We start from the raw sequence: 122,147 nt of genomic DNA on the forward strand, positions 1-122,147 counted from the left end.
CCATTGTACCTAGCTCTACTAAGACCGATCTATCATCACAGACTGAACTATTGTTGACAATAAGATTGATATTAAACTGGGCGACCGGCTGGAGCGACGCGCATTGCGAGAGAAAACCGAGAAAGGTAAATTGTTAAAGTAATTAGACTTAACTCACGAGGATACTGACATGTGGGTTATAGACGCAACAATAACTGTTTTCATAAATTGTCTTATTGCCAAAGGTCTCGACCAACATCTGAAGTGGCTTTCATTTAAAAGCTGCTATTTATTTTTATTAGACCCTTAGGTCTAATTTAAAGGCAGATATTTTTGGAATGGCACGATTTGTGGGAAGTTCCTCAGCCTGTCGCCCTAACCACCCGCGGAATTGTTTTGGACCTACGCTGACAGATGTCTCTTATATTACAAAAATATAAAAATAATTATATTTTAAATATTTTTATAACAATTCCGTTAGTAAAAAGTGTCATCAATTATGTATTTACAAGGATACAAGTTCATCTTGTATTATGCCATGTGGGATGTTATAATTCTAGGATCCTCGAACATTAAACGGAAAAGGAATTCTCTTAACAAAGAGATACAGATTTTACAGTGAGGGCGTTAATACGCATTATTTAGATTTCAATAGAAATCTTCTAATAAAAAATGGAATCGCCTCACTTTGTTGTGTTTTATGTTTTTTTTAATCAACAAAAAAGCCAGTTAATTGAGGATATGATAAGGTATCTTTTAATGAATATTAATGTTTTAAATTAAATTTAATTTCTTTAGCAATCGTGTTTTGTTCAAATGCTTTTAAAAAACGATTAAAAAAGTTTATTGAGTACAGGTACCTATAGTTTTTCTTCCTCGGGCTCTTATGATTGCTTCCATGCGATTTCTCGTGGAACAGACGATATGTTTTCCCATTCTTCTTATAGTTTTATGAAGCTTACTTGGCATTTTTATGACAGTAAGGGACGTTCCGCTGATGGTAATTAATACGTCCTGCCCAAAACAATGATATGCCGCTCAGGATTCTTGAAAAACCCAATATTTCTGAGCGGCTCTACAATTGCGCTCGTCACCTTGAGACATAAGATGTTAAGTCTAATTTGCCCAATAATTGCATTAACTACGGCGCCCTTTAGACCGAAACACAGTAATGCTTAAACATTACTGCTTCACGGCATAAATACGCGCCGTTGTGGTAATATGATGTAACAATGAAATATTTATGTGCTGTAATGTTAGAATTTTATTATTACATGACGTGGAGCTAATGTAATTTGCATACCCTTTTTGGCTAATGTGTTGATTCGTATTGTATTTTTTGTTATCTTTTCTGCACACTTTATGTAAATAAAGAATTATTATTATTATCACCCATAATCTAGCCGGCATCCAGTGCAAAGGAGCCTTCCACTGGCACCGCTCCACTCATCCCACATGTTCAATGAGATTGTCCTGCATAAAACTGAACTCTTCGCCCGTAAATGAAAGCACGCACCACAGAGAGACTTGCGCAGTTGTAGTGCCACTCAGTTAGCGTAGTTTCCAAAGTTAAGGAATACCTTTATTTGGTCGGATGTCACATAGCTTTGTTAACAATCATACTCAGCTCAGTTAAAAAATGATATTATATTGAACAAAAAAATAGGTGCAGTAAGTATAAATATAATATTAAAATAGCTATATTATATTATTATAAAAAGAATATGCAATATCTATTAGATAAGACCTTGATCTCTGCTTAGCTCTGTATGGCAAATATATCTATACAACTTGAAACGATAATAGCAACGACAGGCAAGAAGGTTTCGTTGAGATTATCGTAAAAGTGTAGTTTGATTGTTTGTCGAATTGCAATATTCGTCTCTGACATTTTCAACTAAGAGTAGGGTTAGGACCGATAATATCGAAAAATTTTTCAATATTATCGGTATTAATGTTCAATCATCGCTTCGACATTGAATACGATGTAACTAAGAGTAGGATTCGACACGACTAATGCCACGATATATCGAATATCGATTTTAGTAGGCCCTCTGTTTCGATTATTTGATAAGAATTTTATTATATGTTACCTACTTACTTGCCCTGTTTACCCTGACATTATGTGACAATATTACACCCAACTACTTAAACCTATAATTATAAACCTTTTTAATCAATAATTCGGCGTACATAATGCAAAATTCCTGGTATGACCTACGACAAAAGTATGTGTTTTGTAAATCATGTAATAAATGTACAGAGGTAACGATTTAACTTATCTACAGACTCGAAATGGCCTTGGTTCCGTTGCTGACCCCGCCTGACCTCAGCGCCAACTGCTGCACGTATACATGTTATTTGAATAACATTTAAGATTCATATTGTATATAGTTTCTAACGTTATGTCTTTAACTTTGTCTGGCTTCACAAGAATCGTCACTTTTTTGCTGTGTGATTTTGATTATTATAACAATAGAAATAAGGGATTGCTTGTAACTAATTCTAGTAGGCTTAATAAGATACATAATAGCTTTATGGGTAAATGTATACACTTTTATAATAAAGTCCCAGCAGGCATGTTCAGGCATTAACTATAAATAAATTTAAATGTTTTATAAAAAAATGGCTCTGTTGTAAATCCTGCAACTCCACAGCTGAATATCTAAGTGATCCGACAGCCTGGGACTAGAATATGATTATTTTATAGCAATAGCAATGACAATACAATATTGTATATTTAATAAAAAAAAATTCTGGGAGAGTTTCTTGCGGCGCTTTCATCTCTCTCAGAGCGCCATTTGTTTCCGAAGCGTGTAGTAGTGTGTAGTATATTTATTTATTTATATAATTTATTTATTAATTTAATCCAGAGATATCTCCATATATATTAGTAAATGTATTAGCAACAATATTACTTATGAACTACGTTAGTTTTATTAGTGAAATATATTTATAAACGTAGAGCTAACTGCATCCAGTGTTTCTGGAAGGAACAGTCAGCTCTGGCAGCAATCAACTTTAGGATGCTGCAACATGTAAAACCGCCTTTTTTGCGCATGGAAACCATCCACAGATGCATCAGCAAACATTCCAGAAGCGCTACAACACCATGGTAGCCCCAACAGCCTCCTAAACGCATTATTATATGTGACACTTAGAACGCTGTAAGCCCCGCGCGAATATGACACCCAGAAGCCGCTCGAAGTCGCCGTCTTTTAGAAATGCTTTTACACATACGCATATTAAAGACACTTCTTTGAAATGTGTAGTCAATTAGTGACATAATATTCTTATAATGTTTTTCATATAACAAGTGACTTTAACGAAACACATACTCAGTGGTCTAGCACGGATAATCATAAAATCATCATCATCACTAGCCACAAGACGTCCATTACTGGATAAAGGCTTCCCGCAAAGATCTCCAGGACGATCGGTCCTCGCTGCCCTCATCCAACTTATTCGGGTGACCTTGACCAGATCGTCGGTCCATCTTGTGGGTGGCCTACCAACACTCACTCACTCAATCACGTACCGGAAGACGAAGTGTCTTCCGGTACGTGATTGAGTGAGTTTCCATTCGCCCCACCGGCCATCTGTTCGTCGAACTACGTGCCCTGTTTTCAGTTTCGCAATAATTTGGGCTATGTCGGTTACTTTTGTTCTCATAATATGCGTCTTGGTAATGGTACCGACTCGACGGTGGTGCCACAAATAGAGTTTCTATATTTTACTTGCATAGAACAATTTAATACTACACAAATAAAATTTGAAAAACAAAATTTTATTAACGATAGGGGATTCGAACCCACGACCTCCGGCGTTCCGTGCCGGTGCTCTAACCAACTGAGCTAACCGTTCGAGTACCGCTTCGTCTACAGGATCTACTTTACAGTTGATAACCTGCTCAACCCAAATATTTGCATATTAGGAAATTGACTTGAGATGTCGCTCTTGTAAATCTAAACAATATGTTAAATTTGAAAAACAAAATTTTATTTGTGTATTAATCCTAGAAGTGAGGGTTATCACTTTAAAAAAATATAACAAATAATTTAATACTAGTTTTAATATATATCAGAAGCTGCCAGACCTTATTTTATGCAAAATAAATTGCACTGCTCTCACAAGCGACTGTCCTATTGTAAAGGAAGACGTACATCACTAAGCCTTACAAATTAAGTTGAAATTAATTCGCTCAATTCCCTTATTATTATTTATTTATTTATACTATTAATCATTTACCCGCGCCTATTCTTAAACATCGTTTATTTTAACTCGAATTTTGGTGAAATTAATCACGAATTCGGTAAAATTGGTTGGTTTTTGCTATTTTCAAGGCAATCATTGAAGGAGTACATTTTAATTCTTTATGAAATTCTAAATCGTTAGACACGCATGTTCCAAAGCGTCTCCTCTACGCACGTCTTCCTATAAGCCTCCCTGGTATACAAAACCCATGACGGGTTTTTACTAAGTGTTAATATTAAATAATTTAATAGTGTCTTGGTTCTAATTTATTAATTCTTTTTCTTATGCATCTAAGACACTATGAAAATAACTTAGTTTCCACAAAAAATATAATTACGTTAATCCAAAGTTCTTCTGGTCTTATATTAAGTCAATCTTCGCAAAGGTCTACCACAAATTATGTAATCAAAAGGTATTCAGTTTCAACTGGCACCCAGTTATGTGACATGTTTAACCAGCACATCCACTCTGTATTTGGTGAACCTGGTATCAACTCCATTGAGGTGCAGCCACCACCGGTCTTCCACCGGTAAAAAATAAAGTTTTGGAATAAACATCGAGACATACTTCTCTACGTTTAACGTGGACTTTTGCAACCTATAATAGCTTAGCGTTTGCGATATGCTAATTGAGTGAGGTTAGTAAATAGTTTTCTAGGTTCTTTTGACCACAAGTAACCAAACTGTGGATTGAGCTTCATTGCGTGGTGTTTCCAATTATTTCCAGGCTATATGACTTGGGTACCTTCAAGAAAAGCCGCTCTCGCCCGTCGCTCTCACCTAAAAAGTCGGCAATGCTCGTGTGATTCCACTGGTATTGAGAGTATGGGCGGCGGTGATTACTCACCATCAGGCGTCGCTACTTTGTCCTTCTCTTCTTCTTAAAATATAACACATTGTACTGTTCTACTTCTGTAGCACATCTTTTGTATTGAGCAGTGCAGTAAGTTTTTTAAGTGGTTAAAGAATTGGTGTACCCAAAGAGATGCTAAGGTGACGCAGTAAAGGACCAAATTCAGAAGGCATGTGTAACGGGGTTTCGTCTGCACCACAACAGAATCTACACGCTTTGCAAGCAGCCCTACTGCCTCATACGTCATCATCAGCCTTTTCTTAAAAAAGTGTTATTCCTGAGTTTGCTACACCCTTATGAACATGATGTTTTGATACAACAAGACTCATTTGGGACACCACATAAAGGTTCAGGGCTAAATTTAATCTTTTTGGTAACAATTCTTGCAACTTCGTCAACGCCTTAATTGCCTTAGTTCCATGCATGCCTGGAACTCATTGAAGTGTAACTTAGTTTTCGCTTCTTTCAAAGTATTCAGTATAGTCCAGCAGTCGACAAGACTTGACTTTTTGCGACTTACCTTTTTATTCAGGATGGTTTTCCAACATTCTGTTATGGCGTATACCTGTGATTGGAAGACAAGATTTTCTAAATTTACAGATTTGCCAAAACCGACGAACTCTCTGTATACAGTTGACTGTGCACTTTAGTGCAGTCAACGTCAGATCCCAAGTTGGATCCATCGGTATACTATTTAAAGCTCCCGTTTTTCGAAGTAATTTGGTTATTTCACCAGTTTCTTTTCTTGAGTGGTATTCAATACCAAAGTTGCTGATCAAGTCGAATTTCGGCGTTGACCATGTGCGTAGGGTTTATGGGTGATGATTCTATGCAAATACAAGTTTAGTAAGCTACATATACAAGTTTAGGAATGGCGGTTTCAGAAGCGCATTTAGAGCTACTCCCGGCGTGGACGTACCAAAGAGCAATATGATATAAGTGGTCTTACAATAGCTGAGTATAGCCAAAAGGCCTTTTGCGTAATACCATCAACTTGGCTATTCCCAGTTAGTTAGTAATAAGTAATGTTGTCACAGACTAGTTTAGTGGCTGAAATATTTTTCAGAAATATCGATCTTGTATGGTAATTTCCCTCGTACTTTTAGTATCACAGAGTTTTATATATAAATCAGTAGGTAGGCATATTTATTAATTTATTTATTTCCTGATATATATTAGAATATCATCGATTTGTGCACATACACACGGTGACCATGTCGACGACAAATCGTCATGTCGATTATTTTTAAATTTCGCTCGTTGGGGCTGGGTTTGTTTCCCGATGATCACACTGCTGCTGCAACGGCCGATGTGATACTACAGGGATTTGGATGATGTTTTATCAAGCTCTGAATCTGTATAGATCGATGGCGGATGACGTTCTAAATACGCTAGTTTTGGACGTTGAAAACTTGAAACATATTCTCAGAGATCTCCATGTTTTTGTTTCGTCAACGTCAACCGTCGACGGGTGACACGAGATGGTTTTACTCTTTTTTTTTTCGCTAGTCTGTTTGGCAAGATTCCAAATATTTTATTCAAGGATCTTAAAATCACTTAATGAAATTGATACTTATCCACCCACCCGGTCCAAAAGATATGCAACAAACGTTAAAATATTATCGGGGATCCTATTGTAAAATCATCTAAATCAACATAGGTGGGTAAGCCTAAGTTAAACTAGCTAGTTAAGCCGGGTCTGCTGCGCCAATTATTTAACAGAATACTTTAACAAAACATGCTAGCAAAACAGTCCGTCCGCTGCACCTGTTTTTGTTTCATTTCAAATTTTGAGTTCCGTCGAAGTGCATCCAGCTTTTTGTATTTATTTTTATGATCTACCAATCCCAAAGAACCAGCCTTTCTGTTGTCAGTTGTATAAAAAACAAAGTATTTTCTTTATTCCACTCTATCACATACAAACCAAATAGAATTATAGCTTGCTACGAATGATAGGTTCGTCTTCAATCAGTGAATGCTAACAAATTATCCGTTAATTTTGCTCCACGCAGGCGAACGCGGGTGATGTTATCCCTTGCTCGCGGTAAACATGTTAAGATGTTTTATTTGACAAAACTGTTAAGCCACGCCCCTAATATGTTTAATCAATTAATGAAGTATGTAGCCATCAAGGAATTCGTCGCCACTAAATTGATATGAAAGGAAGTGAATGACTACAGTGTCAGGATTCTCTCCGACGGAATAGTGTGCTAACTGCGCTGCAGAGTAACGCCTTCACCTCAGCACTAGGATTAGGTGACACTCGAGTAGATATACAAGTGTCACCTAATCCTAGCGCTGACAGTTCAAAGACAGAAGCCTAATGTGCAATCAACTCTTCACATGTCTTGCGGTCATGAATGATGCCTTGCCGGAACTAAAACAAATAACTGAAACAAGTCATTTTCCTACGTTGAAATGGGGGCCAATTATAAATGAATGGTCTGGCGCACCCCAGTATCAGCTCGATCCATTTGACCGCGTGCAACGCAGAGCTGCTCGAATTGTCGGGGACCCAGTGCTCTGTGAACGGCTGGATCACTTGGCGTTGCGTAGAGACGTCGCTTCATTGTGTGTCTTCTACCGCATTTATCAAGGGCAGTGTTCCGAAGAGCTGTTAAACCTGATTCCTGCCGCCGAATTCCACCTTCGCACGACACGCCACAAATTAGGATATCATCCCCACCATCTGGAAGTGTGGCGGTCCACCACAGTGCGGTTTTCAAGGAGCTTTCTTCCTCGTACTACAACGCTGTGGAATGAGCTTCCTTGTGCGGTGTTTCCGGGACGATACGACATGGGTACCTTCAAAAAACAGCGCGTACACCTTCCTTAAAGGCCGGCAACGCTCTGGTGTTGGAAGAGAATGTGGGCGGCGGTGATCATTTAACACCAGGTGACCCGTACGCTCGTTTGTCCTCCTATTCCATAAAAAAAAGAATGTTGAAATAGGCGCCAATTGTCATTATCACACTTTTCTTTTAAACTATTTTAAAGGTAAAATAAAAAATGGCGTTTAACTATAAATATTTAATCTTGAGACTGTAGTGGTAGCATCTTTTTGAAAGAGTACAATATATTGTAATAAACAAACATCCCACTGAGATCACAGGAGTACAATACAGCCTGGAAAATCTTGACGAAACCTTTATTTCTATCTTATATACGTAGTGTATTCAATACTTTCACCAAAACAACACTATCGTTGTTGCATCAGAACATTATTTTATTCATTACCTGCACATGAGACACTGAGATCTTTAGAACTCACACTTTGCTCAGACTTTACTTACGTAAAACGTGGCTGAGTATAAGTTCAGTGTAATCTTTCTTTACGTTTTTATACTGAATTGACATCTTATATTAAACTTAGCTTAAGCTAAGACGGGCAAAAGCCAAGTTCGCGTTTTATCACATTCAGGTAAGTTTTACGCGAGTAAAGTCTTAGCAAAGTTTAAGTTCGCTCTATAAATCTCCGTCTTAATAGGAAACATTAACTGAGGCCTTTTTCAGATTTAAAAATTACAAAACAGCGTACCGTCACGCTAACCCGGGCAAGACATTCATCAGTACGATAAAAACAATTGCAGATCCGACAAAATTAATGTCGTTCTCAGCAATTTCCTCTTCCAAAAATTACACAATTTGAAAACTGAATGTCAAGGATATATTCTGTGTCATACTGTTTTGATTTTCCGCTTATTGTTGTCGGATTTATATGTGAGATTTTTACGTTTTCCTCTACTTTCACTAGATGGCGCTCTTTCGACGCCATACAAATCGTAGTTAACTTTTACGCGATCGAATAGGTAAAAAATCACACTTCGCACTCTGTAGCACTTACTAGATAGTGTCTTGTATTGAAAAATAGTCACAAAATATGTTTCCGTAGGCTGGGATGTATAGAGCTCACATAGACGTAGCTTAGAACGTACTTACGTAAAACATTTCTGATTGTAATAAAACGCGAACTTACCTTTTGCATTGGGCTGCCTTCGCATAAGCTCAGCAGTCAAATGGCTATAAAAACGAAATCAAAGATTATGCTAATCTCACACTTAGCTAAGTTTTAGTCTGACCAAAGTGTACACTCTATAGATCTCAGCCTTAGTCTCAGAGCGTTGAGTAATGTGAACAGTGCCGTAATTTAGCTCATACTTTTGTACTGCGTTACGACTTTGTTCATATTACATAGATAGATGGCGCTATATCAGGAAGTGATTTTTAATTGTCACACACAACAAAGTCGCGATTATTATTCGCATGAATCCAATCCAATTCAATATCCAGTTTTTAGAACTGGAAAATAAATTTATTAGAATTAATTCTTTCAAAAATCCTGCCTAAAATTATGAAATCCAAGTGGGAGGTGCGTAACTTAAGGCGAAGAAGCGAAATTTTTCAATGATTTGCTATTTTTGTGGGATTATCCCACGATTATTATTGACATAGTTTTTTTTTCTCCATTTATGTGTTCAGCTGATAAACTACTTTTTGTGGTAATTTTAAAATAGCATATACTGAAAAACATTTTCAGAGTAGTTTAATAATCCACTGTCAAAAAATGTCGTGTGTGACAAATTATTCTCGGCCATTCTTCGTAAGATCGAGCGTTCGAAACTTAAAAATCACCTTCCAGGTTGTGGCCAACCTGGAAGGTGATTTTTAAGTTGTAACTACTAGTTCCGTCTGTTCATAAAATAAAACAATTCGATGATTAAAATAAACGTTAGTGTACAAACAACTCAAGGTACGTCGAAGTATTGAGCTGCCAACACTAATACATCTTATTCTCATTTTAGTCCGAATCATAAGTAATTAAATTGTACAAAACGTCGAAATAAACCTAATAATATGTTATATAATGTCTTTAGACTAATTTAAAACAATATAGAAGACAGTAACAAAGTGTAGCGCCTTATCTAGTAAATGAAGGTTCAATAGCCCGCCATTCGTTCTCGAACATTACGATAATACAATATTTACATTAATTATACTGCTCACTGTCTTATAACCGATAATAACAACCCATAACTCAACTCCTGCATGTTTTGAAATTATCAGAAGAAGTATTTCTCGCCCAAATGGATAATTTATCCAATTCATCTCTACACTTTTACTTAAGGAAAAGAGTGGCGTAATATTAATAAATTAATTAGTATAATATAACGGACAAGTTAACTGGCAAACTAATATTACGTAATCTTTAGAGCGGATTTACTGATGAATATGATTTATATGTGCATGCTTTTTAAGTACTATATCTACAACAATGTATAATATGTAAATAAGCTGTTACGAAGCTATCGACACTAAACATTAAGGTCCATTTGATGGTTAATGATAAAATAACCTCATAAATCCTTGACAATGTAAAATGCAAAACAATGCCAAAACTTTTATATTTGTATACTTAATTATTTAATGGTAGGCAATTTGTGGCTTCCACCATTCAGTAAGTATAGCTAATATTTGACAAGTTTACCTATGTCAAAAGCTCGGTGCCCGCGCAGCTAAAACAATGACGCACTACTTTTTCAAGATGGCGGCGTTTACTATCCCATAACGCACCCAAGGGCGACAAAGAGTAACACTATTGAAAAAAACCGAAAAGTGAGATAATTCAAAATATTGTGTAATGATAACTGTAGATAAATGAATGAATGGTAAGACATGGCTAGAATTAAATACAATCGCTCCAATACACCTAAATCTTCCGAATATACAAGACAGTGAGAGTATTGAAACTTTTCCATCGATACAAACAAAATCTACATACTATTGCAAGAATAACGGAGCATAAACTAGAGAGAGATTAATGTTTACCAAAAAGGTTTACTTATTTATTAATTAACTTATAAATTAAATAAGCACAGCTGTTTATCTATCACTGAGATTTTTAAAAGGGCTTATTAAATTTTAAAACAATCTAAAATGTATCCACATTTTGGAAATTGTCATGGTTATAACCAATACAAAAATCTTTATACAATAATACTATCACAAATCAAAGAATAATAACTTTAACCAAAGGATTCACAGTCAAATATTTATAAAAGGGACACGATAAACGATAAAAAAGACGTCCAACTAAACTTATCCTGTTCGGTGATAAGTAAACCAATCCCATAGTTTCATTATAATAATTAACAAAACTCGATACAACTAAAATTTCATCAAAGAAGCTCTTTGATTTGATTCTGAATGCAAAGATCATTTTTTGGCCTTCAGTAATGTCGATTCTGAAGTATATAATCAGTTATTTTTTTTTAAGTCTCTTACTGTGGCTTCGTCAAACAAGTAACATAAAGTACACTCCCTGGTTTATGCTCCGTCTAAATTGTCACCACTAAAGATATAAGCACGCGTAGTTTGTTATAAAACATTGCATTATAAAGATATAACAAGTGGGAAGAGTAGTGCCGATATTGCCCTCTCACTCACACACATTACAGCTGATGATTATTCCACTTATTTGGAGGTTGAACGTAAGCAATGTGTTAAGAAACAGATCCCGCGTGCCAACAGCGCTACTGGCAAATAGATCCCGCATAGCAGAAAATATTTTCAGTCACTTACAGACAAATCTTCTCCCTCTTACGTTTCGCGCCCAGCAATGATATTATAAGTAAATAGAACAGATATTATGTCACTATCACACGCATCGCGTGACACGGGGGCATTTTGACAGCTAGTAACTGTAGTTTAAGTTTGACAGTGACAGTTCTTTCAATCTGCTGTCACTGATGTTTTGTGAGTTTATGTGACATATCTTTATTATAATATCCTTAGATAAATGATTGGTCTCCGCTACGCTCCAACTAGATGGCGCAGGCATATTCGTAAAGTGCGGCAATTAATACTACGCCCGTAGGCGTACTCCAGCCAGTCTCGTGTGGCCTCGTGGCGAACAATGTGTGACATTGACGTTTCACAATGACATGTTTTGTCAAACTTTTTATTAATTTCAATGTAAAATAACATGAGCGTATGTTACAAATTTTGAAGGATGCCATTAAGTGGCATGATGCCACGCACGCAAGCATCTAAAAGTTGCCGTTATAAAAAAGCTATTGTTCTTAGGTAGTGCGGTATCTAGTTTGAGCACAGCGGTGACCAATACATATTCTAAGATTATATCATTCAGGACGCGCAAACAATCAAGTCTAGAAATTATTTTTTGCTCCGCGACACACTGCAATGTAATAGTAGGCATAAATAAAAGATAGAAACACAGCTTCATCCAGAGCAAAGCTCACAATGGCTTGGCCATGAAAAGTAACGAACGAAAGTAGATGCCAATAACTAATAAATACGTTATATACAATTTAACACTAGGTTAGCCAAGCCAAAAACATCATAGCACCAAATGTGTTAACTAATGTAACATACTGACAGAAAAGTTTCATTTTCAGTCTATTTCAATAGAATTTATCGTTAAATTATCAACGTAACTTAAATAAAAGAATATTTTGATTAAAAATCTTCAGTTTATCAAAACTCTCAAATAATAAGTAGGGTACATTGAAAAAAAAAAATTTTGAGTAAATAATTATACAACAAATGCTTTTTAAGGTTTCCTTGAATACAATTTTTATTAAATTCTCTTGAAATAGACTAAACAATACATCCTATAAAAGGTACAGACATACACTTCCTTATAAACACTATTAAAAATAAGTTATTACACTTCTCTGTGGTACTTAAGTATTAAATTACGACAAAAAGTAAATGGTAATTTATTTCTCGAAACGTCTCTGACTAGAGATGGCTCTTACACTAAAATTCAATATAACAACTTAAGTTCCATAAGACCAATATGTATTTTTACAGCCCCGCCGCTGCATGTGACAGACATGGCCTTAAAAGCCTGTATTGGTTATAAAAAAAGATTACTAATACATTTTTCCTAGGGCTTGTTCATCTAAATTCATGTATCGATAGCTATGTTATTGGATCAACTAATTGTCATTAAATGTCAAACAGCACCACAGACCTGTATAAATACCACTGGACAGGCTGTTCCATAAGTTTGACAGTAAATATTTTGTGCCTATTTGAAGCACCACTCGCGAGCGACGAGAGAACTAATTTTGACGTATAATGCAAATGGCTGCGAAGCAACGTACAATACTCTGAACTATTTTTGCACTTTGAATTAATTTCGTTCGTTTTCAGTGTTTTTTTATTCTTCAATAATCAACTTTTTCCCCCACCATCTATCGATGTTTGCTGAGGTTGTCATCACTAGTTTTATTACCGCAGACTCTCGCTACATGGCCAACAGCGCCAAAATGGCGAATATCCAATAGGCATAACAGCACTTTGACAGCCGCCAGTCCAGTGGTATATAGTAGAGGTCAATGAACAGCAGTAATTTCATTGCTGCCAACATTACAGTGAACTTTACGTTTGGTCACGGACACCAAGGTACTATAGAATACATATTCGCCTTACAAAAACACTATCTACAACATAACAGCACTCTGTGTAACTTTTTAAAAGAATAAAATATCCAATTAAAAAAACAACTACCTCAATCATTTGAGCTTTGCCAAATATTATTACAGCGAAATCTTATTTCACAATTCGATCCTCCAATGAGGGCGCTAACTCGCATCACGGCGTGGACAATACAAAAGAAATCATAAAAAACATATTAAACACAAGCTCTGAAAATAATTTTTTATGCTATTGTTACTTGTCATCAATAAAAAAGTAAACAAAATTTATAAATATTAAAAGCGAACGTTCGTTTCATTAAAATTGAAAATTACATAAAGTTATATACTGATTCTTTTGAATTTTTTACAGAACATTGTACGGTTCACATAAATTCACCATAGCGCTATTGGTAAAAACAATATAAAAAAGAATAAACGAACAAGTACAAATTAGAAATAATATTAATTCAAGTCACAATTGATATTCAGAACCTGCCTTTAATATGCGACAACTCATTTTACTGAATATGAATATAAAACAATTGTATTTATTGCAAATCACACATAACTAATAAAATTAAAATATATAATAAATATTTACATAAGAATCACAATGTAATTAAAATAATAACTATAAGAAATAAGTGGTAAATTCAGTTGGCTAACGTAAGTTATATCACATTAAACTACGGAAATGCACTAACGTCATTATGTGTATATTAGTGTGCTATATACTCCAGTTGATATTACTAACATGTGATGAAGTTAATATATCGAAATAGAACCCTTAATGTGGAAATCAATAAACCTTAGATCATTTATACATCTAGACAGACTATAAAAGCTATGAAAACGTCACAACCACTAAACTAATATACCTGGCCTGTTTTTATCGGTTGTCTAACAGCAAGATACTATCTAGACGTATAAATTATCTAAGCAATATTCCTTTTAAATACAATAATTTGTATTTTAAAAAACCTAATGTTACATTAATGTTAAAAGCGCCATCTAGTTTTAATTATATGAAAACTCATTTCATAATATTTCTGCTAGAGGTGTCTTTAGTAACAATACAATGCGATACATTTTTGTAAAACCAAACATACACACTATATCTTATTACTTTAAAAATGTAACAATGTAAATTATTATTGTATACATTCTAAAATACACAGAAAACATCACTTTATTATTCAGGCAGTGAGATTTTATTTCACTCTGTTTATTCATTATTGCTCCAAAGCACACTTTATGTATACTAAATAAAGTGTACGCTTACATTAATTTTTTAGCCAAATATATTAATATACAATGAGGTAGAAATACGGGATAAACCCGCCATAATTTTGTTGGCCTGAACATTATAATTAGCAATGTACAAGAATTAATTATTCACCAAACTTCTAGTAGTATCGTCCAACATAAGTAAACACAGTCAGTTTACCGTAATATAATAATGTTCATATTTAACGATCTCTTATCACGCAATACCGATTTATTGGTATTGCCAAAAACTTACTCTGGAATATGATTCCTAAATGCCATAGTTCTTAACATTGAAATACTTAACAACCGTTAGAATATTGTTTGTTTTAATATTTTCCAACTAGAAATTTGGCAAACACATTTATTCCAAACCCAATGGATAATGTTAACTTCAAAAATTTTCACAATTCTAACAATAACATATTCAATGGAATTTTATGTAGCTTAATAAATAACAGAAGAAATAAGATATATTATATGTAGATAATTAGAAATGTACAACCATTGTGGAGGTAATGATTGATGTCATGTATTGAGATGCCACAGATAACCGAATTTTTGATTCATGTCATTCCCAATACAGCTTACATCAATCCTTTTTATGAATAAGTATTCTGAGACAATATTACCAAAATAAATTAAATATTACCTTCCACTAAGACACAGAATCTAAATTCAAATTATAAATTCAGTAAATATACACTCTCTGTCTACATCATGTCCATCTTTAAAGAGTTAGTATTTGATTTCAATGGTAATTTTATAAATTAATAAATTTTGAAAGAAGAATCGCAATTCTAATTGTCTGTGGCCAGCCTCATTAACGTTTTTGGTATATTTGAGGTTTTTTATAAATACTTTTAATGTACAGCTAACTATTATGACAAATTTTGGCAGCTTATTTACATAAGAAAACGGTAAATGTATAAAGTTGTACAGAACTTATTGTAACCCTGTAAAAATTATGCTTATGGTTGTAGTGTCTATGCTTACGGTATATTTATATTAAAGTGAGTATTGAAAGAAGCATGGGTGAGGTTTTAGGGGAAGGTAACGCAACCTTTATATATAATGGCACACGAAAAACCTGTAAAACAATAGAAAATAATCTTAATTCACTTAAAACTGTACTTGTTTAGTTATGTACAAGTTGGATATATTAATATCGATACTAGATATATAATTGAATACACCTTTGTAGATGCAGATTTAAGTAATAAATATATAAATAACAACCGTTTATTGTTGGGCTATGATTCTGCTAAACAGAATTAGCTATCTTTTGGGACTGTGCTCTGGCTATTTACACGTAATCTGTGTTAAAACTACAAAACACACCTCTTGCATTCTTAGTGATGTTACCTAAGACATGCGTAACATATATTTAACCACTTGAGACTCTTGGTATTACGATACCGGATAGTTTTTTTTTATTGGCTCTGGCAAAGAGCCACTTCGCCTTCATTTCAATATTAGATTCTTAAACAAGATAACATTCTTCAATAAATATCTAAGATTATCAAAAACAGCAGTTCTAGATGACTTTACAGATAGATCTTGTCGTTAGCAGAAACATATCCCAGTACGGCCAGTGGCTCCAGAAGCGCCATACAGTTCAAACAGCACCTCAGGGTTTTGTACTCTGGCGACGCGTAAAGCGTTCATCAAATCACTTCCACAGAACTCACTCGTGTTGGTCAACACGGCGGATCGGATTCACTCGGCTCTGTCTCTGTCTTTTTTTCCCCTACAGCTAATTCGCGCCGCTGCAATTCTCTCTCCCTTTCTTCTAACCGAGCCTCTCGCCGCACTAGTTCGGCCTCTCTTTCGTCGAGTCTTCGCTCACGTTCGGTCAGTCTCGCTTCGGCGTCTAATAGCCTCGCCGTTAGCTCAGGGTCTGAAGGTGGAGGGGATGTGGAAGATGTGACGTCATCCACAGGCGGAGTGAGGGGTTTGAGAGCCACATTCGGCTGGTAGTCGTGCTCAAACCTTGGGCAATCCGCAACACGGACGACACGTTCAGGGTTTTGAAGCTGGGGCTCCCTTTTGCCCCAGGGCCTGAATGCTGGCACTGTTCGGTACCGAAGATGAGCATAAGGGTCCAGATACAGCGCGTAGCCGAAGTCTTCGCTCCTCACCTTCTTCGGAGGTGAGTCTGGAGGTTCAGGTTTCACCACAACAGCATCCACCAACTGAAATAGACGAATTACTCTTTTAGAATAAATTTAACTCATTCTAAATCATGTGTCTAACACAATTATTGTCTCTGGCAATTTTACTGTTACCACCATACGATGAGAGTGGGACTGATCGCCACCTCAGTACAGTCACACAATCAATGTAAGACGTAGCTTGTCACGCACACTTAAGTAATAAACCTGGCCTGTTTTTATCGGTTGTCTAGGAGCAAGAGGCTCTATCTAGACGTATAAACTATCTATGGTTATAAAATTGACTTATTTTGACAGTCAACATTTTACTTATTTGTTTGTTTTTTAAATGTAGCTTTTTTTATTGTTGTTGCCAAAGAGATTTTATTAGGAGTTTACACATACTGTATAAAAATACTTTTTCACAGACCTATTATTTAGATATCAGCTTCATGACGTCAGCAACGGTTTTATCTTATCCCTGGCAACTCTTAGCAAAACAATAACAAAAATATTGTGGTTGTTGAGAGAAAACTTTTTTTTACTTGTTACTTTTTTTACTTTCCTGGTACTGGCTTGAGTATTGAATATTCAAAAACACAGAAAAGGTATTTTTTTTTGTATTTTTGATTTTCTCTCATGTACTTTAATATTTTGAGTTTCGTACGATCTAGGTACTATTAAAATTGAAAATAACAGTGCAGTCGGTGAAAGAAAACAGAAAATTAAATCTTGACTTAATTCTCTCCTCTCTAATTACTGACTTATTCCTAGTTTTAAATAAAAATGACAATTATGACAGTAATCACGACTATCATGTTTACAAAACATCTTATAGAAATAATGAATTCAAGCTCTTGAGGCTCTTGTGGTTGATGCATCCAATAAACGATAATTTAAAGTGAGATTATTTATACATCTAGATAGACTATCACAGCTGTAAAAACGTCGAAAAAAATAGACTTAAGAACTAACCCCTATTTTGAGCAATTAACGCACACTAACACAAAGTTTTTTTTTTTCGAGAGGAGTTAAATACATTTACGTATTGAAGACCCCGAAACGGGGCCCATATGTTGGGCTCGGGTGTAAACACCCCCTACCGAATAAAAACCTTCTCTGTGCTGATAGCCCTGAAGGCTTTTACAGCGAAGCCGGGCGGGGACCTTGGAGGCCGAAAATGTAGCTCACAGGCGCGGGGCGTCTCGGAAGGAGACTCAAACCTCGGACCGCCTGCTTACTAGGCTGGATGGAGAGAAGATCACTTACGATCAAATATATCTGTTAGTCCAACTAACACAAAGTGTCATACAAATCGCGAGTGTAAGACGTAGCTTGTCACGCACACTAAACTAATATTCCTGGTATGTTTTTCATCGGTTGTCTAATAGCAAGAGACTCTATCTAGACACATAATATATCTAAGAATTTTAATTTATTCAATTTATTCTCTTTTACTTTTTATAAAAAAAATTATATTTAAAACGCTATTATTAATACTTTGAACACGATTCATATATTGGATACAGCACATTACAAACTACTTCCATATGAATGGTAGGTAGCTAAAATTAAGTTTGTTTCTTACCTCCTGAGAAAGTAAGATATAAAGATTCTAATTAGTTATTTATTTTAAGCTATTCTTTCATTTTCATTTTTGAATGACGGCGGACACATCAAGGAAAAACAAAATTATTGTTTTTATTTCATTCCATTTTCATATTTATTCTTATTACCTTTTAAGCCTTCCCTGGACTTCCACAAATAATTCAAGACCAAAATTAGCCAAATCGATCCAGCCATTCTCAAGTTTTAGCGAGACTAACGAACAGCAATTCATTTTTATATATATTACAGCCATTGTAAAATACTCTATTGATTGAAAGGAGTGGCCGTTGAGTTTCTTGTATGTTCTTCTCACGAGCTCTACTTTTTCCGAATATAATATGATAGATTTAGTAATTTAAAAGAAATATAAATATTAAAAAAAAAATATAGTGAAGATTCAAAAGCGCTTAGTTAAACAAAGTTAGCCTAATTTAATAAAGTTTATTTGAATTTGACTTTCATTAATGCGGATCATGCGTCATATATCACAGATAGCTGAAAGATAACTGACGAACGGCCAAGGCTTTCCCCTTTGTCACCCTTTAGATGAGAAAAAAGAAAAAAGCGATTCACTCGATTGTATGAAACGTGCAGTCATTGTCAGATTGACAGATGACGGCTATAATCTTGCAGCCCACCCCTAAATATATTTTTATTATTTCATTGACAATTTTTTTGTTTTTATTTTATTATGATTCAGCATTGAAAATATACACAACTTCAAAGTTTCGCCGCCTTTCTACGATCAACACCAGTATTTTAGTCACGGTTTTATATTTTTCTGTTCCATCCACAGATGGCAATCGATTATAATTATTGTAGTACGATAAATTTTATGTACGATATATTTTGTGGGTCGTCATCTATTTTTATACCCCAAAAATATTAATTATTGATTTTTTTTACTTTAATTTCCAATCCAACGTTTGCTGGGACAGTTAGTACTAATGTAAATTTCAATTTCTACTTAGGCATTCCCGCCTCTTTTTAACCACGTAATAACAAAATTGCATATTGTCATGTATTCTCATACCTGATAATAGGCACGTATACCAAAACCGTGTTATTTTTAGCTTTCATAAACTGAATACCGCCATTTTGTTGTGTTTCCTTGTGTAAAGAATAACAGAGTGTGACGTAAGCAACTAACGTGGCGCAGTGGCCAATAGAGGTGAATTTATATATAAATTTATGTTAATTTGATCTGCTATCCTTTTTACATGCTTTTTATTAGCTTCACGTGTATGTATGTTTGTTTGTAACTGACTCATTTGGGCGCGATTTTGACCCACTTTAAACGGCCAGATTTCGTTCAAACTTCGTAGATTTATCGAGGACCGGTGACAATACATTAATTTGATAAAATTATTCCATTTTTCAATTTTCAAAATGAGGTTTTTGTTAATATTTATAATTTTCTATAAAATCTATCGGTTTTCTATAAAAATCGTGCTTTTTTAACTACTATTTACTTACTGTAAGGTATGTTTTATGCTAAAAATTGATATTTTCATAAAAACGTAGGTGAATCTAGTGCCATTAAGACGTAGATTCATTACGTAAAAAGGGCGCGGTATGAGGCAGTCGCGTCATCGGCCCCGGGGGTTTAGGGGGTCGGGTGGGGCTGGGGTTTGAGGGGGTCACCTTCGATGTAGGTCGTAGCCGGGTCGCAGACAACCCCTAGACCCAGACAAGCTACCCCAGTCCCCATCTCGCCTCTCCCGCCCTGTTTCACATTCATTTGACATTTCGCACCGAAGATTTTCAGCATCTATTTGAGAAAATCTCGGACATTATACATTCATTTGAAAGACTCAATTTCAAACGATTCCTCATCACCTCTGACTGCGGCTAGTATAGAAGAGATCACGCTTTAGTAAGCCTCTAAAGTTACTATAAATAGTAGATAAAAAAACTAAAAAACAAGCTTTTTATAGAAAACCGAACTAAAAAATGGAAAATTTATTTAGAAATTTAAAATTCTATAAAATTTATCGAAATGCTTGGTCTGTTTCAATTACATGTGGGAGGCTCCTTTGCACAGGATGCCGGCTAGATTATGGGTACTACAACGGCGCCTATTTCTGCCGTGAAGCAGTTATGTGTAAGCATTTACTGCTTCAATCTGACAGGCGCCGAAGCTAATTAAATTGAGCAAATGCGAATTAACATCTTATGTTTCAAGGTGACGAGCGCAAGTGTAGAGCCGCTCAGAATTTTTGGGTTTTTCAATAATCCTGAGCGGCAATGCATTGTAATGGACAGGGCGTATCAATAACCATCAGCTGATCGTCCTGCTCGTCTCGTCCCTTATTTTCATAAACAATACTTCTCTTTTGTTTTCATAACCCTGTGTAGTAAATTTAAATGAAAGAGTTAATTACTATTCTCGAATTACACGAGATATATTTAAAGATATTAACATTATTATACAGAATGTACGCACACGTTAAAACTTAACAAAGAGGTTCCATATAAATAAAAACTATTAATTTACATTATTGTTTAGATAGTCGTAGAGTCATTGTTCAGTGCTGTGGTTTGAGATTATGATCTTTCTACGATGTATTTTATCTACATTACAAATGCCGTAGATAATATTTATAAATAATTCATTCGGCTAGTGTTCCAGTAATACTTTATATCTCTCTTTATCTAGTATATTTTTCTATTAGATGTTTATTTATTTATTTATTCAGGAACAAAACGGTTTTTACAATAGTTTAAAAATATACGTAAGCTTTCTAGTTCAAGACAAAACGGTTCCATAAATTAAATACTAATATGTTTACAATGGATAATATTGAAAAAAAAACAACAAAGATATGAAAAAGTGAAAACTACAAGATTACAACAAACCAGTGGGAGGCTCCTTTGCACAGGATGCCGGCTAGATTATGGGTACCACAACGGCGTCTATTTCTGCCGTGAAGCAGTAATGTGTAAACATTCGTGTGTTTCGGTCTGAAGGGCGCCGTAGCTAGTGAAATTACTGGGCAAATGAGACTTAACATCTTATATCTCAAGGTGACGAGCGCAGTTGTGGTGCCGTTCAGAATTTTTGGGTTTTTCAAGAATCCTGAGTTGCACTGCATTGTAATGGGCAGGGCGTATCAATTACCATCAGCTGAACGTCATTAACAGAACAGTTATAAGAGTATAGTTAACAACAAGACATAACAACGATTTTATTACTTAGAGTTAGCAATTTTGTATATTGAGTATAATACCGCCTACTACTTTTGTATAAGTAATAAAAATATAATATCAATTTCAGTTAGGTGTAAATTGTAAAAATGTATTTCCTGCATAATTGGTTTTATAAGGTGATACATAAAAAGTAATCTTAGAACGAGAGGAGATTTATGTTATTAACTGTTATTTTTATATGACTTTTAAAAAATCGAAAGTCATTTATTTATATTTGTTAAACGACAAAGCTAAATACACATTACCAACCATTTATCTACATTTTGGAAAAGTCGTCTCATCACAGCGTCATCAAATATGAATACGATACAATATATATACTATTCAAAGTGATGCAACGAAATACTCAAAAGACTTCTATACACCAATAGTTATTACCTACGGGCTATATAGAATAGTTAAGAAACCATTATATTACCTACTTTATATGATACAATAATTAGGTAAATTTACAGGACAAGGCTTGGCAGGGCTTCGCTAGATATAGTTTATCCCCCTTATTCATTATAGTCTGCTAACTTAAAGCATTGCTAATTCGCACTCTGTCTTCTTCTATTGATCTAAGTTAGAATTAACTCCTTAGCGGCTATTTAAAGTTAGCGGACCATTATGAATAAGGGGGTAAGTCTTACGTCGTGAGAGGTACTACGAGCTTTTACAAGTTCTGATGATGTAAAAAATAGAAGGCAATCGAAACGCTGAACGTAGAAAAAAGTTATGGTTCCGAAACATGAGGGAGTGGAGAAACATCGACAGAATAGAAGACCTGTTTCGGATGGCACAAGACACGACGAGGTTTGCTGAAAGAAGGCGAGATAAATTGAATTGCTGTTTCATCATCATCTGGTGCCTTGGGCACGGGGAAGGGCGCTGGTGTGGGACGCGACTTCGTCGACACTCTGGCTCCTTCTCATGTCCAAGTTAAGTCAGTTCGTGCTGGGGCTGCTGCCTCGACTGCCGAAGACAGCAAGCGTCGCAAATATGTCGGTCTCAGTCAGTCATACATCTTTGTGCCATTTGGTGTCGAGACACTTGGCCCGTGGGGCCCAGAGGCGCAGAGAATGTATATAGTACTATCTTCGCGCCTCAATAAGGCTACTGGAAACCCAAGCGCTGGCAGCTATTTCGGTCAACGGATCAGCCTAGCTGTCCAACGCGGAAATGCTGCCAGTATTTATGGTACGCTTCCCCGTAATGATAGTTTTAATTTTATGTAGTCATAGTATTGTAAATATAGTTATAATATTTGTTTTATCATCAGATTGTATTTAAAGTTTGCATATAAAGGTATTCATGAAGGATTTTCTAAATAATTCATCCACCATGTCAGAACTCGCCACGAGATTTATATTGGGTACGCATTTTGCTATAACACACTACTAGATGGCGCTGCTACGCGACAGCACCTGTAATGACAGGCGATTAACTTATATTTATTTTTTCTAGTCGCGGACAGGATTGGTAAACAATCCCGCTTCGTTATTTGTAAATGTGATTTACACCAGTGGGAGGCTACTTTGTACCACAACGGCGCCTATTTTTGGCGTGAATCATTAATGTGTTGTGTGTAGCATTACTGAGTTTCGGTGTGAAGGGCGCCGTTGCTAGTGAATTTACTGGGCAAACGAGACTTAACATCTTATGTCTCAAGGTGACGAGCATAATTGTAACCCCGCTTATAATTTTTGGGTTTTTTTAAATATCATGAGCGGTACTGCATTGTTATGGGCAGGGCATATCAATTACCATCGGCTGAACGTCCTGCTCGTCTCGTCACTTATTGTCATAAAAAAAATTACATACACACATAACCTAAACTGCAGAACAGCCGTATCGATCACACACTGAACTACACAATAAGTATCTGAACTACTTTAACAATGTAACCAAGTCGCGGTCGGCTGCAATAATTGTTCAGCCGGGAGTTATCGAATGTTAGCACGATTTTATAACAGACGCTGTAATTGCAATACAAATATGGATTATCTTGGAACCTTGGAAAGTTATGACTCGTATAACTAACCTAGTCACTACTTACTGTAGAACCTTATATTAAAGATTGGTCTCCGCTGCGCTCCAAATATATACCGCACAACCTCGGAACAATAGCTTTTTTATTACGACAACAATTGCTTGTGTGCTGATGATGCTTGTTTGCGAGCACAATTACATTCTATACATATGGACATATCATTCGTAGCCTGATAACGGAACGGCAAAAGTGTGCTTAAAGTGTCTGTCAAACAACAAGCCTAAGTGTGCTATAAAAAGAGCTTTAATAATACATTAACGACTCTAAAAACTGGTGGTGTAACTTATGATCGGTGAGGTTGTTTTATTTATATAAGATTGATATGCAAAAAGCGTAAGTAATTTAATAAAACGAATATCTTTTCATTAAATATCGTATTAATTATTGGCAAGTCCCCAGACAAGATCCGCTTGTCAGAATGGGACAGATGAAAGGACACAGTCAAAAATGAAAACAATAGAGTCGCTGTTTTTAACCGACTTCAAAAAAGGAGAAGGTTCTCAATTCGTCGGTATGTTTTTTGTTACCTCAGAACTTTCGACTGGTTGAACCGATTTTGATAATACTTTTGTTGTTATTTGAAAGCTGGTGCTTCCATGTTCCATTTTACTAGAATTGTATAAAAATACGCAATTATTTTTTTACATTTTAGTGCATATTAATTATTTAAAAAAAAAAACAATAATTATAATTTTTGGGGTATAAAACAAGACGACGACCTATTCTCGAACCTACCAAATACATATATCGTTTATAAAATTTATCGTACTACAATAATCATTATATTCGATTGCTATCTTGCAATTCCATTGCGTATCAGTGGATGGCATAGAATAATATTAAAATCTCAATACTAAAATAGGTGTGATTGTAGACGGGTCAATATTTGACGTTGTATGTACTTTTAATGCTATACCATAATAAAAATAAAAACTGAAGCCACAACCTGAGAGTTGAACAAAGCAAACAGAATTTTATAGCGAGGCGGTACTCGAACGGTTAGCTCAGTTGGTTAGAGCACCGGCACGGAACGCCGGAGGGTTCGAATCCCGCATCGTTCATAAAATTTTGTTTTTCAAATTTTATTTGTGGATTAATCCTAGAAGTGAGGGTTATCACTTTAAAAACATAACATATTGTTTAAAATAAAAACTGTCAAACAAATAAAAAAAAATTTAGGGTTATGAAAAATAGATGTTGGCCGATTCTCAGACCTACCTGATATACCTTCACACAAATGTTCAAACGAATTGGTTCAGCCGTTTCTGAGGAGTTTGGTAACAAACACCGGGACGCGAGAATTTTTCAATGTAGGTAAGATTAGGTCTGAGACTTCTAAAAACAAATTATTCATATTATACGTATTAAATGAAAGTTTTCTTTCATATAGCTCTATAGCTTTATATCTATTACGAAATCCCTCTTACCCCTGAGACAACCCTAGCGCTCAAGGTCACTAGAACTCACACCGTACAACAAAACGGGATAACTTACCTAACACCCACGTATTAAGAATCAATGTAGCATGTGCAAAATATCCTATAAAGTTTCGTTCGATAATCAATCGTATGACGTTGGTGTAAGACATATTTTTCTGTTGTGATTTTGCTCCGTAGCGGCAATCAATGGGCGGGTGGCGTATGAATTATGTATGGTATGGGAGTGTTTTGACTTTTGAAACAAGTCTGGGACTCGTGGCAACGACCAAGATGTAAAATATCGTCGCATTGTTACGGAAACTAATACAAACCAAGGCTTGTGTAGTAAATGCGAAAGTTCGGTACTTGGCGCTGGGTCAAAAATCTCGTTGGTTTTCTTTGTGTGATGTTTTGTTGTCTGTTGATGTAAATATCGAACAGAACGGAACCGGATATTATTTTTATGTAAGTAAGGGACGAGACGAGCAGGACGTTCTGCTGATTGCATTTGATACGCCCTGCCCATTACAGTGCAGTGCCGCTCAGGATTCTTGAAAAACCCAAAATTTCCGACCGGCAATACACTTGCGCTCGGAAATGTCTGATGCGCGATGTTAAGTCTCATTTGCCCAGTAATTTCACTAGCTACGGCGCCCTGCAGAGCGAAACACATTAAAACTTACACATTACTACTTCACGGCAGAAATAGCCGCCGTGGTGGTACCCATAATCTAGCCGGCATCCTGCGCAAAGGAGCCTGGTATTGGATATTATCGGAAGCTGTAACATTCTTTCACTCTCATAGGTGATCTGATTTGGCAACACTCAAGTTATTCTTCTGACTTTCGTGAGTTTGAGGGCGTGAGTGAGAACACGCCATAGAATTAGAAAGGTTAATGTTGCCAGCATGCGATTGTTTTTTACTAATTCTATGATATATATCTATTCTATCTTCTACTGCATTTATCACAGGGAGCTCCTGAAGAACCGTATGACCTCTTGTTTGTGAATATTCAACGCCAGATTCGTTGTCACTAATTATCTTTTAATTTTATAAGGGTTCCATAACCGAAGGGCAACCAACGGATTTTATGTACTTAAACTCCACTATCAGTCTGTTAACGGCCTGTAGTATCTCTAAGCGGAGTTTTTACTGCAGCCCAGCGAAAGAAATAACCGATTCACTCGATTTAATGAAACGTGCGGTCATTGATAGATTGGCAGATGACGGCTATAATCTTGTAAAAAACGGGGATAGCCGAAAACGACTACGTACTATTAAGAAACCGTTCGCTTTCAAACTTAGCCGGATTATACTTTGTCGCCATATTGTGATTACTATTTTAAACTTATGTCATTGTCAATGTCCCGTCTCTTATTACTAAGTATTTACATCCTCTTTGTTTCACTCTGCGAATACATTCGGATGACCTCTCTGACTTATCGTTTAGCGTAAGCACGTGATTCGACAGTCGTATTACTACTGAAATACTATCTAACTCGTGTACTCGAAAGATAATATAGCCATACAAAAAGCCACCGAACGACATAAGTAGTAAGAGAGAGATCTCCTTGAACAATTTATTTACGGTATGTGTGAATTGATGCATCTACTGTATTGTACTTTAACGACCATTCCCAATATTCAGTCTATCTCTTACTTGAGATAAAAATCGTAACTATCGTTGACTTTTCTGTCCCAATAAACTTATCGACGGTAACTCACCTTATCCGTACACGCTGTCTGTCAATGTGACGAAGTATAGCTTACCGGCGATAGAAGTTTGTATGGAAATTGCAATTCACGCGTCCCAATATAAAGCGATTAGAATGACTTATCGGATATATTGGGACAGCTTCAGATTATTGACAACTAATTACTGACAGTAGAAGGTTGTAATTTATCTCTATCTATAGATAGTATATTGGGAACGGCCGTAAGTATGTAATCAATAACTATAAATTATTTATTATTATGGCTTTATTATTATATATAGGTATATTAAGATAATTTTGTTCATTGTACAAATAAAAATAAAAAAAACTTAAAATGTTTTGCTTATGTATTTACATTATGTTATGTTTTTAAAGTGATAACCCTCACTTCTAGGATTAATACACAAATAAAATTTGAAAAACAAAATTATCTGAACGATGCGGGATTCGGGAGGAAGCCACAACCTGAGAGTTGAAAAAATCAAATAACGAGGCGGTACTCGAACGGTTAGCTCAGTTGGTTAGAGCACCGACACGGAACGCCGGAGGTCGTGGGTTCGAATCCCATCGCATCGTTCATAAAATTTTGTTTTTCAAATTTTACTTATGTATTTACATTTTTTTGACTTACTCGTGTAAGGCATTTAGTTATTAACGTTTGAGTAGTTTGATGTATCACTTTGCATATATTATTGTAATTGAAATGTTTTGTAAAATTAGAACCTGTAATACCATTCTGTTTTAAAAAGAGCAACCTTAGAGTTTCTTGCTCGGTCTTCTCTAAGGAAATCTGTCGTCTGAACGAGCTGTATGAAAGAATGACATATTTGAAGTGTAATGCAATTTACCTACGAAATATTTTTGCTTGTTTGTTTGTAAATGGTTAACATCCCGTTAGTAGTGCTGATAAACAGCACGACTTCTGAATAAGTAAACATGTTGTCAGTATCTTCAAACACCCTTCTAGGTGCGGGGGCGAAGATTCGCAGAAATGTCTCACCTACGAGTATATCACAATATTTCTGGAAGATTCGTTTCATCTCTCTATAGATCGGACTTTTAAATTACAATTAATGTTGCCTATTTTACGAAGCTTAGTATTACGAAATCCAATAGAATTGTTAAAAAAAGTTTGTGTGGTAAAGGTTAGTATTACATAAATGAATTTCTAAATGATACCACAATTTGGGAATGAAGCGACCGCCCTAGGCTTTTAAATAACAAATTTTATTGTACGATTTTATATTGTAACCCTGTAGTAACCATATATCTTCTTCATCTTAATATATATAAATTACGTGACACGTTGTTTGTCCGCGATGGACTCTTAAACTAATGAACGGATTGTAATGGGGATTAGGTACTTCATGGAGTGTAGTTTGGTCCAACATGAGAGAAAGGATAGTTTTTATGTCGATTTGGGACCCATAATTATTTTAATTTCCAATATTTGTTTTGTATGGTCATATTTTCTATGAAAGAATTTATTGACGCACGGTTTGACAGTTCTGCTGTGAAACAATTTCATTATAACAACAAGGAGCATACGTTACGAAATAGTTCTTGATGTTTTGAAATATTATTGGCAAATTCCTATAAAACAGTATATTTTTTTTTATCTACAGAACATCGTCTGTCGGGTCAGCTAGTTCATATATATATAAGTCCATTGTCCTGATGTTTGTTTCCAGTGAACTCCTAAACTAATGAACGGATTTTAATGGGGATTATTTCATGGAGTGCAGTATTTGGGACCCATAATCATTTTTATTTCCAACTAGCTGACCCGGCAAACGTTGTTTTGCCAAATAAATTATTTTTAGAGTTACACCGTTTCTTGGACATTACAACTTTACTTTATTTTTCTAAAATAAGAGTATTTTTCTAAAAAAATCGTAGCCTAAGTTCCTCTTTATTACATCAGCTACCTGCCAATTATAGTCCCGTCAAAATCGGTCCAGCCATTTCAGAGATTAGCCGGAACAAACAGACAGACAGACAGACAAAAATTAAAAATTTTTTTTTAAATGTATGAACCGAATAAATATTTTCATATACATATAGTAAAAAACGGTTATTTTAATATTACAAACAGACACCCTAATTTTATTTATATATATAGAAGATAGATATTTGTTTTGTATCCGGACATATTTTCTATGAGAGAATTTATTGACGCAGTTTGACAGTTCTGCTGTGAAACAATTATTTCATTAAAACAACAGGGAGCATATTTTACGAAATAATTCTTGATGTTATGAAATAAAAAACAGTATTTTATTTATTATGTCCAGAACAACGTCTGTCGGGTCGGCTAGTTAGTCATAAAAAAAATAAGCCCGCTGAGTTTGTTGCGCCCGTTCTTCTCAGTTCTCTATGATTTCCGATGGCTTTAGACTACTTACATTATTCCCGAATACTTATATCATTTTTTTTTTATTCACAGAACAGCGTCGTCGGGTCAGCTATTTTGATATAAATAAAGTAAATAGTAGAAGAGAACTAGCATCTATCCGTCTTATTGACATAAGAGCCGCGACTTACGGCCGTTCCCACTATACTATCTACAGATAGAGACTAATTACTACCTTCTACTGTCAGTAATTAGTTGTCAATAATCTGAAACTGTCCCAATATACTTTTTAAGTCATTCTTATCGCCAGTACACTGTTGCAATTTCCATACAAACTTCTATCCCTGGTAAGCTATACGTCGTCCCATTGACAGACAGCGTGTACGGATAAGATGAGTTACCGTCGATAAGTTTATTGGGACACAAAAGGCAACGATAGTTACGGTTTTTTATCTCAAGTAGGCCACAACCGGAGATAGACTGAATATTGAGAATGGCCGTTAGTCCCACAAATATGTCAGCGTACCTATTATTAAAACTATTTGTGAAGATATATGAATATATAGAATGAAATGAAAACAATAATTTGTAAAGGAAAGGAAATATATAATCTAAATTATGTATATTGTAAACTTGGGTTACATATTCAGCCAACATTTAAAATGCCTTTGACTCTTTAAGACTACTACCGAATAGCTTTCACGGACTTATTAAGAAATCGCAAATAAATAACATCAGCCCACGGAGAGTTAAAGATGGCAAAAGCGCGGGCGAACGTGGTTTCTATTCCACTCAATATATAGCGGATCCTATCTTTGAATGTCTGTCGTAAATATTATGAGTAATTCATTGATACTTTTGAGAAAGAGCTGATTCAAACTGGTTTGAGCTGCATTTTGGCATGCATATTTTAAAACTAACGAGAATATGGGTCGAGACGATTAGGACTTTCAACTGATACATACGCCCATTACAATTCAGTGCCGCTCGGGATTCTTCAAAAACACAAAAATCCTGAGCGGTACTACAATTGCGCTAGTAATTTCACTAGCTACGGCTTAAACATTACTGCTTCACGGCAGAAATAGGCGCCGTTAAGGTACCCATAATCTAGCCTATTTCCTTCTTTCTTTATACGATCTTTTTTCAGAATAATTATTTTAAAAAGTTATGATTTAGAGTCAACTATGTCATCTTATTCCTATCGAGAAAATTCTATGTATATCAGATAGTCTCTAAATGTAGTCCCGAACTTAAACATGGTGTTATATTTGCTTCAAAGTTCATATAGAATAATCTATATATATAAAAATGAATTGCTGTTCGTTAGTCTCGCTAAAACTCGCGAACGGCTAGACCGATTTGGCTAATTTTGGTCTTGAATTATTTGTGGAAGTGCAGGGAAGGTTTAAAAGGTGAATATATATGCAAGTGTTCGGAATTAAATAAAAACAACACTTTTGTTTTTCCTTTGATCGATATTTGTTTTGTATGGACATATTTTCTATGAGAGAATTTTTTGACGCACGGTTTGACAGTTCTGCTGTGAAACGATTTCATTACAACAACATGGAGCATATTTTACGAAATAATTCTTGATGTTTTGAAATATTATTGACAAACTCATAAAAAACAGTATTTTATTTATTATATACAGAACAACGTCTGTCGGGTCAACTAGTATATATATAAAAATGAATTGTTGTTCGTTAGTCTCGCTAAAACTCGCGAACGGCTGGACCGATTTGGCTAATTTTGTTCTAGAATTATTTGTGGAATTCCAGAGAAGGTTCAAAAGGTGAATAAATAGGAAAATGCTGCTAAATTAAATAAAAACAACAAATTTGTTTTTCCTTTGATGTGTCCATACATAATTTCTATGAGAGAATTTATTGACGCACGGTTTGACAGTTCTGCTGTGAAACAATAATTTCATTACGACAGCAGGGTGCATATTTAACGAAGTAATTTTTGATGTTATGATATATTATTGACAAATTCATATAAAACATTATTTTATTTATTATATACAGAACAACGTCTGTCGGGTCAGCTAGTATATAATAATTGTTGATACATTTCAGGATCTTAATGAACAATTTTACGTTAAATGCGCCCGTAACGCATGACTTCACCTAAACTTAAGGCTTTTTTCCGTGCGTTATTCAAGCCATTATAGATTTGAATCCATAATTATTTTTAATCATAAAAAAACACAGTAGCCTGCCCGCTAAATGTCGCGCCTTTCACACCGGCTTAGTGCAAATGACATCCGCCATTACGATATCGATCAATAGATCTTTTTTAAATCCGATACTAATCGTTCACGCGTAATTTTTTATCTAGAAGCTTACCTACCAAGTCGTGATTTGCTTACAGTCAGTGTTTTTAACTACATTTATATCCTATGTAGCAAGGTAGGCACTGTGGATCTAACTAGTCGTAGTTGAGCTTTGGAATATGAACAGTTTGCTTACCGTAGGTACTTAGTATCTAAAGTATAAACATTTTTATGAGTGGGTGTTGTATAGAAGTTTGTTTATAAAATAACGGAACCAAATAACTATATATGTCTTTGTACAACTCTCGGGTTGTGGCTTCATCTACAAGATATACTTTACAACACCAATAATTATTTCATAGGAAATTGACTTGAGATGTCGCTCTTTCGAACCTTTTTTATGCAAAAGGAGGACAAACGAGCGTATGGTTCACCTGGTGTTATTACCGCCGCTCACATTATCTTGCAACACCAGAGGAATCACAGGAGCATTGCCGGCCTTTAAGGAAGAAACAGAATATCGGCGTGAAGTAGCGGCCTAGTGCCGATATTTTGCAAAGGTTAGTCTCGAGGACCGGAGGCAACCTCCCCCCTCCGCCAGAATATGAAAGCTGTGCTACAAGAGTTATTACCCCAGGAGGGTATTCGGAGAATCCCTCCCCGAGCATTCTGGCTCGGGATGCCCGTCGTATTCTAGGGAGGGCACAGAACCGCGCCCTTTCAAATCTAAACAATTTAAATTAAACTAAATCAACTTTAACACTAGTGCTATATTTATTTAGGTTCATAAAGAGGTAGGCACTGTCTAATTGCCTATATGATATGCACGCCCCTGATACTGTACAGTGGGGGGCTTCAATGCACTGGATGCCATGCTATTTGGGTACCAGAGAGAAGAATAAGACGTTCACTTGATGGGAAATAATATGCTGCGCACAATGCAGTGCCAGAAAGGATTCTTGATTGAATATGAGACATGATATGTTAAGTCTAGCTTACACATTACTGCTTCACGGTACGGCAGACACCATCTGGATATGTGGCGGTCCTCTACAGTGCGGTTTTCAAGAAGCTTTCTTCCACGTACTACAAAGCTGTGAAATGAGCTTCCTCGTGCGGTGTTTCCGGTACGATACGACATGGGTGTAACAACGCTCCTGTGATTCCACTAGTATTGCAAGAGTATGTGGGCGACGGTGTTCAATTAACACCAGGTGACCCGCACGCTCGTTTGTCCTCCTATCCCATAAAAAACCTAGTGAATATTTGTCAATATTATTAGTCCCTTTACCGCCTCGCTTAAATTTAAAGATCAATTTTTATTTATAACAAACAACAAGACTGCATTCCAATCCGCCAGTAAACTGCTTAATGGTATTGCCAGTCGCAAAAAGTTGTTTTGCACAAACGAACAGTGTAATTTGATACCTACGTTAAATGTTTATAGAATGGCAAGACCACCCGTCCGCGTGTCTGCTAGCTGGTATTAGATTTTATGGACTTGTTTACAACGAACTAAAAATTCACCAAGTCAGATCTTACACTATCAATGACTTGTGAAAATAAGAGGAAAATTAAACATAATATCTTTCAACGAGCAATTCTTGTATATATATATAATCTGAATCTCGGAAACGGCTCCAACGATTATCATAAAATTTTAAATGTCGATAAATTGATCTAGGTAGATTTAAATTAAAAAAAATGTAGTGTGTGTTTTAATGAGAAACAGCTACAATAACATTAGAATACAAAGGTATATTTTCGTCACTATATACGAGACTATAATAGCTCAGATGGGACATTGGGTGATCCGGAAAGCAGAAGACCCCGGTTCGAATCCAGATGTCCTATTAGTTTTCTTTTTGTTCAAATTTTGTACATTCTTAAAAATCTGAGCAAGGGTCGGTCGTCCGGATATTCATGTAAAACAAAATAACTTATTTCTGTGTTGCATATTTAAATGCATCTGAACACGAACAACGGCAAACTTGCCCAAAAGAAAATTTAAAAGCACGCGTTTTTTAGTATGTGGGGCGGTTACGGGGTATTCCACCTTCGCACGACACGCCACAAGTTAGGATATCATCCCCACCATCTGGATGTGTGGCGGTCCTCCACAGTGCGGTTTTCAAGGAGCTTTCTCCCTCGTACTACAAAGCTGTGGAATGAGCTTCCTTGTGCGGTGTTTCCGGGACGATACGACATGGGTACCTTCAAAAAAAGCGCGTACACCCTCCTTAAAGGCCGGCAACGCTCTTGTGATTCCTCTGGTGTTGCAAGAGAATGTGGGCGGCGGTGAGTACCAGTTACACAATTTTTACTCCCTTAAATAATCATATATCCACAAATACTTTTATGTTATTGTTTTGACACTTTTTCACAACGCACGACGGCAATTTAAAATATTTTATTGAGACGCAAACTGATCTGTCACAGACGATGACAATTCTCATAATGGCCGCCTATCGGCCTGTAGTAGTGTAAGTGTGTGCGTGGGGCTATGTATTTACACGTTAATCGGCTTGTTTTGGTGCTACACTGCTATGTAAGGTGACACGGAGTCCTTATTTTTTTAGTAGTCCGTGGCCAATTACGTATTTAATTAAAGCTTTTTTGATAGCCTTTTTAAAACTGTTTCTAACTTGTGTTATGGTTATTTAACATTCCAATTAGTACTAACGGTTAAGGATACTTTAAAGTTATTGACAATAATTGGTTTTGGACTTTTATTATGTTGATATTTTAATCATTATATTTATTTTATTTTGTTATATGCTTTGTTTGTATAAAGTCTATGTCAACATTTTAATCCACTCTTGTTTCCTTTTCTTTGTTTCATTTAATTTAATGTAACATTCAAACACCAGTTACACTGGTAAAATGTACCTGCATTTTGTTGAATAAATAAATAAATCATTCATTCATTCATTCATTCAACATTCAGTTATGGTAATATTAATAGAATAATTTGTAACCTGTTTATATTATATTATAATCACATGCAAAATCTTAGTGATGTCACTTTATTATGAAGTTGGTAGTTTCGTATTATTACGGTTGGTAGTATGATAACTGTTACGAATTGCTATCAGCTATTGGGAACTTCTTGTTGGGGCAGTCGAAAGTGTTATGAATTATTTAGTTATGATTATAGTGAAATTATTAAAATATTATTATATTCTATTCAGTTGGTTACATTACATTATTTTCTTTTAAAATCATCAATAAACAATCGAATTAATTACATGTTAGGAATGAATATTGATAAAACTTTTCTGCTTACATATAAATATACGAAACATAATATTATGATGCTGTTTGGCTTAGTTATATCCAAAAAGGTGAAGTATAAGCTATGGTATAAGTAAACATTAATTAAATCGGGTGAGAATGACCTACTTTTCTCTTTAGGTGCGTAATATACTATTTATTACAATATTTGTTTTGTATGACGCATGCTTTGACAGTTCTGCTCTGAAACAATTTCATTATAACAACATAAATTCATAAAAAAACTGAATTTTATTTATTACTAGCTGACCCGACAGACGTTGTTCTGTATATAATAAATAAAATAATGTTTTTATATGAATTTGTCAATAATATATCAAAACATCAAAAATTACTTCGTAAAATATGCACCCTGCTGTCGTAATGAAATTATTGTTTCACAGCAGAACTGTCAAACCGTGCGTCAATAAATTCTCTCATAGAAATTATGTATGGACACATCAAAGGAAAAACAAATTTGTTGTTTTTATTTAATTTAGCAGCATTTTCCTATTTATTCACCTTTTGAACCTTCTCTGGAATTCCACAAATAATTCTAGAACAAAATTAGCCAAATCGGTCCAGCCGTTCTCGAGATTTAGCGAGACTAACGAACAGCAATTCATTTTTATATATATATAGATAGATGTACAACGTCTGTCGGCTCAGCTAGTTAATTATTAAATACTCCAGTGTCATCCTTCACTTTTCAGGATTATTGTCTTGTCAAGATGTCTGCCTAGCCCTTTGAATTTTAATACCTACGATACACGATTAAAGATAATTAATCCAATTGGTAATTAAATAATAAAGCAAATGAGTAAATCCGTACGATAATAGTGTCATAATTTGTGTAATAAATTCATAAAAATTTCGATATTTGAACAATCAGCTTGGTCTTCGGCCAATTGTTGCAATAACATATAAATTACGTCTCCTGTGATGTCCGTGATTCATTTGGATGTGGCGCCGGATGTTATGAGGGAAAATATTTGGAAATTGGGAAACGGAGGAAGTCGTATTTTTCGCTACAGATACTTAAAATTAGAACTGAAGTGAAGAATAATATTTACGATTTTTTTTCTAGCATCTGTTTTTTATGATATTATGCATAATATAGATCCGAATAGAACGCGACTTTTCAGCGATCCGTAGGCGTCAGTTTATTGGGTGAAAAGTATTTTATGCACGAATTCGCCATTGGACACGAATCCCAAGAAGAATATATGGAATCTGGAGAGAGATTGAGAGAGTATCTACTGCAAGTACGAAATATTGACAGCAGTGCTTCAAGCTTATATAAATGACAATGAGCGATACATATCATCATTGTCATCATCAGCTGGAAGACGTCCACTGCTGGACAAAGGCCTCCCCAAAGATCTCCACGAGGATCGGTCCTGCGCTGCCTTCATCCAACGTATTCCGTCGATCTTGACCAGATCGTCGATAGGTACGTGGTCACCTTTCGAGGATATTACTGCCCCAACGGCAATCTGTCCGTCGAACTATGTGCCCTGCCCACTGGCACTTCAGTTTCACAATCATTTGGACTGTGTCGGTGATTTTAGTTCTCCTACGGATCTCGTCATTTATAATTTATTTTCCTAACCCTTATAGTGACTATTAAAATATAATCAAAATACATCGGGATGCCATTGTTCAGCTCTACTGAGCACAGATCAACAGTTATACATGAAGTTTTTGCCAACTACCCGCGTTCAAGCATCGTTACACCAATTATAAGTTTTTGTTGAACCGCTTCCGAAACACTGTGGCTTTTCTGAGTGTTTTTTTTTGGTAGGTCGTCCGTTAAGGGCCTTCATTTAGAATATATTGAAACTGCATTGGAGTGGCGTTTTGACGTGACTGGTACAGTGAGGGATATATATACCTAACTGGCTATAAGCTTCGCAAAACACCAAGGTAATGATTTATCTAAATACATTGTATAATGAAATCGTAACAAAATATAAACTGTAAATTGTTTTTTCTTAAATACTTGATGTCTGTTTAATGTCCGTAAAAAACGCAAACACAACTTAATAGATTTCAAATTTTGGATGAATATTAATTACCATGAGATCGGGAGAGTATAATTATAGGCCAGGGATGTTGCGAACATTCGCATCTGCATCCGCAAATGCGGAACATCCGCATTGTTTTGGACATCTGCATCTGCTTCCGCATCCGCATTAATCAATGCGAATGTTCATGCGGATGCGAATATTATACAAGTAGCGACAAGAAAGAAATTGGGCGGGGCCGGTGATTGACGCGTGCCGGTCGCACGTGACAATAACCAATGGGAGCGAAGAAATTAGTGACAAGATTCGACACGTTTGTTTGTTTTCGCTAGTGCATCATTTGTTTGTTCCTTTCCTTGCAAGTGGAAGTGAATAAATACGTGTTTGTTTGCGTTGTGAAGTGAAAGTGAACTACTTATCGTATCATAAAGATAAATAGGTATTTTTAATGTTATTGTGATACAGTGTGTAAATAAGAAGAGTTTACAAGAAAACTTTATATTATTTAAGACTAATATCCATAAGATCACAGGGTAACTTCTATTATATTACGCCGGTAATACGTTTTATTGTAGGAAAAAATATCGTTTTATGACGAAATTCGTTATTTTTCCAGTGTGATTCCCGTTATTGATAGTTTATCTATCTAACTATTTAGTCAACAATGTCACCACCGACCAAAAGTAATGTATGGGATTATTTTGAACCAAATAAAGAAGACCAGGATAAAGCTGATTGTAAAATATGCAAAAAAAGCTACTCTCGCAAGGGCCGCACCACGTCGTCTTTAAAAAACCATCTTAAGTCGATGCACTCAGAAGAATTTTCTACATTTGAGAACATTAGTAAAGAAAAAAAATTACAACAGATGAAATCTGACGCAAGTAAGTTTCATAATTAATAGTTTTAATTAATTAATATTTACTTGAGGCATTGTTTGGTTAGTTTAATAAAAGAATAGTTTTAGTTGTGGTTTATTGGCTAAGTTTCCACTCAATATTATAGTTATTTGCTGTCATATAAAACGTCAGTTGTAAAAAGACTAATATATGTAATTCATTTATCTACTTTTTTATTGTTTCAAAATAAAACAACCTGTACATAAATGTATATTTTTAATATGATATTAAAATATGAATAGTGAATTACTTAACTCAAAAACTATTCGGCTGATTGCAAAAATTTTATCACTATCAAAAAGTGTACCTTTTCTTTTTAGTGTAGTTTAGCTTCACGCTATATTTAATGTTAATGCCAGAAAACATTAGGGATCCTTCCTTCTTATAAATATTTATAAGGAATAAACTCCTTTTATTTTTATTTTTTGCAATATAAGTTGGACATTTGATAGAAAGGTTTTCTGGTGTTTTAAAATGTCCTCACTTTTTAATTACTTTTAAGTAAATAGTTTTTTACAACGAAAATTTTTATTTATTTGTGTATTTTTCAGATAAAGTTACCACTCCTCTGCAAGAATCAAAGAAACAACTTTCATTAGAGGAAATGGTTCTAAAAGAAAAGAAGTGGGACGTCAATAACTTGAATTCTAAAAAAATTGATAAACTCATTGGAGAAATGATTGCACTTCAAAATTTGCCGTTTAATTTTGTTGAAGGGCTAGGTTTTCGTAGACTGATGCAAGAATTAGCACCAAGATATAACTTTAGGGGACGCAATTTTTTTACAGATTTTGTATGCAAGGAATTATATAGCAAAGTGGCTCAAAAAGTTAAAGGATTAATCGAAAATTTTGATAACATGTCGTTTACGTCTGACATTTGGTCGGATCCTAGCTCAAACGCTTCTTTGCTTAGCCTGACTTGCCATGGAATTGCAGAAAACTTTGATAGATCATCGATAATATTGAAATGTGAGACATTTGACGGCCGTCACACTGGTGACATAGTTGCTGAAAAATTCAGTAACATGCTTTCTGAATGGAACATTAAAAAACAACAACTGCATTGCCTAATCAGAGATGAAGGGTCTAATATGAAACGAGCCGCGCGATTAGCAGCATTAAATGATATAGACTGTACTGTTCACAAGATACAACTGGCTATCCGTAGTTGTTTAGGTTCTCAAGAAAACATAAAAATACTAAAACAAAAATGTAAGAGAATTACGACCCATTTCAATCACTCTACCATTGCCCAGAAACAACTGCAATCAATTCAGGACAGACTGAATCAACCGCACCTGAAAGTGTTTCAAGATTGTGTAACACGATGGAACAGTACATTCTACATGTTCGAGCGTTTTTCAAAGATAAAGGATGCTCTGAGCCTTTACATGAATGATAATGAAATTGACCCTATTCTACCAGAAGAATGGAAAATGATTGAAAGTTTCATTCAATTACTGGGACCTTTTGAGGAAGCAACACGGGAACTGAGCAGCTCTTCTGCTCTTATTTCATCTGTGATACCGATAATACAAATGCTTGAAAAAAAAGTTGATGACTATTTATATTTAACAAGATCGCAAGAGTTTGATCCGATTCGTCAGGCTGTAACGACTTTGAAAAACGAACTTTCTACAAAGTTTTCTAGCTTGGGAGAAAACAATTTATATACCATCGCTACCTACTTAGATCCTCGCTATAAGCACAAATTTTTCACACCGGTGACTGAAGAAAAGATTAAAGATGACATTTTAAAAATGATAAATATTGAGAATGACAATTTTGAATCAGTTAATACCAATGCCAAAAGGGCTAAAATAACTGATTGCATGGAAAATGAAACAGAACAACTAGGACCAGGGACTTCAGGTTTCAACAAAAAGCCATGCTTAAAAAACGACCTGGCTATGATGTTAGATTCGTCGAGTGAAGACGAAAGTCAAGATGAGCCAGAAAATAGTAGCGTTGAAGCTGTATTAAAAAAAGAGTTACTTGCTTACCGTACTAAAAAAAGAATAAATGTGAGTGAAAATCCTTTAAACTGGTGGAGTGTACATCGAGGGGAATTCAAGGTATTATCGCCGATAGTACGAAGATTTTTATCTGCTCCACCGGGCAGTGTTCCTAGCGAACAACTATTTAGTAGCGCGGGATTAATTTACGAACCTCTGCGTAACAGACTAGAACCAGAAAAGGCGGCAATACTACTCTTCATCAAGTATAATGCTCCTATTTTTAAATTCAACTACTGATATAAAAAACAGAAGGTGTTCAGTTACATTATACATGACTTATATTTTTAACATAAAAATAAGTACTTAATTATGTTTGATTACAATAAAAATGTTAATAATTACGTTGTCATTGTTTTAATTCTTCATGGATAGACTTTATTTACATAATATCTTATACATCCGCATCCGCATCTGCATCCGCGGATGTGAGCCTGCTAAACTCCGCATCCGCATCCGTATCCGCGGATGTGAAAATATCGGCATCTGCAACATCCCTGTTATAGGCTATGTCATATTAACGCTATATTATATATCAACGTCGCGGGAAACAACTATATTATTAATAAGTAAAACTTTTTGAAATCTATAGTTGTTTAGATAAAACTCTCAAAAGATGGCGCTAACTATGAGGCTTGATATTCTAAACGCGCTAACACTATTTTGTTGTATTTAGTTAGGTCACCCTATTTATTTTGATTGAATTATCCCAGCGGAAACTCCATAGGGAGTGCCGCTTTCGCCTCTCTCTCCCCATGAGAAGGTCGCCTTCGATGTAGGCTTAGAGGGCACCTGCCCAAAGCCAACTGCAGGTGGTGTTTAGTGGGTAGGCACCTAGGTTTCACGTGAGTCCCACATAACCAACGCAGACTTAGGCTGCGTTGGTATGCATGAGCATTCACCACCTCCCTCCCGTCGTTATCCCGGAGGGTAGCCCATTCCCTTGCTTGGGCGCAAAAAAAAAAAAAAAAAAAAAAAAAAAAAATTGATTGAATGACTCAGACCCTTCAACGTAATTGATTTCATACCATTCATACACATCAAAGGAGATCTTCTTAAGATTATTGTACAATAGTTGATTTACAACTTTCACCTAAATTTCTCCCAAAATATTGTATCATAATAGTATAATCATAATTAATACGAAGACAATATTACTGTGCAGGACGCAAGATTTTATGCTTCAATTGGTGAAGATTGTACTAATTTTGTTGTCGTATCAACTACCTGCTTCAACATTGATTCTTTTTTCAACAGAAAAAGTGACAAGTGATAGTAATTGATACGCCCTGCCCGTTACAAAGCAGTGCCGCTTTGTAAACTTGATGGAAACTATAATTCTGAACGGCGGGGTCGCAATTACGCTGGTCATTTTGAAATAAGATGTTAAGTCTCACTGACCCCCAGTTATTATCACTAGCTGCGGCGCCCTTCAAGCGAAACACAACAGTCTTGCATTATACTGCTTGATGGCAGAAAAAGGCGCAAATATGATACCCACCAACGTATGCAAAGAAACCGCCAACTCACAAAAAAAAATACCCATCAACGCTTTAAGGCCGCTATCCCAAGAAATCGCTAAAATAGCGCATAATTGAAACCATTCCTTAACTGTTTAGTTTAAAAATAATTACCTGTCTGCAGAGTATGAGAAGAAAATTAATTTTTTCTTCACATTTCTATCCTTAACAGACAATGCGAAAAAAATTACCAAAGTATCACTATCTTTTACAGTTGGAGCCTGATGTTAATCATTCAATCTAGATAAAAATTGTATGAAAAATTATTTACTGTTTACTAATACTATTTAACATGACACAGTTTTCTTATTTTTGTAAAGAAAAATGTTATTATATTTGTAATAAATTAATAATGCTTCTATTTATGAATTAGAACAATGGCGATCTTGTGTGAGAGAGGTAACCTAGCTCCGCTCGATTGCTCAAGGCCATTGCCTCGGTCCCGAGCCTTAAGAATTTTAAACTCCTGGAATGTTGTCGGTGAATCTCTGATCCAAAAAGCAGCAACGTAACAAAAAAAGTTCAGAATTATTTTATATCAAGATTTTGAAATTCTAATGTTGTTTTTATGTCGATACAATTTATTGTGCGATTCATTTCATCAAAGACCTCGAGCTGTTTTTAAGGTCTCTGTTAGAGGGCGAAGCGAAACAAGTATGTAAAAATCGTAGCAAGTGGAAAGAAGTAGTCTCTGCCTACCCTTACGGGAAAGAGGTGTGATTGTATGTATGTATGTTAGAGTTTTTTATCAGCGGGGGCTCCTTTGCACCGGGGTCCGGCTAGATTTTGAGTACCACAACGGCGCCTATTTCTGCCGTAAAGCAGTAATGTGTAAGCATTACTGTGTTTCGGTCTGAAAGAGAAATTACCGGGCAAATGAGACTTGACATCTTATGTCTCAAGGTAACGAGCGCAATTGTAGAGCCGCTCAGAATTTTTGGGTTTTTCAATAATCTTGAGCGGCACTGCATCATAATGGGCAGGCCGTATCAATTACTATCAGCTGAACGTCCTACTCGTCTCGTCCTTTATTTTCATAAAAAAATAGCATGGATGGCGGTAATCATCACGGCTTAATTTTATATTGAACTAGTATTTGCCTGTTGCATTCAAATTCAAATATTTTATTCAAAATAGGATTTTAAATCACTTATTGAACGTCAAAAACTACCACCCATTCAAAAGAGACTGCCTCAGACCTGAGAAGAATGGGCGCAAGAAAAAGAGCGGGCTTTTTTTTAATATAAAATATGGATTACAACGAGATATCGTACAATAAACATTTATACTTAAAGAACCTGAGGGTGTTCGCTTTATTCCCAGTCCGTGGTGTCATTAAGAAAATCGTTTATGCTATAGTAACCTTTCCCACACTAACGTTTTTTAACAATTCTTTTAAATTTCGTAACACATTTGTTTTGTACATTTTCTGGGATCATATTATAGAAGCATATACATGGCCCAACAAAAGACTTACGAACTTGACCCAACCGAGTAGTAGGCATAACAAGTTTATGTTTGTTCCTCGTGTTAACATTATGAATGTCACAGTTTCTAGAAATTCGTAACTAAAGGTTTTTATCTCAATACTGCCTATCAGCTATTAAGTTAGCATAGAGACATCCCATTCTGCATGCATGCACGCCTCAAAAGGGATTTGCCTTTTCGAGGCGTGCATTAGTAGGACTAGCTGACCCGACAGACGTTGTTCTGTACATAATGAATAAAATACTGTTCTTTTATGAATTTGTCAATAATATTTCATAACATCAAGAATTATTTCGGTAAATGTGCTCCCTGTTGTTATACAAATACAAAAATATTTATTTACAAAACAGAAATGAATCATTAAGGTTTACAATGGACCCCACACTAGGCCAATTATAATAAAATGTTTTAATGGAATAATGAAATGCTTTAATGAAATTCACAGCAGAATTGTCAATGCGTGCGTCACTAAATTCTCTTATAGACACCAAACAAAATAAATTTTGGATATAAAAATAATTTTTGCTTCCAAACTAAAACTACCCTGCCTCTCAAATACGATTAAACTGCACTCCGTGAAGTAATCCCCATTAAAATCTGTTCATTAGTTTAGGAGTTCACTGGAAACAAACATCAGGACACTGGATTTATATATTAATAATATAGGCTAGGCGATCCGAAAAAAATAATGTTTTAAGATTTTGTTTAGGGCTTGGCACCGACTTCAAAGCTAATTAGACTAGGTAAAAAAATTCAAGGCTAGTTATAGTCCAATGATTTATGTCGATATGTTATTGAAATATAAGTAAACGAAAAAGGATAGATTTGTCTACCTCTAGTAATTTAAACTACGGATAGATAGGTTATTAAAAACGGCCGTAAATCGCTGACAACACTTCCGAAAATTAGGTAGCCTTGCAAATAAACGCGGGAAACGTTACACGTGCGAATAAACCAATGTTATGCCGTTAATGTACATGTTACATGTTTTATAGGAGCCGTGAGGAACTTAGCGTAAAATATTAATACCAATTGTATTGTTACTTTAAATATTTTGCTATATTACCTGAGTTTGTTGGCGGAAATCCAAAACAAACTCATCTCTAAATTCCTTAAATTGTTTTGTGATTTATTCGATTTTTTTTTTTCTATCTTATATTATATTATATCTGGAAGAATCCGTTCAGTCTCAGTGTTATCAACAACGTAAAGAAAGGCACTTACAAAATTGGTCTATGAACACGAATCTTACGTCGTTTACCATTTATTGCGCAGAAGTGAATACTAGGGTCTCACTGGCGGAAAGCAGGGTGGGGGGCGACATGTTTCATTTGCACTACAATCAGTGTTCGTCGTGTGTATTTCTGTACTGTATCTACCTAACAATAAAAAACGAATAACGTCCATTCGAGAATTATATCAACCACAATAGATAAACATATAAATAACAATAATAATATATCACACTTAATTGTATTTTGAAATATAAAAAGCTATAAAGTAGATTCCTCAAACAGGGCAGTAAAACGAAGAATTTTTACAGAATTCCTACGCGGTCGCTAGACCGTAATACTTTTAAATTTATTTGACGAGGTAAATCGCTTCCCATTATTTATTTAAAATAATTTATAGAACAAAAGGCATAAAAGGCATTTATTTTCTCAAAATTGATTCCTTTAGAATTATTTTTGATGTTATTTCTAATAACTATTACATACTACTACCGCTTCGGAAACAAATGGCGTTCTGACAGAGAAGAAGAGGCGCAAGCAACTCTCCAAGCATTCTTTTTTGAGCTCTTTTCAATAAGATTTACGACAGCGCCATTTTTTTATAAAACATTTAATTTTATTTATAGATAATGCCTGAACAGTGGCTGGGACTTTATTATAGAAGTGTATACATTTATCCTTAAAGCTATTATGTATCTTATGAAGCCTACTAGAATTAGTTACAAACAATCCCAATTAAAACATCTTTGTAGTTTCGGAGATGGGTTATAATGCGTATTTAATTAATATTGTGTGATTGACAGCTGTCAGTGTCAGAATGACTCAAACACTCGAGAGCGCTTCTTGAGAGACCGTCTGAAAACTTAAAAAATACCTTAGTTTCTTCCTTTGTCTTACTTAAATTATTATTATTATTAATTATGAATCGCAGAATGTTAAAAGGGTTATTGTAGAATTTTTATTTACCAAAGACTTTTTGCGTTACAAAATAAACAAAATATTTTACAAAATATCATCTAACACAAATGTCAGATGCTACTAACTAATTAATTTGGCTCGCGTGCGCCTCAGCTGTATTTCATGCGAGCGGGAATTCATTTCATTTTAGTTCTAAGAATGGCAGCTGAAAGGACAATGTTTTCTCAATGATTCACTCACAAGATTCATTGCCAAATACCAAGCACGTATTTAATATTATTTACTGGAATAGGTGGACAAACGTGCTTTTGGTAAGTGATCACGACGCCGATACTATCATATATATACTTTTCATTTATATAACAAACAACTAATAAAATAATTATAAAAATTAAGAAGGCGAAAACAAAAATGGGCGATTTGCACATTAAAAATTGTCATTTCGAAAACTTTTATGAACTGTATCTATCTTATTCATAAACGCAGTATAAGTTTTTTTTATGAAATGAGGGACAAGAAGAACAGGATGTTCAGCTGATGGTAATTAATACGCCCTGCCCATTACAATGCAGTGCTCCTCAGGATTCTTGAAAAACCCAAAAATTCTGAGCGGCACTACAATTGCGGTCGTCACCTTGAGACGTAAGATGTTTAGTCTGATTTGCCCAGTAATTTGACTAGCTATGGCGCCTTTCAGACCGAAACAGTAAATGTTTACACATTACTGCTTCACGGCAGAAATAGTTGCCATTGTGGTACCCATAATCTAGCGGGCATCCTGTGCAAAGGTAAAAAGGCTTCCCACTGGTAAAAGTTACTCCAAGGTTTTAAATTACTTCTCCCTGTCATGTAATTGTGTAGTGACAAAGGTAAGATAAATACAAAGTTTTAAATTTGGAATAACTTTAAAACAGAATGAGTTACAATTGCACCTGTCTTTTTTTTTCATAAATTAAGTTGCTATTGGCTTCTAATTTCAACAAATGATCTAAGAAGAGAAGTGAAACTGATATTTTTTTTCTCAAGAACACAATATGAGGAAAAGGCATGCACAGCCGTAATATTTTTCCCGCGCTCAGCGTCTAGACAGCAACGTGTCTAGGTCATTCAATATCAACATCGGACACGTGTCAAAGTTACGCAACCAGTTACTCAATATTACGTTTATAATTATTCTCTTTATTCGATTCACATCTGCTGCGGGTGTTTACATGACATCTGTCAATTGCAGATGAACACGATTACGCAGTAGACAACCCGGTTAGCACAAAAGATGAACTACCTTGAGTCATGGCTGTATGATGTTCGTGCCATTGCCTTTTGCGTCCTGAAACTTACTGAAGAGTATCATCTGCAAGCAGACTAGGTTACCAGTGACTTTTTGTTTAGAACTATAATTTCTGCAGATGTTTACTCATTTGACAGTTTTTTCCATAAAGTAAACACAACTGTGTACTTATACGATGAATGATACGAGTAGTTTACATAATATTAACTAACATAGTTTTTGACTGGACAGAGATAAAATTGTCAGCGCAGGCGGGGACTATTCTGTGAACCGCTTTTTGAGTAGGTAGGATACTTATTACTAACTTTTATCGGTTGCACTTAAAATTTCAATTGTGGTACGTATAATAGGCGTACATATAAGGGAAATAAACACACTGTATTTTGTGGTATTTAGTGGGCATTTTTGTATGTGCTTAGGATCAATATCTTAGTAAGACAAGTTTACCTACGAATCTGCCATCACACGAGTAGCAAGCACTTCAAGAGCGGTCTATCATCAGACTTTATACTTATAAAAAAATCAACATTGATGCCGGCTAGATCATGGGTACCGAAACGGCACAAATTTCTGTCGTGAAGCAGTAATGTGTCAGCAAAACTGTGTTTCGGCCTGAAGGGCGCCGTAGCTAGTGAAATTACTGGGCAAATGAGGCTTGACATCTTATGTCTTAAGGTGACGAGAGCAGTTGTAACTTGTAGTGCTGCTCAGAATTTTTGGGTTTTTCAATAATCTTGAGCGGCACTGCATTGTAATGGGCAGGGCGTATCAATTACCATCAGCTGAACGTCCTGCTCGTCTCGTCCCTTATTTTTTTTATGGAATAGTTTTTCAAAATCGACGACATTTTGAGATTAACGTATACAAAAGAAAACACATTAGTATGGATATAGATTTAACACATTCTATTCTATAAATATATACATATAAAAAAAAAACCATTGAGTCATTCACACTTTCATGTAAATTAACTTACGTTCTGTTAATTATTTAAAAACACTTCACGAACGGCAAGACCATTAAATGGATCGTAAAATATCAGAAGAGCCCAAGATTCTGATGATTGCATGACTCATCAACTGGGCTGGTGCCAAGATAATTAAAAAAAACAACTGAATCTCTTAATTTCATCTCAGCGTGGTTTTGGTGATATACAAAAAAGGATCAGATGGAAATCTTCCAAGGACCACAGCCCAGTGGTTTAACCCTGTGCTGGGAGAACTGGGGTGGAACATTTGTAGGATGATCATGATTTATGAGTGTTTGCTTCCGGGTTATGCATGTTTATATAATTTTAATAATAATAATAATATTAACACACTATTTACACAAATTATCTTGCCTAAAGTTAAGCATATATAGCCTGTACTATACCTACCTACAAGACAACGATATATTTAATACAATATACTTACTTAAACATACATGACTCCGAAACAAACATCCATATTCATCATATAAATGCTTGCACCTACCGGCATTCGAATCCGGGACTCTAGCTTAGTAGGTAGGATCGCTAACCACTCGGCTATACAGGTCGTCATAATAATTATTATGTCTTCTTATTTATATTCTATTAAGCATATCTGTAGTAGCTCAGTAGCTAGATTATTTGTGTGAAAGGGTCAGATGGAAAACGAAGGGTTCCATAGTTCAACAACCACATAACCCAGTTGTTCTTGACCTTGTCTATTGAGCCATAGATCCCGGGATCGAACTCCGGAAGATGCATACATGTGTATGTTTCCGAGTTAGGATGTTTATATGTATTTATGTATGTTAAAGTAGGTAAGTATATTTTATTAAATACTAGTTATTGTACACCCGACAGACGTTGTTCTGTATATAATAAATAAAATAATGTTTTTATATGAATTTGTCAATAATATATCATAACATCAACAATTACTTCGTAAAATATGCACCCTGCTGTTGTAATGAAATTGTTTCACAGCAGAACTGTCAAACCGTGCGTCAATAAATTCTCTCATAGAAAATATGTCCATACAAAACAAATATCGGACGACGGGGGACACACCAAAGAACAACAAAATTGTTGTTTTTATTTAATTCCGAACACTTTCATATTTATTCACCTTTTAAACCTACCCTGGGCTTCCACAAATAATTGGCCAAATCGGTCCAGCCGTTCTCGAGTTAAGCGAGACTAACGAACAGCAATACATTTATATATCTATAGATATCATTGTCTTGTAGTTGCAATCCATAGCACAGGCTAACCCTAGTTTGGGACAAGATAATTTGTGAAAAAGTTTGTCGGTATTAAAAAAAAATAACCCGTCGCGTCTGAAAAAGGGTAACTAAAGCAGATTAATATAATCTATTTAATCGATTTTTAGAATTCTGAGAACACTATAATAGTACACATCTTGTACACACAAATTTTAATGATTTTTGCTCTCAAGTGCACTCGGATATCGAAAAAAAAAAAAGAAAGGAGAGCAATTTATACAAATAATTTCTCTTTGGGCCTATTGCGGAAATTAGTAATCCACGCAGAGGAAGACGCAGGAAGAAGCTTATATTTAATCATTATAAATATTATAAATCAATCAGTGAAGCGACGACTCTATGCAACGCCAAGTGATCCAGCCGTTCACAGAGTACCGGGTCCCCGACAATTCGAGCTGCTCTGCGTTGCACGTGGTCAAATTGTACGAGGTCAAATGATACTCGGGTGCATTTATCGAAAATTCCTTTAACAGAAAGTGTCCTTTCATGGTCCGCAGTGTATTCTGTAAATTTATGATGTTTTTTTTCCAAACAAGAAGGGAGAACTAAGATAAATCAAATTTACAATCTTAACTACATCAGTTCTTAACTACAGAGATTCGAATTCATTTTAAAATACGCATCCCAAGCCAAACTCGCAAATAAAAATATATAAATTATATGGTGGTTTAATTCGTGAAACTAACCAATGAAGATGTAACAGTTTCCGAGAACAAATTACACTTGAATAACACTTTCACTTTAAATTAATTTGGCGATTGTGCGCGACACACAGCAGGTGTGTGGACGTGGGACGTAGGGTTGCCATCTTTCGACGTTCACATAATGTTGGACCTTTGCCAATGTCATTTGTGGACAGATTAAAAATAAAACTGTCACACGTGGATGGGAACAGATTATATTAAGAGTTATTGACAAAGGCGCGAAACGAGTCCAGAGTCAAGCAGGTGCCGAGCGCCGATTAATTTTTTACACGCTATTTATTAGCTTCACCTGTATGTATGTTTGTTTGTAACAGACTCATTTGGCCGCGATTTTGATTTATAGAGGACCGATGACAACAAGTTACGTTCCCGCGCATTTTTTTGTAAACCTTTGTTTAGAATGTTCGAGAAGTTTAGAAATATACCATTATTCGCCTTAATTCCACTTATGTATATTGTATTAAGCATCTCATAAGCACTCACACTACATGCTAGGTATGCTTTGTTTACGGCTAGATTATTTTTATGAAAGGGTCAGACGGAAAACGAAGGGTTCCATAGTCAAACAACCACATAGCCCATGTTATATTAACATAAATGTTACTAACATAATACAAAACAGACACTAGAGTTAGATTTATAGATTGCACTTTACTTGAAAGTCCTTATCCCGAGCCAAACATCTACATCAATGCATTTCCAAAATTAAAAAGTAAAAAAAAAATTACCTAAATGCTTACCTTTGGGTTTGCCAGCATGGGCGGCAGTGATCATCAAAATGTTGTAAACAAATGTTGGAAAAGAAACATTTTCTACTTTTTGGTTACGGTATGCATGTTTAAATGTATGATATATAGTAATGTGCAAATAAAATTTGAAAATGAACGATGCGGGATTCGAACCCAAGACCTCCGGCGTTCCGTGCCGGTGCTCTAACCAACTGAACCAACCGTTCGTGTACCGCCTCATTATAAAATTCTGTTTGCTTTGTTCAACTCTCAGGTTGTGGCTTCATCTACAGGATCTACTTTACAGTTGATAACCTGCTCAACCCCAATATTTGCATATCAGGGAATTGACTTGAGATGTCGCTCTTGTAAATATAATAATGTGTATTTTTAATTTAACAGTGAATCTAATAGGGCAATTGATTAAGGAAAATTAAGTCCACATAAGTCTATAAACAGTAACAGTTGGACCAAAAAAATATTAAATCAGTCCATACCCAAAAAACCATCGAATTGCAAACCTACTCTTGTCTTTGAAGTCGGTTGGAAAAAGGGATAAGTACCTACTTATCAACGTATCAAGCAGCCTAGCGAAACTCTTAGAAAAAAGCGATTCACTCTCTCATTGTATGAAACTTGCAGTCATTGATAGATTGACAGATGACGGCTATAATCTTGTAACAAAAGGAATTGAAATCCACTACGTTTTGAGAAACTGTTCGCTTTTAAACTTAGCCGGATTATACTTTGTATTACTTTAATTACTGCTTGTCAAACTTATGTCAAATGACTGCACGTTTCATAGTAAACTAAATTTAAATTTTTACTTAGGCAGTCCTGCCTCGTATTAAGTAGTTTTTACATCCTCTTTCTTTGTTGTCATGGGTAATGTTCATATTATATTTAAAAGGCATAAAAAGGCATTTATTTTCTCAAAATTTATTCCTTTAGAATTCTTTTTGATGTCATTTCTAATAACTACTAGATACTACTACCGCTTCGGAAACAAATGGCGCTCTGAGAGAGAAGAAGCGGCGCAAGAAACACTCCCAGCATTCTTTTTTTTGCGCTCTTTTCAATAAAAATATACAATTTTGTACAGTCATTTTTATCGCTAAAAATAATCACAATCCCAGGTTGTCCGATCATTTAGATATTCAGCAGTGGAGTAATAGGATTTATGACAGAGCCATTTTTTATAAAACATTTAAATTTATTTATAGATAATGCCTGAACAGTGGCTGGGTCTTTATTGTAGAAGTGTATACATTTACCCTTAAAGATATTACGTATCTTATGAAGCCTACTAGAATTAGTTACAAGCAATCCCTTATTTCTAGTGTTATAATAATGAAAACCACTATTTAGAGCAAAAAGGTGACGATTTTTGTGAACGAATATAGCAATTATCAATGTCTAAACTATTTTATTTACTTTCCCGCTCAATTGCGCAGTATTCATCTTTCACCAAAGAGTACATACATAATGGTAAACAATATCATTTGCTTTTGCTCGTTGACAGTAAAGTTCGTCCACCCCGCGGGGGTTCACAGTCCACACGACTGCTAAGTGCTAATTCTGTAGCACCGCCATTGCTTTTATTGCGAACTATTCTTGCTGCAAAGCGTTGACATTTTCCAACTGAGCAGACAGGGGTTCTCAACAATTGGAAGATTAATGATATTTTGATTATTATTATTTTTTAGAAATAGCAATGACAGCACATATTTGATTAATCTTTTTATCTCAAAAAAAATGCTGGGAGAGTTTCTTGCGCCGCTTCTTCTCTCTCAGAGCGCCATTTGTTTCCGAAGGGGTAGTAGTGTCTAGTATATTAGACATTACATCAAAAAGAATTCTATAGGAATCAATTTTGAGAAAATAAATGCTTTTTATGCCTTTCGACAAAAGTTCAGCCTTCTCCTCACGAAAACGTTTAATATTTTTTGGCATAACAATAATCAAATATCCATTGTTATAATTATCAAACGCATATGTACTATGGTCGTGCGATGTTAGTGGTATAATCAATAATAGTGTCAAAATAATTTAAATATATATATATATATATATATATATACATATATATATTGTATAGTATCATGAGAAAAATAAAAAATAATATACTTAATGTGCTAAGTGTGTAAAAAACAAAATGTTTACAACACCTGCCCACTGAGTAGATGAACCTTACCTACAGTTTTAAGTGAATGTTGTTTTTGATGAATTATGAATAGCTTGCGACGGCTGCGGCGGCGCGAGTAACTCTGGAGACTACATAATATTATATTCATTCAATCTGCCTTAACAGCTATTTACATACAAACGTTCTCGACTGTTTTTTCTTTGATTTTTAACCCTAAATCAATTTTTTCAAATAAGATTATGATCATTAATGTAGTTGTGTCTGTCTGTTCTGTCTGTTTTTTTTTAAGTATTTGGGCGCGATGAGGAAAAGAGATGAGTGTAACTAATTGTGTTGCACGCGCATACTGACATCTAAAAATAACAATATGACGTTAAAAATATGGGGGGGTAAGGGGGAGAACGACAGTAACATCTCATCGGCCCCAACTGTCAACCTCACCTGCCCGCGGTGCCGGTGCGGTTGAGGATTGACCGAGGTGAAGTTCCGGGTCTTTTTAATTCTCATTCAATTCTTCACTGAGAATTCCCTTACAATCATGAACACATGTTTCAAGAATTACTGGAGGAGACTCAATACGTGGATAATGCCAGGAGACCAGGCTAGGAACCGAAACACTTTTTAAAGGATTAAAACGCGTGTAACTGTAACTGTGTTTTTACATTAGCTTTTGCGTACCTAAAAGTTACATTTTTATTATTTTTATTATTTAACCCGATGTTTCGTGATCTTTTCAGAGCACGTTTTCAGAGGGAATGCAAAAACACAGTTACTACGACACGCGTCTTAATCAAATAAAAAGTTTTTTTTTTAAATAAATTTCACAATTTAATATTTGTTGATAGGAAAAGGCTGCGAATATTGTGTTAGTTAATTTGTTTATAAGATTCATAAATCATTGATGATAATACAATGTAATAATTATTAGACTTATTGTATTATTTTTTTGCGGTGTATGTAGATGATGCAGCTACTGTACTCAATAACTTTTGTATTAATTTACATTTACTTATTTGACATACTTATGTAAGGCACTGTCTATTTGACGTTTGAGTATGTTTCTTGCATCATTTTACATATTATATTATTGTAATTGAAATGATTTTTAAATCAATGGAAATGTTGAATCTTGACATTAAAGAATAAAGAGTGGCAATGAGTTTCTTGCTACTTCTTCTCATTAGCTCAACCCTTTACGAAGTAGCGGTAGATTCAATTAGAAAAATACTTTTTTGACATTCATAAGTGTCATTTCCGTGACCCCTACATGAATAAAGTGATTTTGATTTGATTTTATCCAAAAACTTACAATTAAATCTCGGTACTGCTTTGTGCATTCAAATAGTTGAGGGCTTACCTGAAACGAACAAAAAACACATTAACATTTCATCCTTCTTTCTCGAAAATGTGGTGAATTAAATAAATCAGCAATAAATTTATTTAATAACGTGATAATTAAGAACAAACACTACTGGGTAATGATTTACTTCGAGAGAGATTCTACTACTAGACTTAGACTACAAAAACATTATTCCAATATTTCTGTATCTAAATGGCAAAAAATTATTTGACGATCCATATAGCCGAATGGTTAGTGACCCTGACTACTAAGCTAGAGGTCCCGGGTTCGAATCCCGGTACGTGCAATCATTTATATGATGAAAATGGATGTTTGTTACCGAGTTATGGATGTTTATAAGTATTTATGTATGTTTAAGTAAGTATATTGTATTAAATATATCTTTGTCTTGTACCCATAATACAGCTACAGGCTATGCCTAGTTTGGGTCATGATAATTTGTGTAAAAGTTTGTCATTACTTATTATTTATTTAAATAAGTATTCAAAAGTATTTTTTGACTCATTAACCTATGTTTATGTTATGTTACTTTATTTCGAAAATTATCTATATAAATAAAAGAAAACTATTTAAAATAGTTCGCATTCGTTTAGAAATGTTATTGGCATGCATCTTAAGATCATAAATGAAAAATAGGCATTGAAATTGAACTATATAGAAACTATTTTCATAGATCTAATAAAAAATAAATGATGACTGATAACATTTATTGCTATTATTATTAATAGTTGCTACCCAAATTATTATCAAAATTTAATAATAAGTATCCTAACAATATGGAAACAAATACTTAAAGCGCGTTTTAAAGTAGGTACATACATACTGATGCTAGCATCTATCGGCAAACGATGTACACATACATACTGACTATATTGACTCTTTTGCAATCTATCTCGAACAACGATGATCGCAATTACTTATTAATTCACCATTATTTTATTTATTTAACTGAAAACTTCTTTATCATCGTTGTGATTTGAAAGTCGATAAAACGAAAAAGCGACAGTATTAAGATCAGACACATCAATTCATAATATTTAACATGGGAGATAATGAGATAGGAAGCATAATACAATGTTTTGGTACCAGGCGATCATAGTTAAAGAAGAGATTGTCTTAAGTATGGCGCGAGTATACCTTAATACATTCTGACTCCAAGCGCACGACGCATTACTACATAGATACCAGTAGATCATATTATTATATATATAATTGGTGGTAGTAATGTCTTTCATAGCGATTTAAATCATGTATCATCCTAGCAACACGTACCAGGAATTCATATGCAGTTTAGAGGTTCATGCAGGTACCATGCAGGTTTCACTTCTAACATGTGTACTTTGTACGCATGCAATTTTTTTTCTAGTTACAATTTCTTTTCTAACCCGTGAACATAAGTAAACACACAATTTTTTTATGTTTTTGATTTCCAAGTGCTAAAGTACTTCAAACATTGGTTAAAACGGCTTAATCATATAAGCCGCAAACCAGTCCGACACAAAATATTTACTTCCAGTTCACTTTTAAAAATTTCGTACCAATTTTTGCTCGGAACTGCATTTGTCCTTATCGCATATTCATATCATCATATAGGGGAGTGTTCCAAAGAGCTGTTTAACCTGATTCCTGGATATCATCCCCACCATCTGGATGTGTGGCGGTTCTCCACAGTGCGGTTTTCAAGGAGCTTTCTTCCTCGTACTACATAGCTGTGGAATGAGCTTCCTTGTGCGGTGTTTCCGCGACGATACGACATGGGTACCTTCAAAAAAAGCGCGTACACCTTCCTTAAAGGCCGGCAACGCTCTTGTGATTCCTCTGGTGTTGCAAGAGAATGTGGGCGGTGGTGATCACTTAAGGTGACCCGAACGCTCGTTTGCCCTCCTATTCCATAAAAAAAATAATGTTGTCTCACCCGCGCTAGCGCGACAGAGATATTTCTTTTGAAACCTCAAATCTGACAAAGGCCTCAGCTAGTTCTAGACATGCCCATTATGGCATCAAGATCGTTTTTGACAGAAAAAACGGCAGCTATACCTCAAGCACAGCACAGTTCGGTTATATATATATGATGTTCGTTTCATTGTTGATGGATGTTTGTTTCAGAGTCATGGATGTTTATAATATATTAGTATATTATATTAAATATAACGATGACTGAGATTATATACATAAACATTTATCTATAAAACCCGTTGGGTTAAAAGCGCTAGAGGCGTTATCTCTACGATTCGAATTGCGCATCGGCCTTATGTGTTCATACAAATAAAAAAAAATACAGAATTTCAGATCGTAAGAATGCATTGACAAGGTCAGTTTTACTATCACATGCTGTATATATAAAATTAAACAGACCGCCATTTCATATACTACATAATATTTTAGTATTCAGAACATGTCCTATTACAACAACTTATCTCACAATACCTCGTCGAAAGAATACAATTACACTTGACTTATCTTAATTGAAGACTTTCCGTGCCTTGACGACAACTCGTTGGAATCGTGTTTGGACACAGTTTAATCAAGAATAGTTTGTCAATGGATCCAAACACAGGGCCTATAAACCCGCTGTGAATTATTGAATGAATTGACATAGAATTGTTGATACAATTTAATATCCTGCTAAGCAATTTGAGGTAGAGAGCGCCTTTAAGATGCCGAACATTTGTTGAAACGTTAACATAAAATTTATATATTAATTTGACGTAATGCGGGCCTGCACTTTGATTCCTAAAGAAAAATTTACCAGCTGTGACCGGCAAAGCATGTAATAAATTCTAAAGCCCGAAAATGAGTCCACTTTAATTAAATCCTTACAATCTATGTCGCTAATCTTAAGCTAGACCGGTAAAAGTAAAACTAGAGGTTAACTAATCTACCGGCTTTTACAGTGTCTTAAGGCTAGAGACCGAGCCAAGGGATCGAGAGGAATCGAGCGGAGCTAGGTTACCTCTACATGTAAGTACAGCAGTTCAAGAACAAACATATTGCGGAGTCACCTCTATGTGAGTTATGTGGAACAATTGAGTATGTTGAGCACATGTTAAAGGAATGTGTCCGATTTCAGTCAAGTAGAGACAAAATTGTAGGACTTATGGGTTTGAACGGATTTGATACGGGCATGTTTGTAAATATACTTGCCCGCCCTGCATCTAAGGATGCCATAAGTCTGTTTGAATCCATAAGTCTTATTGTTTGAACACTATAGATATAACTTGCTTTTGGTTTTATTAACTTTTTTTTTTAGTTTGTTAAATTAAGAATTTTGTTTTTCTTTTGTCTTTTTAATGTACTTAGATTATAATGGGGCTGACATGTACATACGTATAAAAGCCCCTAAATCAATAACAAAGAATAAACATCCAGTTGACCTACTGCATATCTCTAAGCTGTGGCAAAGGATAGGTCAGCCGAGTAAATTTATTCAGATAAGGATCATTTTCGCTTGCTTTCGCTCACGACTCGAGTCATCCGTATGTTAAGCAGTGTTTTACATTTATATAGACGATACTTTGGGACTGGAGCCACCGCTAAGTGGTTTGTGGGTACGTCACTTGCTAGGTATATACACTTGCTGTAATCATCGGCGGTAGATACGCGACTTGAATACTTAATGAACATGAGCCCAACGTTTGGGAGTGTTACTTAAGGCACTACCTTCATTTTTTTTATATTTGAGTTGATTGAATGAAAGGTAAATTGTGGTTTACGATTTATGACGTATTAAAAATACTACTAACTAGATCTAGTAGTTGAGCAAATACAATAAATTTTGAGGGTTCCCCATACTTAGATTGAAACTCAAAAATATTTTTTCATCAAACCCTATGGATAGCTATCTATTCAAAAATGGTATTCAGGTTTCTGCTATAATTTTTTTCTAAACTGAATTATTTGCGCGAGAAACACTTCCAAAGTGGTGATTTGTCTCCCCACCCCCCCTAACTTCTAAAATAAGAGAATAAGAAAACTGAAACAATATATGATGTACATTACTATGTAAACTTCCACCGAAAATTGGTTTGAACGAAATCTAGTCTAAATTTTTTTTAATACGTCATAAATCGTAAGTCGCAATTTTTTGTGCTACGGAACCCTTTATGGGCGAGTCCGACTCGCACTTGGCCGCTTTTTTTCTATCAGAAAATACTGTTTAGCTTGTGTTTAACTAAAACGTCGTTAAACACAACATAAACGGAAGTATTCATTCAGCGGGCTTTTTTTTTCATCAAAAATATGTTTTACAATTAAAGTAACATTTACAAAGTAACAAAGTAACATTGTACAATTAAACTTATTATTTAATAGCCTGAGGGCGGTCGCTCCATTCCCAATCTGTGGTATCAATAAGAAAGTCATTTATGTTATAGTAACCTTTACCACACAAACGTTTTTTAACAATTCTTTTGAATAACGTAATACTTTTGCTTTGAACATTTTCTGGGATCCTGTTGTAAAAGCATACACATCGCCCCACAAAAGACTTGTTAACTAGATAGAATCAATATTAAATGGAAAAGCCAGAATGACAAATTAATAAATTAACAAAAAGATAATAACGGTGCAAATTTATCATAACATTGTAATTCCATGGCGGCCGCTATAGTGACCGGTTTAAATCCTATTCTGCGGAATCTCACTCGACTCATAATTTACAATTTTAATAGAAAGTTATTTTTATATAGATGAGAAAATTGGTGCTATTATTGATTCTTGTTTTCGGATACACGATTTTTGGTGTTATTTAAAATCAAGAAGCTGATATGGTTGATCATTTATAACAATAGAGAAATATATTCAAATTCAAATATTTTCATTCAAAATAGGATGTGACATCACTTATTGAAGGTCAGAATGAGAAAAAACACTCGTTAGCGGCTGTTTTAAGTTAGCGGACCATTATGAATAATGGGGTATATGAACGGACCGTCCCCGTCTAGGTGACGAGTGCCAGCGGTCGGAAACAAGGGTCCACGCCTTCGCCTTCGACGGGGGCTGTAATAACATACTGCTAGCTTGGGTTGTGTAGCGGTCAGGTTTGACTAGGACCGGTCGAGGTCCACGCATGTGCGGGAACAGAATATAGTCGCATCCTTCCGCTCAAGGAGGGTCGCGTTATCGAAGAAGTGTCGTGAAAGCGATGGTAGGCAACTCAAGATCGCCCGAAGGTCACCACTATTAAAGAACCGCTATATATATTCTTGATAATAATCTATATATAATATATATAAATGAATTTCTGTTCGTTAGCCTCGCTAAAACGGCTCGGCTGGACCGATTTGGCAAATTTAGGTCTTGAATTATTTGTGGAAGTCCAGAGAAGGTTTAAAAGGTGAATAAATAGGAAAATGCTGTTAAATTAAATAAAAACAACATCAAATATGTTTTTTTTAATCCTTTGATGTGTCCATACATAATTTTTATGAGAGAATTTATTGACGCACGCTTTGACAGTTCTGCTGTGGAACAATTTCATTACGACAGCTGGGTGCATATTTTACGAAGTAATTTTTGATGTTTTAATATATTATTGACAAATTCATATAAAAACATTATTATATTTATTATATACAGACCAACGTCTGTCGGGTCAGCTAGTGTTATATGTGTACATAGGCACATAAGTGAATTTGCTAGAAGCTATCATAACCATAATGTTAACACCAGGAACATACATAAACTTATAATGCCTACTACTCGGCTAAGTCGAGTTAGTAAGTCTTTTGTGGGGCGATGTATATGCTTTTACAACAAGATCCCAGAAAATGATCAAAACAAAAGTATTATTGTTGAAAAACGATTGTGTGGTAAAGGTTACTATAACATAAATGACTTTCTTAATGATACCACAGATTGGGAATGGAGTGACCGCCCTCGGGCTATTAAATAATAAGTTTAATTGTACAATATTACTTTGTAAACAAATTTTTGTTATGAAAAAAAAGCCCGCTGTGTTTGTTGCGCCCATTCTTCTCAGGTCTGAGGCATTCGTTTTGTTAGGAATGGGTAGTTTTTGACTTTCAATTAGTGATGTCACATCATATTTTGAATAAAAGTATGTGAATATGAATTTATTATTAATTTTACCTTGATACATACAGTTCTGGATTCTGGTCTTAAAAGTAAATTTTTCTTTATAAAGCTAACATTTTACACAACTTGTATTCAGATAAACAAAGTCGGGTCACGGCTAGTTAGTTATTAATGTGTTTCTTATTTAGTTCAGCGTTATTAGTATCTGTTATCAGGGTGTTATTGGGGCGAGATATCGCAGGTCGAGGGTCAACTCGTGCGCATCTGCCGGCCGTTCAACCCACCCTTCCAACTTGCAATGTGTTTATGTTCCGATATGATAATAATAAGAGCAGCTCTGTAACAATATTGGAATATAATCATAGAGCTGCTCGATTTGTCGAAAACTGTGTAATGTGTATATGATCGGTAAGGGATTTCGTATGTGTGCTCTGAAGATAAAATTGAAATATATATATTTACCATAGGGAATGACAATAACATATTGCAACAATACTTGTCATGTCATGAAGCTACATCTGTTCGTAAAGGGGCTATGCCATGGGGAGAAGAACTGATAAGAAACTCCAAGCCCATCTTTTAAAATTTAAATCAGTTAACAAGTTAGCCTATTTAATATAATAATCTAATATATAAAATTCTCATGTCGCGGTATTTGTAGTTAAACTCCTTCGAAACGGCTTGATCGATTCTCATGAAATTATGAGTGCATATTGGGTAGGTCTGAGAATCGGACAACATCAATTTTTAATCCCCTTAAATTTTAAGGATGGTCCACGCCATTTTTTTTTTTAATTTGTTTGATTATGAGTCAGCTTAAAAAATACATACAATTTCAAATTTTCACCCATTTACGATCAACAGTTACTTTTGTATCGCGATTTTAATATCGGCAATACAACGTTTGCTGGGTCAGCTAGTAATACTATACAATTTAAGGTGGCCTTCGCACCACCAGACATAAACCATGCATCATAATCCTCCACGTAATCTACGATACTATTAGTAAGCTACTAAGATATAATATGCCAAAGAAGCTTTGATACATTTCTTGAATGCGTGCTGAGTGAGTCCTGTTAGTATATTTCTGGTATTTTAATGAATTATTGAATACAAAGTCCTGTGAAGGAGCCCTTAGCTTATTTATTACTTATAACTAAGAGAGTTATATTTCTTTTCAGCTGTGTGCTACTGCAGAAAATTGGAAGGATAGAATCCTTTTATTGAAGTAGGCATTACTTTGCGGGAGTCCATAATTATCCAAATGAGTCTCACGCCACGATTCTCGTGCCAGATTCAGAAGCAGAACACGTCCTGAGGATGCCTCATGTAGAGGCGAAACACGTGTCGAATTGTTTAAAGACAAATATTGGCGGAATTAACACTAAAGAAAACTCAAATCATTTAGAGGATAGAATCCGACAAAATGGCAGGCGCTATATGAAAATCAAAGAGTGACTTAAAAGTTAAAAGGCAAATTACTGGAAAAGTTAAAAGGCATCTTAAATTCCGTTTACAAATGCAAAAAATTACGTGGATATACTTTATGAAATTTAATGCTCTGTTTCCACAGTAGGGGTGGTATTCCAACAATAAATCAAAGGAAATATTGAGAAAATATTTATTAAAATGGATAAATAATGATAAGAATATAATATGTACCATGCAGGGCATGCCATAGAGAGACTTGTTGTTCAGGGAAGGGTCAACGGCAGTAGGTCAAGAGGTCGCTCCCCTATGCGCTGGACAGACCAGATCAAAGCCCTAACCAATACTCCCCTCAACACATGTGCCAGAGAAGCAACAGCCAGGGATAACTGGCATAGAATCGTTCGTCGTTCGACGTGACCACGACTGCTCTGTCAAGAGTAATCCAACGAAGAAGAAGAAGAATATATACCAAGTAACATTAAGTTTTATTCCTGTTAAGTTTACCTAAATTATTATTTATTTTATCAAAACAAATCTTATAACTATATTTACAATACTACGACTACATAAAATTAAAACTATCATTACGTGGAAGCGTACCAAGAATACTGGCAGCATTACCGCGTTGGATAGCAAGGCTGATCCGTTGACCGAAATAGCTGCCAGCGCTTGGGTTTCCAGTAGCCTTATTGAGGCGCGAAGATAGTATTTTAAACATTCTCCGCGCCTCTGGGCCCCACGGGCCAAGTGTCTCGACACCAAACGGCACAAAGATGTATGACTCACTGAGACCAACATATTTGCGACGCTTGCTGTCTTCGGCAGTCGAAGCAGCAGCCCCAGCACCAACTGACGTAACTTGGACATGAGAAGGAGCCAGAGTGTCGACGCAAGTAGCGTCCCACACCAGCGCCCTTCCCCGTGCCCAAGCCACCAGCGTCATTCCATCAGGACGCTTGCCATCGCGGCGGGTAATACCATTTGGCTCTAAAACAGCTGGTATATTAAGAGCGGCAAATGCCCTGCGGATGACTTCATTAATGCTGGCGTGACGACTGATACGGCCTGCCGATTTTAGGCAGGATAACCCGTGGCGTCCAAGAGCATCTACCTGAACGCCACATCTACAGTTTACCTTAATTCATAATAACATCTGACGGTAGGCAGTATAACAATACCACGACCGCTTCTAGAATTAAAAAATAAACTCTTTTTTTTTAACTTAGCGAGGTTTGCCACTCATGTTGTCGTATTTAATTGAGCGTTACAATTTTCTCACGCTCGGGCGTGCCATTGTTATGATTTCTACACATGTTATTTAACGCTTTGAAACATACTTCTATCGTTTTGAGAGCACGAGATGAGCAAGACGTTTGTGAGACCTGCTCGGTGATACGCCCTGCCCATTGCAATGTAGAGCCGTTAAGGGTTTTTGAAAAATTCTCAGCGAGATTTCCATTGCGCTCGTCACTTTGAGATGTTGTCTCATTAAATTGATCCCAGAAAAGGTACAAAACAAATGTGTGGGAAATGGACTGGGAATGAAGCGAACACCCTCAGGCTCTTAAATTATTAATGTTATTTGTACGATATTACATTGTCATCCATATTTTTATATAAAAAAAACCCGCTGAGTTTCTTGTGCCCGTTCTTCTCAGGTAAGGCAGTCTATTTTTAATGGATGGTAGTTTTTGACGTTCAATAAGTGATTTTGAATCCTATTTTAACTATTTGAATTTGAATTGGCCCAATAATTTCACTTTAAAGACGACCTTTATAAAGTTACTGCTGTGGTAGGCCAGGCTAGGGGCGCCATTTTGTGCACAGAAGCCTCCCACAGGTAAACAAGGTCCGCCTGAATTCTTTCTTTCTTGTGACCACCGCGTCCGAAACATACTCTTGAAATATACATTGTTCACCAATGGGAGATGCTGAAGAAATATTTGAGATTCCTATGAGTGTGCAGTTTTCAGACAGTGGATGAAGTTGAGGGCCGCAATATTCCAGAGTGAGGGAATCGCACTATCCCTCGTATACATTATGCTTCATAATACATCTACGAAAACAATTTTTTTTTCAAGTAAGTAATTGCATTCCAAATTCGTCGCAGAACCATTTGAAGCCTTTAGGAATTATCTTTAAGGCTGTCACAGTGTGTGTATTAATTGTAGCCGGCCAGTAGTTTACCGAAAATATTATCAAATCCAAACAAATAAATAAGACGAAATAAATTACGCGGTTTTGGCCCTATTGATATAACATGTCCTCTCTCCGGGAATTTGTAGAGTAAAAAGCTACATGTTTCTGCTCCGACACACGCTTGGCCAATATTAACAATAATAATTATTATCTGTACTATTAATTTGCACATTTGCGTTATCTTGCATATTAAGGTCGGTGTTCTACGCAGTAATGTTTACTTCCTAGAATCAGAAGATATAATAAATAAATTAAAATGAGTTGTTTTTTTTAATAAGGCAAATGAGCGACCGTATGATAAGTGATCACCGGCTTGTCACCTGCTTCTGTGTCGATAATGATCACTGGTAATGTTCTTAATGAACATGGGTTCAATGGTATCCAATATTTTTAGTGTTTTTTTTTTTTTATAAAAATAAGGGACGAGACGAGCAGGATATTCAGCTGATGGTAATTGATACGTCCTACCCATTACAATGCAGTGCTCAGGATACTTGGAAACCCAAAAAATCTGAGTGGCACTACAATAATTGCGCTCGTCACCTTGAGACATTGGATGTTAAGTCCCATTTGCCCAGTAATTTCACTAGCTACGGCCCCCTTCAGACCGAAACACAGTAATGTTGACACATTTCTGCTTCGCGGTAGTAATAGGCGCCGTTGTGGTACCCATAATCTAGCCGGCTCTCTGTACAAAGGAGCCTCCCACTGGTGAGTGTTGGCAAACGAGGGAATTAACAAATTAATTATTATCAGGATTTTTTGTCACCGTTTCTAAGACGTAAACGCCATAACAAATTATACAATTATACGATACTGTTATCAAGAAATTAAAAAAGTTAACAAGTACTTAAATAATTCATTTAATTTATTCATTATTAATTATAATTACAAACATTCATTCATGCCAAATATTACTTGTTCATTGTATATCTTAGAAGTAAAACAAAAAGACTCCTTTAATGTTAATTCCTTTGGATGGCTCACTAGGAAACCCTGTGCAGATCCAACAAGTTATTTCCCTCTGCTTTGTAATTTAATTTAATTTAATTTAAATTTAATGTTCAATTCATGAAATAAAACTAAGCTAAGCTATATTTATAAAATTTATAAGTTTATAAAATTAAATGAGGTTTACATATAATATATATCTAAATTAATGAGTTTCATTATAGCTTAATTATATGTAATGTAGATCTTACTTCGTAATAACAGATTTTATTTATTTGAGATTTTTTTTCATAATTTACTTGGTTTATTAAAATTAATATTCAACTCACTAATTAGTAGCACATCATTTTAATTGTTGCAAATGATAAGAAATAATAACTATAAATATCATGGCAGATTAAATTATATTAATTAATATGTATTCAAGATGGTTATAATAATTGTAGACTTATTAAATTAATTACAACAACTTAGTTATGATTAAGTTTTATTCGTATGTGGTATTTAAATAGGGACGCGAATAACCTACTTATTTTCTTAATTATTTTAAATAAAATATTTGGCTCCAAATGTGTTAGTACCTTTGCCTTTAAAATATTTCTTAAAGGCTTTAAAAGGTTCTGCGAAGAATTTGGAATGCAATTACTTATTTGAAAAAAAGAATTATTCGTAGATGTATTATGAAGCATAATGTATACGAGGGATGGTGTGATTCCATCACTCTGGAATATTGCAGCCATCAACTTCATCCACTGTCTGAAAACTGCACCCTCAGGAATCTCAAATATTTCAACAGCATCTCCCATTGGTGAACAATGTATATTTCAAGAGTATGTTTCTGACGCGGTGGTCACAATATAGAAAGAATTCAGGCGGACCTTGTTTACCTGTGGGAGGCTTCTGTGCACAAAATGGCGACCCTAGCCTGGCCTACCACAGCTGTAACTTTTTAAAGGCGCCAATACAGTTTCGCAGAGTTAATTAATTTACACAGAGAGATCTATGTAGAAATCGAGGCTGAACGCGACATTAGCTGGGGAGTGACATTAACGCGTGAATTACAATAAGAACGATCACCAATGCATTAGACAATGCACCGTACATCCTGTATAGCGTATGCACCGCCATTGCCCATGATAATATACTCTGTGGCATCGAATCAGAATTCCCGCCAACACCCGGACATAGCACGTATATCTCCTTCTACATCAATAGAGTTATCTATGTGCCGACGCGTCGGTCGTAGCCCGTATCGAATATAAATTACATGAAATTATAGTATACGCATAAATAAAATGCTCCAAGTGTGAGTACTGCATTATAACGTTACTGGCTTGAGATTGTAGATTACGTTTTTATATTCCGACCAAGCGTTCGATTAATAGTCTGAGATTGTATGCTGTGTACACTTTGATGATGCTTTTATCGTATTTTTTGATTTGTCTTTTTAAAATCAGGCAAACGTAACCGTAACGGCCTAGATTTAAACGAACGATCTCGTAAAGAGTATTATGATTACTGTAAGTTGAATGGTTGACTTCTCGCATGAAATAGATGTTTATTTATTTACCATAGGCAGTGACATATTGCAACAGCACTTGGTAAACGTCATTAACATCAGTTCGTAAAGGGGCTTTGACATGGGGAGAGAACTGATAAGAAACTCCCAGCTCATCTTTTAAAACAAAATTATTAAAACAATATTGGTTAGCCTACTTAATACAATTTTAAGTGGCCTGAGTAGAATCAGACAAGAACCATGCATCATTATCCTCTATATAATCTATGGTATTGTATAGGGGCTCCTGTTTCCGCAATTAGACCACTAGCATGGTTCCATTTTGCGTGTAGTAATGGCCAGTTACTTCAACCAGCCCACCTCCTTCCAGAAGTTCGAACATTCCTGGGGTGTTCGTAGACTTCCTGGAGCGACCTTGTATTGGTTAAGGTTTTAAGGCTATATAATCTACTATATACTATAGTAAGCTTTCTTTGTCAAAGAATCAATAACATATTTCTTGAATTTCAGCTCAGTGTATCGAAGTATAATGTCTGATATTTTATAGTAAAATTGGGCACCAAGACCTATGAAGGAGCCTTTAATTAGTTGAAGCAGTGTTTGCCAACGTGACGCCCACGCCCCACAGGGGGTCATATTGATAGGTAAAGGGGGCAATTTGATAGTTAAGGTGGGCAATTTAAAAATGGACTCGACACAACTTTAACCATGTCGCTTTTGGGTTATTTAAATGAAATGCTAGATATCAATGGTGACAAATTTAACAAAAAATTCCAAGAATGTGCAAGAAAACTTTTACTGCCGTTTCTATCTTCATATTTAGCTGAATATGGATTTAGTGCTGTAAATGATTAACTGAAAGAAAATCGACTTGATATCGACATCGCGGAGACTTGTGATTAAAGCTAAGTAAATTGGAACCTTATATAAAATCTCAGTGCAGTAAACATCAAGTGCAAGGTTCGCTCTAAATGAATATAGTAATTTTTTATAAATATTAAAATCATTTTGAATTTCAGTTTTTCATTTTACTTACGATGTTTCGATAACAATTTTATAGTGTTTTCTTTCAAAAACTTATCATTTATATTTCTGAAGGGAACAAAACAATTTTTAAGGGTTAAAAATTGTGTATGGGGGGCAAAAATTTTAGAAATGTTAAGGTGGGGCATGGCCTAAAAAAGGTTGGTAAACACTTGGTTAAAGATAAGCTAGGGAGGTAAACTCTAACAACAACAAGGAAGACTTGATTCTATTCCCGCTTCTGTGGACACCATAAATCATAGTGAATTAACACCATACCTAGTCTTTTGTCATATGATATATGTGCGTGGGTATGTGTACAAATTTATTCCAAAGCATCTTAATAACAGCTCTACCAACTTTAGATCATTATATTGTATTGAGATCGTATAAAACTTTTTGGTTTTTACACAATTAAAAAGAATATTTGATAACTCCATCTCTTATCGCGATCGGCAACAATCTCTTGTATTGCGGATGTCCATGGGAATCCTGGTTTTCACTTTCTATCAGGGCATTATCTCTTGCTATTGCTACAAAAAAAACTTAAGATGTTTTTATTGGATATTAATTTCTTGTTTGTTTGTACCAGATAGATATGACGTATGTGGTTCATTAACATACATATCTAAGAAATTGCTTTAATCTATAACTTAATTAAAAGAATTTCACAGCATCTTTAGCCACTGTGTCAATAATTTTGTTTTCATCCTGTGGCAGAACGTTAAAATAACCGCAGGAACTGACGTCAAAGTCCAGGAACCGCTAACTTGCCAGCTCTTGGTTACAAATTGTGACTGCCTTTCGCAGAAGCGTCGCGGTGACCCCTCGGCCACACATATTAATGCTAAGTTTTGCCCGCCCATGGTTACGAACTACCCACCGCGGCTCGCGATCTCACAACGCCAATCGTACAGTTGGGCCATGAAAGCACCGTTATGTTCTTTTTATGAAAAAAAATTGCCTGAATATGTAATATAACAAAAATCTTAATTTTCAAATTGAAAAATGGAATAATTCTATTAAGTTAATGTATTGCCATCGGTCCCAGATAAATATACAAGTTTGAACGAAATCTGGCCGTTTAAAGTGGGTCAAAATAGCACCCAAATGAGTCGATTGACAAACAAACATACGTATACAGGTGAAGCTAATAAAAAGCGTGTAAAAATAACGTGACCAAATTTGATATTATCAGTACCCGCTCATTTTATTACACTTCAAGATAGTCTACCCACTTTTCAAAATTTCTTTAAAATAACAAAATCTATATATATAAAAATGAATTGCTGTTCGTAAGTCTCGCTAAAACTCGGGAACGGCTGGAACGATTTGGCAAATTTAGGTCTTGAATTATTTGTGGAAGTCCAGAGAAGGTTTAAAAGGTGAATAAATAGGAAAATGCTGCTAAATTAAATAAAAACAACAAATTTGTTTTTCCTTTGATGTGTCCATACATATTTCTGCTGTGAAACAATTTCATTACCACAGCAGGGTGCATATTTTACGAAGTAATTTTTGATGTTATGATATATTATAGATAAATTCATATAAAAACATTATTTTATTTATTATATATACAGAACAACGTCTGTCGGGTCAGCTAGTTTTTGATAAAGTTGATATTACTCGCTCGCCGCGTGGCCCTACCGCGACACGCACGTATCAACCTCACACGGTCTAGACGCGCTTATTGTTTCTGGATTTTTGTTTACGATTCGTTCTAGCCGAGGTCAAGTCGCATCCGCTCTGTTGTAGTTGTGTCTCGTTTCGAAAGATGAATGGATTATCGCGAAGAAATACCTATGTAACTTGTTAGGGCCGATTTAAACTATCTATCCTTAGTTTAACTTACTAGAGGTAAACAAATCTATACTTTTACGCTTACTTACATACCAATAACCTATTGACATAAACCATTGTACTATAACTATATTGGACATAACTATGAATAGGTAAGATTTTGTCATTAAACGGTGACAGCAATGTATCCGTAAGTTAAACTAAGGATAGATGGGTTATTGAAAACGGCCGTAAATGGATGGCAATCTATAGATATCAACGCGTAAGTAAGTACTTAGGTCGAGTGGCACGTGTGTGCCTATCGGAAAACGTGTCGCAGGTTCGGTACGAGCAATAAAGTACTTTTTTAACTAATAAAACGCGTGTTATTGTTAATAAAGCATCAATTATTAAATTATATATTAAAGCAAAAATTACCAATCCTTACTAATATTAGAAATGCGAATTTGCTTGTTCGCATTTTGGTTAAGTACACAACCGATAATAATCTATGTAAATACTTTATAAAAGTTTTAAAATATTCATGGCGGCCATTTTGTTTTTCAATTTAGCGTTAAATCGCTATTTTCGTTATAATTTAAATTTAATTATTTAATTCGTTGATTTTTAGTATTTATTAATTATGTACATATTATTTATTATTTTTATTAATTTATTAACCTACACCTACTCCTCAGAGATACAAGCATATTTATATTGTAAGAATATAATTAAGTAGAAAAAGTAAGCTTTTAAATGATCAAATAATCGATAAATATATGTATATAAGGATGGAAAATTGTCAATCAAAATCTTCAACAGTTATATAACTGAAACTCCCCAAATAATGGAGAGGTAGTCGAGTGGGAGTGTCACAATAAATGTTTTATGTCATCTAAGATTAATTAGGTTGGTACGAGAACTGTTAAAACAAAATTCCAAAATGGCGGTGTTTATTTTTGGCGCGAACGATGATAGTTGGTACTTATTATTTGGCTTCATTATGAAGATATATCGCTTCGTATAAATCGTGGCACTCTCATTTGTTTGGCTGTTATGAATCAACGCCAAATTCCAGCGAGATTTACGATAGTTTAGCGCGGAGTGGTATGCAAAACACTGTGGATATTCGCCATTTTGTTTGCAAGCTGCTCAAAAGATTTTCTTGCTAGTTCCAGTCGCAAAAGTAATTGAAGTGAAGATAACCGTAGAAAAGAGAAGAAAGTATTGAAAGTTAATGTCTAAAATACGTACTATGCAGTAGATAATAAATAATACCAGTATTTGGTACAAATTTCTGATAAAATAAGATACAGAACTGATAAGTATGTAAATATATTCGATATAATTCATTTATAGAGTTCCGTATCGAACGACACTCTAAATTACTAAAACCGCGGGAAGACTGCGCCAAAGAGGATGTAAATACTACGTAATAAGAGCCTATATGTACCTAATACTGTCTAAAATTGAAATTTAGTTTATTATGAAACGTGCAGTGATTTGACATAAGTTTGAAATAGTAGTAATTACATTGTGATTTCGGCTATATCCGTTTTTTACACGATTACAGTCGTCACCTTTCAATCTATCAATGACTGCAAGTTTCATATAATCGAGTGAATTGCTTTTTTCTTAGAGTTTTGATAGGCTGGACTGCGCTATCAGTCGGTCTGCCTGTATGTCTGTCATCTTATAAACTGCAACAGCTGGGACAGTATGTGTATCACTATTGCCGATTAAAAATAAAAAACCAAGATGGCGAGTTCAAACAACGGCTGCCAGTTAAATTAAAAAATTGCAAAGAGCGAAAAATACGAACAATATTGAAATCCTAAATTTTTACCAAATTGGTAATAAATCTTTTAGTTACTCGTGTGTCAATTCTACAGAGAGCTCTTTGGTGACAATTCTGACAATTCACAGTTAGATAAATAAAATACGTTCAAAGTGTTTAGAAGGTCTTCTAATTATTGAAATCTAGGTAGCCCCATTAATAGATCAGTGCTGAAGCGATTGAAAATGATAAAAAGCGAAAAAAAGATAGTAGCATCAAACATTAATTTTGAGATTACGTGAAAATAGTTGTAGAACTTTTTTATTTAACTTTTTCCATAGAACTTGTAGTTTTGCCGGAAATCGATATAAACCGTTTTTTACCCTTAAAAACCCCCCCTTTTTCACTTCCCGACCTCAGATCGCCCTTAATTTATTTTTCCTTTCATTTTTGTAATATTCTCTTCCTATTCCAATGGGTGTCATCCTACTATTTTTATTTGTTTCAGAAATTATCGATCCTGGTCTATTCTCGCTTGTGGTCAAAATATATTGTATCAAAACTTAACAATCTTACTTTACTTAAATTTCTTGTTAAATTTTAAATTGAATTTCTGAATTTCAATATTTTTATACTTGTTAATACACACTACGCAGCCAAAGCTGTGAACATGTATCTTTTAATATCTTTAAACGATCTAAAATGCCCAAATAAGCCAGAATATCTAGCTGATATACTGCCTATACTTAGAAACTTAGTAACAAGTAAGGTATTGGAATCTCATTAGGTAAGGATTTGGTTTGATTTCGTCGTATGCTAGCAATATAGTGACACCTATATGTAGACATAGTTTAAAGCTGATTTAAAAAACGTTTTATACTTGTCTAGCCACTAAGGTTGCTGTATTTTGTATGCATCGAAGTAATTATGGCAACAATTTGATAAAACGAAGATTTCCATTGCGGAAAAAACATGGAATTCAACTTAGATCATATATACGTCTAAATATACTATGACAGCTGTCAAAACGTCGAAAAAAATTGTGTTTAGGACTAACCTCTATTTAGAGCAATTCACGCACACTAACACAAAGTGTCATACATTTCGGGAGTGTAAGACGAAGCTTGTCTTGCACACTAAACTAATATTCCTGCCCTGTTTTTATTGGTTGTCTAACAGCAAGAGACTATCTAGACCATAGGTTCTCAACGTGGGCGCCTCCTTGTGGGCGTTTGAGACTTTCGGGGAGGCAGTAGAAGACCCAGAGAAAATTAGGGGGCATTGAGATGGCGCAGTTGGGGCGTGGGTAGATTAAAAAATATAGTCTAAAAAGGCAAAAAATTACACGAAAATATTCTAGAAAAAAACATTCTCAAAGTGGGCGGTGAGCAAAATAAGGTTGAGAAACTATGATCTAAACGTATTAACTATCTAAGGTATTCAAATTCAAATATTTTTATTTTTATATGACGTATGTATATTTTTTTCTGTTTAGAAAACCTTCAGGAACTTAGGATCATTTTTTTTTAATTATTTCAACTATATTCAACGATTTCGTTTCAGGGTATCGGAAAATGAACTAATTAAAAGTCAAACCCACAGTAACTCAGTCCTTAAAGAGGGTACTGCAATACCATAAATTTAAAACCTAGGTATACCATACAAAAAATATCACAAAAGGAAACCGACTTAAAAAAAGCTATACTAAAATATTCACTATAAAGTATAAAATAATTGCATATTTTTATACAATCTTATTACCAAATCTTTTTATGATTATTGTTATTGAGAAGGGGAAACACCAGATTTCAAACAAAAAAGAATCATCGAAATCGGTTCACCCAGACGAAAGTTGTGAGTTAACAATTATAAAAAATAAACCATCGAATTGAGAACCTCCTCCTTTTTTGAAGTCGGTTAAAAAGCAGGCAACACTGTAATAACTTAACGTCAGGTGACTGACTTATATACACTTGGATGTCCTCTTCTAGTCCAAACTAGTATGTGGAGTTGGATAGTTGTTTGTTGGATGCCGGCTATGGGTACCACAACGACGCCTATTTCTACCGTGAAGCAGTAATGTGTGAGCATTATTGCATTTCAGTTTGAAGAGCGCTGTAGCTAGTGAAATTACTGGGCAAATGAGACTAAACATCTTATGTCTGAAGGTGACGAGCGCAGTTGTAGTGCCGCTCAGAATTTTTGGGTTTTTCAATAACCTTGAGCGGCCCTGCATTGTAATGGGCAGGGCATTTACCATCAGCTGAACATCCTGCTCGTCTCGTCCCTTATTTTCATAAAAAAAGGCATGTAAGCAAGACCTTTTCCGGAATCATTGGTGAGAGCTGGAGTGAATTCAAAGGAGATGCTCAAACTTTGGAAGCACTCTCTCCCTGCTGTCTCACCACTACAGGACTTACTAAAGGCAAGAAAGAGAATTCCGAACTCACTAGTATAATATTTATATTATTTATAACATTATGATGTTGTCTTTCGTTGATTCCATATTCTTCTTTTCTTCGTCTATCCCTACTATTAATATTATAAAAGTGAATGTAAGTTTGTTTGTTACGCTTTCACGCCTAAACCACCGAACCTATTTTAATAAAATTTAGTACAGAGATAGACTAGAGTTTGAAATAGGCTACCTTTTATTGAAAAAATAAATAAATGGAGGGGTTGAAATAGGGGATGGCAGTTTATATGGAAATTCGTCACTATCGAAGATAAAACCAAGAAACTTTGTATTACGGCTTTTAATAAGAAATTATTTATAAACATTTGTTCGAGTATTGTTGAAACTTTAACCTACATAGGGATGAAATAGGAGATTAAAATTCACAGGGAAATACTATTAAGAGACTGTCCACAATGACAAGGGATATGCATTGTATCATAGAAGATCGCTGCCAGCAGCGGAAAGAGCAGTTTGTATGTGTGTTATTTGAAAAGTATCCTAAAAGAAAAAAAAACTGCCCAAAGTAAGTTATTATTATTGTCTAGAAACAAAAAGATGTCAGTTTTAGAGTCACATCTTTTTCTTAGGTACTAGAGTTTTGCATACATGTAATATTTACTCGAGTTTCTATACGTGTGAAATATAAATCATAGTGTAACCCCTACGGTCGCTGTAGGGCGAGTATGTAGAATATTTACTGCAGTGATACACAGGCAGGGCGGTTGAAGTATTTTAAATGGCGCACGCGAACAATATAGGTACGTTTCCTAAGTCAACACTTATATTATGGGACGCATATATATGTATGTATCCTTCAAAGATTCTGCATAGTTTTCAATTGTATGTGAACCGTATCCCCTTATGTACAGTCTACCCCTTTTAATGATGGTGCATAGAGGTGCATAGGTATCTTCACACACTTTAGGGTGAGTTGAGAAGTAACAGCATTAGTTTTTAGAAGCTGCGATATTTAGATAACCTACATTTCATACGAGAGAGAGTACTTTATGTAGGATGTTGCATTCCCGTACCGATACGACTAAAGCGGCGTTTTCATTGTTCGAGTAAAGCTCTTTTCAGACTACGTTAAACACTTCCGAAATCGGTAAATGCCGGTATAAGCCGTGGATAAGAAAGCTATTGAAACAAGCTATAAGACCATTCAAAATAATCCATGTTTAAAACCGAATGAGAGTCAGAACTTGGTCAGGGCGTAGTGTGCCATACGGCACTTCCGATTTTGGTGTATGTGAAAAATCTAGTGATCTAGTTACTCTTGCCGATTTTGGAAGGATACTATTGTTATATTTAGTATAGCAAATAAGGACTATGCTATATAGAATAACGCATACGCGAATTAATCGCAAGCAAAGAGTATAATAATATATAGGAAAAAGAGAGCCCTCTCTACGCATTATGAGCTGTCTATTTGAAAACTAGCGCCATCTGGAGATTGGCCCCGAAAATAAGTACATACCTATAAGCTCGAAATTATAAAATTCATTATTAAATGTTGTGGCGCAATTAAATAACTAACTCTGCTTTTTAATGTAGGTATTGCAATTTTTTTAACATGTTGAAATTGCGCATAGACTTAGTATTTAATTTTGTCACAACATAGAACATAAAGGATAGATTTAGTAGTGTAAATATGCAAAATGGAACACGAGAGCTACATACATGCGCAAACGCTAGAAGTAGCCGCCATAAATAAAATAAAGTTGAAAGGTTTCAAAGCGAGTGACAGCTGACAAAGCTTTGATTTTCGGGTCAACTAACAGATGGCACTACAGTCTTCTGAAAACGTCACTTTAAGGCGTCTGTCCCACCCTGATCGCAAGTATTTATATTATATGGCAAGCTCAGTTGACCGCGATCTTTGAAGAGTGTGCAAACAATCGACACAATGGATACTGTATAAGTGTGTAAGAATCCTGGGCGTCACTGCATTGTACCATCAGCTGAACTAATCCCTTATTTTCATTAAAAAAAATTGTAACTTTTTGAAGATAGAAGAAGTAGGAAGACTCACGATATAGTACAGCATGAACACGATCAGTTTTAATGTGGATAGTAAGACAATAATATATGATACAGTGAAGAGTGAATGTGTCCATAATAATCAGGGCCGGATTTAATAAATAGTTTAACTTAATGGCACCCCTGGGCACCGGAAAAAAATCCGCCCCAATACTGGAATTTTACTTAAACTTATAGTTTATATATTTTATTTTGGAAAACTAAAATAAGTAATTTATTGCAGAAACTTAATTATATGTTACCTATATATTCTATAAACATGAATTTACAAATAATTGATAAATTGAATTTCTTGAATTATCAATTTAACCAAAAATTATTTTTTAACAGAATTAATTAAGTATATTGAGCAATCTTGATAAGATTTAAAAAAAAAATTTTTCACTATCAAAATTTTAATTTTGCCGCCCTAAAAAATTTGCCGCCCTGGGCACTTGCCCCAACTATTGTAAATCCACCGCTGATAATAATGTATGGTGCGCGATATTGTTGTACTTTGAACTATATGTTACTAGGTGACTCGACAGACGTTCTTCTGTTAAATAAAACACTGTTTTTTTATGAATTTGTCAATAATATTTCATAACATCAAGAACTATTTCGTGAAACATGCTCCCTGTTGTTATAATGAAATTGTTTCACAGTAGAACTGTCAAACCGTGCGTCACTAAATTCTCTCATAGAAAATATGTCCATACAAAACAAATATTGAAAATAAAAATAATTATGGGTCCCACCCAAATCGAAATAAAAACTATCCTATCTCTCAAGTTGGACTAAACTGCACTCCATGAAGTAATCCCCATTTAAATCCGTTCATTAGTTTGAGTCTGTAGACTCAGTCTAATTTTGTTTAAGTTTGGAATTGGTTTAACATTATGTTGCATTGTTACATAAACGATTTCCGGACATCCATTTTATGGACGAGCAAGGCTCGGATTTTTAAGAATATACAAAACTTGAACAAAAAAAAAATTATAAGACATCTGGATTCGAACCGGGGTCTTCTGCTTCCAGGTCATCCAATGTCCCATCTGAGCTATTATAGTCTTGTATATAGTGGCAAAATTTACCTTTGTTTTCTAATTTTATTGTAGCAGTTTCTCATTAAAACACGGATAAACTACATTTTTTTAAATTTGAAACTTAGCCAGACCGATCTCTCGCCCCCGAAACTACCTGTATACTAAATTTCATTAAAATCGTTTTAGCCGTTTCCGAGATTCAGAATATATATGTATACAAGAATTGCTCGTTTAAAGATATAAAAGTACCTGGACGACCGAGCTTTGCTCGGCTTTTTAAGAAAGTACAAAATTTTAACAAAAAACAAACTAATAGAATATCTTGATTCTCGAACCGGGGTCTTCTACTTTCCGGTTCGCCCAGCTATTATAGTCTGGTATATAGTGGCGAAATTTACCATTGTATTCTAATATTATTGTAGCAGTTTCTCATTAAAACATGGATGAAACATTTTTTTTTAAATTGAAACCTTGCTAGATCGATTTCTCGCCCCCGAAACTTCCGGTATACTCAATTTCATTAAAATCGTTGGAGCTGTTTCCGAGATTCAAATTATATATATATATATATACAAGAATTGCTCGTTTAAAGATATAAAATTAGGTTAATGTCACTTAAATTGAAAATGTGCTCTGACAAATGACGTGGCAATGGAAAAAACCCGTGCTTAACAACTTTTATTTAAAAATACCGAGGTTTATCCAATAAAACCTTTATAATGTTTTTCAATAACCATAAAAGTAAACGCAAATGAACGCCTTGATGTAATTAAGATTAACTGGTTAGAATATTTTTCGGTTTTCAAACAGTCATTTAGAAGATTCGAGTAGCTTCTTCATTCGAGAGCATTCGAAGTATACTCGAACAGTGGAAACCCCGCTACGATCTGACCTTGGTCCCTTCAAGGTCAGAGCATAGTCTCACATCAAAGGCAAACAACGGGTCTCCTGAACTCTGGTATTTTAGATTTAAAAAAGATGAAAAATCTGTTACAAGAAATGCAATTGTTTGAATAAAGTTAAAAAGAGGTTCATCAAACTCCTTGGTTGATCTGTCAAAATCTTTTTTTTTGTGTAACAAAGACAAGGTCAAAGGAGCGGACGTGATCATATTAATTCATTCGCTCAGAACTATAATGAAGTGCAGTTTGCAAGTGCACTGACCTTACCTCCATTATATTATGTTACGTGTTCTTTATTAGCATTGTTATGTCCCTGTACTGTAGATTTTCACCCCAAAACATAGAAATTAGTATCGTATGTTTCTGTTTAATTGATAACTCCCACACGACTGAACCCTTTCTTAGGGTTCCGTAGCCAAATGGCAAAAAACTGAACCCTTATAGATTCGTCATGTCTGTCTGTCTGTCCGTGTATGTCACAGCCACTTTTTTCCAAAACTATAAGGACTATACTGTTGAAAATTGGTAAGTAGTAATTCTACTTACCGCATCTGTGAACCGCATTAACGTTTTCACACAAAAATAGAAAAAAAAAAAAACAATAAATTGTGGGGGTTGTATATATACTAATAATATAATACTTAAAACTGAAACTCTCAATTTTTTTTCATCAAACCCATACGTGTGGTATCTATGGATAGGTCTTCAATAATGATATTGAGGTTTGTAATATAATTTTTTTAAATTGATAAGTTTGCGCGAGAGACACTTGCAACGTGGTAAAATGTTTCATGAATCTGGCTATAAAAAAATAGGCAATTATTCAAATCCTACTTGAGATTAGGGCGTTTAAACAACAAACACTTCTGATTAAAAATAATAGAAATAAAAGACAATCGCCATACTCCAAACACTAACACACACACACACACAAATAAAAGTAACTTAACTCTACGAACCGAACGATTATTTCCAACGTTCGTATGATTCATCAAAGAATACTTAATGTCTGGCCAATAAGTTAAGTCTAATATACGAAATTTAAAAATATTTGAACGTAAAAAGAAAACGTTTTAAAATATTCCAGAGTATTGTTAGATAACGTAACCATATATCTAACAAGTTATAGAGTTCTTTGATCTCTTAGAAATGGAGACCCTTACGAAGGCAGTACCACCTCCCCGAGGTTGATGTCCTCTAAACAGCTGACGGGAGGGAGTGTCCCTCGGGAGTAATGAACTCGTTTCTCTATTTTTTTGTCAGTACATTTGGCTATAGTGTTTAACTGTATACAATTGTCTCTGGCTGTTATGAAAGGCTATGCGCTCATGGTAAACAAGAATTTAATCTGGAGTATTATAAACTCAAGGCTTTCGTTTCCGAAGGTTTTTATGACAGTAAGGTACGAGACGAGCAGGACGTTCAGCTGATGGTAATTGATTCAGGAGACTTGGAAAACCCAAAAATTCTGAGCGGCACTAAAATATTGTGCTCGTCATCTTGAGACATAAGATGTTAAGTCAGATTTGCCCTGTAATTTTACTAGCTACTGCGCCTTTCAGACCGTAACACATGAATACAGTCATGCTTACACATTACTGCTTCACGGTAGAAATAGGTGCCGTTGTGTTACCCATAATCTAGCCTGTGCAAAGGAGCCTCCCACTGGTAAATGGTTGTCATGGAGACGTTCCCGCTGTTAAATCAAGGCTCCAATTTTATTAAATATCAAGCGTTGGGCTTAATTCACATATTGTGCTGACTCATAGTACATCATACACACTTTTTTTCACACCTCGTGCTCGCAACTTGGCAATGTCCAAATATATCACAAAATATCAAAGCAACGCCAGTTTTTGTTTTCTTTCGATACTTAGAGTTAGAATATCGTAGAGATTCCATCAATTTTAAAATAATTTGAATTTTGAACATTGAAATTCGTATCAATAGTGTGCATTGGTAGCATTAGCATAAGGTTGTTTTTTTATCGACCTCATATTAAGACATACGCATGAACATTACCATGCCATGCTAATAAATAGTTATAATACCTCATAAATGGTGTTATCAATAACTTAATTAAAAAAAATACACTATTGATAAAATATCGATCAAAGTTACAACGAACTACAAGAACTTTTTTAGTATGTTACTTGCTGCTACGGAACCCTTCATAGGCGAGCTCGACTTGCACTTGCCCACTTTCTTTATTAATATTAGAACGGTTAAATAGATTACCAAAATAAGACGAAGAATCTTTTGTTCAATTTTCAAATCTGTCAAACGTCAAAGAGATTTAAGTAGATAGAGAGAGCGGTCATTAGTTAAATTTTAATAAAAAAATGCACGAGCATGTCGAGGTCAACCATGATGAGAACCCAAGGGTTTATCCCAAAGACGTTGTCACATAATAAAAAAAGAAATAAAGGGCCATTGCTTTCGTTCGCTAATTTGACACTTTCTAAGATTTTCACGGTGTGCTGATATGAAAACGTCAAGAGTTCGTGATTTGATTCCGGAGCTTAGATGGTTTGTGGATTATTAACAATGAAGTAACCAACAACAATCTAATAATAATTAAATAAATGTTAAAAATAGTTAAGAATATCATCTTGCAATAAAATTTAATGAATGCGGGACTCGAACCTGTGACCTCTCGTGTTCCGTGCGAGCGCCTTTCCAACTGAACCAACCGTTCGAGTGACGTATCGTTGATAATTCTTGTATACCTTGTTCAACTCAGGTTATGGCTTCATCTACCGTTGATAAATTTTGTTTTCAAATTTTATTTGATACTTATCCTACCATGATTACTTCAATCATGGAATACCATGATTGAAGTAATGTGTCCAATATCACAAATTAATTTACTAAACAAATGCTTATATGCAGCCTTTTTACTCGTACCTCGCGGAAGGTGTGTCCATTAGAGTATTTATTTACCTTCGAAATTCAAATAGAGGACTGTACTTTATATTATTATTATATTCCCCGCGCTCAAGAATTAAAATTAAATTTGATCCTGTGTTATAAACGTGAAGTAAAGTTATTCCAAATTTAAAAGTTATTGTCTTAATCTTACTTTTGTCATTACATACTCGTAATAACATGACAGGGAGAAGTAATTTTAAACTTGGAGTAACTTTACATTGCGTTCATTAATCAGACAGGAAATGTATGACGCCCATGACGCAAGACAGTCCTGTTTTCCCTAGACAGATAATCTGCTATTTACTACGAACATATCGGCATATAGGTCACAAAAAACCGACACGATAATATAATATATGTAACCTATCTTTATTTAGTTACATAATGGTAATTTCACAAAATAATTGTCGAGTAGTTTCTGTTCGCATAGTATACCTCAACGAAGACTTCTTCCGAACCGTTAACATTAGTAATAAGACTAGTTCTAATGTAGAAAATAAGTCTAAGCCATGTTGGCTGCACAGTGTTTGTGCCTTTGCCTCCTCAGTTTTGTAAATCACACAATAAAAGCATAAATAATCTCTGATTATTTTCCTATTACAATATTATCAGTAGATATAAATCGGTCTTGTTACTACGTAGCAACAAGCACGCACCGTAAAATTTTTTACTAAGCAAAAAGAAATACTACAATTTTTTATCTACAATAAGATGTGTTTTGATGTAACAATTAAGTTGGATTAATAGTTGGTTGCTAAGGCTGCCAAGGTCGTTAGCCCCAACAATAAAACCTCACGAGTTAAAAACATTAAAATAAATACGAACCTTTTCATGCACAAACAACTTATTTCTACACCGGTCTACGGTTATCTCGCTCGCGCTTGCGGACGTCTGTGCGTGCGAGCGAGAGGAAGGAACAAGGTCACCGGTGGTCAGCCGTTCTCTGATCTCTCAGACGGGGCGCGCGGGCGGCGGGGCGCGGGGCGAGGCGGGTATTGCGCGAGTCGCGGCCGCAGACACCGCTCCGACATGACAGTGCGCATGGCGGTAGACGTGACGTCACAACCCACGAGCACGGGTGCACTCGGAGGTTTTGATGCGTAAGAAAACATTCTCAGTTTGATTTCCATGTAAATTTTATGAGCAGGTTCATTTTAAAATCAGCTGTTACTCACGTAACAGCAACGCGCGCTAAAAATCATTACATTAAACATTTGTATGCGATTTCAAGCGATTGTCTTGATCATTTTATGTTGGTAGGAACTAAGTACTTACATGGTTAAGTTCTCAATCTAGTCAATAGAATAAAGGAAAATATGATTGCAAAGATATCCTTCAAAACTATGCCTTCATTTATTTTGTTAAGAAAACTCTAGAAGGACTTATAACTTCAAAATACGGTATCGCAAATATCATTAATAGATTAATGTTTTAAATTTTTGCTAATATTTTTTGTCATTAGTATTAATACCATCAGAACTGGGAAAGCATATTTTTGTAGAATAGAGCACCGAAAATGTATAACCACAGACGCTAAAACTCAACCACACAGGTTGTAAAGTATACCATAGATAATATAGTACCATCATATTGTGATAGTGTTTTTATCGTCTAATAGTGCTATAAGAATATATTTACACATAGATTATTTGCCATCTTGATCGATTTGAGCACGTGAAACAAACAAGTTTCGTTCGACAAGTTATTTTTAAATTTATTTAAATTAAATTTCTAAATTATCGATTCATGGTGTATTGCCAATTTTATCCCGATTTTTATTTACCCGTGGGGTAAACGATTGGAATCCTACTGCTACCTCCACTGTCCATCTGTCATCCATTTAAACAGAGTATTAATTCCTATTTTCGCTATATCAACAAATAATAAAAAACAATATGGCGAATATCAAAATGGCCGCCATGTATTAAATAAAGAAATTTTACCTTTACAAAAACTACACTCTAATATCGTGCACTATGTTAAATAACTATTATGACGACCTATACAAAATATCTATAGCTAGAGAACTAAAGATGAAAAATGAAGCAAAATGGTTACGAACTTTTATTCGAGAAACTCAACTATAGTTGCGAGCAAAAGTTTGGAATCACTTACTTGAAATCGGTTCCGCGCAATCTTGCCTACTAAATTAATTTTTAATTATCATAAAAATTACATCAATTTAAAGGTTCAACTATTAAATTTAAACTGATACCGAATTCATTAAAATCAAGCCAGTATTTAAGAAGCTACCCCGGATTAAGTGAAGGACTAACGACGTAAGTGATTCCAAACTTTTGCTCGCGACTGTATAAGTAGGAGACAACCCAATAGGTGGGAAGACGAAATTAAGAAAATAGTGACAATAAACATGAGGCAATGTGAGACTAAAGACAATAAATAGTAAGTTGATAGTATTAGTTTATTCATGTTTTACTTCTTTAGTCCTAATAAAGGCTATTTTTTTTTATTATGTGCTTATGTACGGACGCAAGAAGCTACGAGAAACAAAACAAATATAATTCAAAAATACTTTTCACATAATAATGATAAAATATTAAATGCTTGTCTAGACGTATCACAACAACACACTTATATATTCACCTTATCGCGATAATGTTGCCGCAACTTAATTAGTTAAAACTATTTTGAAAACAAATTACAAACCTATGTGTCTCATGTTTTGGTTACCATAGTTACGTCTTGATATTACTTCAGATAGAGATTTGTGAACTAATGTCATGGTATCAGTAGTAACTCTTTCTGATAATTGTATGTATAACTTCGAAAATTTTCTAATTCAGACAAAAAAATTCAATGCGTAATTTCCTGAAAAACAGTGTGTTTATGCACGCAAGAAGTTATACTTCTTTGGCTTAACGAAGCAAAAATCATTAAAATGGTTTCTTCCTCGTGCTATTCTACGTTTTTAGAAAGAAAAATTTTGTAAAAATGTTGCAAAGATGGCTTTGACAATTAATTATTAAATAATTAATGCGGCTGTATGGGCTTGAACCCTTTGCCTGTCCTAATAATGAACGAAGAAACCAAAAAAAATAAGGAATGACGCATTTTAGGAACCAACTTCAACCTGTTACTTTTGTGCTAGAGTGATGCGCGCGCATCTTAAAATTTCACTCTCATTATTTTTTCATAACGCACCTAAAGAAGTATAACTTCGAAAAGGTTCAATGATGAATCCAGAAAATCCTAGAGCTTTTTGTACGATAATTATGATCCCGCGCGATAACAGCGATACTTTGGTTCCATAGAGTAAGAAAATAATTATTAATTACCATTTGAACCGTATATCCGCTTTTGAACAGGAGAGATACTGTAACATTTAAAATTATCATCAAAGAGCTCTTAGTTGAACCAACCAAACACAAGTTACCAAAAGTTAAATATTTACTGCAAATTCGGTTAAATTTTGGATTTCGATTATGATCGTTTTGTCCTCTCTTTGGATCCAATAGAAAGCGCACAAACGAAAGAATATTGATTTTAAATTACGATTACATACCTATTTAAATTATAGGAAAAAACTCAGCAATTTTTATAAGATGACCTCATAATAGGTAGGTACACTTTTAGGTAAAGAAGTCAACCCTAATGTCGTCAGAAGAGGAAAGAGTCACGCGATAGAAAGAGAGGCAACTTCTAGGTGAATAAAAATATAGGTTAGCAGCGCTGTGCGATTACACCTTATTGTATGACCGCAAGAGTCCCTATTTCTTTATTATATATTTTTTTGCTCATACCGTATACGGTTGGCAAAGCTTTAATTGAATTAAAGCCCCGGCTCACAAAAATGGGATATCGTATTTCAAGAAGCCACAAAGACGTATAATATGTATTATCATATTATGAGGAACCTTGAGTAGATTGTAGGAATATATACGATATAGGGATACCCAGCACAGTTCGAGTGCAGTATAATATGGTTGTGATATTTCTTTTACAAGATGCCAATGTCAAATTGATCTAGAAATGTCAAAAGTAGCACAGAGCAAGATAAGAGTAGTATTCGAATTGAACTACTCAGCTAGGCATAAATTATTTGAGCTGTACACACCAGCTCTAAGTGTTTATAATAAATCCCTATTAATATTATAAATGTGAATGTATGTTTATTTGTTACGCTTTAACGCCTCAACCAGCGAACCGATTTTGATGAAAATTAGTACAGAGATGGATTAGAGCTTGGAAAAGGACATAGGCTCCTTTTTATTGCGAAAAAATAAACGGAGGGGTTGAGAAAGGGGTTGGGAGTGTGAATGGAAGTTAGTCATTCTCGAAGATGACACCATAAAAATTGATAAGAAGTAATTTATAAGTATTTGATCGAGGATTTTTGAAACTTTGAACTTCGTGTGGATGAAATACGAGAACAAAGTTCACAGGGAAATACTATTAAAGAGACTGTCCACATTGACAAGGGATATCCGCTGTATCGTAGAAGAGCGTCACCAGCAGCGGAAAGAGCAGTTTGTATGTGTATTATTTGAAAAGTACCCAAAATAAAAATAGTCGCGGGTTTAAGCCAGTAAATAAATGAATAAGGTTAATGTTCAAGTTACTTTCGACTTATCAATTATTTACCAGAAAAATAAAACAGTGAAATTAAAATTAGTGATTACTGTAAAAGTTTCTCGCGAACTCGCTTCATCAAGACAACACTCTAAAAATTTTGATAAAGTGCTGCAACGGCAATAGTTATGAACATTCCCTCAAAAATAGAGCTAGTGTTGTTTATGAGGTACCTACAACCCGCTATCAGACAGTCGGGCGGACTATTTAGGGTAGCAGTACCCTTGGGGTATGGCACCCCAAAAAAGAACGACAAACAAACAAACAAAAATATTTTATTTCGTAGATAAAGTGAATTGCACATGAAATATCTCATTTTTTCATACAGCTCGTTCGGAAGGCAGATTTCCTTAGAAAAGAACAAGCAAGAAACTCTAAGGTTCCTCTTTTCTAAACAGAATGGTATTACGATTCCCTAGGCCAATGGCCTTGCATCCCACGCCACTAAATAAATAAAAAAAATGCGATGTCCGAAATGTTAAAAGTAAGTATGTCAAAGTAAAGGTCTGTATTTCCTTCCAAAACGCAGTCAGAGGTAATTATTATTGTAGATATAACCTACAGATTAAAATATTTGGATTTGGAACGTTCGTTTCGAAAATTCCTATTATAAAATATGTTAGCACTACGAACGCAATCTTAGGGGCGTCGCTCAGTTTATTCAAAATTCGAACTTTTTTTTCGACTGCCATCGAAAGTTGAACTGGCAAATAGTAGAGCGTTTGCCAAAGAAGCAAACAGCTTTTTTGAGGCGCGAATTTTATTTGAATCTAGAGTGGAGTGATACAAAGTATATCACTCGAGTTTAAACGGTGTCATTGTCGAGGTGGTCACTCTACTTTTTATCACCTCTATGAGTAAATAACTAAGTGCAACTCATGAAGTAGAAGCCTCAGGACTCTATATAACTCCCGAGCGTAGTCCTTCGCTACGGTAAGGAATATAATTGAGTACTTAGTGTTATTTGATGAATAATTATTTTATCGAGTTCTTTTTTTTAAATGATAATTAGGGACAAGACGAGCAGTTCGTTCAGCTGATGGTAATTGATACGCGCTACCCATTACAATGCTGTTTCGTTCAGGATTCTTGCAAAACACAAAAATTCTGAGAGGCACAACAATTGCGCTTGTCACCTTGAGTTGACCTTAAATCTCATTTGCTCAGTAATTTGTGGTACCCATGATCTAGCCGGCATCCTGTGCAAAGGAGCCTCCCACTAGTAGAGGGTTAGTTTGTGATAACAATTTGGTTTGTATTTAACACATGATCACAAGTTATAATAATTACTAAATAGCATTATATATATATTGACGACCCATATAGCCGAATGGTTAGTGACACTGGTCACTAAGCTAGAGGTCCCGGGTTCGAATTCCGGTAGTTGCAATCATTTATATGATGAATATAGATGTTTGTTTCCGAGTCATGGATGTTTATATGTATGTTTTAGTATTATCAATTTAAAATATTATCATTGTCTTGTACCCATAGTATAGGCTATGCCTAGTTTGGGGCAAGATAATATGTGTAAAAAGTGTGTCATTATTGTAATTATTATTAAAACCAGCAGCGATTCATGAAAAACATACATTTGCAGATATTTTCAACTTTTCAAGCAATATGTATTGTTGTGTGAATATTAATAAAGTAGCGACCTTGATACGAATGTCGAAGTTGACGTATTGTTCGTGGTAGCGAAGACTGATTAAACTGATAATTATTTACGTTTCAATTTACACATTCCTGGCTCTCGATTTGCTTATTATGTCAATATTATATAATAATAATATTGACACACTTTTACACAAATTATCTTGCCCAAAACTAGGCATAGCCTGTACTATGTGTACAAGACAATGATATATGAAATTGATAATACTAAAACATACATATAAACATCCATGACTCGGAAACAAACATCCATATTCATCATATAAATGATTGCACCTACCGGGATTCGAAATCGGAACCTCTAGATTAGTAGGTAGGATCGCTAACCACTCGGCGATACAGGTCGTCAGTTAGTTATCAATAGTTCTCTGATGAAGCCTCTGCGAAATAATACAAAAATTATGGCGCTGGGGTTATGTCTGATTGTTTTTTTTTATGTTGAAAATGTTAACGAACGTGCATTGCTTAACCCCCTGTAATAAAATGGGGTCGGACAGCCATATGAGTGACGTCAGAACCAAGCATACAGTTTAAAAATCACCAAACAAAAGTACCGTTTGCATATTGATAGCAGAATTCGTCCAAGTCTCTTGTAAGAACCTTTTACTAAGAAGCTGAACAAAACATCTACCGCATATTTATAACGGGCTATTTGTAACGGGAATCTTAAAAGGATACAATATATCAACTAATATATAGTAAAAATAGTAAAGGCCATACTCTAAGAACCTTGGGGCGTATTTAGTTGGACATTGACTTAAAGGTCATAGTCACCAGGCCATAAAATCCCAAAAAAAAAAATTGTTGGACACTTGAACTTATGTGTCAATATGTCAAACAGGAAGGACAAATACCAAGACAACACATCCTTGCTGTCCTAACCTGAAACACATAATGCGAGATAGTACATGCAGGCGGAGACATATTTTATTGCAAATATTTCATCAGCCTGTTCAAGAGAATAAAAGATTTACACTTTGCATCCTTTCCAAACTGTCACATCTCTGATTGATGGCTGAAAGTAACCGATGTTTCGATCCTCATTAAATTTTTCTCTGATTAAATTCCGTATGTACGTTAATTCAATGCTAAGACGAAATAAAACATCGTCAGGAAATCTATACCCAAAAGCGCGGAATTTCAAAAATTGTTTGTTTTTTCAGTCGACCAACTGGGACTGACAAGGATTTGATCATTTGCGATGAGCAAACATATATTAGAGATATATTATAGATTTTTTTGTGCCAATACGGGGCGGGACGAGCAGGATGTTCAACTGATGGTAATTGATACACCCTGCCCATTACAATGCAGAATTCTTCCGCTCAGAATTCTTCAGAAAAACCCAAAAACTCTGAGCGGCACTACAATTGCGCTTGTCACCCTGAGACATAAGATGTTAAGTCTCATTTGCCCAGTTATTTCACTAGCTACTGCGCCCTTCAACCGAAACAGTAACGCTTACACATTACTGCTTCATGGCAGAAATAGACGCCGTTGTTGGTACCCATAATCTAGCTGGCTCCTGTTCAATGGAGCCTCCTATAAGAGTTGATTTCGGGCTGCGGAAAATAGCCCAGGGGTACCTGATATTCTATGCTACAGAAGTTGGTGCTAAAATCTAAGAGAACATGTAGATATTATGTAAAAATCCGTGTCACGAAGCTGGTTGACCTAAATACTGAGTGATTTCGGCTCGCAATCATTTGTGTCGACTGCGGCGCGCGTCTCACTCGCCATATTTCTACCTATTTTTAGCTAGGCGAAATAAAGGAATGATATTTTCATTTTATGGAGAACCAATCATTCTATAACACATTCTCATATTAGTTCATGACACGGTTTGCCGAATACTTTTGCAGCAACTGGCAGTAGAAATTAACACAAGTAAAAAAAAACCATTTGTCGTATCACCGCTCTTCGACAACACTTCCCTTACAGCTTCGCGTAGTATTGGAATACTGGGTCTCGAAATCTCGAGCGGTTGCAAATTCCGCGGCCATCTAGAGGGCAAAGCCAAATTGGCTTCGAAGCAACTGGGCGTCGTAAATTGAGCACGGCAATACTTCAAGCTGGCCCACATTCTAGCGCTTTACAAAGCGCAGGTCTAGCCACACATGGTGTATTGCTGCCATCTCTGGTCTGGCGCACCCTTGTAAAAGGTCGATCCATTTGACCGCGAACGCAGAGCAGCTCGAATTATCGGGGACCCAGTGCTCTGTGAATGGCTGGATCACTTGGTCTTGCGTAAAGACATCGCTTTATTGTGTGTCTTCCACCGCATTTATCACGGGAAGTGTTTCGGAGAGCTGTTTCACCTGATTCCTGCCGCAGAATTCCACCTTCGTACGACACGCCACAAATTGGGATATCATCCCCACCACCTGGATAAGTGGCGGTCCTCCACAGTGCGATTTTCAAGGAGCTTTCTTCCACGCACTACAAAGCTGTGGAATGAGCTTCCTTGTGCGGTGTTTCCGGGACGATACGACATGGGTACCTTCAAAAAGCGTATACCTTCCTTAAAGGCCGGCAACGCTCCTGTGATTCCTCTGGTGTTGCAAGAGAATGTGGGCGGCGGTGATCCCTTAACACCAGGTGACCCGTACGCTCGTTTGTCCTCCGTTTTCACAAAAAAAATTACTTAGTAGAATTAGGGATGAAGTGTTAGTGGTCGGAGTCCTTTAACATTAATAATTTGTAGTTCATTGTACTGCCAGAATTTGTATTTAACCGGATATAACTCCCATTTAGACGTCACGTCCTGGCCTCATAGTTGCTATTATTAAAATATGATTTAGGACCTTGATTATGAAGAGTACGTTATGATAAAATATTCAAATTCGTCCACAATTTATGACCCATGAAGTGTTGAATATAAGAAATGTATTTTATATTACTTATAATTAATAAGATTATAATTTTACACGTATTTTCTGAAGATGATTGGCTTTATATTCATTAGTAGCTTGTAAATAATAGTGTTATAGTCGTAAAAGTGTTGAGCGTGAAAAGTAATCGTGTTTAAACTTTTTTTTACGACGGGCAAAGAGCATGGAGTATGCAGCCAAAAGGTGTGAAGAGGATTTAATTAGATGACAGATTTTATATAATTATCTGGGTATAAAGAATTGTTGTACAAATATTTTTACACGAGAAATGAAAAATTTATATGCATACTAGCTTTTACCGGAGACTTCGTCCGCGTGGTATAGTTACAGCATTTTTTATTTTTTAGAATACTTTTCAAATTCTTCTTCACAGTCGTTACCTCATTGCTGAGGATCGTGACTTCGCTTAAGTTTGTCTACAGCTTTCTTCCATCTGTTTCGGTCTGTCGCATGGTGGAGTGCGATGCTGATGAGTTGGTTAGTCTGCTCGGATATTTGGTCAGACCAGCGTCGTGGGCTCCGGCCTCTTGGTCTCTTCCCCTCAATTTTCCCGGTGACCATCAGACGTTCAAGGTTATCAGCACCGAGTCGTGCAATGTGGCCAAAGTATCTCATGATCCGCTGCAGACATGTAGTGGACAGACGTGGACTGCTCCCTATTCTTAGCTGTTTAAGGATCGAGGCGTTAGTGCGGTAAGCCGTCCATGGTATCCTTAGCATGCGGCGCTAGCACCACATCTCAAACGCGTCAATCCGTTGTCTGTCAGTCGATTTCAGGGTCCAAGTTTCAGCTCCATAGAGCGCGATGGGAAAGACAAGAGCGGACCAGGTGAATTTTCGTCCGATAGGTGATATTTCTGTCCTTCCACACCTTGCTTAGCTGTGTCATTGCTGTTTTGGCCATTCCAATTCGCCTCCTTATTTCGATCTGGCAGTTACCTCTGTTCGTGATCACTGAGCCAAGGTAGTTGAACTGATCCACGGTTTCATAGCTCTGTAGAAGATCAGTGCGCGGGATGGCTGCGAAGCGGTCGACGACCATGACCTTGCTTTTGGCCGTATTTATTGCCAGACCCATCCTGAGGCTGGTGGCCTCTATCTTGTCCAGCAACTCTTTCATTTCCACTTCGGATGATGCGAATAGGGTGGTGTCATCGGCATAGCGGAGGTTCGATATTTTGACTCCACCTATCTTTATGCCACAAGATGTGCTTTTCAAATAATACACATACAAACTGCTCTATCCGCTGGTAGCGGCTCTTTTCTATGATACAGCAGATATCCCTTGTCATTGTAAAGAGTCTCTTTTATAATATTTCCCTGTGAACTTTAATCTCGTATTTCATCCTCGTGTAGGTCAAAGTTTCAAAAATGCTCGAACAAATGTTTATAAATTGCTTTTAATCAAATGCATAAATACAAAGTTTCATAATTTATCTCCTTATATGAAATATTCAATACAAACTTTTAATCTCTTATTTCGACCCGTTGATGATCGTTTTTTACAAAAAATTGAACTTATGTACTTTCCCACCAAATATTATCAAAATCGAATTCGGAGTTAGACGTAAAAGAAACGGATTTTCATCCCTACACAGATCAAAATTAAGCCTAAATATTTATTTATTTCTTATCAAGTACCTAAATTCAAATTTTTTTCGACGATCTTCTGCTCGTCTCGTCCATTATTTTCGTAAAAGGATTGTGTGGTTTTATGAAACCACGCTAAAAGTGACATTTAACTAAAATTTTTTGGAATAATATTCCATTAAGGGTATAAAAATCGCTTTATCAATCTTAATTTTATTCTTGGAAAATTGGAATGATAATAGTGTTTAATGTAAAAGTAACAACATTTACATTAAACACTGTCAAACCCAAACAAAATAGCGTGGAGCACTGGTACAAATGAGTAATAGTCTATACACTACACGGTCAGCTGCTGCAGACTATAGGCGCCGCCCAACCGTCACGCGACATGCAATACACAGACGAAATAGTTTGAGACAATTGAGACAATGTAATAAGACAGTAGTTTTATATTATTTTATATAGTTCTATGTTATATTTTATATTACAGAAATTTGTCCTGCAGTAATTTTCATTTGTTAATGTGTGCTTTAGCTTACTAAGCTAACACACACATTATCAAGTCACGCGACATCGAGCTGTCAGGTGGTCTTTACTGGTATTCTTAAAGTCTATGGTCGAAACGATCAGACATATTAGGTCTACGATTTGACTAACTTTGCAATGACAATACAGTGAGAGTTTTGAGCGCCGTGTCTTCTCTCCCAGATAGCCATTTCATTCCGAAGCAGTGATCTTACCTCTAAAATATTTATATAAGTATGTTAATTTATAGCAATAAAATTAATGAGTTTATCTGAAATTATGTCTGGTATGAATATTTAAGTGTCTCTATCCAAAGCAAAGATATAAACATAATAATTAAAAACAGTATCATGTCATACAGCCTTTATTTGAATACAATTCGAGTAAAAACTGCTTTTAGTGTATTTAAATTGAGCGCTTCGTTCACAGATACACGCTCGACAAACATTTATTCAAATTAATTCAGGTTAGTATCGTCTCCAAGGCCTAAACAATGTTTTTTCAGAGCATGAAAACAAATGATTAACAATTCAACACCGATTTATACATTCAGACATAAATAATACAAAACGAAGGAAAAGAAGTTCTATGGGCATGACCCTGGAGTATTAACATTTTTTTTAATATTGAAACTAACACGTGTTCCATTCCAGAATGCGACCGGGGACATTTTCAATCCATGCCATGCCCATAGGTAGGGTGACCAGGACGTACCAGTCGTATTAAAGGTTAAAAATTAAAATAATCAAAATAATAAGCAAAGCTCATGGTCGCTCGGAGGGCTATGGAGATGGATGTGGCTATGCTCGGAGTTTTCCTGCGAGATCGAATCAGAAATGAGAAGATCCGAAGGAGAAACAAACACCGACTTAGCCCAAATGGTTGCGAAACTGAAGTGGCAGTGGGCAGGGCACGTAGTTCGACGGAAAGATGGCCGTTGGGGTAGTAGAGTCCTCGAATGGCGACCACGTACAGGAAGACGCAGTGTTAGGAGGCGCCCCACAAGATAGACCGACGATCTGGTCAAGATCGCCGTAATACGTTGGATGAGGGCAGCGCAGGACCGATCGTCGTGGAAATCTTAAGGGGAGGCCTTTGTCCAGCAGTGGACGTCTTCCGGCTGATGATTATGATGATCAATTATGAATTTTGAAATGTAATTATTGGTGTTGAGCAGGTTATCAACTTTAAGGTAGATTCTGTGTATGAAGCCACATCATGAGAGTTGAACAAGATTACGGATGATGCGGCATGTGGACCGATAGCTTCACTGGTATAGCGCTGCGACTTTTATTAACTAGCGATCACAGCGGTGCCTTTTTTTGCCGTGAAGCAGTAATGTGTAAGCACTATTTTGTGAAATTACTAGGCAAATGAGACTTAACATCTTTTCTCAAGGTGACGAGCGCAATAATAGAGATACCGCTCAGAATTTTTTGCCTTTTCAAGAATCCTGAGCGGTACTGCATTGTAATGGGCAGGGCGTAGCAATTACCATCAGCTGAACGTATCGTCACGTATTTTCATAAAAATAAATAAATAAATAAAAGAGTTCGAGTTGATATAAGGGTGTACCAGAACATAGATGAATTACTGAATAAGATTGTAAAAAGTTTGGCTTTTAGATAACACTGAAATACATCGAATACGCGATCGAACGCGTATTTTCACGTCCCTTCATAAGTCGCGTTTGAGGTGACATGTTTACGTCACTTCTAGTACTTTCTTTTTTAATTCTTATAATTATAACTGTGCCAAAATAAATATCCCTTATATCTACGTACCGCTTTAGGAGATATGTACATATTTACTCCGTTTGTATGTGCTCCATTTGAAAACAGTGCTATTACACTATTTGAGCGCGTACTTGCGGGGAGACATTTCTCCAGCAGTTATAGTCTTTTGGCTGAAATTATGATTTTTTTTAATGAAAATACGGGACGAGACGAGCAGGACATTAAGCTGACGGTAATTGATACGCCCTGCCCATTACAATGCAGTGCCGCTCAGGATTCTTGAAAACACACAAAAATTCTGAGCGGCGCTACAATTGCGCTCGTCACCTCGAGACATAAGATGTTAAGTCTCATTTGCCCAGTAACTTCACTAGCTACGGCGCCCTACAGACCGAAACACAGTAATGTTTACACATTACTGCTTCACGGCAGAAATAGGCGCCGTTGTGGTACCCATAATCTAGCCGGCATCCTGTGCAAAGGAGCCTCCCACTGGTACGATGGTATGATTGAATGTTGAAGATTTTAGCGCGAGCAACACAAAGTTTCGCGGGATGTCGGTGATCCAGTAGGTACTATGTGAACTGCTTGATGTTGCGTAGTGACGTCATTTCGTTGCATATCTTCTAGAGCAGGGGTCCGCAACGGTCGATCGCTTTTTCAGTCGATCTCGAGAAAAAAGTCCGATATAGATTCACAGATTTTGTTTTAGGTAACTAAAAATTGGTAACTACGTACCATCTTATGAAAAGTATGCTCCGGACATGTAGTGTCAAACAGATTCAACATTCAAAGTCACTCTTTCAAGTTCAATTCACTCAAGTTTAGAACTTTGGACACTAGAACGCGTTTGTTTTTTAAGAACCAATAAACTCGCAGTTTTGATTATTATTTTTTTAAGTTGAAGTTTTCTTTTGTCATTGACATTTTAGAGTAGACCTAAACTTTGCGTCCATCTCATGAAAGAAGTCCCGTTGCATTAAATGGAACTAATTAAGTATAATTCTATTATGTGTATCAGTTTATTACAACAATAAAAATAAAAGTTAGAATAATCATTATTGATATATTATGGGAATCAAAATTTGTTGAGACCAAAGAGTATATACAATCACGGAGCTAGCAACATTTCTTCGCATGACTGCAGCGCCGCGTCTGAGAGACTCTACCTTGACTACAAAATGCATATTATTGTACGCAAATCTAATATCTATGTCATCGTGACACTCTACCCAGACTACAATCCTTCATCACACATACTTGAAGCCTCTATGTACAATAGTGTTCTTGAAATCGCGCCGAGAATATTGAACAAGATACCCACACATATCACAGAACTTAAGTTGTCGTGTTTTAAAAAGAAACTATTTAATCTCCTACTGATAAAATCGTACTATTTCATAAAAGACTTCTTTTCAGATACAACACTCATTGTGTATATATATATATATATATTTGTTTGACTTATTATTAAATACTATTTGTACGCCACAGCATGCGGGCAAGGAATGGAGAACTTTTATTGTGATTTGTAACATTTATGTATACCCTACTACAAATAAATGATCTTATCTTATCTTATCTCTGAGAGTCGATCGATCGTTGTCTAGCAATTTTGAGGTAGATCGCCAGCAGTTCAAGCTTGAGCACCCCTGGTCTAGCGCAATTAAAGTGTTCTGATTAGCAAATTCCTCCTACGTCTCCTCCTCTTCGATCATGGAGGTATCAGGGAACGCCTATCAAGCCCTGTCTTATCAACAGTTCCCGCGCGAGATTCGCAAGTTTGACATTGATAACGACTCCTTCTGATAACGTCCGTACTGATAAGAACTTGCTTCTGTTATCATTTATTTATATTTTGTTTATATTGAAAAAAGTTTCTGATAATGTAGGTAATGTGTAGATACGGTAACTTACTCTAATATTATAAAGAGACTAGCTGGCCCAGCAAACGTTGTATTGCCATATAAAGTAATAAAAATTATCTATATTTTTTTTTTTAGGAAATATAAAAAATAGATGACGACCGATTCTCAGACCTACCAAATATATCTATATATATATAAAAATGAATTGCTGTTCGTTAGTCTCGCTAAAACTCAAGAACGGCTGGACTGATTTGGTCTTGAATTATTTGTGGAAGTCCAGGGAAGGTTTAAAAGGTGAATAAATATGAAAGTGTTCGGAATTAAATAAAAAGAACAATTTTGTTTTTCCTTTGATGTGTCCCCCGTCGTCCGATATTTGTTTTGTATGGACATATTTTCTATGAGAGAATTTATTGACGCACGGTTTCACAGTTCTGCTGTAAAACAATTTCATTACAACAACAGGGAGCATATTTTACGAAATAATTCTTGATGTTATGATATATTATTGACAAATTCATAAAAAACAGTATTTTATTTATTGTATATACAGAACAACGTCTGTCGGGTCAACTCGTAATACATAAAATTTTGTACCTATGTACAAAAGTTATACATCTTGCGTATTTTGGCAGATTGTAGTTATCACACCACTAACGTTAAGATGTAAAAAGTGGAGTAAAACCCGTGGTGTGAAGACGAGAAAAAAAAAACATTTTCCATTCATAGTCATTCGTTATCTAAACTATCGAGAATGTCGAGATCATGAGAATAGACATTGACACATCACTTTCATCAATTACCAACAGGTGTAGTAAAATCCTTGGTGTGACGACGAGAAAAAAAAAATTACTCGTAGTCATACTGGTGTGACCACGAGTCGGGAATGAAAATTTATTGTACTACAATAATTATTATATTCGATTGCCATCTTGCAACCCTATAGCGGATTTGTGGATGGAATAGTATACCGATATATAAACCCGATACAAAAATAGGTGTTGATCGTCGACGGGTGAAAATTTGAAGTTGTATGTATTTTTAATGCTGAATCATAATAATGTTGGCCGATTCTCAGACCTACTCGATATACACAAAAATTTTCAAACAAATTGGTTTAGCCGTTTCGGAGGTGTTTGGTAACAAACACCGGGACACTAGAATTTTATATATTAGATAAAGTGTGCAAACGGAAGGTGTGGAGAGGTTTGGGGGAGGCCTATGATAGACAGCAAGACGACGGTCAACCAATGTCAAATAAATATTATCTATACTATAAAAAAACTGTAGAGTCAACTTTTTAACAAAAAATATGGGACGAGACGAGCAGGACGTTCAGCTGATGGTAATTAATACGCCCTACCCACTCAGGATTCTTGAAAAACCCAAAAATTCTGAGTGGCACTACATTTGCGCTCGTCAATGTATATTGCAGTTTCTAATCTTAAATAAATAAATTTAAAAAAGGACTTGGTACTATTATAAATGTATTTGCACGGTCAAAGATTTTTAGTGTGTTTATAATATTATTTAAAATGATAAATACATTGATTTTTTACTTTAATGCCTGGAAAACATTGCAACATCAAAACTAATAATATATGAACATCACTCAATAATAATAAAAAAGTACTTTATTACAGAAAAGTTAGGAAGGTTTCAAGGTTACACGAACAGTTTTATCTATTTCAAACAGATGCACATCAATTCACTTTTAACGCAAAAAAAAACTGGCTCGCACGTGTGTACGGTTCGCGAGTCTATCAGGGCCATAACAGGTATACGTCATGAAGAAAAAGCAACCGCGGCGCAACACGATAATGAGGTAGTACAATGTACGTGTAATTACGTTGATTAGCTTCAAGGCATGCGAGACGCTCAATCATGCATGCGCGGCCGAAGCGACTGCCGAACACGCATTTATTATCATAAAGGCGTGGCTCGTTGCGTGGAGAACACTTTGTAGGGTTCCGTAGCCAAATGGCAAAAAACTTCGATTCGTCATGTTGTCTGTCTGTCTGTTCGTGTTTGTCACAGCCACTTTTTTCCAAAACTACAAAGACTATACTGTTGAAGCTTGGTAAGTAGATGTATTCTGTGAACCGCATTAACATTTCCACACAAAAAATTTGATCCCCATACTTAGAACTGAAACTCAATTTTTTTTTTCATTAAACCCATACTTGTGGGATATGGGTAGGTGGGATAGGTATGCAAAAATGATTTTGAGGTTTCTAATATCAGTTTTTCTAAACTACTATTCAGTTGCGCGAGAAGACACTTGCAAAGTGATAAAATGAGTGTCCCTCCCCCAGTAACTTCTTTAAAAAAATATATGATGTACATTACCATGCAAACTTCCACCGAAAATGGTTTAAACGAGATCTACTAAGTAGTATTTTCAATACGTTTAAATGATGAGAACTAATTTGTACTATATGATTTTGAGCAAAGATTTTTTGCTTTATCTATTTAAATAATTTAATATCACTTTCCTCTCTATATATATAATCATTCTACTCTAACTCTCAAGCCAAACAACTTCTTCAAACGCTCTTGGGGCGTCATAACATTAAGATGATTGCGAAACTGAAGTGGCAGGGCACATAGTTCGACGGACAGATCACCGGTGGGGCAGTAAAGTCCTCGAATGGCGACTACGTACCGAAAGACGAATTGTTGGTATCTGGTCAAGATCGCCAAAATACGTTGGATGAGGGCAGCGCAGGACCGATCGTCATAGAGATCTTTGCGGGAGGCCTTTGTCCAGCAGTTGACGTCTTCCAGCTGATGACGATGATGATGAAACATTTGGAATTGACCTCTATGTCTATGTACTGATAGATATGTTTGAAATTACTAAGGCTGACAATTTAGTACGATTTCCTGTGAAATTCTCGTAAGAAGAACAGGCAAGACACCCACGGGCAACTCTTAGCCAAAAAAACGGTGTTTTTTTAAAGCCATACGACGGGAGCAGAAAGTTCCTTGAGAACCGCACTGCAGATGGCTTTACTGGCGTTCCCGCCACACATCCAGATCGTGAGGAAGATATGAAAGCTTTTGGCGGGCCATGTGAAGGTGATCGAACCGCTTCCCAAAGCACTGGTTTTCTCGACAATTCGAGCAGCTCAGCGTTGCACGTGCTCTAATGGTTTGAGCTGATACTGGGGTGCATCAGACCAAAAATGAGGACAATCTCCATATTTAGCCGGACCTGCGCGTTGTATAGCGCTGTAATTTTGAATTTTGCCCTTGGCCTATTGATGACGCCCAGAATCTTCGAACTCATTTCGGCTTTACCTTCCAGGTGACAACCGAATTATTTCGAGACCCAATTCGATACTTGGGTGCGTGAGATACTATTTAATTATGATTGTTATTCATAGTAATATTAGAGATTAATTCATTGGGAATAGATACGGGACTCCGATGGTCAAATAATATTAGTTAATTCTTCTCTTCTTCCACAAACTTAGTATAAAAATGGTATTTTATGCTTATTTTAGAAGAGTATGGTAGAGACTTAATTTACTCTTATATTCGGTATTCTGTACTATCCATAGACAAAACAAAGTATTAAGCATTTATAAAAAGGTTTTTCTCCTAGAAAATTAAGGAAGAATAAATCATTTCTTTACTAAGCGGTTAATGTCTGATAATTCAATTGACATGAGTTTGAACTTTGACGTACCGATATAATAATAGTATGACGTAGAGAGGCAATTTTTATGGTGAAGGTAAAAAAAGGGTATTTATTATCTATGGGTTTAATTAAGACAATGGAAGCCTCACGATTCGTCAATTTCAGAAATAGTTAACATACTTTCCTATATTATCATAGTAATTGAAAATGTAGAGACTACGTTTATAAAAACAAATTAAAAACTCTACTTGTGTTTTTTTTGACTACATTATAATATTGGTTTATAAACGAATAGATAATATTGAGCAGATAATTTGATAGCAAGTAATTGGTAAGCCATAGTATTAACTGTTAACACGTGGAAGACATAGAGTATACAACTCAGGTCGGGGAGGCGAGGTCGAATGAAGAAATCGATAAATTTCGTCGAGCCTCATTCTAATAGGGTTCCAATAGGAACAGTGACTCACCTGTTTCCTCTTGACCGGCAGGTGGTGCTTCAGCGACCCGAGCGCGGGCGCCGCCTCCCGCGCCGACAGCTGGTCCAGCAGCGCCTCGCACTTCCCGCGGTCGCGCTCGTCCTCGCTCACCAGCAGGAAGCGGCGCCAGCGCGCCGAGTCGAAGCCCCAGTGGCACGTGCGGTGCTCGGGCGCGTGCGAGTGCGCCACGAAGCGGCGCGGCGCGAACACGGCGCGGCAGTCGGCGCACTGCACCAGCGCGGGGCCCGGCGCCAGGCGGCCGCGCGCGCCGCCGAAGCACTCGTGGTACACGCGGAAGGCGGGCGGCGGCAGCGGGGCACACGCGCGCGCGGCGGGCAGCAGCGCCGCGCACAGCCGCTCCGCGTCCGTCTGCGTGATGAGCCCGCACGACGGCGCCGAGCGCGGCAGCACGCGCGTCGCCTTCAGCTCGTGCAGCTGCTCGGGCGTGCAGCGCGAGCAGTAGATCTGCAGCTCGTCGCACACGCGGTTGATCTGCTCCAGGCTGAAGTCCGTCAGCACCGACGTCAGGATCTGCGGCAGACACAGGCGCCGCTCGCCGCCCACGCTGAAGCACGAGATGCGCTCGCCCTCCAGCGCCGTCTCGCCGCGCTCGCCCGCGCCGTCGGCCGCCAGCAGCAGCGGCGGCGGAGCGCGCGCGGGGCCCGGGGGCGCGGGGCCCGGGGGCGCGGGGCCCGCCGCCGGCCGGCCGGCGCCCGGGCCCTGCAGGCTGCGCGGCGCGCTGGCCTGGTACGTCCTCAGCACGGAACTGATGTGCGGCGTGACCACGTCCATCGCGGTCCAGCTGCGACCCCCGCCCGACTAGCGCGCGACGGCCGCGCGCGTGACCTCTCTCCACAACGATTGTATCATGACTGCGGCCCGCGCCGCGCCGACCCGACCCGTCCGCCCCCCGCGACCCGCGCGGGGCCCCGCCCCCGTCGCACCCGGAACCGTGCAAAAATAAACGAAACCTCGCTCATTAGCGCATTGATATAGATGCCTCACTTCATCGGAGCGCGGTCCGTTTCGTGAGAGTTGTCGCTTTGTCCGCGGATACCGTGTACAGTGCGGCTGTGACACATGAAGGCGTCGATCGCGGTCCGAAGGCTCTGCTGCGGGCTGGCTCGCGGTCGCGACTCGCGACTCGACAATCAGTCGAGGCAGCAGACGGATGGTTCGGTTCGGCTACTGGAGAGTCTAGCCGGAGCCTCACCCCGCTCCCCGCGACCCGCGTGCGCCGCGCCGCCGACGGGTCACGTGACCGACCTTCCCGTCAAAATAACCAGAATGGCAGTGAGTCGCGCTCTAAATACGTCAAAGATAAGACTAATCAGATGCGGCATGTTATGGTTATCAGCAGTAGCTGAAGGCTAGGAAATATGTTTGAATCCAAAACGTGTAGGTTGTGCACATTGTATTAGTGAATTATTTTTAAGTTTAAGTTATTTTAATTCAATTTTAGTATATGTGACAAGTAAACCTTTAATTGAGATTATAGGACTTTATTTATTTAGGTATTTGCTTGGAGAATGATAATGGATGCACGATCCTATTCCTACCATGAATTTTCTCCCTAGCTCTGCATGTCATTTATGGATAGCATTTTTACAAGCTTCGTATTAGTGATATAAAAAAAGAAAGAAGCCAAAATTGACTTTACTGTCCGTTTATCGATGGCCTTTTTCTTAGGAACAAGAAGTTAAGTTAAAATTAACCAAGAAGCAAAATAAACAAGCAATAAATGAAGTTTCTAAATTAACCCACACAATTAAGACCATTTAAGCAAACATTCACTATGTGCCATACCACCACCTTCTTCAACGTCTATGAATTTCTGTAGATAAAGCTAAATGGATATTATATAAAAACACTCATATGATAGTACTGATAACATAATCTTTGTCGGCGCGACGCAGCGGGGTATCATTGAAGAGCGGGAGGGAACGCGGGTAGCGGGGAAAGAGGGCAGCTGCGTCTAGAGCAACCATTCGCAACTCCATGAAAACTGTTTTTATCACTTGCACTACCACGTTTGAAAACCAACCTTATGCTTTTGTGTTAAAATGTATAATTATATACGGATAGAGAGTTGTTTTGAATGTCATTACATACACTGACATATTCGAATGTAGTCTTTATTGTCTAAGGATAAACTTTACTATTGAATGTTTCTAGAATTGACAAAGAATTTTGTAATCATGCGAACGCTTGCTGAGTTGTGACTTGTGAGACCAACTATTCTATTTTGTATGTACAGTACTTGCGCCACGTCTTTGTGTTCGTATTTGTTTGTTTTTTTTACTAGGCCTGGCCAAAGCCTTACGTACCTACCTAGCAATTATAAATTATTATGATTAATAATATAATGATTTCAATTTGCCTCAATGTTAAGATTTATTATAAAAAAGTACCTATCTAATCACACTTTGGCCAACATGAAATAGGTACTTACTTCATATTTTTAGCCGACTTCAAAAAGGAGGAGGTTATCAATTCGATCGGTATTTTTTTTAATGTATGTTTTACCGACACCGATTACTCTGAGATTTATGATCCGATTTACGTATTCGATGCAGAATAAATGTCATTTGGTCCCATAAAAATTTTACATAGTAAATTTAGTTTTCATTTTATGAAAATTTTGTTTATCTGGATGGTATTTTTTTGTGTACGGCTTTTTTAGGAGTTTCCATTCAGGTCATTATAAACTGAGACCAAAAAGTAAAAAAAAAAAACTACGCTTAAAAAACTGACTTCAAAAACTGAAAAGTATCAAAAAACTAAAAATTTTATTCAATACAATTAATACAATAATAATTTAATATTAATAAAATACTATTATTTGTATTTTATTAATATGAAAATATTTAGTTTGTCATAGCACCATATCTTGCAATAGTATTTAATAATTGTATTAATCGTGGCGTGTTTCCTGACCTTCTGAAACATAGTAAAATTACACCAATATTTAAGTCGGGATGCTCTTCTGACCCGAACAACTATCGTCCTGTGTCGGTTTTGCCGACCCTTAGTAAAATTTTTGAAAAAATAATTTTAAGCCAAATGCTTACTTACTTTAACTCTCATAAGTTACTTCATTTGAAACAATTTGGCTTTACTAGGGGACGTTCAACAACGGATGCAGGTGTTGAGCTGATCAAGAATATTTTTGATGCCTGGGAGGAATCGCAAAATGCACTTGGCATCTTCTGTGATTTATCTAAGGCTTTTGATTGTGTTCAACATTCAACGCTGGTCAGGAAGCTATACCACTATGGCATAAAAGGAACTGCGCTCGATCTTCTGACTTCATATCTAAACAATAGAATTCAGAGGGTCGACGTGAATGGCAGGAGATCTCCTGGGACTCCTCTCAGTATGGGGGTACCACAAGGGTCTATTCTTGGACCGTTCCTCTTCCTTATCTATATAAATGATCTTCCTAATCTTATACAGAAAAAAACATAAGGTAGTATTGTTTGCGGACGACACTTCACTGATTTTCAAAGTGAAAAAAAACCAAGCTATGTATGACGAAGTGAACGATATTTTATCTGACATCGTGTACTGGTTTAGCGCTAATAACCTATTGTTAAATAGCAAGAAAACTAAATTCATTAAATTTACCGTACCAAATGTCAAAAATGTAAATGCAAATGTTTTGTTAAATGGAGAGGTGATAGAACCGGTGGAATCTGCTATATTTCTTGGCATAACTCTAGATTCCAAATTACAATGGGGCCCCCATATTGAAGGATTGGGGAACAGACTTAGTTCTGCAGCATACGCGGTTAAAAAAATTAGACAATTAACTGACATAGATACGGCGTGACTAGTATACTTTAGTTATTTCCATAGTATTATGTCCTATGGTATATTGCTATGGGGCAACGTTGCCGATATTAATACAATATTTGTGCTGCAGAAGAGGGCTATTCGCGCTATTTATAACCTAGGTCCTAGGGAATCATTGAGAGCAAAATTCAAAGAAATTAACATCTTGACTGTTGCTTCTCAATATATTCTTGATAATGTAATGTATGTTCATAGGCACATAAGTGAATTTGCCAGAAACTGTCATAACCATAATGTTAACACCAGGAACAGACATAAACTGATGATGCCTACTACTCGGCTAAGTCGAGTTAGTAAGTCTTTTGTGGGGCGATGTATATGCTTTTACAACAAGATCCCAGAAAATGTTCAAAACAAAGGTGTTACGTTATTCAAAATTGTTAAAAAACGTTTGTGTGGTAAAGGTTACTATAACATAAATGACTTTCTTAATGATACCACAGATTGGGAATGGAGCGACCGCCCTCAGGCTATTAAATAATAAGTTTAATTGTACAATGTTACTTTGTAAATGTTACTTTAATTCTAAAACATATTTTTGATGAAAAAAGAAAAGCCCGTTGAGTTTGTTGCGCCCATTCTTCTCAGGCCTGAGGCATTCACTTTGGAATGGGTGGTAGTTTTTTTGACTTTCAATCAGTGATTTCACATCCTATTTTGAATAAAAATATTTGAATTTGAAATATGAATTTGAATAGGTATGTTCTATATTATTGTCCATTGTAACCTAAAAAATAATTTATTAATGTTTAATTTATGGAATTATTTTGTCTTCAAGTTTATGTATTGTAAGTACGAATATAATATTTGTAACTTAATTTTTGTAAACGAAAGTTTTGGTCCTTTTTTTATGGAAAAGGAGGACAAACGAGCGTACCCGGTGTTAAGTGATCACTGCCGCCCACATTCTCTTGCAACACCAGAGGAATCACAAGAGCGTTGCCGGCCTTTAAGGAAGGTGTACGCGCTTTTTTTGAAAGTAAACACGTCATATCGTCCCGGAAACACTGCACAAGAAAGTTCATTCCACAGCTTTGTAGTGCGTGGAGGAAAGCTCCTTGAAAACCGCACTGTGGAGGACTGCCACACATGCAGATGGTGGGGATGATATCCTAACTTGTGGCGTTTCGTGGTGGAATTTGGCGGCAGGAATTAGGTGAAACAGCTCTTCGCAACACTCCCCGTGATAAATGTGATAGAAGACACACAATGAAGCCGTTCACAGAGCACTGGGTCCCCGACAATTCGAAATGCTCTGCGTTGCACGCGATCAAATGAATCGAGCTGATACTGGGGTGCGCTAGATCAGAGATGACAGCAATACTTCATGTGTGGCCGGACCTGGGCTTGAAGTATTGCCGTGCTCTATTAATTACTCCCAGCTTCTTCGAAACCAATTAGGCTCTGCCTTCCAGATAGCCACGGAATTGGCAATTGCTCGAGATTTCGAGTCCCAGTATTCCGATTCTGGTCGAAGCTTTTACCCTATTCTGCGACCTTATCAAGAGAGGACTCGATAGAAGACACAAGTTTCTCCCGGCACTGGTCGACGATTTCCCGAGAGAGACCTACATGGCCCGTGTATACGGCATCACCAGTGCTGTCGTCTGCATAGCAATGTTTGTTGGAGATGTCCAACATATCATTGATATGCAGAAGAAAAAGCGTGGAAGACAGCACTCCAGAGTTCACGGGCTTCGGGGCTCGAGCAATAACCGTCGTCATGGGCTGTAATTGACAATGAAATAAGTACTGCAAACAAATATAAGATTATAGAGAACATTAATATTAAAAATACTTCCGAATTTAGATTAGGGGTTAGCCCCTACAGAATAGCAAATGAATTTCATGATTACTTTATCGAATTGACTGATGACGGTCTGACTACAAATGGACATCTGCAAGCACCAACCAATCAAAGCTTTTTGGGAACTATTTTCATAAGACCTATGTTGGAAGTTGAGGTTGGAAACGAGATTATGTCATTAAAAAATACTAACTCCGAAGGAGAAGAAAGTTTTGAAGGCATGTTGTGGTGGTCTATTAACTGTTCTGACATTTTTGATTAACTTATCTTTCGCCGGTGGTACATTCCCAGATTTACTTAAACTATCAAGAAAGAAATATATTTATTTGTAACCAGTGGCGTCTTTACGACATTTTCTTAGGGGGGGGTAATAACTTCAAGAAGTCGCCTTGTAACTGTAAGAGAGGGTTAAAGGAAAAAAAATTTTTTACTTTTTTAATAACACTTTTAAATCTCTATGTAAAATAAAAACACTTTACAAAAATAAACTTTAGGGTTTTAAGGAACATAATGGTTATTAAAAATTATTAATAATAAAGTAACATAAACGTATTTTTTTTTTGTAATTTAATAAAATACTACATAATACGTAAGAATGATACATAATATCACAAATATAAAATAATTATTTCAACAGATAAAATCTAATTTTCTTTTTTTTTCAGTAGCAAACTTATTAATTACCGAATCAATATTAATTTCAACATTTCGGTGTATGTATAAAAGAGCTAAACTTGAAATTCTTTCTTGGCCCATTGTTGCTCTCAGCCAATTTTTTATTATTTTAAGTGTTGAACGTAAAGTAAAAGTAGAACCTCCTGTAAGGTTAAGTGTAAAACAAAAGTTCGTTCTCTTCAAATTTATGTGATAAATTCCCATTTTAAAACGGAGTTTCAAATAAATGTATAATTCTTATTGTTAAAAAATAATTGATTGAAATAAATCTAACATTTTCCGCAAGATCCAACGATATTTACGAATCTAAAATTCTATTTTCTCTAGCATGGTCCAGAATAAACCTGTTTTATTTGATTTCCTCCACCAAAACAGATATTTCATAACGAGAACTAAGACAAATTTTATGACTAAAGAATTTTGTGAGAAAACGTTTTTGAGTCAAAAAAACTCCGGTATACCAAGTTCTCTGAATTTTGGAAAATTAAATGCGCGGAATGGGAAAGTCGGAATTCTCGTAACAGACTTGGAAGGATATTTAAATCAGATTTTCGATACAATAATTGAATTATGACTCTGGGAACTAACTACTACCGAAGATTTGATTTTGTTTTCTCTTTAAGATTCATCTATTCCATTGTTTTTGTCAAACTTCAAATTTTATTTGAGACCCGATTTTCGTAAACACAATATTTACATAATATTATAATAGAAAAAACATTTATACAAAACAAATTACAATTTGGAGTTTTGTCACTAATTGCTCAAACTTCAGCATAATGCTGATTACTGTCGCAACCAGCGCTGATCTTCCAGTGGGACCACTAAATGACGCCACACACGAATGCTATAAGTAGCGCACGCCTTTCTAATTACACTTTTTATCTTAGGTAGCAGGTTCTTAACCTTACCTTACCTCATGTAACTATAGTTCCAGATAATATTATACATACAAAAACCTTTAACAAGCAATCTAGATTGCACTGGTGTCTATAGTTAATAGTTCTTCTTTTTTTTTTGGTGCTAGAAAAATAAATTTCTTTAAAATTAGCCTTAAAACTAGGTAAACTACGCTGGCTCCGGATTGGTGGTGGAATATTATTCCAACATTTCGTCGCTGCATATCGTAAGCTGCCTTTCAATGCAGCAGAGAAATGCCGCTCTGTTTCCAGTTGCAACGATCATTGAGACCTGGTTGCTGCCAACCACTTCAACTTTGTACTTAGATAAGACGGTGTTTGATGTTTTATGACCCCGAACAGAAGACACGCCATATGCAGTTTACGACGGTGCAACATTTTGATCCAAAGGTTCTGATTAAGAAACGGTATGACACGTGCCCTCCATGGTATGTCAAAACAGAATCTCGCGCATGCGTTCTGCACTCGTTGCACCAACTTCTGAGTTGAAACTAGCAACCTCGGGCCATATACTGTATCCATATAATTAAGTTTAGATAAAACCAAAGATTCAACAAGTTTTATGCGTAATTCTTCTTTTAGGTATGATCTCATTATATACAGAACTTTTAATCTATAAAAGCAAGCCTTGAGGCATTCAGCTATATGGTTTTTGTATCTTAATTCACAATCCATATTCAGGCCAAGATTACGCGCTTCAAAAACGCTTTCTATGGGTAGCCCTAATAGTGATATATCAATCGATGGCTCAATAGTTTATCGAGTTGATATTTACTGCCAAAAATTACAAATTTAGTTTTGGCTGGATTGAGCAATAAGCTGAAATAAATAATAATTACTAGCTGACCATGCAGCTACTCTAGAGAGATCTTCATTTAGCTTATTAATAGCATCATTTATATCACACGGCTTGCAGGAGATATACAATCGCATGTCGTCGGCGTATATTTGCATATTGCTATTATGAACCTCCTTGATAATGTCAGCAGTGAACAAGATAAACAAAATTGGGCCCTAAATAGATCCTTGTGGCACTCCATGTGCCTCACTGCTAACTTCTTTGATATTAGAGAACTGCCGTCAGAATTCTCAATGCGCACGTATTGGTATCGGCTACTCAAATAACTTGCAAAACATTGGACAGTTTCAGTGTCAAAACCATAATACTTTAATTTTGATAAAAGTAGATTGATATTCAAACAATCGAACGCCCTGGAAAAATCTAAAAGGACCAAAACTTGATGAATTTAACGAGATGAAGTCATACGCGTCTGACCATAAATTAACTAAATACGGGGTTCGTCAGGGAAGTTTTCTTGGCCCGTTTCTATTTCTAATTTATATTAATGACATTATAAACATAACAAAATACAAATATGTCCTCTTTGCAGACGATATTTCCATTGTTGTGGCTTCTGACAAAAATGCCTCCGTAAGTGATCATGAAGCTGACACTAACATGACGATGAATTCAATTAGTCAATGGATTAGACATTAAGATAAATCTGGCAAAGACAAATTATGTTCAATTAAACGCAACTAAAGACGAAAACCCAGTTCTAAATGTTAATTATAATACCACCACTGATAACACAGCAAATCAAACAAAGTTTCTGGGATTGATCTTGGATGACACCATTCGATGGGAATCACATATTTCAAACGTTTGTAGCAAAATCAACAAATTTGTTTATGCTCTTCGGCAAAAAAAAATGTTACTTGTTTACAAACAACATTATTAGCTTATCACGCTTTCGTTGAATCTGTTCTACGTGACAGAGCTCTGTGAACGGCTGGATCACTTGGCGTTGCGTAGAGATGTCGCTGCATTGTGTGTCTTCTACCGCATTTATCACGGGGAATGTTCAGAAGAGCTGTTTAACCTGATTCCTGCCGCCGAATTCCACCTTTGCACGACACGCCGCAAGTTAGGATATCATACCCACCATCTGGATGTGTGGCGGTCCTCCACAGTGAGGTTTTCAAGGAGCTTTCTTCCACGTACTACAAAGCTGTGGAATGAACTTTCTTGTGCGGTGTTTCCGGGATGATACGAAATCCGTTTGAAACATTTTTTTACTTTTCTTTTTACGTTATCTTTTGTATCACGCTATAAATTTTTCGAAATGTCCATTGAAAATGATATTGTGGCTGAAATAACTGATGGGTGCAGATGACGGTGAAATTAGGAGTCTTTACCAACATATGATCAGAAATGCATTGCGATTATGGACATTTTTTATAAAAATTTGGACGCAGTAGATGAAAAAACATTTACATTGGAAGAAGAAGGAATAGATGAAGATGAATTGATGACGTTTGGAAACTTTAGCTAGACGACCGTGAGCTCTGGAAACGATGTTTCAGATTACGATTCAGATGGCGATGAAGATGGTGTTGACTTCAGTAATATCTGATCAGCAATTTGAATATCACGACTTAATAGGTACCTATAGTGAAAAGTTCGCGAAATATTTCGCATATCCCCAACTAAAAATGAAATATTCCAAAAATATGTTGGTATTGAAGAGATTAAAAAAGAATACACGTTAACTTGCGATTCAATAACATGTTGGAGAACTCTTGCAAACAATATTATGTATTATCAAGCCCTAAACATATTACACATTTTACATTTAAACTACATAGTGTTTAACAATCACCCAACCAATCGAGTAAGAGCAAAACTAACTCGAACGGTTGGCTCAGTCGGTAAGACCGCTCAGACGAAACCCGAGAGGCACGGGTTCGACTCTCGCATCGTTCATTAATTTTGGTTACAAATTTAATTTGTATAGGTTAGAAAATTCAAGACAGTGCCCTATCTACAGCTCAATATATTGTAACATCGTAACCTTATAAGTATTACCCACGGACTACGATATAAAATTCATATTATTAAAAGAGAAAGTAATATTAGGATATTACTACTTTCTAAAAAAGCAGTAGGCTGCTTTTTTAGGATTTTAGTTACACTTACGCAAAGCAGACGGTTCAATAAGCACCATTATTTACAGAAAGGCAACCCACACTGATATGTCTTCTGTCTTAAGACAGAGACAACTTCCTTCTGTGGGTAAATGTTTGTTTCAGAGAGTCCACCTAATCCTCGTCTGACGTCCGAACAGAGTACTGTGCCAACAGTGCCACATCAACCAGTCTACTTGTCCTATATAAAGCGTATTACGGACAGAAGTAGCAGAATCCTAAAACTATCTTTAATAAACACTATTTTTCAGCGACACAAGAAGATCCAGCAATTCTTGAGACGTTGTATAATATTTCCCTGCAAGACGCGGAGAAGTCTGTAAACTAATTTGTGACTGTGGCTTGTCTTACATTAGAAAAACTAAACGCAGCATTTCAGGCTGACTTAAAGAATTTAGGAGTACCAAAAACTGACGAAAGTCAGCAGTATGTGAACACATATCAGGCCGTCCAAAGGGATGTTGCCGATGCATATTTTTATATTCGCGGATACATAAATGGATGCGAATGCGGATGTGGATTATGATTTTTTTTACAGGGATTATATGGGTGCAGAAATAAAATAACAAGAATAATAGTATTGTTTTTAAAATGTTTATTAATGAGTAGTAGACATAAAAAATAATAGAATTATGTTTATGGTAAAAAGCAATATTTCCACCTTGTCGAGTCTGTTACGCAAAGGTTTGTAAATAAAATCCAGCACCACTAAACAATAGTGTTCGCTTGAACCATTGCCACAACAACCACCAGGTTTGACAAAAATCTGCGAGCTATTTGTGATAATAGTTTTAATTCTTCACTATTGCTCTATATGCTCCACCATTTTATGAGATTTTCATCAAGTTTGACCCTTTTTTTAGGGCGGTGACATATAAATTCCTTTTTAAGAACAGTTTCAGCGCTGACATTTTCCGGTATTTGCTCACTCTCATCTTCACTTGATAAATCTTACATCATAGCAAGATCGTTCCTAAAAGCAGGTTTTTCTGACCATACCAGACGGCCCTGGTCCTAGTTGTTGCGAATCATTTTCTGAGGATACTGTGATTCTCATTCTTTGAACCCCATCTGAATTAAAAGTACCTAACGTTAAACTTGGTAATTATAGGTACCATAAAGATATCTTCATTAATCTTTTCCTCCGTCACTGGTGTAAAAAATTATGTTTATGATAATGATAAGTAGTTGACAATGACATGTACAAATTGTTCTCTGTTAAGTTAGAAGACTTTGTTTTAAAAACATTGTTATACAACTTAACAATTTTCAGAGTGCTAAGGGCCTGTCGAATTGAATTATAATCTTCTGATCTTGATGAACAGTCTTCAAAATGTTTGCTAAGCATTTGGTTTTTTTACATTATAGTGGAAATAAAGCCACGAGAGCTTTAGTGACATCGTACTTTATGGGGCACTCGTGATAGAAATTATTTTACAGTTGTATGCGAATACATCAAATGGTTGAGTAATTTGGTTAACGCACCCTCTTTCGTTAAATTAATTACTTACAGATCAAGTTGAAGAAATAATAAGGTTACTTAAGGTTGGAAAGGAAAAAAACTAATCAACTCGAGGTTTATCAAATGTGTGACACCAATCAACTAACGTAAATACGTGTGACTAATACAGGCCTTTGTTGCGAATGACAGACCACGTCAAAATTGCGACCAGACGGCCGGTCGGTTGATGTTACCAGTTGACGTAAGTATATATTTTTTTGCTTGGTGCTTGAATTGGATTGATGATGGGAAATAGTAGATTGTTAACCTAGGGTCGAAAGAATCAATTCCCGAGGTACCTATTTAGACCTTGCTGCGCTCGGGCGGCTATAGTCCGAGTAGAAATTGATTCTTTTACCCGTGTTAAGCACTTTACTTTTCATTTCGAATATGTTGTATATCTAAACTATTTATTGATATTAAATCATAATATTAGTAGTAGTACCTATTTAAAATTAATTGTCAAATTAGGACAATTTATCACGAATTTTAAATATGGAACTCTCCGCGTAATTGTTGCGGCTTATTCCGCTCAAAGAAGTTTGCGCGAACTCAGTGTGAGCTCACTGGCTGTGTAGAAAGTCACATGGCCGCAGCTTTTTTTTAGTTAGTTTTTTTTACATAAAACTCTTCACAGCTGAAAGCAGTTCTATTTTTGAAGTTCATTCCGGCCCTTAGGTGGAAAGTAATTTATATGAGTTTTTCCCTCTCTAAGGAGGGAAGCAGCATTTTCCATCCAATAATCAGATCAAGACAACATTACTTTCCGAGTATGAGAAATGAAAAATATATCTATTGATTTTGACGGTCAAAAAGATGGCCTGCATTCAATAACACTTAGTTTTGAACAAGAATTAAAAAGATTGTCACATTTGTGATTAGTAGTCCAGCATAATTTACAATTGCCTAAATATTACACAAATTACATACATCGGTAGTTTTCCAATTATAGAGCATAATGCGACTCAGTACCGCAAAATACCGAATTGTGCTGATGCTTAATTGGAACATGAATTAGTTTTAAAATGCACCAGCAGAGTGCTTGTGTACTAAGTTCAGTGTTGAAAAAAAATATTCATAGAGTTAGCAATCTAATAAGATAATAAAATGTTGTCTCATTTTGGTAAATATGTTCATTTCCACGAAATTTCATTTATGATGTCTGCTTCATTAGATGATTCGATCAAGCCATTGCAATGTTGACAAAAGTATATTTCTGTACAATAAATTTGTGTATACTTTTTAAATTCTAAAATGAAATTGTCTTCACATTTTAAATGTGTTATATAAAATAAAATAGTCAATGTCTGTAGCTTCATTAGTTTTAGTTTTATTTATTTAGAGCATTGGTAACAAGACCATCAGCTCAAAGCAAAATACAAGAAACGAAGAATATTTCAATAATTTTTCGCTAATGTTGTGCCTTTATCCATACTTAAATTTTTTTAAGACAGTAGCTGAATTAAGTTTCTATTATTTCTAAAAAACTACAACGAAAATAAAAATTTCAAAATTTTTTCAACAATAAACAATATTACTACCGATAGTTAATATTTGGATCAATGCCAACTTATAGAAAAAACACACGTTAATTTTCTACCACTGAGTTGGTATCTATTATACGCAAAACGTGAAAGCAGTACTTTTGAGAGTGCTCGATTGTGCGAAGCGTAGCTGTAGTTGGAACACTCAACGTTAAGTTATGATTATGCCGCATAATGCGCTCTAGTACTGTAATTGGAAAACAGTCATGATACATTTTGATTTCTAAATGTGGGGTTACTAGTGCCATTGGATCCCATACTAAAGAACTTTAACCTTCCAGTTGTTATTAACTATTCCGTTGTATCCCCATTTTTTTAATTAATTAATACTAGCTGTTAGCAACTTTTTTTTAAGTCTAAGTGTAACTTGTTGAATTATTATATATACATACATCAATGAATGGATTTTGAACTGGTACTACAAATGTTTAGTGCAAGCTTAAAGGTGTTTCTTCTTCAGGAGTTTTAAGGTTTTAAGATTTCTAGTTGTCGATTTATAAGACAATTTCTTGCTGCACATAGTGCAAACAGTACTTTACATTTCTCAAAATAGTGCCAAATAGCGACAGTGTCATCGTCCCGCCATAATTATTTTTACCTACTACTATTATATTTTCGCGCACATCAGGCAGCCATATTTTATTATTAAAACTGTATGATATTTTTATGTTCGACCAGATCCATACATTGATTAATCATCGGTAAAAAATATTCTTTTCTATCAAGTGTCACATGTAAAGTGTCAACTGTCAAGAACAAGATTCAAAAATACTTTATATACTCTTGGGATACTATTGATAAATTCTGTGTGTGGCGATTGTCGTGACAAATTCATATAGCTAAACCTGTTGAAAACGTGAAAGTAGAGAAAATCTCCCACTCATTATTTCTTACATTAGAACACCAATCCCCATTTATATTCACCCGCTGTCAATATTATATCTACATTTTCTATTTTATTTGGCTGGTCACCTCCAAGTGAGTGGACGTGTTGTTAAGAATACTACGCTTCGCCTGTTACTGTTAGTCTGTACTTAATCTTACAGAAGTAATGTTTTAGATTTGATGGATCCTTGGGGTTGTAACAAAAAAGAAATTGAAGTTGCACCAGAATTTGAGGACAATTTTAAACTAGAAAGCGACTCTGAAAAACTATCTGATTCTGCTGAATATCTTGCGATTCTTGGTAAGTTTTTTTGTTAATCATGCAGAATGCACATAAAAATATAATTTTACCTGGTAATTTGCATAGTAGGTTGATAATTAATCAATAATTTGTATTTGTTTAGTTAGCTACATTAATAACAGTTACTGTTTGCTTTTTATGAAGATGAAACGCCGCTACGACGATTGACATAGGTCAGTCATCATAGCAACGATTTTGTCTTGCTGTCCCAATGGTCTATCGATTTTTCAAGTGCCCTGGGTGGGGCAAAGAGTGTCTAAGGTGGTCATTACACACCCATACCCTCCCCCCTGCTGCACCCCTGGTGTTAATGCTGTTTTAAATTACAAGGAAGATAACTCTTATCATTGCAAAGACTAGGTAATCAGACTCATTCATAGTTTGTTTTTACTTAACATTGAGATAAATACTTAAGTAAGTTAGAAGTAAGCAATAAACAGCTAAGATAAATTAAAGTAAATTATCTTCTACTACTCTGATTGGAACTCTTTATATGTTATGATGATCTTACACTAATAAAATTTGAAAAACAACAAAATTCTATGAACTATGTGGGACTCGAACCCACAACCTCCGGCCTTCTGTGCCGGTGCTCTAAGATGAAGCCACAACCTGAGACCATGAAACTTTGTATTTAGGCACTTCATAAGAAATAATTTATAAATATTTGTTCAAGCATTTTTAAAACTTTGACCTACATGGGGTTGAAATAAAAGATTAAAAGTTCACAGGAAAATACCTACTATTAAAGAGACTGTCCACACTGACAAGGTATATCGGCTGTATCATTGAAGAGCACTGCCAGTCACGGAAAGAGCAGTTTGTGTGTGTATTATTTGAATAGTATCATTAAAATAAAAAAAAATTCACAATGTAACTATTCAAGACAGACTAAGTCGCGGGTAAAAGCTAGTAGAATATAAATTAAACATTAATATCATAACTTCAACAATGCAAACAAGTGAAGGACCTAGGGTTCATGGGAATCACTTTTTTAGAATACTGTCTACAACAATATTTTTGATGAGGATTTTATTTTGTGAAGAAAAAATACAGGTATATTTATAACGTTTCAAAAGTGATGCTAGTGTTTACCTTTATCTTCTTTTGTTTGTATGTGTGTCTCTTTGTTTGTGTTCGCCAAGGCAAAATGGCATGTTAAATTGTCTGTGGGCCGTTTAAACAATTTTTTTAAATACTTTAGCAATGAACTTAAAAAAAAATGCATATTCCCTATTATCATGTTTACCAGTGGGAGCCTTCTTTACACCGGATGCTAGCTAGATTATGGGTACTACAATGGTGCCTATTTCTGCCGTGAAGCAATAATGTGTAAGCATTACTGTGTTTCGGTCTGAAGTGATGTCTCAAGTGATGAGTGCAGTTGTAGTGCCACTCAGAATTTTTGGGTTTTCTATAATCTTGAATGGCAATGCATTGTATTGTGCAGGGTGTATCACTCTCCATCAGCTGTACATCCTGCTCGTCTCGCCCATTATTTTCATAAAAAAAAAAACAAAAATGTTAAAAAACCAAACTTATTATGTTTTAGATTTTAATAATTTGTATTCTTGTGCAACTCTACAAAATTAGCATGAAACCTTATTAATAAATCTTGAACTTGACGAAGTATAAAACAGGTTCTTAAAAATAGATTACATTAATTAACCACAAAATCATTGCTCAATGTTATAGATTATTATATAAACTGTAATTATCTACTATATATGTATATCTATGTGATCAGCGCAAATAGGCAAATGCTCATAGCAAAGGTTATCAACGTACATTGTGAACTTATCAAGAGATTTATTAAGTCGTTGGCATTCTGACTAGCAACATCATAATATAAGCTCATATTTATTTGCAGAAAGGAAATTACAGGCATTGAAGAAGAAGAATAAAGTTGTTGACAACTTGGCTGCATATCGAGCTGACTGTATTGACCGGTTGATGCGAGAAGGTTGCGATCTAGACCCAGTTGTCGGAGACACAGATCTTGAAAAGCTTCTGCAGGAGTAAATTATTGTAAGTAAAATGGCATCCAATTATTTGTCAGGCGCATCATTCTGTGTGATTTCTGGGGCGTCACAAGGCATTGGCAGGGCTATAGCAGCTGAGTTATCAAAGAATCTCGGCCCGAAATCAATTATGCTGCTGTTAGCACGCAACAAAGATGAGCTGGCAACTACAGCCAAACTCTGTGAATCTGATGATGTAAAAGTCATTTCTAAATCTATTGATCTAGCGTCTGCTTCCGAAAAGCAGATGAATGATGTAATTGTGGAAGCCTTGAGCGGACGTAAAGTAACTGATTTTGAGAACAGTCTTATTTTCCACAATGTCGGTTCTCTTGGCAACCTGTCTGTTGAAACATCTAGAATGGAGGATATTAATGAGCTCCGTGAATACTTTGATTTAAATGTGTTTAAAGTAATCTCGCTCAACACACAGTTCCTAAAGATATTTGAGAGCATTGAGGATAGGGTGATCATTGTTAATATAACATCACTGTGTGCTATTAAACCAATGAGTGGGATGGCTTATTATTGCAGCGGTAAAGCTGCTAGAGAAATGTATTTCAAAGTACTTGCCGAGGAGAAAAAACATATCAGAGTACTCAACTATGCCCCTGGACCCGTCGAGACAGCTATGATTGATTATATAATCGATAAAACTGTTAATTTGAATCTGAAAGATGTCTTTACATCATTTAAAAATCAGGGCACCTTGCTAAAGCCTGAAATGACTGCAAAGAAATGCATGAAAGTGTTGCTCTCTGCTAAATTTACACCAGGCGAACATGTTGACTACTTTGACGATGAATAAATATCTCTATATAACTTGATATTCAATTTCCGGATAAACAACCTCAAATAACCATGGTTTAAGATATCGAAGTGTCTCTGTAAAAGTATACTCATTTTAATACCAATTCTCAATTTTTTTTTCGTAATCTTAATATTAATTATCAGCTTAGTTAAGAATATTTTTATCATTTAACAAATTAAATATTTTACTAATCAAATATGCTCAAAGAAAAATATTAATATAGAGATTAATTACTTAATTATTTTCTTTAAGTTTATTATTTAGAACTTTCTTTATAGCTTTAAAAAAAAACAATTTTTTTTCTTAAAATAAATGTTCTTAATTGGTCTGATTTTCTTAAACATGATTTCAAGTAGAAATCTGGCTTAGCTTTTAATAACTTGGTTTTAAATATGTAATTTTGAAGTCTTTATCTTTTCTATTTTTTTTTTCATGATATCAATACATTTTACTAGGCTATAGGCTATACATATAAATGTTGTTGTAATAATTAAGTGAATTCTTACAGAAAAATATGAAATAATAATGTTATTATATGAAATAAGACAGCACTTGAAATTAACGGATTGTTTAATTGTGATCATAATTGGATTATATAAAGCCTTAAATTAAGGATTGGTCTCCGCTGCGCTCCAACTAGATACCGCAGGCTTAGTCGCAAAGTGCGGCGACTAATACAACGCCCAAGTGGTCGTACTCGAGCCAGCCTCGAAGAATGTGTGACGTCGACGTGAACATGTTCTGTTAAACAGTGATAATAATTGAAACTCGGGTCGGGTTGCTTAGTAAAACTTTGTAAAATAATACTACAAGAAATAAGAAAGACACTGGGATTACATGTCATCATTAAGTATTTTGTATTTAATTAATTTCAATGTAAAATAACACGATGCGTATGTTATAAATTTTGAAAGATGCAATTTGTCGTAATAAAAAACGCTATTGTTCTTAGGTAGTGTGGCAGATACCACATGCCGACTAGATAGTCGGAACGCAGTTGAGACCAATCCTTAAACTAAACATAAAGCTAATAAGGTAGACATGTAGCTGTTTGTAATGTGTTTGTTCTGAACTTTTATAGAATTTCGAAATTTGTCTTTTCATGTTTCCTTCTTGTCTGCTTACTTTATGTATAAAACCAATAAAATATCCACATATATACTTCTCACATGAAGTCGGTTTTATTTAAAGTAAAACCCAATTTGAACCGTGCTTTTCTTATGTATGAAGACAGCACAATTAATTTTATTCGAGTGTATTCTGAAAATTATTTGTAAGGACATGTTAAAGTTTGTGCTACATAGTAAGTTAATTAATATATTACAATTAATTTTGATTTATACCCTCAAGAGTATTGACGAAGCAAATAAATCGTAATTTGGTAAAAACGCTTAAATTTAATGGAAGCCGCATTTAGGGCTGTATTACACCGGGAAACCACAGTGCCGCAACCAGTCGCCGCTACCAACAAACTATATAGCTCTATACAGTAATAGGCCCGGTGTCCACTAAAGCGGAGAAGAGATGAGATGCGTTTTGATATTTCCACATATTCTCTCCGCTTAGCTTCGGTGGAAATCAATCAAGCGTAGGAGATGTCTCATTTTTTTTGTTACGACGCCCTCGTTTGTCTCGCACACCCGAAAGCGTTATTTATTCAACTGAATGAATGACTGACATGAATGCAAAAGGCGTCCCTTCCGTATATTTAACCGACTTTAGTAGTTTAGCGAAGTATTTTAACTTAAAAAAGGAGGATAAGTTCGTAGATATCAGTTGACTGATTTCGAGATCTCACAGCTCACATCTCCGCTTTAGTGGAAACCGGGCCTTACTCAACTGGTATCTGTTTGGTTGCGCAACCAATTTGATGGCGCGACCAACTCGGACGCGTCATGACTCCGGTGTCTAATTTGGTAGCAACCAGTCGCGCCATCGTGGTGTCACAGTGAAACGTAGCCCTAAATGCTCAGCGATTTTTTTTTAATTTTACTATAAAAATCTACCAGAAACTGTTGTTAAAATTATTGAGCAATGTTAAATCTTTATATTATATTATAATCTTAATCGTTTTGTCAGTTTTTAATAATAATTGCTTATTGTAATGAATCTCGTTATATTGTTGAAAAGGTCATTATCAAAATTGTTGATTTTTGTTTGGGATATTATATAAGTATATACATAATTGGACGTAATTCCAGAAAAACGTTCCAAACCACAATCATGTCAAAATTGAGTAAAGGACTTTTGTGGTCACGTGATTCATATTAACGGACTGACAAAAAATGGCAGCCCTACTGTCTTTAAATGACATCATGACTTAGTAGCCTAACCCACATGTATGGAATATTTATTAAACTTTAAACACGAATTCTTTAAAATGTAATGTTTGTGGCTTGGAACGTTTTTCAGGAACTTCGTCCAATCGTCAAATAATTTTATTTACAATAATTTTAGTTGTTTGTTTGTAAATGACCTTTTATTTAGTCTGTCTACATTCCATGTTAATCTAGTTGTATGTATGAATGCAATTCATATTAATAAATGCTTGGATGTGAATTATGTCTTTTAATATAATATACCCCTTTTTGTTTTAATATGAGTTACATTCATAATTATAGATTTGTTTGATAAAATATTGTACGTGATTGTCGGTTGGTGTTGAAAATAATCGGTAATCATTAGGTTTTATGACTAAAAGGTATTCTCTTGAAATCCATCTCACAATAATCTGAGTTCTGGTTTATAACCATAGTGCACGGTCTTCTTGACTTATTATCAGAAATATAGTTTATCTGATTTCAAAGCAGGTAAATAAAGAGTACGGGCTTCCAATAAAAGATATTTTTCGTACTTTTTGTTGTTGACATATTAACAGTCAATAGTCGACTTTTTTAAAGTAAGTATTTAAAACTGAGCGCTTGTTGTATTTATTACAGTTATTGATTATATATTCATTATACCTATGCAAGTTGATGCATTATACAAAACAAACTTAACCTACCGACGACTATTAATAAAAAAAAAGTGTTAAGAAAATTATAGTAAAAAAGTGAACACGATAAGAGTGAAAAATGTTGTTCAGATAGTAATTGGTTGATAATAAAAATAGGAGTTTTCCATAACAGGATGGACCAGGCACACCAAAGCAACGCCAGTAGACCAGACATCGTTCCATTCGCGTATGAGTATTTCAGAAAATTGATGGAAAATAATCCGCCGCATAAAATGACATTCTAAATAAATATCTTATATAATTTATGTATATGACTATGACTGCTGAGAAAACGTCGAAAAAAAATGAGTGCGAGTGAGAACCAACCTCTATTTTGAGAGATTCACGCACACGAAGACAAAGTGTCACACTAATCGCTAATGTAAGAATTAGCTTGTCACGCACACTAATATTCCTGGCCTGTTTTTATTCGGTCGTCTAACAGCAAGAGACTATCTAGACGTATAAATTATCTAAGAGGAAAATGAATAAAGAAGTTTAATTTGGTGGTCACGGACGCGAAGTCGCTATAGTTTTATGATGCTATTTTTATAAGTACAAGTAACAGACAAGTCATGCGGACTCCTTGTACCTATAATAATTGACACACTCTTACACAAATTATCTTGCCCCTAACTAGGCATAGCCTGTACTATGGGCACAAGACAACGATATACATAGGCTGCACTAAAAGTATCGGGAATGGAATATTTCCACTGTTCCTGTCATATTAAAATCTTTTTAATTGAACACTGCTTGGTTTTAAAAATCGAATAAGTACCATTTATTTATTTAAAAAAAAATTCTCGGTCTTGTCAAACTTGTTTAGTCATTGAGAAAATTCTAGAGCGATGATTTATTATGACTTTCGAAGTGGTTTAACACAAAAACAGTGTGTTGACCGGATGATTTCTGCATTTGGTGATGAAGCCCCATCCAAAACCACAATTTATCGCTGGTTTGCTGAATTTCAACGTGGACGTGTCAAGCTCAGTGATGATCCCCGTCAAGGTCGTCCAAAATCTGCAGTCACCAAAGAAAACGTTGATGCTGTGCGTAAGCTGATTGAGGAAGATCGACATGTGACATACCGCGAAATTCAGGCAACTTTAGACATTGGCATGAGGCAAATACAAATAATCTTGCATGAACAATTAGGTGTAAAAAAGTTGTTTTCCCGATGGATACCGCATTTGCTCTGTTAAGAGCAAAAAGCGGCTCGCGTTACTTGGTGCGTCAGAACTCTCGAAAGATTCCACGCAGGATCCTCGAATGCTGTATATAACATCGTATCAGGTGACGAATCCTGGATATATGCGTACGAACCCGAAACAAAAAACCAGTCTCGAGTTTGGGTGTTCGAAAATGAGTTAAAGCCAACAAAAATTGTTCGTTCACGGAATGTTGCAAAAAAAATGGTGGCCACGTTTGTCTCCAAAACCGGCCATGTTGCGACTATTCCTCTTGAGGGACAAAGAACGGTTAATGCAGAATGGTTGATTTGAATGAAATTGTTTGCCACAAAGTCATTTCTGAACTCCGTAAAGAGAAGTGCAACCGCCGCATCATCCTCCATCACGACAATGAGAGTTCTCACACCGCGCACAGAACAAAAGAGTTTTTAGAGCAAAAAAACATAGAATTATTAGATCATCCGCCGTATAGCCCCGACCTAAGCCCTAATGATTTCTATACTTTCCCTAAAATAAAGAATAAATTGCGTGGTCAGAGATTTTCATCACCTGAAGAAGCTGTGGACGCCTACAAAACGGCCATTTTGGAGACCCCAACTTCCGAATGGAATGGTTGTTTCAATGATTGGTTCCATCGTATAGAAAAATGTGTCATATTTCGCGGAGAATACTTCGAAAAGCAATAAATACATTTTTAAATAGTAATGTTATGTCACTTCCTTGATTCCCGAAATATTCAGTGCCGCCCTCGCATTTAATACAATATACATACATAAACCTACATAAATACATATAAACATCCATAACTGACGATTTGTATAGCCGAGTGGTTAGCGATCCTACCTACTAAGCTAGAGGTCCCGGTTTCGAATCCCGGTAGGTGCAAGCATTTATATGATGAATATGGATGTTTGTTTCCGAGTCATGTATGTTTAAATGTATTTATGTATGTTTAAGTAAGTATATTGTATGAAATATATTATTGTCTTGTAGGCCATAACACAGGCTATATATGCTTAACTTGAGGCAAGATAAATTGTGTGAAAAGTGTGTCAATATTATTATTATGACTAATAAACAAACATCCATATTCATCATATAATTGTTTGCACCTATCGGCATTCGAACCCGGGACCTCTAGATTAGTAGGTAGGGTCGCTTACCACTCGGCTATATCGATTGTCAAAGAGTTAAACATATAACTAAACAGGCAAACATAATGCCGACTTGATTGCATAGGCATTACCCACAAGTTTGTAATTAAAACCACTTTTCTAAGTAACTGGTTTGACTGCCACATAAATGGATATCAACTAAGCTTGCTACACTTTCACATAAAGCTTCTAGGCTTCCTAAGTCACAAAGATAAATTTAAACAACTCTTTCCTTAAGTTTTAGGGCCGGTTTGTGAATAATTAAAAATCGCAATAAATTGCCTTTTTAATTTCTCGTTATGAAAAGTCCTTGTTTCTGTCTTCAGTAGTCAAAACATGTAACCACTACTTAGAGAGTGGATTAGCCGGTGGTTACCATAATCGCGCCGAGTTAATGTTACAGATGACTCGTTATTTTTTTTGGATAAAAATGTGTTTGATCAATGAAGATAATACCTACCTATAATATAATATAGTAAATTTTAAATTAATTTATAGTTACCAGTGGGAGGCTCCTTTGCACAGGTTGCCGGCTAGATTAGCACAACGGTGCCTATTTCTGCCGTGAGCAGTAATGTGTAAGCATTACTGTTCCGATCTGAAGGGCGCCGTAGCTAATGAAATTACTGGGCACATGAGACTTAACATCTTACGTATCAAGATGACGAGCGCAATTGGGCCCTGCATTGTAATGGGCAGGGCGTATCAATTACCATCAGTTGAACATCCTGCTCGTATCGTCCCTTATTTTCATAAAAAAAAGTTAAAGTAGATCAAAGAATATAAAAGGACTTAACAATTGGTTACAAGATATTCATTTAACAAATAGATAGGGTGAATTTGTCTTCGGATCAAAAAGCGACCTATCTATCTAATCAATGAAAAAATGTTTTATATAAAAAATATAATATTTAAGAAATATATTACGATTGGGTTGTGAAAAAATACTTTATTGTTGGGATATTTATTGTAATTTATTAAAAAACATACAAAATTTTGTACATG

The 122,147-nt window shown here is 35.7% G+C and overlaps 3 protein-coding genes across 4 annotated transcripts; 2 read left to right on the top strand and 1 right to left on the bottom strand.

Moving 5' to 3' along the window:
- Positions 1-8,100: 8,100 nt before the first annotated feature.
- On the bottom strand, positions 8,101-99,351 carry LOC126973884 (ski oncogene). 2 transcript variants are annotated; one of them, XR_007731435.1, is made up of 3 exons: positions 98,484-99,351; positions 9,737-16,990; positions 8,101-9,705 (listed from the first exon to the last, which is right to left on the bottom strand). XR_007731435.1 is itself a non-coding variant. In XM_050821244.1 (2 exons), exons 1-2 carry the CDS (start codon positions 99,282-99,284, stop codon positions 16,496-16,498), a joined length of 1,296 nt encoding a protein of 431 aa, XP_050677201.1. In that variant the 5' UTR covers positions 99,285-99,351; the 3' UTR covers positions 8,101-16,495. The 2 variants fall into 2 exon arrangements, 1 of the variants encoding a protein (XP_050677201.1); XM_050821244.1 differs by having other exon boundaries at positions 8,101-16,990.
- LOC126973864 (zinc finger BED domain-containing protein 4-like) lies at positions 36,946-40,126 on the top strand. The gene is made up of 2 exons (XM_050821215.1): positions 36,946-37,750; positions 38,317-40,126. The coding sequence occupies exons 1-2, from the start codon at positions 37,531-37,533 to the stop codon at positions 40,020-40,022; spliced, it is 1,926 nt and encodes a 641-aa protein (XP_050677172.1). The 5' UTR covers positions 36,946-37,530; the 3' UTR covers positions 40,023-40,126.
- A 15,507-nt stretch (positions 99,352-114,858) lies between the features above and the next one.
- On the top strand, positions 114,859-116,757 carry LOC126973909 (sepiapterin reductase). Its single transcript, XM_050821280.1, has one exon. The coding sequence runs from the start codon at positions 115,006-115,008 to the stop codon at positions 115,795-115,797; it is 792 nt and encodes a 263-aa protein (XP_050677237.1). The 5' UTR covers positions 114,859-115,005; the 3' UTR covers positions 115,798-116,757.
- Positions 116,758-122,147: the final 5,390 nt, after the last annotated feature.

This window comes from Leptidea sinapis, chromosome 30, assembly GCF_905404315.1.
Source record: "Leptidea sinapis chromosome 30, ilLepSina1.1, whole genome shotgun sequence".
NCBI lineage: Eukaryota > Metazoa > Arthropoda > Insecta > Lepidoptera > Pieridae > Leptidea > Leptidea sinapis.

What these genes read in the sequence shown, in the direction of transcription:
- LOC126973909 (XM_050821280.1), top strand. Translation starts at nt 115,006, where the DNA reads ATGGCATCCAATTATTTGTCAGGCGCATCATTCTGTGTGATTTCTGGG.
- LOC126973864 (XM_050821215.1), top strand. Translation starts at nt 37,531, where the DNA reads ATGTCACCACCGACCAAAAGTAATGTATGGGATTATTTTGAACCAAAT. An exon ending in ACAGATGAAATCTGACGCAA is followed by an intron (nt 37,751 to 38,316) that starts GTAAGTTTCATA and finishes TGTATTTTTCAG; the next exon opens with ATAAAGTTACCACTCCTCTG.
- LOC126973884 (XM_050821244.1), bottom strand. Translation starts at nt 99,284, where the DNA reads ATGGACGTGGTCACGCCGCACATCAGTTCCGTGCTGAGGACGTACCAG. An exon ending in TGCCGGTCAAGAGGAAACAG is followed by an intron (nt 16,991 to 98,483) that starts GTGAGTCACTGT and finishes CGTCTATTTCAG; the next exon opens with TTGGTGGATGCTGTTGTGGT.